Raw genomic sequence first — 144,179 nt, 5'->3', positions numbered from 1 at the left:
GTGGGATAAAAAATACATATTAATTGTCTAGAGATTATGTATAACCCATGTTGACAGAAATTATATATGGTAGTCCATGTACATATATATGATGGTGTGTATGTGTGTTACATATATGTCAATATGTCTAGTTCCATGTTTAGACCACCTTTTTTAAAAGTTTTTAATTTAAAAATCCATTCAGTTTCCCTTTTGGACAAATTATCTACCGTACTCCCACCTCTCCAATTGGGAGGCACCCAATCTATACCCATGATTTTCAAGGTTTCTATGGAGTATTTTGGGCATGTATTACAATGTCTGGGAACACTGTGTTTGGTGTTTTTATTTCTTATATTTCCGAGGTGTTCCAATACCCTCTCCTTCATGGGTCTTATCGTCCTGCCTACATATTGAAGGCCACACCCACATTCTAATAGGTATACTATATTTTTAGTTAAACAGTTTATAAAATGTTTAATAGTGTATATTTGGCCTGTTGTTTTCCCTATAAAATGATTAGTTTTTTGGGCTAAAAAGGGGCACATCTTACACAAACCACATTTGTGAAACCCATTTGGTTTATTTCCTATGAACATCTGGGGGTTTTGTGTTTTTATTTGTTTCGGTAGGACGCTTGGGGCCAAAATGGTTTTTAATGAATTTGTTTTTTTTAAAATTATTTGTGGTCTGTCCGGTAACACTGTACTTAACACCTCATCATTCTTTAGTATGTGCCAGTGTTTGTTTATAATTTGCTTAATCTTGTTCGCTTGGGTGTTGTATTGTGTGAAAAATGAAAAACTAAAATCCCTCTCCTTATATGTTCTATTTTTATTCCTCAGTAGTTGTTGTCTGTCTACTGTTTTCACTTCGCGGAGACTCTCCTCTAGTTTTTCTTCCGGGTAGTTTTTTTCTACAAATCTCTGTTTGATTTCTTTTGCTTTAATTTCAAATTCCTCTTTTTTTGTGCAGTTTCTCTTTACCCTCAAGAGTTGGCCCTTGGGAATATTATTAAGCCATTGGGGGTGATGGCAACTATTGTAGTTTATGTATCCATTTCTGTCTGTGGGTTTACTGTAATTTCTTGAACATATCTGATTCTCTTCCCAAAAAAGTTCTACATCCAAAAATTCGATTTTTTGACTCTGTATGTTTGAGGTGAATTTTAGGTTAAAAGAATTCTGGTTCGTATATGTTATAAAATCATTTAGACCATCCTCCGACCCTCTCCAGATTATCAGGATATCGTCTATATATCTTTTCCACAGCACCAGGTTTGCACCGAACGGGTTGTTGTTCCATATGAATTGATTTTCCCATTCAGCTACGAATAGGTTGGCATAGCTTGGTGCAAACCTGGTGCTCATGGCCGTCCCGCAAAGTTGGAGGAAAAATTCATCCTCGAACCAAAAATAGTTATGTTTCAATATAAAATTAATACATTTTAAAATAAATGATTTCTGTAGTGGATTCATGTCCGTATCCCTCGATATGGTTTTGTTAATGGCTTCCAATCCCTGTTCATGGTCTATAATAGTGTATAAGGACGAAACGTCCATTGTGGCCCAGAGCCAGCCTGGGGACCATGATATATCTTTTAATGTGTTGAGAAGGTGGGTAGTGTCTTTAAGGTACGCTGGTATTTTTGGTACGTATTTTTGTAGGAAAAAATCGACATATTCCGATGTGTTACACGGAAGTGAGTCTATACCACTGATTATAGGTCTTCCCGGTGGCTCCTTAAGATCTTTATGGATCTTAGGAAGAAAATAGAAGACTGGTAATCTTGGGTGTTCCTTTCTTAAATAGTTGAACTCCTTTTTATTTAAGATACCTTGTTCTAGGCCTTCTTCCAGAATTTCATATAGGACTGTACTAAATTCCTTTGTGGGGTCCTTATTTAACTTTCTATATGTAATGGTATCCCCCAGAATTCTTCTAGATTCTCTTAAATAGTAGGGGTGATCCATCACCACCGTTGCTCCCCCTTTATCCGCCTGTTTAACAACTATATCATGTTTTTCTTTCAATAGTCGTAATGCTGCTTGTTCATTCTTGTTTAAATTATACGTTTTTGTTTTGTTGCCCAGCTTTTCCAGATCTTTTTGTATGAGGTCAGTGAAGACCTCAATATGTTGGCTCTTCTCGTTTTGTGGGAAGAATTTGGACTTGGGTTTGAGACTTGTATGTGAGAATTGTTCTACCGTTGCCTCCCCATTTTTGTCTATTCTGTCTGGTTTACAAAAAAATCTTTTTATAGTAAGTTTCCTTAAATATTTTTGCGTATCTAAGAAAAGTTGAAATTGGTTCGGGCCTCTAGAGGGCGCAAACTTAAGGCCTTTTCTAAGTAAACTTATTTCATTTTGTGTTAAATTGATGGATGATATATTGATAATACCTTCTTTTTCCGGGATTAGTACCTGTTCATTTGATGTCCCCTTTCCTCTCCCCCTCTGGCCTCTTGTTCTTTTGTGTATTTTCTTTTCTTCCACGGGCTCTGTTCTAGGGGTATGTACCTGTTTCTCAGTTCTATCGCTTCTCTTCTCGGGGGAGTTTCTTTTCTTTTTGTGCCACCCTTTCGGGATGGCTCCCTGTCTAAAAAAGCCTGTTCATGTGAAAAATCTGTGTTTGCATGGTTCGTGTCACTACTTTTGCTCTTTCCCACCGGTGAAAATATTTGTCTGGTTGGTGAAGGTATACGTCTCGTGGGTGAAAAGGATTGAATCCTCGACCGTATATGCGAAACATGGCCTCTATTGTGTTGTTCAAAACGTGTATTCCTAGAAGGAATTGTGCCTCTATATTGTCTAGGTCTATTTCTGCCGAAAAAAACTGACCATTTCTCATGTAGTAACACAGGTCATATATATAGTATCAAACATTTCATCAACTGCTCCACAAAGAATGTGGTATACCTATTACAATGTAATTGTGGTTTACAGTATGTGGGAAGAACTATTAGACCCATAAAAGAAAGGATCCTCGAGCATTTAGGTAATATCAGGAATAAAAACCAGAAACACTCGGTCCCCAGACACTGTAATTCATGTCCCCTTTTTTCGATCCAAACCTTAAAAATAATTGGTATAGAGTGGGTATCTAAAAACTGGAGGGGTGGGGACACTACAGCAAATCTATCAAAAAAGGAAACAGAATGGATTTTTAAACTGAAGACATTTAAGAACGGAGGATTAAATATGGAGTTAGACATCTTAGCTCATATTTAAGGAATTTTTTTTTTTTTATTCATATTTACGTTTATTATTTATTATTTTTTATTCATTATTTTTACAATTCAAACATTTATTTCCCTTGACCACACACATATACACATAATACATTTCACAATATAGTTCATCCATTGAATCTCCTAGTTCACATATATATACTTACATAGATCTTATGTACATTATGGACTTAGACCAGTACACAGTCACAATATATAACTTTTTTATTTCAGATTTTTATATTTTTCATTCTTCATTCATATACATATATATATAGATCCTACTCATACCACCACATAGACATAATACGGACCTTTCTTTATTTCAGGTATTTACACAATTTTGTACTTATGATTTTTTATTTAGTACTCGATCACTCATTACAAATTCATTTATTTTTTCGATTCTTCATTTTTCATCCTTTTTACATACACACAGTTTATTACATCATTTCATTACCTTCTCAATTAATGTATGTACATGGATCATCCTGTATATTCACATTTTTTCTTCTGTCTACCTATGATGCTCTTTCGGAGAGAATTATGCCGATCGATACCCGGAAGTAGGGCATCTCCTCACTAGAAGCCGTTACGTCAGACGCCGCTACGCCGTTCCGTCAGACGCACCGATGGACCGTTTCGTCAGACGCACAGAGGAACGGAACGTGGAGGCGGCGCGAAAATTTTGAAGCCAAACCAGGCGAAACGCGTAGAGTTTGAAACCTAGGACTACCTTTTCTTTTACCCGGACTTTGGACTACCTTTTAACAGCTTTTTTAAAAGCTTTTTGAATCATACATTTTTTTAAACCAATTCTAAAAGGCTTTTGTAAAAGCCTCATACTGCAGCTTTTATTATTTTTATATAGTCATTTCTTCTGCCATAGAGGTCTTCTCCAACTACATATGGTGAGAAGACTCTGAATAAATAAAAAATTATTATTTTACTTAATTTTCGGTGTACATTATCTTCTTTTGTGAAGAACCTTTCTACCATTGGAATCCAACCACAAGGAGGAACATTTTGATACTACGGGCACAAATCATTCTACCTAAGTGTAAGTGTAACTTCATCCTTGCGTTTTTCCACCTTAAAGCAATATTACACTATTGGCTTGCTTATGTGTTTTGTTTCATATATGCTGCATCCGTAACCCACCAGGTGGATGGTTGAGCTACTGCCTTGATCGACTCAGACAGAGTGTGAGTGCAAAATTTGGGATATATTGATTGCAATATATATCTCTACATCTACACTATTATTTGTTTTTTTTTTGCTTTTATTTTTTGTTGAGATACACGAGCGCCCCCTAGTGGATTTCTGACTTTGCTTCCTGAGTGGACAGTGTGATTTCACAGAAGTGTGATTGACTTTGAGTTACATTGTGTTGTTTAAGTGTTTCCTTTATTATTTTGAGGAGTGTGTATAATATATATATATATATATATATATATATATATGTGTGTATCTCTCTCTCTCTCTCTCTCTCTCTCTCTCTCTCTCTATATATATATATATATATATATATATATATATATAAATATATATATATCTATATACCGTATTTGCTCTGAAAAAGACCCCTTGTCTTCTAATCGGAGTCTTCTTATAATCAGACCTCAAATAGCTCTGACTATGAGACTAAGATCCAGATCCCCCGCAGTGCTGCAGGGGACCTGGATCCTCCTGTCTTATGCCCCCCCCCACTGGTGTGTAGCCGGGGCAGCCTGTAGACACCGGTGCGGGGAACTCTTCTCACTGACAGCTGGGGAAGATCTGCGCGATGGACACAGACAACCCCCGCTGCTAACCGCACCTCCTTCCAGCTGCAGCGGAAGTTGTCCACCCGAATCGCGTAGACGCACCGGTAAGTTTTGGGGCGGGAGTGTTAAATGGGGGGCATAAGGCATTTCTTTAGGCAGAGTGCTCTATGAAATGCCTTTTAACCCCCTTAATGCCACTCTGCCTCCAGAAATGTATTTTAACCCTCTATACACCACTCTGCCTCCTGACCCTTTTGACCCCCTATGTGCCACTCTGCCTCCAGAAATGCCTTATACCCCTATATGCCACTCTGGTATTTAGGGGGTTAAAAGGCATATTATGGGGCAGAGTAGCATATAGGGAGGTATAAGGCATTTCTGGAGGCAGAGTGGCACATAGGGGGTCAAAAGGCATATCATGGGGCACAATGGCATATAGAGGGTTAAAATGCATATGGGGCACAGTGGTATTTAGAGGGTTAAAGGCATATCATGGGGCACAGTGGCATATAAGGGGTATAAGGCATTTCTGGGGCAGAGTGACAAGCCTGGGTGCATAACTGGGGGGCAGGTTGGAAAATAAAAGGAAATAAAAACAAAATATTTTTCTCAATCTCAAAGCTTTTATTTTTTTTAAAAAAATAGTTTACATGAATTAACATTTACTGCTAAAACTTTTTTCCTATAGGGTCTTCTTATATTTAGGCTTTTTCTTTTTTTCCTAAATTAATATTCAGATTTGGGGGGTCGTCTTATAATCAGCGTCATCTTATAATCAAGCAAATATGGTATTAGCCCCTGCCGCCAATATATATAATTAGGCCCTGCAGCCAATATATATAAATATTAGCACCTGCAGCCAATATATATAAATATTAGCACCTGCAGACAATATTTATTGATAATAGCCCCTGCTGCCAATATATATATATATATATATATATATATATATATATAAATATTAGCCCCTGCTGCCAATATATGTTAATATTAGACTCTGCTGCTGATATATATTAATATTAGACCCTGCTGCCGATATACCGTATTTGCTCAATTATAAGACGATTAATTTAGGAAAAAAAGAAAAAGCCTGAATATAAGACGACCCTATAGGAAAAAAGTTTTAGCAGTAAATGTTAATTCATCTAAACTATTTTTTTTAAATAAAAGCTATGATTGAGAAAAATATTTTGGTTTTATTTCCTTCTATTTTCCAACCTGCCCCCCCAGTTATGCACATCTGCCCCAGAAATGCCTTATATCCCCTATATGCCACTGTGCCCCATGATATGCCTTTTAACCCTCTAAATGCCACTGTGCCCCATGATATGCCTTTTGACCACCTATGTGCCACTCTGCCTCCAGAAATGCCTTATACCCCTATATGCCACTCTGGCATGTAGAGGGTTAAAAGGCATATTATGGGGAAGAGTGGCATATAGGGAGGTTTAAGGCATTCAGGAGGCAGAGTGGCGTATATAGAGGATTAAAAAGGCATTTCTGGAGGCAGAGTGGCATTAAGGGGGCATTTCACAGAGCACTCTGCCTGCAGAAATGCCTTATGCCCCCCATTTAACACTCCCCCGCCCCCCCAAAACTTACCGGTGCTTCTGACTTCCCTGTCATGTAGCCGGGGCAGCGTGTAGATCCCACGCACATTCAGTTTAAACTGCAGCAGGGCTCGGCAAATCCCAGGCGCCAGGTCGCCATGGCGACTCAGAATTTTGTCCTGGTGCGTAGGTGTTTGTCAGACTCTTACATCCACAAAAAACGCCCCTGAGATCACTCCCACGGAGTGATTCTGTAGGCTGAAACCGCGATTGCAGGAAAACCTGCAATAGCGTTTTCAGCTGCCACAGGCTGCTTCAGGAAAGGGGGTTGAGTGTTAATTGGGTCCCCACACAAGTGTGGGGACCTGACACAACATCCCCCTGCTGCCTGATCACTCAATGAGAGCGAAAGTGAAGCGTTAACCCCTTCATTTTAGGGGTTAATTCACGTTTTGTACAGGGCTCTGCTGCTGGTGGTCTGCCTGGAAGCCCAGGCAGACCAGCAACAGCAAAAACGAGCCCCCACAAGCCCTTTGATGATTCCTGTAGGCATGGAAGCCTACAGCAGTCATCAGAGACTCCCCCCTGCAATGGCTGGTATATAGACCAGCAATTGCATCCCAGCTGCCAGAGGCAGCTTCAGGGCCAGGGGGAGAGGGTTCTTTGGTCTCCACACTCATGTGGAGACCAGCCCCAACACTCCCCTGCTGCCTGATCGCTCCATGACAGCGTAGTGCAGCATTAACCCCTTCAATTCCACAATTGTGTTGGATGAGGATAAGTTGATCTGCTTCTGATGTGTTGAAGCTGTTTGTTCCGATGGCTGTAATTAGGATGATGGTTGGGAGTACTGTAAAGCAATGTTGTACGCTTCCCTGAACAAGTGGGTTTTCAGAGAGTTGAGTTGAGTTGAGTACGAGGCAGAAAGTCTGACTGAACAAGGAAGGGGATTCCACAGGAGGGGAGTGGCACGGGTGAAATCCTGTATACGGGAGTGGGAAGAGGTAACAACAGTAGAAGAAAGCAGCAGGTCGTGACAGGAATGAAGAGGGCGGGTAGGGATGTATTTGGATAGGAGGGTAGAGATGTAAGGGGGTGCTGAGTTGTTGAGGGCTCTATAGGTCAGGGTTAGAAGTTTAAATTTGATTCTGAAGGGTATGGGGAGCCAGTGAAATGATTGGCATAGTGGAGCAGCAGATGAGGAGCCGCGGCAGAGAAAGATTAATCTAGCTGCAGTGTTGAGGATAGATTGAAGCGGTGAAAGGCGGGAGAGGGGGAGACCGGTTAGTAGGGAGTTGCAATAATCCAGGCGGGATATCACAAGGGAGTGGATTAGTAACTTGATGGTATCTTGTGTGAGGAAAGGGCGGATTCAGGAGATGTTTTTCAGGTGGAGGCGGCAGGATTTGGTGAGGGACTGGATGTGAGGGATGAAGGAGAGAGCAGAGTCGAGGGTGACACCAAGGAAGCGAACCTGGTCTGTTGGATGGATAGTGGAGTTATCAACAGTAATATAGATGTCAGGAAAAGTGGACATAGGAGATGGCGGGATTACCATGAGTTTGGTTTTAGAAATGTTGAGCTTTAGGTAACGGGACGCCATCCATGATGCAATTCCTGATAGACAGTCAGTGAGGTGAGTGGGGAAAGGTCAGGAGCAGAAATATAGAGTAGTTTGTCATCTGCATTTAGGTGGTACTGGAAACCAAAGGAACAAATAAGTTTTCCGAGTGAAGAAGTGTAGATGGAGAATAGCAGAGGCCCAAGAACTGAGCCTTGGGGAACACCAGTAGATAGCGGTAAGGGAGAGGAGCAAGTTCCAGTAAATGAGACCTAAAAGTACGGTTAGAAAGGTAGGATTTAAGCCATGAAAGAGCTGTGTCACGGATGCCATGAGCATGGAGGGTTTGTAGGAGAAGAGAGTGGTCGACTGTGTCGAAAGCGGCTGAGAGGTCCAAGAGAACAACCAGTGAGAATTGGCCTTTTGTTTTAGCTGTGAGGAGGTCATTAGTAATCTTAGTAAGTGCAGTCTCTGTTGAATGCTGTGGACAGAAGCCAGATTGCAGAGGGTCAAGTAGAGAGTTTGACGAGAGAAAGTTTGTCAGTTGATTGTAGGTTAATCGTTCCAGCAGTTTGGAAGCCAACGGGAGAAGTGAAACTGGACGGTAGTTTGATGGGGATGTGGGATCAAGTGAAGGTTTCTTTAGGATGGGGGAGATGATGGCATGTTTGAATGAGGATGGGAATACACCAGAGGACAAGGAGAGATTAAAGATGTGGGTTAGGCTTGGGGTAAGGACACTAGAGAGAGGTGGCAGGAGATGTGAAGGTGCAGGGTCAAGGGGACAGGTTGTGAGACGGGAAGATAACAGGACATTGGAAACGTCGAGGGGTGTAACTTGGCTGAAGCAGGTGAGGATCGATTGAGGTGAAGAGGGTGGTTGAGGTACCATATGATTGACACTATGGGGGATGTTATCCCTGATGATGTCAATTTTGTTTTTGAAGTAGGTGCTGTGGGTCTGAGAAAGGTGTTAAATGTGGAGAACAGACAGACGGATTATGGGAAAGAGAGGTGATTAAGGAAATGAAATATCTTTGTTTGGAGAGATGGAGGGCCGTTGTATAGTAGCGGAGCATGAATTTGTAGTGAACGAAGTCTTCAGGTGAACGAGACATCCTCCACTGGCGCTCAGCTCTACGTGAACACCTTTGAAGGAGCGTGTCTATTTGGAATGCCATGGCTGAGGTGGCCGGCGTGGGGGATTGCGTACCGTTACAGGGGCAACCGTATCTAGGGCTGAGGCTAGTGTATGGTTATACTGATCTGTGGCTGTGTCAGGACAGGAGGAGGAGGATATATCTGAGAGGAGTGGCCGTAGTGTATCTGAGAGCTGTGGAGTGTTTAGGTTGCTGATATTACGGTAGGTTTGTGGTGGTTTCTTAGGTAGGGAGGGTGTGTGTGGTATGTCGAGAGTAAATGCGAGCAGGCTGTGATCAGACAGACAGATGGGAGAGTTAGAGAATTGAGAAATGGAACAAAGGTGGGAGAAAACTAGATCTATTTGGTGACCGCCACGGTGCGTTGGGGAGTCAGTCCATTGTGAGAGTCCGAGGGAGGAGGAGAGTGAAAGTAGTTTGGAAGCAGCAAGTGAGGATGGGTCATCAATAGGTATATTGAAGTCTCCTAGGATTAGTGTAGGGATGGTGGAGGAAAGAAAGTGGGAAAGCCAGGCAGCAAAGTGATCAAAGAAATGAGAGGTAGGGCCAGGAGGCCGGTAGATCACTGCAACACGAAGAGCAATTGGGGAGAAAAGGAAGACAGAGTGTACTTCGAAAGATGAGAAAGACAGAGAGGGAATTGGTGGTAGACATTGAAATGTGCAGCGAGGAGAGAGGAGAATACCACACCACCTCCCTGTTTGTCTCCAGGTCTGGGAGTGTGGCTGAAGTGAAGGACACCATAAGTAAGAGCAGCAAGAGAGGTAGTGGCAGAGGGTGTCAGCCACGTTTCAGTGAGCGCAAGAAGGCTAAGGTGGTTAGAAATGAAAAGGTCATTGACAGCAGTTAGTTTATTGCAAACAAAGCGTGCATTCCAGAGGGCACAGGAGAAAGGGGGGCCGGGGTTGCAGTGGACTGGTTTAAGATTGGAGGGATTGCAGTGGTTTGTGTTGGTTCGGCATGTGCGGGGATGGAAAAAGGTGGGGATGGTGGGGCCAGGGTTTCTTTCAATGTCACCTGAGCACAGAAGGAGAAGGATACAGACAGAAAACAAATGGGAATGTGATTTGTAGGCATTGGATGCCATTACTTGTGCGTGCTTAGTGATGTTGGGGTATGAAGAGAACAGAAAGGCATGTTAGCTAGGTGGGGTGATAGATGGGATAGAGTTATGTGGACTGTAGAGGGTGAGTCAAGGGGCGTGGAGGCTGCAGCGAGCATGTGCCTATGTGGGTTACCTGCTTTGCACTGTCCTCGGTATGTCGTTTGTCGTTTCCCTCCCGTTTAACTCCAGTGTAACTCTTATCTGTCCACTTAAGAAGAGTCCACTTGGGGAAAGGCCACTGCAGCTACATTTCCAAGTGGGGTCTGGAGCTATATAGGGCTGCCTCACAAGTGGTCAGATAAGATGATTGCATACAGGAGGCAGATGGTTCACACCTTGGCTAGCAATTACAATTAGGCTAGACTAGAGGGCACCGATATTAACCCTTTGATAGCAGCAGGGTATGGAGACAGGCAGGAAAAAGACATACCAGGTGAAAAAACAGGGGTGTTGCAGCAGAAGATGAGGGGTTCAGGGGTGGATCAGAAGTTATGAAATAACCATACCTGTAAGAGAGGGAAGTGGATGTGATTGATACAGATTGCCAGATAACTTCTGATCCACCCCTGAACCCCTCATCTCATAACAAATTGACTAACAGAAACAAGCTTACAGTCTAGAGGAGGCATGTCCAAACTTTTTTCGAAGAGTGCCAGATTTGATGAAGTGATCGTGTGCGAGGGCCGACCATTTTGCCTGACAGTCTTTGAACCATTAAAATTAATGCAAATTGACTATTTTATGCAAAGTTTATTGAAAACGGCAATTATTTAAATTGTGACAATTGGTTGATACCAGAGGAAGACCCTGCAGGTGACCAATAGGCTCACTCGCACTGCCCTGTAACCCCTGTGGATTTCCGCTTCAGTCAACTCCCGCGATGCCGTGAAGATAAGGTAGGCTAGATGGGGAAGGAACCAGGGAGATTAGTAGACGAAGATGATCATGAAGTTTCTTCGTGTGTGCGTCTTTGCCTACGTTTTACCGGCACTGTATTCTCTTGTACGTTTCTTCGGAACGAACAAAAAAACGGACTCTTCGTGTTCGTTTTCATGTTCGCCCGAAGACGAATGCACAAGTCTACTTTTAACCCCCTAAATGCCAGAGTGGCATATAGGGGTATAAGGCATTTCTGGAGGCACAGTGGCACATAGGGGGTCAAAAGGCATATCATGGGGCACGATGGCATAAAGAGGGTTAAAAGGCATATCATGGGGCACAGTGGCATTTAGAGGGTTAAAAGGCATATCATGGGGCACAATGGCATATAGGGATATAAGGCATTTCTGGGGCAGAGTGGCAAGCCTGGGGGCAGATGTGCATAACTGGGGGGGCAGATTGGAAAATAAAACCAAAAAAAATTTCTCAATCAGCTTTTATTAAAAAAAATGTTTTTACATAGTTTACATGAATTAGCATTTACTAGTAAAACTTTTTTCCTATAGGGTCATCTTATATTCAGGCTTTTTCTTTTTTTCCCCCTAAATTAATATTCAGATTTGGGGTCGTCTTATAATCAAGCAAATATGGTATTAAGCTGGGCTCCATTAACTTGCATGGTTAAATGCAGTACCTGTATTCATCCTGCAGGGGGAGCTCAGAGCTCTCAGGGAGGTCTGGACAGGTCCTCTTGGGAAATTGTTTATTTTTTAGTGGGAACTGCCATCTTGTGAGAGGCAAGAAATCTTGCTATGGTGTTTGCTGTCCGGGGCAATCACAGTGTGTCCTACGGTGGATTTACTGTGTCACAGAATACCTCAATATCCAGGCATTCAGCAACACTGTTTAACACAACAGGGTACCAGACGCGTCACTGGCCGTTTTTTCGTAATGTCCCTGCAAGGCTAGATTTCCACTTGGTAAAAACGCCCATAAAAACGCCAATAGCGCCACCTGGCGTTTTTTTTGTGAAAAACGGCTGCAGCCAGATGTTAGCTGTTCTTCAATAGGAAATCGCAAAATGCCATTTCCACTTGGCGTTTTTCTGTTTGGCGTTTTTTCAGTCCTCTTTGGCGTTTTTCTGCTTTTTTGGGCTCTGTGGCAGTTTTTCAAAATCGCAGCATGTTGACACTCTGGCGTTTTTTGCAAGAAATCTTGGCGTTTTTCTCCAATAGAAGTCTATGGGAGATAAAAAACGCCATGAAAAAGCCATGTGGGTTTATTGCCTTGGCGTTTTTTATGGCGTTTTTTCCACAGTTACAATGCAGAGGATGGACCCTATCTGTGTATCTGTGTGTCCTACGAGAAATAGGCTGAAAACAAACAGTTTCACACAAAACAAAGTCCTGGACTGGTTCATATTGAATTTTACACCATTTGGAACAAACATGCCATTACAAACATACCCAACGCATCAACTGGATCCTGCGTGCCAAAAGCAACAGCAAACAATTTGCACCATCATTTGGGGCCAATCTTCCCAGAGGAGCAGACATTCGGAATAAAGCATGCCTTACAAACCACAGAAAAGAGACAAAAGGGTCTACCAAGTAAATGACATCAGGAGAGGGCAGATACTTGCCATTTATCCTAATCCCTTTTACCTGGGTGAAACTTCTAACTTGTAAAGGCTGGAAAAACTGCCTAAGGTCAAAAAAAGCAATTTCCACAGAAAGGCTAAAACGCCAGAAAAAACTCCAGAAAAAACGCCAAAACGCAGGTAAATGCAGTGGCAGTTTTCTTGGCGTTTTCCTGGCGTTTTTCATCAAGAAAAAAACGCAGGACAAAAACCCAAGTGGAAACCTAGCCCAAGTCTTTGGTCGTTATACAGAATTATAAAAACAATTCTAAGATCAGTTAAAAGAGGAACTGTTTCTTCTAAATAGACACTTAGGACAGAGCTGGCCCTACCATGGGTCTGGATAGGGCCACAGTTGGGAAGACTTTGGAGGGGTAGAAAATAAACTGAGAATTTTCCCAGAAACAGCAACTGTGCAAAGAAAGTACAGTGGTGACAATTACAAATAAAACAAGCTGTCACTAGTTTTCACCCTTGTCTGTACCTGTGCAATTCTGCAACCACCCTCCCCTCCGCTATAGCCATCAACTTTGCGTGTCCATCCTATTCTGAGACAGAGAACTACATGAGGGAGGGGCTGCTTCGCATCATCAGATGACCATTGGCTGATCAGCAATCACTGCACCTGTGCTCCCCAGCTCATTGCGTCAACAAGCAGTATACAGAACTTGATAAATCACCGAATACAAGTTCCACAACAATATATGTGCTGCTCGTATGAGCTTTGTTTGGTTGAAAGAGTTTGGGAATGGTTTTGGTGGATTGCTTTTTTTTGTTCGCTCTTGGTCGAGGCAGCACAATGTTTTGGGCCAGCCCTTACGCAGGGGTATTAATACTTAGGATACTGCCATTTTACACCATTTCTCACTTCTTTACTTTGCTGCCACTACTGTCGCAGCAACCTCCCCAAACTCTATTGCCTTGCTTATAATACTAGGTATTTATTATTTATGTCATAACTGCCGTGCTCTCCATTGAGCGTATAAGCGGCCATCCTTTAAGATTGCAACATTATTGCGATTGGGCACCATACCTAGAATTATCCCGGAAGCTGCGCTTTCATTGGATGCTTTACGAGATTCTTGCTACTTTAGCTGACATTTAAGCTATATCCGCTTTTATAAACGCACATACTGATCTTTTCACAGAGCGTAATATATTTTGTTGAATACATTTATGTGCTGGACTGAGTAATGGAGCTGCGCATGCTGAAGTGGACGTGGCCATTTTTGCTTTTTGGGGTCGCGCAGTGGCCCGTGGTGACTAATGGACTACGGAATGGACTGGCCCTTACACCTCCGATGGGTTGGCTGCACTGGGAAAGGTTTCTGTGCGAGACGGATTGTGAGAAAGAACCTTACACGTGTGTTAGGTGAGAAAACAATAATATGGGCTTTATATAGATTGGGACGTCCCATTATCCTTATGAGAACGATTGAAGAAAACAAAATGAGGGCTGTTAACTAGAGTAAAAGAGGAATAGAAAATACTAAGTTAGGAGAACTCGGAACATAACTAAGTAGTAGCAACAAGTTTATTATAAAACACGGTACCGGCATGTACAGTAAATTGTACAGTGCTGGTCGCCTATACGTGTTTTATAGAAATATTTTTTTCTGAGTGAGCAAACACTGAATTAGTTGCTGGAAGTCTGGACGTGTGTATTATCAATTCGCTGTCTGAGAAGACCTCAAACCTGCTGCAGAATGCAAAACATAAGGAAGTTCGCAAAAAAAAAAACAATAAATGGGCGCCACAGTTTATCTATGCATGAGGTGTATAAAGGATTGATAAACAGTCTAAATAAGTAGGTTGTTTTTTTTTTTTTTAAAGTACCTGGCAGATAATTAAAGGTATAGTATTCCAACTTTCATATTACATTGAAACATTTAATGCATAATGAATGTTGCCTTGTCAATTCTTTTCAGTAAACGAATGCATTGTGGGATTGCTGAGAACACTCTGTTTTCTATTAGAAAGGTTTTCCTGGAGTGAACACACATGAGGTGCATGTAATAAGTGCCCCTTCACACATGTAGTTCCCGGTCCTATTGGTTTCAGTTTGAGGCATGGTATCCATGTTGATTGGCCTCTAGGAGTTTGGACCTTGGGAAGCTGAAAGGACATTCTTAGTAGTGCTCCAGCGGCAACGTTAGAAGCTGTACGCTTTTAAATTATGAAGAAACTAAAGTGTGTATATTAAAGTACTTGAACATGCATTCATCTTTGTTCTTTAACCCCTTCAGTGGCAACTTGAGTCAACACAGCCTCTGTAGTTTTATTAGATCCTGTCCTCAATTGCCCAGGGGTAACTGGAAGTAGCTAAAATTTGTTGCTTCTTTCTCCAAACTAGTGCTAAAATCCACCAATTTCCCTCGCTTCGCAACAAAAAAAAGTTATCCTTTCTTGTTCAGACTGCTGTCTTTTTACACGTATCTCATCTGCAATCCATTATCAACATATCCACCAAAATACTCTTTCCGCTTGCCTTCACACTAATACCTCTAAAATCGTCAAAATCCTCCTTCATTAGAAGACCATGTAAAGTCACAGAGAGGGATTACTGAGGGTCTGGGGGTCATGGTTCGTTGGTGTATAACTATGTATGTCCTCTTTCCCTCACTACTATTGTTACTTATCCAACCTCCATGTTCACTTACTCATTAAAAAAGAAATCTTTAACCTTGTAGATCTTACATAAAAATGAATACTTGGACATCCATTTTTTTTTATAAAGTGAGATTGAGTTTACTTTTTAATTATATGTGTTATTATTATATTACAGTGAGAGGCTTTTCATGGAAATGGCTGATGTAATGGTATACCAGGGCTGGCTCGATGCTGGATATCAGTACTTGTGTATTGATGACTGCTGGCTAGCTCCCAAAAGAGATGCACAAAACAGGCTGCAGGCTGACCCTGTCCGATTCCCTAGTGGTATCAAGAAGCTGGCTGACTATGTAAGTTTTTATATTTTTATAGTATGTATGGTATACTATATATACATATATATGTCGATATAGTACATATACCGTATTGGCCCGAATATAGGCCGCACTTTTTTCCCCCACTTTAAGTCTTTAAAGTGGGGGTGCGGCCTATATTCGGGGTCTAGCGCCCGACGCCCGGGACATGCAGTCCCGGGCGCCGGGCAGGCAGCGGGGTTAGGATACAGATCCCCCGCAGCGGTGCAGGGGACCTGTATCCTACTGTCTGATACGCTCAGACAGCCTCCCCTGCCGGCACTTTCCACAAGGGGGGAGTACCGGCACGGGAGGTTGTCTAAGCGCATCGCACGGACGTTCACCGGTAGCGGCGATGCGCCGTTGCCGGTGAACGTGCGCACGATGCATTCTAACCCCTCCGACTTACCAGAGCAGACTCCCGGGTGTCTTGCAGGGCCGGCGGAAGACATCTACGCAATACGCGTATACAACTTCCAGTTCCGGCACTTCCGCTGAGTGCCGGCACCGGGAGTTGTATACACGATGTGCATAGATGTCCCCCTCCGGCCCCGTAAGACACCCGGGAGTCTGCTCTGGTAAGTCGGGGGGGGGGAGTACAGAGTGGCAGCATATCTCGGGGAGGGGGAGAGGACAGAGTGGCAGCGTATCTCGGGGGGGAGGACAGAGTGGCAGCATATCACGAGGGGGAGGACAGAGTGGCAGCATATCTCGGGGGGAGAGGACAGAGTGGCAGCATATCTCGGGGGGGGAGGACAGAGTGGCAGCATATCTCGGGGGGGGGGACAGAGTGGCAGCATGTTTTTTGGTGCTTTTTTTAAAGAAAAAAACTTTTTCTTTAAAAAAGCACCAAACTTTTAGGGTGCGGCCTATATACGGGGGCGGCCTATATCCGAGCCAATACGGTAGTATGTCGATATTAGTGTGAAGGAGTGAGTGTTGGTCAGAGTGCGTAAATGTGCGTGTTAGCATTACTGTATTTGTGTACATATGAGTTAGGGAGTATGTGAAGCATGATTGTGTGTATGTGTGTGCATGTAAATATGTGTGTATGTTAGCTACCATGAATAAAGGCAAGGAGCTGGCAACTTTTCCTTTAGTAAATAGACCCTTTTGAAAGAATTTAGCCCCAACGAGTCCTGTACAACATCCTTGCTCTTCTTCCCTTTTTTATCTTTCTTTGTATACCCAACACATTCATTAATTTATAATAACGGATTACTAAGGAATATATTGAAATACTTTCTGCCTGAGAGAGATTTTCTTTTAAAATTGTTTTACTATAACTTTTTGTAGTGAAAGTCTGAAGGTGGCCCTAGTGCTAGGCCTCTGGGGCTAATGGGAGGCATTTACCTACATCAGTCCATTTAGTTAAGCTTTTGCATACTCGACAACTGCTGGCTGCCTACCGCACATCAGATAGCTAGGTTTGAGGAGGTAATGAAACAGTGACCAGATAGATACAGACAGGTAATACAGGAACAGGTATTCAGGTAGCAAGAGTATGGTAAATATAGCCGTGGGATCAAATGTTGCATCTAATCAGAGATAACCAGGCCAAACCGAGTAGTAGTGGCTGAGATGTCAAAACCAGAGGAAAAAGCAAGACCGTAAATGTAGCAAGGCCAAGATCATATACCAAGAATCAAAACAACAAAAGCTAGCTCATTGATTGGGTGCCAAATAGTTAAAAAAAGGGGAAAATATAAAAAGAAAGTGACAAAGGGATTCAGAAGGGCAGCACAGTCTATTTGTGCAAGGGAATTTGTCTTGATTGGCTAAAGAAGGAGGACAGACCAATCAGGAGGAATCCCCATGCTATAATAGGTCCTTCAGCAGAAACCACAAATCAGAGACTGCCGCCGTGCACACACAACTCAGCAGTCGAATAGCTGAACACCACCATAGAATGCATGCCTCAGAAATAAAAAAGATGGAGGACAGCATTACAGGAGTGCAAAACACCACTATGTACATTACAATCATGTTTAGAGTTAAGCAGTGTGATGCTGTTAACCCTAGCTCCAGTTGCGCAATTGGAGAGCAGGGTGCTCCATTGCCCCCTTCCAGTGAAAAATCTGTCGATTTTTACAAGAGGCTAGACTGCAGGATACAGTCTGGGATTCTTATGGGATCTGCATCAGGTGCTGGGCATTAAAATCTCCTGGAGCCTGATCATCAGGGAGACTGTTGGGGTAAGAGGAAGTTCCCCTGTGCTCCGAGGGCAAAGAGAGGCCCCGAAGAAGACCCAAGTGAGGCATTACCTACCTGGACCTTTGGTGTGCATAGCTTAGCTGGGTCTGGCTGGGAGGTCTAGTTAGTGGGTGTTTAGACTGGTCAGTCTGGGCCGGCTAAGTATAGCTATAGACGGCTCTTATTGGGAGCTACGTTTGTTTGTTTTGGGGTGTTTCAGTTTAAAATAAATCTGTTTCCTACAAGTCAGTGTTCCTGAACTTTATTGACCTAGAGCACTGTGCTTAAGATCCCTAAGTGTGACGTTTATGGCCTTCATGCTACAGGGAGCATTGCTTTTTTTTCCCCTCTGATTTTTGCCAACCTGTCTTGAAATTTTTACTACGCCTGTTACACTCACAAAGACATACACTAAAATTAAAATAAATTAAATAAAATAAAATTAAAAATCTTTTTCAACCTTATGAACTAAGTCCATCAAGTTCAACCCTTATACCTAACATTCATATTCTTGATCCAAAAGAAGGCAAAAAAAAAACCTAATTACTACCTAATTAATACTAATAACTACTTCGAATTCTGCCATCAGGGAAAAAAAAATCCTTCTTGACTCCAAGAGGCAATCGGATTTCTCCTTGGATCAAGAAGCTATTAATGTTATTCTATTTATATCCCTGTATTTAATGCCTTTCTAAGAAAATATCGAGGCCCCTTTTGAAGGTATCTAATGTATTGGATAACACCACCTCACTTGGAAGTGAATTCCATACCTTTATTGTCCTCACTGTAAAGAATCCCTTCCTTTGTCGTCTATGAAACCTGCGCTCTTCCAGTCTCAGAGGGTCACCTCTTGTTCTTTGTATATTTCTGTTAATGAACGGGTCACTGAAGAGCTCTTTATATTGGCCCTGCATATATTTATATAATGTTATCATATCCCCTCTGAGACGCCGTTTTTCTAGCGTATATAATTTTAACTTTTTTTAGTCTCTCTTCATAACTAGTATCTCCCAATCCCCTTATTAATTTCGTAGCCCTCCTTTGCACTTTTTCTAATTCCATAATGTCCTTTTTAAGGACCGGTGCCCAGAATTGTACCACATATTCAAGGTGAGGTCTTAGCAATGACCTGTAAAGAAGCAAGATAATATCCTCCTCCCTTTAATCAATACCTCTTTTTATGCATGCCAAAACGTTATTGGCCCTCGCAGCTGCTTGCTGGCATTGCGCACTGTTGTCAAGTCTGTTGTCAACCATTGAAACAAATGTTCTGATTTGCTTCTCCAATATGTAGGTTCATGCTCGTGGACTACGTCTTGGAATATATCAGGATGTTGGAAAGCAGACATGTGCAGGGTTTCCAGGGAGCCAGAATTATTATGAGTTGGATGCACAGACTTTCTCTGAATGGGAAGTGGATCTACTAAAATTTGACGGGTGTTATTATGGAACTCTGGAACAGCTGGAGGATGGTGATGACCACAATTATTATAAATATTGTATTTAAAAAGCTTTGAATGCATTCACCTGTTTATAAAAGGGAATTGGTGACAACTGTCAAAGTATAAGTAAGCTCAAAGTGATTGTATATAACAGAGGTAACCCCTTATGCTGTACTTATATTCAGGCTTTTTCTTTTTTTCCTAAATTAATATTCAGATTTTGGGGGGGGTCGTCTTGTAATCGAGCAAATACGGTAGTTGGTCTGTGTACCAATTTTTACAGTAGCCCCCTCCAGTTACAGTTGTCCTCTTGGTTGTTTCTCAGACTAATTGCTGTCGTTATTTAGTGAATGATTTTGTGAAGGATGTACTTCTACAGATAATTGCACATTGTATCTTAGCATGATAGTAAGGGAAAACATGGTTGAACCATATTCACTTGCTGTTAATATGAAATAGCTGATTAGTAGTATGGAGATACCAGAATAACTAAATTGATTTATGTAACATTAACATATTTAAGGTAGGTTTCCCGTTTGACCATTAGATCTTAAGAACAAATATTTCCTGTGCATACTGTAAAATCTTTGGTATATGTACAATTTACCCCCTTTTTGAAGAATCATGAAAAGAGGGGTGCATTTAAAACCAGAGTAAAAATTTGTGCTGCATAATCTCTCCATGTGAATGACTGTGATGTGTTTACCCCTTAAATGCCACAATTGTGGTGATGCAGTCACTGCGTTAAAGGGGTTGCGGGGACCAAGTCACAATCAATGCTATGCTCCTATAGAACACCAGCACTAAAGGAGTTAAAATAATAAAGTACCGTATTGGCTCGATTATAGGCAGCACCCTTCAAGTTTGGTGCTATTTTAAACAAATTTATTTTTAATTAAAAAAATACACATTAGTGGAATGGTAAAACAGTATTTTATCTAATGAACAGGAATACATGTATCTTAACATTTTTTTGGTATCTATTATGCAGCTAGTCAGCATATGTTGCATCTGGAAAACCAATTTTAAAGCCCCCCCCCTTTAATTCACAATGCACCTTACTTATAGATATGCCACACACACACCCCCTGACTTACCAATGCACCCCCAGACTCCTTGGTGTCTAGCAGGGCTAGCCGGTGGATGTCTGCGTGTGTGTGTGATTCTGTTGTGGTGGGGTTATTTATTTTTTTTTTTTTAAAGGTACTCACGTAAAAATGAGGTTGACCTAGGTATGTAGTAAATGAATATTCCTTCATTTTTTACCTGGGTTGTTCTTAAAAAGATTTGTTGCTTATGACCTGCAAGGTGAGGGAATGAGGTTTGTACCACAAAGTATCAGTCTCCCTATCACATGAGTTTAGCAATATATGTCTTTATCCACTTGCAGGATACCGTCGTATGTCTATGGCTTTGAACAGGACTGGTCGAAATATTGTGTTGTCCTGTGAGTGGCCTCTGTATGCCAGACCCTTAAAAAAGGTGAGGGTGCAAAGGGGAATACTGACAGTATCTTAGAATTGAATTTGACGTTTGTCTACGTGTGCCTGTATCAGTGTTGTGCATTACTTTTTTTTTTTTTCTTCCCTCTCACTATCTTGCAATTTTGACAGGTGAATTACTCAGAGGTTGCAGAATATTGCAACTCATGGAGAAATTTTGGTGATATATCAGACTCGTGGTCCAGCGTGAAAAGTGTACTTGACTGGACTGCAGTCTTGCAAGATTCTTTAGTTCCTGCAGCTGGCCCAGGTGCCTGGAATGACCCAGACATGGCAAGTACCTATGAAAAGTATAAGCGTGCCATCTGCCTTTATTATTCATTCTCTAAGTCCATATGTTTTTTCCAGAATTATTGATTTCATTCTCACTTTGTGGTTTCTTTTTTTTTTTTTTTGTCTTTGCTGATTATTTCATTGTATTGTCTCATGCTTTGTTATGACATCTATTCCAGCTTGTGATAGGTAATTTTGGTTTGAGCTGGGACCAGCAGGTGACACAGATGGCACTGTGGTGCATCATGGCAGCTCCTCTGTTAATGTCTAATGACCTGCGAGAGATCAGTGCAGAGTCAAAAGCTCTTCTCCAGAACAAAGAAGTGATTGCAATTAATCAAGATTGTCTTGGTGCACAAGGATATAGAATTCTGAAGGTATTTTGTTCGTTTTTGTGGATTTTTACTTGTTGAATATTCAAACATTTAAACCCTTGAAGACAATTGATGTGTTTGGTACATGATGACTGTCATGAATATAGAAATCGATGTATGTTGAGGCATTCAGTAACGCCTATATCTGCTGCAGGTGGTCCCCTGTAGCCTCTCCAACTCCTAGGCTTAAAGGTGTCGCTGAAATGCTTCAATAACGAGGCGTTCAGCAACACCCAAAACACGACGCAATCGCAAGATGGCGATGCCCTTAAAAAATATAAACAAGATTTAACAATGCAAGTCAATGGAGCCCAGCTTACTTATCATAATGTGATTAGCAAAATAAATAAATAAAAAACTAAAAATTTGGTAACCTGTCACCATCAGGGTAACTATCCAGGGGTTTGACAATGACATATTCCAGGAGCAGTTAATTTATACGTGAACAAGGTGTGTGGGGAAAAATACCACGCCAAACTTTGATAAAAGGCCGGTGGAAAAATTAGTGCATGGAAAGTGGTAAAATACCAGCATTTGAAATACCCGGGGGTATCTAGTTTTCAAACCAATATGGTTTGATGGGGTAAATTGAATTGACCAGCTTTCAATATAACCCAAATAACACATAGGACAGGGTTACCACATGTCAAAATTCCAATTTGAAAAATGCACACTTCCCAACTGTGGCCTTTTAGCCCCCAAGCAATCCAACGCACCCATGCATGGGGTATCACTGTACTCAGGAAATGTTGCTGACGTTGTTTGGCTGTGGCATATACTCGGAGCTGTAAATTCATACCTGAAATAAAATGTGTGGGAGGGGGGACAAAACACACAAAAAAAATACTACCACAAAATTTGACAAAGGCTGGTGGTAAAGTTAGTACATGGAAAGAGTTACTTTCCATACTAGCATTTGAAATACCCTGAGGTGTCTAGTCTTCAAACATATATGGTTTGATTAGGTCAAATATGATCATGAAGGTTTGGATAGCTACATGCTACTTGTACTTATTGCCCTTTAATGTGAAAAAAAAATATATATATACATTTTTTTTAAACTCAGGACAAATAGTGGAATCTATATAGTGTAGAAAATCTTGTTGTGAAAAAACAAAATGTTACTTGTGTGGGTATAGTAAATGAGAGAGAAGAACATTAGAGCTAAACACAAGCACTACAGAATTGTTAAAACTGCCATTGTCACAAAGGGGTTAATAGAATTTTTGATCCTTGTTTTTTTTTTGTTTGCAGTAAAGTAATTTCATATGTTAAGTCATTTGTTCGTATAATGCAGGAACAAAGACTATATAAGGCTGCATTAGTAACTGTTATTGTCTCGATTTTATTGTTCCTTAAACAGGTTGACAGTTTTGAGTTATGGGAAAAGCCTCTGTTTGGGGGATCTTTGGCTGTGTCTGTAACAAATCGCAACGAAATAGGTGGGCCTCGCCGATTTCTTCTCTCCCGCATTATGCTTTGGAAAGGAACAGCTTGTGGAGATGTATGTTACGTTACCCAGCTTCTTCCAACTCGAAAAGAGTATGGATACTTCAATACTACTGGCATATTGTCACTTTCAGTAAATCCTTCAGGGACCGTATTGCTGAGGATAGACTAAAGGCGCACAGTCTTAATCTCCTTTTTCCATCTTGGCAACCAAATTTGGTAACTGAACTGATACTGGGGATGGTCACAAAAAAACTGGGAATTTACTGTCATTTATGCGTTGCAAATAGTGTATTCCAGTTAAGAAGCTGCTGTTCTCAAGTTAAAAGAAAGATGAGCTGTATATTAGTTTTCATAACTCTGGAACACTTTCAACTAATTAAAATTGAAAATGAGCAGTGACTGCACATTCTAAATCTACAATCAAGGCAGGTATGTGGGGGCAAGTTACTGTTTTCTGAGAATAAACTGCATTCAAGAGTTGCTGTATCTTCCTCCTGGCCTGGTTATTCCCCCCCCCCCCCGATCATTGATGTTAATTAAGCAATTATATGCAAAATATATTTAGATTATGTATAAAAAGAAATCAAATGAATAGGTTTTAAACAAGCGTTTTGAACTATTACTGAGCTGCCAGGGACAGCATGAGGTTTTTTTTTTATGGTCTTTTCACAGGGTTGATAAAATAAATAGAATAAGCAGCATTACTTTGCATAGTCCCTGGCCTTATCTAGGATAGCTTTATGCCTATCCCATGTCTTCTAAGCTATACATGTTAAGATCCTTTGACCCTTTCCTGGTAAGGTGTGGTTTTTTTTTTTTGTTTTTGTTTTTTTTTTGTTTTCTCCCTATACAACCAACCCTGCTGCTCCATTGCATTGTCAATTAAATCCTCTGAAATAATTACCCCTAAATACCTTTCCTCGGATGTTGATTTTAGGATTATATCAAACGTTTTATGCTCTGCACTCGTTCGCATTAAACGTCAGTTGCCACAGCTCTTAAAATGCCCTGGTCTTTTTTCTTATTTATAGGGGGGAATACTGGGCTCTGTACATTACTTATTAGAGTTACGAATGAGTTTATTAGCTGTAAGAAACTGTCTAGGCATCTATACAGTGACTTCATTCACAAACATAATTGATCAATAGCTTAGAAGATGACAGCCATAGTGCAGAATCTTTAATATCCAATTTACAGCTAGATTCAATCTGCCCATTGAGAGGGCAGGTAGATACAGTATAGAATCCTACTATGTATTTACCCTGATCAGCCATAATATGACTACTGAAAGGTGGAGTGGATAACACTGATATAATCTTATCATGGTGCCTGTCAGTGGGTGGGATATATTTGGCAACATGCAAACATTTCATCCTCAAAGTTGATGTTATAAGCAGGAAGAATGGGCATGCGTAAGGATCTGAGCAACTTTGACAAGGACCAAATTGTGATGGCTTGAAGACTGGGTCAGAGCATTTCCAAAACTGCAGCTCTTGTGGGGTGTCCCTTGGCCCGCTTTTGATAGGTACTGACCACAGCAGACCAGGAAGGAAAGGATCGTAAACTGTGACAGGGGTCATGGGCAGACAAGGCTCATTGATGCACGGGGGGTGGGGGGGCAAAGGCTGCCCCATGTGCTCAAATCCAACAGACTGCCTACCATAGCTCAAATTGCTAAAAAAGTAAACGCTGGTTACAAAAGAAAGGTGTCAACACACAGTACATCGCGTTTTGTTGCGTATGGGGCATGCGTAGTCGCAGACCAGTCAACATGCCCATGCTGACCCCCTGTCCTCTGATGAAAGTGCCTACGACAGGCACTGAGCATAAGAATTGGACCACGGAGCATTGGAAAAATGTGACCTAGTCTGAAGAATCACATTTTCTTTTGCATCGCATGGATGTCCGGATGTGTGCGTCTCATGACAGGAGAACACATGGCACAAGGATATGCTATGGGAAGAAGGCAAACCGGCACGGGCACTGTGATATTTTGGACAACTTTCTGCTGGGAATCCCTGGGTCCTGCCGTTCATGTTACTTTGACACTTCCACCTACCTAAGCATGGTCGCAGACCATACACTCCCTTCCATGGACATGAATGAGACTATCAAACTCGGGTTCCAAAGCAAAAACAGACGCAGTCTTGAATGGTTATGTGCAAGGTTGTCTAGAAGCCAACGCTCAAAAACTGCATGTCCTGAGCAATTAAGCTGAGCAAGGATTGCCTAACTCCTTTATTCAGCTGTCCGGCAAGGGGGTGCACAAAACATATTTGGACTTAAAAGGAGCCTTAATCTTTTAGAAAACAATGTTACAGGGCAGAGGCTTTTTTAAGATTAAGATAAATTAATCATACCTTAAAAGGCCTCAATCCGTGTGGGGGGGGTTGGTGCCACGGATATCCAGTACTGACAAGCCCCACTGCTGTCAGACTGGACTGCACAGCTTAAATTTAAATTTTGTGCCCTGAAGATCGGATCCGCGCATGCTCTGTAACACGATCAGATCTTCGGCGGAATGCAACGCCTCCCGGGTGTGCGTTCCACCGCTGTGCTACTGCTCCTTCCCTTGCCAGCCTGAAGAGAGCACTCTTATTCTGTTCCATAACATCGGCCGATGCGGATGTTCCTACCTCACTCTGCTCACCACCCGGGGAGCAATTGGAGGAGGGATCCCCCTGGACACAACCCATGTGCCCCACCGAACTACATGTCCGTCCCTGACAAGGAAGAACTGGCTGTGTTTGGTCCGGTGTGGTCTTATGGGTAAGGAGGAGTTAGGGAAGGGGAGGGTTTTAACTTTGTATTTCAGATCCTTGTCCCTAAGGAAGAGCAACACCCATGTGTACTGCCACTATATGCCAGTGCAAAAGTTGTATGCTTCTTGAAAGAGGTGGGTTTTCAGAGAGCTTTTGGAATTTGCATTTGAGGGAGAAAGTCTGACAGGACAGGGATGCTAATTTCACATAAGGGGTACGCCATGTGTGAAATACTGGACGCAGGAGTGGGAAGCAGCAATGATGGTAGAACAGGGTTAATTAGCGGTATTGCATAAAAGCAACAACCGTTCATCTTAGCCTCTTCCGTCACCTACAGGTTCTTGGACCCAGCTAGCGCAGCCATAACCATTAATGAGACCACCTCATATTCAGTCATTGAAATATATCCTCCTACACACGGTCCCATCTCCAAGCAAGGAGCACCAAAACGTAACAAGATTTTATTACTTTTGTAATATATTTTCGGCAGTTTTGCAAGAGAAGACCCTTGTTATTGGAGATTCGCACACAGACAAGACACGCAGGTTTCATTTAAAGTCAAGTTCGGCCAAATCAGAATCGTGAAGCCTAGTTTTTAACAGTTAACGTGTTGGAGACACATGCACACTATAAACTGCTCAAACTCCCAGTCGGGCTTTGATAATTATTTAACCCCTACTATGCCAGATCTGCAATTACCAGGTTTTGTGCCCCTAATCTCAACTGCCCTCCCCCTGCTAAGTCACCCCATTACCAACTCCAGGGGCATCCAACCTGCTGCTGCAGGACTACATCTCCAATCCTCCTCAACCAGCCCCTTAGCTGAAAGAACATTACGGGAGATGTAGTCCTGCAGCAGCTGGAGGGCCGCAGGTTGGACGCTCCTGACCTACTCCCTTGGTAGTGAAACAACTCGCCCCGGTTCACCTGCTGTCCATACGCAATACTGGTCAGAGTATAGTTAGGGGTGACAGGACAGCCCAGTAGGCTGAAGGGGCCAAATTAGTGCTCAGGTGGTTGAATGATGCAGTTGGGGGCTGAAGAGGGCAGTTAAAGAATCAGTGTGGTGAGATGGCTGAAAAGGGCAGATGAGAAAGGAGAGACAAGAGAAGGCCTATTGGAAAGACACTGTACAGTTATTGTATTTTTGAACTAGTACCACACTCTTCCGATATACTTTTATATATATATATTTTTGTAAATGCCGATTTCCCCTCCTGGATTTACCACTTTTTTTTTTTTTAATTCCTTTGTAACCTTTCAATTGTACTGCAATGTTTGATGTTAGACAAAAAAAGTAGATTTATATAGTTTCCCAGTTAAGGCATTATTCTACAAACCTCTCTCTTTCTATCGCCTCCAAGTTCAAAGTGTTCACACCTCTTTATCACCAACTACAGCAATACACTTGGTTATTGGTACATTTATTGTATGCACACTACAGAAAATTTTCTATCCTCATGTGTCACAAAGCATGTTAATTGTTCGTATCAAAAACTGAATTCAAGAGTCTGAGCTTAAGACATCACCATACTTAAATAAAAAACACGAAAGTTATTTGCGTGCCCAATGTTTTATTAGCTTGAATCCACCATGGCTGTAGCATCTTAGAACTGGATAACTTGTCCCTAGGAGAGACAAAAGGAATAGAAGTTACATGCTGTACTTAAATATAACTTTTGCAAAAATAAGTCTTTCAAACACCACCGTATAAGTTTAGCATATGAATTGCAAAGCTCTGTTGGTTACCAGCATTAAAATATTAGTAGTCATTCCTAGCAAAAAGTTTGTCTGAAAATAACCAAATTGCGACCACACATTTGTTCAGCTACACCGAGGAACAATTACTACAGTTTTTTGTAACCCTTTGCCAATATATTTAACAAACTCAATGTATGTTCAGCAACAGCCCACACCAAGTATGGCATTCTGCAAAATTTGCAAAGCAGACCACATGTGAATTTAAAGTGACGGTGTAACCACTCTATAGGAGGCTGCATATTCAAGTACTCATTAACTTTAAAGGGTCCACAACTATAATATGCATCAACGCGTTCATGTGGTCCATTTTTCAAATGCATGAGGGATTCTGCAGAATCCACCTAAATGCATTTGCCTCTTTACCCACACCCTAGCTAAGTGCCCTGCAGGCGATGCATTTGGCTGCATGAATCTTCCTGCACACAACATAACCAGATCCAGCACTAGTGCTGCTAAACACTGGATGCAGGTGGTCTGGTTAGGCCCCAGTGTTCATGTGTAGTCTTCCCGTTTATGTCAAAGGAAACACTTTCCTGCCACCAATTAGCAGCTTAAGCGGTCAGTGACAGGACATACTTGTGACAGGACCATTGACTTCATTGGACATCCTTACCACCACCAATTAACAGCTTAAGCTGATGTATGTATTTTTCTGTAGTAGGTGTGTTAGGGAAACTTCCAGGCTCTGACCTGGCATTGTAACTATATTACAATGCCAGGTCAGAGCCAATAAGGCAGACAGACGGATGCTTAAAGGGACGGTCTACTCAAGCAACATTATCAATGAACGCCACATATTAAAAGTACTTTATATGCTTTAAAATTGTAGGAGTGAGAGGAAAGACACCTATAGAAGATGGTGGCAGCTCCAGTGTATCTTCACACTGCCCCCTCTGTTTCCCTGTTTTCATGTCTCAGACTCCCTGAAACTCACATGAACCAGTGTTGAAAGTATTGCATGCATATGCTTTGGCAGCTATGTGATACAGCATTGATCTTGACAAGTTCTGGGATGAGCTTTTACATTGGTCAAAAACAATCTTGTGGCAAAAATAGACTAATTTTGCAACTAGCATTCCCAATGATGGTGAACTTTTTTTTTAAACCTACTAAAGATCATTGGTGCAAGCAGTGACTGCATACACCAATACAAAGCTATGTTTGACAAAAAAAAAAAGTAGATTTATAAAAAGCCTCTCAGTTAACGCATTATTCTACAAACCTTTCTCTTTTTATCGCCTCCAAGTTCAAAGTGTTTACACCTCTTTATCGCCAACATTCTCTTGGACCTGCAGTTCGAGTCAACACACTCCAGCCTCAGCACAATCTTCTTTGTGGTCTTGGCCTGGTATAATGTACAGTGAATGTTTTTGAAATGGTAATTACTCCCATGCAAAGCTCCCTAAAGAAACACTATACAGACGTGCTACAACTGCTACAATATTAGTATGATAAATCCATACCAACCGCATTGACAAAGCAAATTGGCTTCATCCTGAGCCCAGTCCCCAGGAATAAATGCATTGCGAGTAGCTTTCATTATTGAATGCAATTGTCAAATTAACAGATGCGCCATAAGACATCTGCATACCAACAGGGCACATGTGATTAGGAGTAAATGCAGCAAGCAATCAATAGTAATGTAAATTTGACTTTGTTTAGAGTGCAACAAGCTCTATAACAGATTACCGCAGATAAGTATATAAGATGTGTCATGACTAAATAGATAGTTGGTTTTATCCTTTGATGCAACAAGACATTTGACCCGTTACCTTATAATCCCTGGCGGCTAAGTCGGTTTTCAGGGTTTTTACTAGTTTTACACAGGCAAAGATTTTCTTCTTGGTGGGATGACAGCTTAACTACGCTAGGTTAAATGCATACTGTGCAACAAGTCAATCTTAGATCTTGTTTTTAAAAATGACCAACACCCCCTGAAATACTGAAGTACACATTTACAGGAAACATTGGACATCCAAAAGTACTGGGAACTATGCTTCTAAATCAGCAATACTAAAGAAGAATAAGGTGCCAATTCCTCTACTCAATATGTTCATAACTAAACTTTTTTTAGGAAAGATTAAGCTGCTCATAAATGCATGGCTTAAGGCATACTGCATCACAAGAGAATGCATAACACTATTTTGCCCATTATTTCCCTGTATACATAAAACTATAAAAGCAAAGTTGGCGAAACTAAGTTAGGAAGCCCCATGTGAATGCCCCACAGCTTAAAAAGAAAGTTAAGCCTCACACACCTTCTTCCTGAAGATTGGTTTAGTTTGTCCACCATAACCACTCTGCTTACGGTCATATCTCCTCTTTCCTGAAAATCGGTAGGGATATGCATAGCGTTAGTAAAAGCTTATACTTAGCGTGAACAACCTATCTTTACAACATTACATAAATATGACAGTTTTATGCATAGTGTACTTGTACAATCTAGTGGATTATGCACATTTAAGCACTTTGTAATAACTTTATATGAATTTAGCATAGTGAGAAAAAAATCTGGTAAAAAAAAACTGCAGATCTAGGTCATTCAAAGTTTATATGCATACAGGGTTTTTTGTGATTTATACATTTTCATGTTTTTTGTTTTTATACACACACACACACACACACACACACACAATACACCATATGCATTAAAGAACAAGTGTCTGAAAAGCATTAAGTCATTGTTTAACAGCATGTAAAACAGAATTCTAACAGGAACAAATGCACTACTGGCTAGTGCAATACTATTAAGCTAGGCCCTTACCTTGGGCATACAGGGAATCCTTTCCCTTCTTGTACTGAGTCACCTTGTGAGGCTGATGGCGCCCACATTTTTTGCAGTAGGTCCGACGAGTTTTCGGAACGTTAACCTAAGAGGAAATAGAGTGAAGCGTATGACTACCTTCATTTACTATAGGAGTTCAATAGCAATACATTTTCTAATAAAAAAAAAAAAACAAGGAATCTAACACTAAATTCCCTATACAGCCAAAAGTTAAAATGCTTTAGGCACTCAAGTATTACTATTAGTAAGTGAATTATAAACGGGACACAAAAATGTGGATAGAAGTAATTTGATACATGTTAATACCTGTAGTACGCATAAAACTAAATTTATATTTTTGTAAAGAGGTCCTAGTATTTGGCATAACGCTCGTAGTAGGTTTAGCATACCCATTAAGTGATGCTTCTGCCCTTCTCGCACATTAATAAATCCACACGCCGAACACTGCAAACCGAACATAGTGGACACACACAATCTCGCCGACTTCAGTAAACAAACGCATTAGCTAATTAGCTATAGTACTTGACGGGTTAGAGAATTTATATTTCAGACAGATAGCAAAAATACCCCCCCCCGGATTCTAACACTTTATAAGTTACTTGATATTTCCTTCTACTCAGAAACCCCACTGGTCACTGACACTTGGTGTCGATCATCACATAACTTACAAAAATACACTATTCCCTCAAGCAATAAAACACCTAAGGGGATACATAAGGTACAACGAGAAGATGGCTCGGCATAACAAGCCGTTATACAATCCAGACAGCTAGGATGCAGACAGATTGAAACGGACAAAAAAAATACAACACTCACCATCTTGGCTACCGCACAGAGAAGAGAAAGCGGAAACAGGAAGTTCGATCATATCCCTTTCCGGACTTACCAACGAGAAAAATTAAGGCTAGAGCGGCACCTGATGTCTGAGCTCGGAGGGGGGGTCGCGTATAGATTTCCTTAAATTTAGCTACGATGATATGAAACCATTGTTATTGGCATGTAATGTCATAATATAACTTCCAAAGCACAGTCAGTTTGCTGAAATGTATAATTATCAATGCGGTTATGTGGAATTGGTTAAAAACGCTATTCAATTTGTTAACCCGTTAACCTATTATTTTCCGGCGAGCTTAATGGTAGCTTTTCCAAAGCTAACTTACTGCATGTACAGAACTGTACGGACAGTTTTACTTGTTAGGATGCAGGTAGTTGCTACGTGTTGCTGGTTCTATTAGCCCTTTACGGCTGCTTTTTCTATTGTTACACTTAAGGACTGACGTTTCTTTGCGCTTGTTTTCAATCATCATTTCTACCCCTCTCATCTAATTTAACCACTCAAATTCTATAGGTTTTTTTTTCCAGAGCGAGTAGGTCTTTCTTTTGAAAGCATACATACATATATAAACCATCATCATTTAGTATGAAAAAAGTTTGTAAAAATAATGAAAAAATTTCACATTTTAACAGTTTTACCTGTAGCTCAGTATTTGTCCTAATTTTGAAAAACAGCCCATATGCTTGGTATTCTTATCTATTTTGATATTTACAAAGCTAATTATTAAGGATGTGCATCACTGTTTCCCTTAGGGCAAACTGGTAGGCCCTTAAAAGCTGTGCCAAAATGCTTGTCAGGACGTACCATTCAGGGACACACTATGAAGCGCATGAGACACACAGGTATATATGTATATATATATATATATACCTCCCAACATTTCAAAATGTTAAAGAGGGACACTTTTTTTTTTAAAATCTCGCGGACCATCACTGGAAGAGTAGTCCACAGCAGCAGAGATTTGTTAGCCTCCCTCCTTTGAATTTGCTACTGCAAACATTTTCTGATGAAAAAGGTCCATTTTATTCAGTGGAACAAAACAGTGATTACATTATTCTTCACAATATTCTTGTAAGAAACATTCATTTCTTTATTAATTCATGTAAACAATTTTTTCATATTTCATAAAAGCTATGATTGAGAAATTTTTGTTTTTATTTCCTTTTATTTTCCAACCTGCCCCCCCAGTTATGCATATCTGCCCCCAGGCTTGCCACTCTGCCTCCCTGATATGCCTTATACCCTCCTATATGCCACTCTGGCATATAGGGGGGGGTATAAGGCATTTCTGGAGGCAGAGTGGCATGTATGGGGTTAAAAGGCATTTCTGGAGGCAGATTGGCATAAAGGGGGCACTCTGCCTCCAGAAAAGCCTTATACTAGAATCTATTTAGCAGGTTTTTTTATTCGTTTTTGCAGATGAGTAAAAGATTTTTCAAAGAAAAGTGAGAAAATGTCATTTTTTTAACAAAAAATCACCATATTGTATCATTTTTATAGTAAATTAGATGATATGATAAAAATAATGGTATCTAAAGAAAGCCCTGTTTGTCCTGAAAAAATATATATAATGTGTATGGGTGCACAAAATGAGAAAATTACAGCTAAATAGCAAAGCTGAAAAATGTTAAAAGAGCCATTGTCCCAAAATATACTACGAGAAAGAAACAGTTTTGTCATTAAGGGGTTAAACATGGAAAGGAAGTTTTTTCGGTAAAAAATTACTATACACAACAGTCTGCATCAATTTGCCCATATAAATTATGTTTGTTTTTTAAGCATAGAAACATAGAATGTGTTAGCAGAGAACTATTTGGCCCATTTATCTGCCCAAGAACAAAACCAGATGAAAAGAGGGTCTATTCGTGAAAAGATTTTTATTAAATAACATTAGCATTTGCCCTGAAATGATATTAGTTTATAACAAATTCATAGTACTTGCCCTGCATAGTCAGTCAATTGCCCTCTCCCCCTTCTCACTATCGTTCCCCTCTCCCCCTTCTCATCTTTCGCCTCTCCCCGACCTCAATACCTATCCCCCTTCTTTGTAATTTGCTTACCCTGCCGAAGTCCTGCGGTGGGAGCGTGAGGGCTCTGTCTAGCTGCACTGCCACGGTGCGCGCTGCTTCACTGCTGTATGACATCATATTCCGGCACTCAGAATGAAATGCCGGGACCAAGACAGAGTCCTCGCACTCCCACTGCTGCAGTCAGGGCAGCATCAAGGCAGGGAGTGGAGGAAACAGAAGGGCGCTGAGCAGTTGCTTTTCTGTAAGCGACCACTCGGCGCCCCTCTATCTCCTCCGCTCCCTGCACCCCAAACGCCGGCTCTGACAGTCAGCAACCTGGCCGCGTGCCACAACTGAAGGCTTCACTTTGTCATAAATTTGCCATCGCTGCTTTAGGTAATACATTTTCCATCCTGATCAGATTAAACACCCTCTATCAGCCAAGTGGGTACTTGGCTAATATTAGCAAGTTTTTTGAGCTATGGATGAGGAAAACCTTGGATTCTGCAGCTCGTAATAAATTGTGGGCTGAATGCCCGAGACCCACCATACCTAAAAACGTATTACAGACCCCAGATTTAGATCCTACCATAGTTCAGTTTTTATCTAAATCTGGGAAGAACCCAAATGTAATTTAAGAAAATTTGCAACCCAAATTTTTTTGGCAGGTATGGGAAAGGTCAGGGCCACTTTCCCAGCCAATCATCCCAGGTTATCCTACGGGATATTCCCATTAAAGGCCTTTTTACGGAATCAGACCATTCCTCACCCTTCTTCCCACACTGTGGAAGACCTTGGAGGTCAAGAGGTCAAACAGGTTTTACCCGAACCTGAAATACATCGAGTGAGTATTACCTTCACCCTTTTTCCATACATGGACACACATAACAAACGATACATAGGTACTAAATATAATCAGAGGTTATCAAATGGAATTTTAGTCTCTTGTTCAAAACCTGAATCCCAACTCTGATTTATTTCTCGTCCCAAGACACACTTCTTGTACAAAAAGAGGTGATTTAATTGCAAAAGGGTCAATTATTCAAGTCCCCTTCTCTTCCCTAGGCTTTGTGAGCAATCTGTTTTTAGTAAAGAAAGGACACCAGTCACAGACCCGTTATAAATCTCAGAATTCTTAACAATTACATGAAATACCAACAATTCCAGATGGAAGGAATTGATTTCCTTTGAGATTTATTAATTTATTATTTATTATTATTGGATGGTAAAAATAGATTTGAAAGATGTTTCCAATCCATCCAGATTATAAACCATACCTTCAATTTATTTGGATGAACAAGAAATGGCAATTCACTCGCCTGCCTTTTGGCCTTTCCTCTGTGCCTTGATGTTTCACCAAACTACTAAAACCTGTTGTTTCCTACACAGCACAGGAGTCAGGTTAAAAATTTATCTGGGCGATATTCTAAACAAGCATCTGATTTCTCTAAGAAGTCTAGCAAGAATAGTTAGTCTCCTCTCAGCTTTCAAACAAGCTATTTTCAGGCTCCTTTTCACTATTGTGCGCTTCAAAGACTGAAAGCTCAGGAGTCTCAGTTACTCAGACGACATTTCTCTCGACCTGGATACAAGAGAAGAACGTTTATGGTGGTTACACCATATTCGGAAATTTAATGGGAAAGCAAATTTCATATGGGTTGGGGTGCGCAATGTGGTTCAGTTTCCACCAGAGGAAAATGGTCAGTAGACAAACTCAGACTACACATCAACTCTGTAGAATTGTTAGCAGGATTCTTTGCCCTTCGAAGTTCTACTCAAGATGGACAACATATCAGCTGTACAGTACGTGAATCGATTAGGAGGAACCAAGTCCAAGTCTCTAGCAGATATTGCCAGACTTTTGGCATTTTTGTGTAGACATCATATTGCGAGATTTTGCCAGATGGAGGTACGTCCTTTAAAAAATAAAGAAGTTGTTAAAGTTTCCAAGAGGGTCTCTCCAGACCCTCCTGAGAACTTTGGCTCCCTTTGCAGGTTGAATACAGGTACTGCTGGTACCCCCGGGATGGCCTCTTCAGTTTCTGACTCGGACTTGATACTCGACTTAGTTTTGTCACTTAACCCTTGGTCTGCCACTCCATTGTGCCTGTTATCTACTCCATGGCCATTTACTCTTGGTCTGCTGCTCCGGTGTGCCTGTTGTCTGATATCCTGCCCGGTGCCTACTTCTCACGTCTCTGGGACCTGCACCCTGCAAGTCCGCCTCTGACACCCGTGTACTCTTGCTACATTTTCCATCACCCACTCTCTGCTCAGCTCACTACTAGCGGTCTGACATCCTACCTCCTAGTTAGTGGGTAGTTGTCAGGCTCTAGCAGGACTGGTTGGGAGCGTAGAGCAGGGTGGCCCAGCAGGAGGGTAGGAACAAAAGTCCAAGAGACAAATCGGAATCAGGGCAGGCAGCGAAGGTGCAACAACGGGAAACGAGCCGGGTCCGGACAGGAAAGAAACACAAAGTCCAGAAAACAATGCAGAGGTCCGGTGCCAGAAGGTCAATCAAATAGCAAGGGCAGGATACACAAAGGAATGGGTCAAAGCAGGGCTAAGGGAACCAGAGAGCTCAATAACTAAGCACAGACTGAAGGGTGTGCAGGGTTTTTATAATCCACAGGTAAAGCCCCTCCCACTGACGGGGACGCAGCCAACCCCGCGACGGAGCATGGCGCACAGTGGAAGCCCCATGTAAGAGGCGAGGAGAAGGACCAGGGGCCTGACAGCAGTGCAAGATTTGGCCTTCCTGCACAAGATTCCTTCTCTCTAGGACTAGGTAGGCCTAACAGCCATATTTGCCCCTAAACAGCTTTTCAGTGCCATCTTTCCCACCAAACAGCCTTACACTAAATGTGTCAGTGGCATCCAGTACTTTGACTTGAAGGGGCAAATTGTTTCCCTCACTATATATTTACTGATAGATAGATTGAGGAAATTCATGTTATGAGAACAGCAGAGAGAATTAAAAATAATAGTAAAACAAATTTCCTCAAACCCAGGGATTTATTCAATGTTTTGATACTGAGAGTGGTACCGCATAACTCCCCCAAATAAATACTGAGCCTGACAGTGGTATACCACAACTTCCGTCACCACAACCACAACAGTATAACTCCAATCATTATATAGTGACCATTTTTTAGTATATATACTGTGCCAGACATTGACAGGGATACACCATAACTGCCATCACTATATATACTGAGCCAGACACTGACAGTGGTACAGCATACCTCCAAAATAACAGTATATTAATATCACTTTTTAATTATGTGTGCTGGAGTGTTGCTGCCCGTCTTCCTAGTTTTTACACAATTTGTAAGTAAGACATGTGTACAACCAGAGCCGGCCTTAGGTGTTCTGGCGCCCTGTGCGGACTGCTCCTCTGGCGCCCCCCCGTCCCCAAAAAAGAAAGGAATAAAAACTTGTAACAAAACCCCAATCACTATATACTACGCGAAACATTGATGTGGTGTAGGCCTACCACTTCATTGTCTGGCTTAGTAGTAGGGATGCACCGAAACGAATTCTGGACTGAAACCGAAAGTGCAGCATTTACCTGGCCAAAACCGAATATGACCCCCCCACACCATAAAGAAATCTAACACTTTTATTTAAAGTAAGTAACACACCAAAATAGGACAAAACAATTAAATAACAATATTATATATATATATATATATATATATATATATATATATATATATATATATGATTAACAGCAATCACATTCCTATCATGCCCAGGCATACCCAGATTCCAGGATACTCGCAGACTTGGCATGATAGGAGTATGATTGCCCTATCTACCCCTTCTCACTCCCTTCTGCCCTATCTACCCCTTCTCACTCCCTTCTCCCTATCTACCCCTTTCCCCTGCCTCACTCCCTTCTCCCTATCTACCCCCTCCTAACTACCTACCCTTTCCCTCTTTGAAGTTCACTTACCTTTCAGGAGTCCTGCGGTGGGGGTGCAAGGCCTCTGCCTCCCAGCTCTGCCACTGTATGGAACAGTATAGAGTGATGGGAGTTATGATGTACTTTTAGAGCATAATTAGATCATGAAAAAGACATTGGAAATGGTACAGCATAACACCCATCACAGATTTACCAATCCACACATATACTAATCCACACATATACCAATCCACACATACACCAATCCACACGTATACCAATCCACACGTATACCAATCCACACGTATACCAATCCACACGTATACCAACCCACACGTATACCAATCCACACGTATACCAATCCACACGTATACCAACCCACACATATACCAATCCACACGTATACCAACCCACACGTATACCAATCCACACGTATACCAATCCACACGTATACCAACCCACACGTATACCAATCCACACGTATACCAATCCACACGTATACCAATCCACACACATACCAATCCACACATATATACCAATCCACACACATACCAATCCACACATACTAATCCACACGTATACCAATCCACACATATACCAATCCACACATACACTAATCCACACATATACCAATCCACACATATACAAATCCACACATATACCAATCCACACATATACAAATCCACACAAATACCAATCCACACATATATACCAATTCACACATATATACCAATCCACACATATATACCAATCCACACATACACCAATCCACACATATACCAATCCACACATACTAATCCACACATACCAATCCACTCTCACTGAATGCTTTCCTACCTTTCCTCTTTTCTCCTTACAGCTTCTTTTCCTCCTCTTTGCTCCTCTTCTTCAGTTCTTCTGTCCTCTCTGTCTTCTTCCGGGTCAGAGGGCACGGACAGCGGTGGGCGCGGCTTCAGTGCTGTGCGCCGGGATCTGACAACAAACCCCGGCGCACAGCAGCTGTTGCCGCGCGGATCACAAGAGAGCGATATCGGAGGTATTTAACAGACCTCCGGCTCCCTTGAGCGATTTAAAGACGGGTTCAAGGGAGATCCTTGAACCGGCTTAAAATCACTCAAGGGAGCCGGAGGTCTGTTAAAGACCTCCGATACCGCTCCCTTGCGAGCCTGCTCCTCCAGCGGCGGACATTACTGTCCGTCTCTGGAGGGGTGCCGGGTGCCCCCCTGATGAGCGTCACCCGGTGCGGACCGCCCCCCCCCTACTGGCGGCAGCGGACCCCGCGGCGGCGCCCCCTGGAGTGTGGCGCCCTGTGCGGTCGCACAGGTCGCACACCCCAAAGGCCGGCCCTGTGTACAACAATTATATGAATGAATATAAATATTTATTAATATGTATATACCTACAAGAAAAAGCTGGCCGATCAGAATGCACAATTAAGAACAATTAACCCCTTCACAACTGCAGACGTACCTGGTACTTCATGGTGACATGGTACCAGCGAACTGTGACGTACAAGGTACATCATCCCAAAAAAACACCCACGTCGCCACAACCGTGTTGTTCACAGGGGTGCTGCGGCTGTCTGCCCAAGTGTCTCAGCAGACTATCCCCCCGTGCCTTTGATCACTCCCACGGAGAGATTCTGTAGGCTCAAAATGCAATCACTGGTAAACCGCGGCATTTTAGGGGTTAATACCCATTGTGTACGGGGCTCTGCTGCTGGTGGTCTGCTTGGAAGGCTTGCAGTTTTTACAGCTTCCAGTTCTGTACTGTTGTGCTGAAAAGTGACCTGGCTAGAGAATATCCTCTCTTTTCTTTGAAGTGTGAAAATTCAAACAGGACAGGCTCATCTTTTACAATGGGTTGCCAATTAACCCCTTACATCTCTGAGGTCTTTGTCTTTAGCTGTAATTTTCTTCTTACTTATTTACTGTACCCACACAAGTTATACCGTATTGGCTCGGATATAGGCCGCCCCCGTATATAGGCCGCACCCTAAAAGTTTGGTGCTTTTTTTAAAGAAAAAGTTTTTTTCTTTAAAAAAGCACCAAAAAACATGCTGCCACTCTGTCCTCTCCCCCCCCGAGATATGCTGCCACTGCCCCCCCTGAGATATGCTGCCACTCTGTCCCCCCCCGAGATATGGTGCCACTCTGTCCTCTCCCCCCCCTGAGATATGCTGCCACCTCTGCCCCCCCCCGACTTACCAGAGCAGACTCCCGGGTGTCTTGCGGGGCCGGAGGGGGACATCTATGCACATCGTATATACAACTCCCGGTGCCAGCACTCAGCGGAAGTGCCGGCATCGGAAGTTGTATATGCGTATTGCGTAGATGTCTTCCGCCGGCCCTGCAAGACACCCGGGAGTCTGCTCTGGTAAGTCGGGGGGGGGTGTGTAAAATGCATCGTGCGGGCGTTTGGACGATGCGCTTAGACAACCTCCCGTGCCGGCACTCCCCCCGTGGGAAGTGCTGGCACGGGAGGCTGTCCGAGCGTATCAGAGAGTAGGATGCAGGTCCCCTGCACCGCTGCGGGGGATCTGTATCCTAACCCCGCTGCCTGCCCGGCACCCGGGACTGCATGTCCCGGGCGTCGGGCGCTAGACCCCGAATATAGGCCGCACCCCCACTTTAAAGACTTAAAGTGGGGGGGGAAAGTGCGGCCTATATTCGGGCCAATACTGTATATTGTTTGTTTTTTTCAAGACAAGAAAGACTTTTCTTAGATAACATTATTTTGATATCGTATAATTTACTATAAAAAAGTAATGATGACAATATTTTGATGACATATGATGACAATGTTTTTTTAGGACTTTTTTATATACATTTTTGGACTTTTTAATTTTTTTACATTTTGTTGGAACTGAATGGTTCCCCTGATCAGTGAGGAATTGTTTTTATATGTTACCACATTTATATTTATTTTTTATTTATTTCACTAAACATATTGTTATAATTAAGCTGGGCTCCATTGACTTACATGGTTGAATGCAGTACATATCTGTATTAAGAAGAGTATGGAGAGGCCCTTTTCAGAACTTATTTTCTAATGGGCACCGCCATCTTGCAAGAGGCACAGTCTCTAACTATGGCATTCTCCGGTGCCATATTCAATATGTCACAAGTTGACGCTCCGTGGAGCGATCAGACGGGAGCCCTGCTGCAGATCTCAGCATTTCAGCAACAGCGTTTGGAGAAGAACGTGATCGGAGATCTCATTCTATATCCATTTAAACTCATGGCATGCCAGGTACGTCATTGGTCGCCAACATGATGCTTTTCCATTATGTGTCTGGCACATCCATTGTCATCTAGGGGTTAAGACAACGGCTGGCCTGTCAATTTGTTATATATATATTTGTTTTTATTCAAAATCTAAATATCTGCATGACCAAAGACCAGTCAAAATCACAACTTATATGTCTTCTTAATTAGGTTAATTATACAAAGCACACATACATACAGCACTAATAGATGACAGATTATAGTAACTTGCAGATGGAAGAGAAAGTAGAGGATCAAAGTGTGGGTAGTGGTGGAACGTTGAGGTTAGAAGTGTCCCATAACCATGAGTCTTTATACCCTTTTAAAATATAGGTTGCATGCACGGATTGGTGGGAAGGCAAATGGCAATTCCCTCCACAGGAACCTAGATTTACATTCTTATGCCCCAAATTCACTAGAGGAGGGTTCAAGGTGGTCACTCTTTGCTTCATAATCAGTGTGAGATAATGAGGGAACTGGAAACAGAGGCCGAGTTTGTTAACAATGGCTATATCATATGGGCTCTGATCAGTTATCACAGCAATCATATGAGTGTACCACCTACCAATCTAGCAAACATGGAGGCACACAAGAAAACTGTACTTACAACATACCATTGGCCCTTAAAGTTCAATGTTTACACAAAACAGGGCCAGGGCTGGTACAGATCAGTGGGGGCCTGGGGGCAAAATGTTATTGCCCCGATATGAACTGGGACATTCCTGTGAGGTAACTCAGAATTCTTGGACTTACCTTTTTATGTCCTTGATTTCCAGAAGAAGGCGAGGTTCAGCAAAGTCATGTAACGTTGCAATTCGTGACCCCTCTGTAGTAACGCAGAATGTTCAAGCTGTGTTGAAGATAGGCTGAGGCTTCAACAGGCTAAGTTGTATACTGTATGTGTGTCTAGGGATATTAGTGACTTTATGAATAACATGAAGCATTCAGAACTTGCATACAAATAATGGATACTACCGTATTTGCTCGATTATAAGACGAGGTTTTTTTCAGAGTAAATGCTCTGAAAAATACCCCTCGTCTTATAATCGAGGTCCACTTCTAATTAGACCTCAAAAAAATGTCTGCTGGGGCCAGGCGGCTTACAGGTGCTTTGGTCCCGAGCAGCGTCTCTTCTATTAGCAGCAGGAAGCTAGCAGAGTGTCACATAATTCTGCCTTCCCCTCCTTCCTCTGGGGGCGGGGCCAGAGAAGTTGCTCGCACAGCCGGGCCCCTGCAGAAGTCTTCCAGTGAGAGATCTGCAGTTCAGGTAAGGGGGTGGGGGGGGTGGGGTGGTTGTGATTGATGTGTGAAGTCTGTGTGATTAATGGAATGAATGAGTATTTAAATGTTTGTGAATGAGTGTGTGTGTGATAGCATGGATGTGTAAGGGGGTGGGGTGGTAGCATGGCATAGGGAGGCTGTACTCAAACTCCTATCATCCCCAGGTTCCAGCATGTACTGGCTGCCTTGGCTTAATAGGAGTTTGATTGCTGTTAGCAGTTATATTTATTTATATATATATTTATATATATATATATATTTATATATATATTTATAGATATATATATCTATAAATATATATATAAATACATTTATATATATATATATATATATATATAAATAAATATAGGGGGTTAAAAGGCATTTTTGGAGGTATATATATATATATATATATATACCTCCAAAAAATGCCTTTTAACCCCCTATATGCCACTCTGGCATATAGGGGGTTAAAAGGCATATCATGGGGCAGAGTGGCATATAGGAGGGTATAAGACATTTCTGGAGGCAGAGTGGCATATAGAGGGTTAAAAGGCACATCATGGGGCAAATAGGGGGTATAAGGCATTTCTGGGGGCAGAGTGGCAACCTTGGGGGCAGATGTGCATAACGGGGGGGGGCAGGTTGGCAAATAAAAGGAAATAAAATAATATATATTTTTCTCAATCATAGCTTTTATTAAATATGAAAAAATTGTTTACATGAATTAATATTTACTAGTAAAACTTTTTTTCCTATAGGGTAGTCTTATATTCAGGCTTTTTGTTTTTTTCCTAAATTAATATTTAGATTTTGGGGGGTCGTCTTATAATCAGGGTCGTCTTATAATCGAGCAAATACGGTACTTTCTTTTTTTTTTTCTCTCAATTCTGAGTTTACTGCACGTATGGTAACATAGACATGGTACAAAGTATCGAGTACAGAGGTAAAACATCGGAACATTTTACATATACAGCATAGGAGGATATTGCACACGGACCGAAATGGCAGAGAAAACATGAGACATTGAGAACACTAGTGGAACAAATCAGGTACATAAAAGAGTAAAGCCACCCCCAAGGGGGAGGACGGAATGAGGCAGAGAAGCCATTAGGTACCCAAAAATACAGCGCCATAAAACAATGTGTAAAACAAAAGAAAACAAAAACAGAATAAAACAAGTCTGTCCCAGGGTCCAGCAGGTAGCTCCACTACATAGTCATGCTAACGAAAGGCACAAACATAAAAATAGACATAAAGAGACGCGGGAAGGAATCGTCTCGAGGACCAACACCCAGTAGGAAAGTAGCAGCGGACTCCTAGAGGGACACAGGCAAAGGACGATGTTCCAGGGACGTGATGAACGACCTCCAGTGAAACCACTTAAGTTCAACTTTATGACCCGCCCCCCTTGCTGACCATACTAGAACTTCCATCTGGTAAATGAATTCGACCTGATTAACCAAGGCCATAAAAGAGGGAGGGGTGGCTGATTTCCAGTGGAGGGGGAGGACCGCGTTGGCCGCGTTAATCAGATGAAACGTCAAGGACCGCTTGTAGCTAGAAAAAGAAGTCTGTGTGTGATGGAGCAGAATGGCCTCAGGAGAAGCCTGGAAATCGGGATTGGCTACATCACGGATCGCCGCCGTAACGGAATCCCAAAAGGGTCTAATATCTGGGCAGGACCACCAAATATGCAACAGGGAGCCAGGATGGTTGGAGGAACCTGGGGGGCGAATCTGTGAATGTCTAGGGGAACTCTGTACCATCTCGTAAGTATCTTAAAAGACGTCTCCTGCATTCAACTAGACACCGATCCCTTGTGGACGATAGAGAGGATCTTGGACCAGTCCTCCGGTTCAAACGAGCAGGCCAGGTCGCGCTCCCATAGGCTAAAATAATACGGCTTGGCGACCGGCTCGGGGGAAAGCAATAGCGCGTACAATTTAGATAAAAGATGGGGCGGCTCCTTCAGGTCAAGGCAAAACCTCTCCAATTGAGAAAGCGGTCGTTCCATATGCGGCAGAACCGCCAAGGAAGACACAAAATGCCTAAGTCGATGGTAGAGGAACTGGAGGGAAAAGGGGCGGGGACCCGGACCCGACAGGGCCTCTAAAGCCTTCAGAGCTGCCCCAGTAACCACATGGCACAAGGTACGCACCCCCGGAGGGAGAAAAGCCTGCAAGCCACCATCCGATCGACCCGGGGGAAAGTCCGGGTTCCCCACCAAGGGAGTCAGAGGGCCGGGAACCCTAGCAGCCGTACCATCCCTCAGAAATCTACGAAGGACCCTCAGGGTGGGGAGAAGGAAGGGGTGGGCAGAATACGTGACGCACCTCGCAGGGTCGCGAATCCACGGCAGCGCAGACACCGGGCACGTCAGGAAGGACCCCTCCACGGATACCCATTGCTTAGCCGAGTCGACAGACCACTCGATAACGCGGCGCAAGTGAGACGCCTGCCAATAAAGCTCCAAACTCGGGAGACCTACCCCCCCTGCAGACGCTGCCTAATCAAGTAGGAGAACGCCAAGCGTGACGGCCTGCCCCTCTAGACATAGCGCAAAAAGGTCCTCCGGCATCTCTGGAAAAAGGACCTCGGGAGAGCTATGGGCAGCGTCTGAAAAAGGTAAAGGAATCTGGGGAGAAGATTCATCTTTATAACCCCCACCCTCCAAAACCAGGATATATGAGGATATGCCCATTTACGTAAATCCGATTCTAGAGTAGACAACAAGGGCTCAACTTCAATAGGTCCGTGGGAATAAGCAGACCCAAATACTTAATAGAGTCATCCCTCCATTTGAAGGGGAACCCAGTCCGAATGTGGTTACAAAGTTGCGCCGGGATGTGAAACCCCAGGATCTCCGATTTAGACAGATTTATTTTATAATTGGACAACACCTGGAACCTGGCAAGCTCCGACAGGACAGCCGAGAGAGAGGGAACCGGGTTAGTGAGAGTCAAAAGGATGTCATCCGCAAACAACGATAAGGCGTAAGACCGGTGTCCAATCTGGACTCCTGCAATATCCGGGTGGGCCCGGATGGCATTCGCAAAGGGTTCGAGAACTAAAAGAAACAAAAGGGGGGAAAGGGGGCATCCCTGCCGCGTACCGTTCGCCAACGTGAATGGATCAGACAACAAACCATTAACGGCCACCCGTGCGGTCGGGGAGTCATATAAAGCCTTAACGCAGGTCAAGAAGCGAAGATCGACAACAAATCTCGAGAGCACCCCAAAAAGGAAGGACCAGGACACCCGGTCAAACGCCTTCTCGGCATCCATCGAGGCCACGATCAACGGAAGACCACGAGACTGGGCATGGGCAATTATGTTGACTACCTTAATAGTGTTGTCTCTGGCCTCGCGCCTGGGGACAAACCCCACCTGATCGGAATGTATGAGATGGGGCAAAAAGGGCAACAGGCGATTCGCTAAAATTTTGGAGAATAACTTCAAATCAACATTGATCAAAGAGATAGGGCGAAAACTACTACATCAATCTAAGTTTTTGTCTGGTTTAGGGATGACCACGATATGCGCGGACAGGGCCTGCGGGGCAAATGGAGCACCTTGGGCGATGGCATTAAAAAACGATACCATGTGAGGGCCAAGAATGGGGGGGGTTGCCGAGGAGGGCAAAGAAAGAAAGGACCTGAACGGTCCCTAAAACCAAAGGTGACAGGGAAGAACTATACGTCCCCGTCAACGGGACGGAAACATGGCATGAATACCGCTTAGGGGAGGAGAACCCGGGAGCCAAAGTAACGGTCTAAGAGCGCTAAGCGCCCTGCTGGCTAGTAAAATAAACATGTATAAGGAGCAAAAAAAAAGAAAACAGTGTGATGTGTCAGAGAGTACTACTGAGGCCAGTGAGAGATGGACCCCCACAAACTTCTGGGGCCCCAACCAGGCAAGGAAAAGGGAGCTGCCGAGTCGTAGTGGAGCGGATGCGTAAAATGTAGTGTGGTGTATGAAAGACGACGCGTGTATATCGAAAAACCGGGACGATCGAGCGAGGAACTAAAAATACAAAAAACAAGAGAAAAATGCCGAAGTCCGAAAAGTCAATATGCCAGTGTCCATAGCGCCTCACCCACGGTGTGCGTGAGAGCACAGACGCGGGTACAGGAGATGACACCAACTCACCACCCGGACCGGCGGAGAACCCCAACCGAAGAGCGTCAGCAGGCCAGGATTCAGGAACACCGCGGAGGACGAAAATCTGGGAACAAGGCCAGACACTCATGGGTCTCCATCGGCCGGCGTCACGGTAGTCGTGGCCCGTCGAGACCTCTTCCTACGATGCACCGGAGCCGTCCAGGATTTGGCTGGTTCGGTGAGCTGCTGCGGAACCTCGATGGAAAGTTCCCAATCCGGAAGGCGAATGGCTGGAAGATCAAGGTGAGTAAGAAAAAACTCCAGGTCGCTGTGGTGACGAAGGGTAAGGACATCCTTGTCCTTGCGGGCAATGAGGACGAACGGGAAGCCCCACTGGTAAGGAATATTCGCTGCACGTAGCGCTGCTGTAACGGGTTTGAGGGCCCGACGCTTCTGCAGGGTGATCGGGGAGAGGTCCTGAAAGATCTTGATCTGTTCTCCCTCGAACTCCAAATCCCCCGAAAGGCGACACGCCTTCAGCACAGCTTCCTTAACGGAATATTCGTGCAGACAGCATACCACATCCCTCGGTGGTGCCGAAGGGGGGCCTCGCGAACGGAGTGCCCGGTGGGCTCTGTTGAACTGAATCGGGGTGTCGTCAGGCTGCTGGAGAAGCTGATTAAATAAGGTTTGAAGCGTCTTGCGGACGTCAGCAGCCGGGACCGACTCAGGTAGGCCTCTGATGCGCAGGTTGTTGCGCCGTCCCCTGTTGTCCAAGTCCTCAAGCTGTCTGTGTAGTGCAGTAAAAAGTTCCGAATGATCTCGGTGCACAGCAGATAAAGCATCGATCGCCTCGCAGGTCTTGATATGGTCTTCCTCCAGCGTAGCAACACGGTCGCCAATATGTTGTACATCTTGCTTGATCGCGGAGAGATCAGCCCGAACACCTTGTAAGGCCTGGTCCAAGGCGGCGTCGATCACCGAGACCAGATCTGCCTTCGTGGGCAGCTGCTTCAGGGCGTCTTGCCAGGTAAGTGACTCCGCCGGAGGATCTGGAAGCGCGGCGTCCTGGTCTAGCGAGGCGTCGTCAGAGCATTCGCTCGCTCGACTCGAGGGAGAGGGCACCATCTTGGACGCATGGCCTCGAGATGCAGAGTCTTGGGAGCCCCGAAAAAAGTGCCTCATCGAAGGCGCCAGAGGTCTCTCCCGAGTGTTGGGGGCTTTAGGAGTGCCGGCCGAGCGATTCGACTTCTCCATAATCGCGGCAGCGTAAATTAAATGCGGTTAGTCCCGAGACGGTGGACGGAGCTGCGGTCTTATGCCGTCGGCCCCGCCCCATGGATACTACTTTCTCCCTAGCCGAGCATTCCACTATCCCTCAACAACTGGGGACAGTAACGAGAATCCAAAAGGCTATTTCATTCATATTATTACCATTAATAGGTAGTGGAGTTGGGACAGGCCCCCAAAGTTACATTATCCACCTTTCCTAAACAATAATAAAGAGAAAATAAGCCTACTTTAAATGTTAATTTGGTAAGCTGAAGCTGATAAAAACTTTCACAAAGAAACAATTTTTGTATGAACTAACATAGGACAGACAACAATTTTCTCAATGTTTTCGTGGCTACAGCCCCAAACAAAACATTATTACATTTAATGAAGGAATATCTGAGGTGTTAAGCTTTTGTGACTCTACCTTATTCTATTAATTTATCTGCTTCCACAACGACAAAAACTAAAATATTCTGACATTTCTAAGGTAACTGCTGTAATATGTAGTAGCTCACTCACATACATAAAACCATGATGAGGCATGCATGAAAATATAATGAGAAATTACAATGGAACAATTATTTCTGAGGGTAAGTAAATTCAAATTTACTTTTATGCACCCTAAACATTCCACACGAATGGCTTTGTGTTGTAATGATACTTAAAAAAAACTGAGCCAGCTCCTGACACAGGAAACTAAAAAGAGGAACTGTGAGTCTTGTGAAAAAGGCGAGAGAAATTACAGAGTTTTTAGTCTGCATAGTGTCTACCCTCCTCAGTGAGCTACAGTTTCTCCTGGGTACAAGAATCGTACTAGGCTACACACCAGAAGTATCTACATATCTACACCTAAAAGGGTTCCTCAACTGTTTGGTAAGTACATTGCTAATATTTTACTATAAGCATGCACACTAAGTCAATAGTGAGAAAGTAGTTATTCTGCAATAGTATGGTAGTCTTAAAGTGGGAATGTTTAAGGTGCAGGACTATTAATGCTAAATTACTGTGGTTCAAAGGGAGGCCCTCTGGCTTGGTGTAATCCACAGGGGAGGTAATATGTTTGAGTACCAATGACTATTTCATTGTTTAATTAAATGTTTCTGAATCCACCTATTCAGAGTCTCTTAATAATATCTGGCCCTCAAAAGTTGTCAAACATTGTGGTCAATCATGTATTGCAAATATATAGTTACCCTTACACGACACATACACAGCAGTAGGCTATTTAACATGATTACAAGCAGCACCCATACTGTAATAATGCTTAGCTAAATCAGTAACTATATCTTCACTCTTTAGCTGATGCATTATATGGGGCCGGCTCATTCCTTCTTGATGGAGAAACATGCCTTCATAATTAATATAGAAGAGACCACAACTGTCCTGTAAACTCTACCTTTGGTGAATAATCCTCAGAATGACAAAATAAATAATAAAATAAGATACTGAAATACTGCAAAACCAGTAAGCCCTAATCATCAAGTGGCATTATATGTGTAGGTATCACAAGTATGTTACATCTTATTGATCCTAATCCTGAACGCAATATGTTTTTATTATTATGATACCAATGTATACCATTTGTTGTCACACCATGTTGTGTTCTTTATAACATTTGAAAAAAATATGAGGCCTTATGTGGAAGTATAACAGAGTTAATTGTGAGCTTACATTAGCTTCATGCATTTGCTATATAGCTGAACATGCTGCTACCTTAGAAGCAATGAACACTGGTAATTTATTATGCAGACTGAGCTATAAAAAACTGTAACCAGGTAATTGTCTAAGGCTAACAAAACATAAATAAACATATTTTTGCCTTTTCAGCTGTTACCATTTTAAAAACGTTATAATGCTCAATATGTTTGTGCTGACTTTTGTTTGATCTGTTCCAAGATTGTCTTTTCCTCTTTTATAATCAATGCACGCAGGTGATGCATGGTACAGAGGGATCCCTGTCATGTTGTTTTTATAACAAAAGGTTAATAATACAAAGTTTTAATGCGTGTTGTTGACCTTATATTCTCCGTTCTCAGGTATGTACTTACTGATGGAACATCTCCCTCGCTAGTGCTGAGAAAGTAGTTATGATATGAGAAAGTGCCAGGTGAACACTAAGACTTGAAAAAATAGACCTCTCTTTTTCTTCAAGCAGAGCACCCCAGGAATATTTTAAAACAAAACATCACATCTCCTTACCACCCTCAGAGGGAAGAACACAATGGCCTCCTCATCCACCAGTATCCTTGAAAGTATTTTCCTGAAGAGATCCCAGCAAAAACGCAAAACATCTCCTCTCAACTACAAGAAGAGGTTGTTTGTGCTAACAGAAGCTAAGATTACATACTATGAGTATGACTTCGAAAGAGGGGTGAGCATTATGCAAAGGAGAAATGTGTCATGGAAACAAAAATTAAGATTTGCCACTGTGTTTGATTTTTATGCTTTGATAGAAAAATGAACCATCTCATAAAGTTGCTGAAATGTTATTAATGAAGTCACAACTAAATTTTACTACTGCCACTCAAACTAGTTGTATATTTATAGGTAACTTTACATGCCTTGGTTTACCTAGTTTGCATGACATGTTAAATGGAGTCCTGTTCCTGGCTCTCTTTTGCCCTTCATACATAGAAATGCATTTTATGTGCATGTTTGGGGTCATAAGTCATAGAAACATAGAATTTGATGTCACATAAGAATCATTCGGCCCATCTAGCCTGCCCATTTTTCCTGATGTAAGGGGTTGAAACCCTATCAATCTTTCCTCAGGTCCCATAGTGAGGAAAACTTTATGTCTATCCCATATTTGTTTAAATTCCCTCACTGTATCAGCCTTCAGCACTGCTGCAGGGAGACTGTTCCATTTATCTACTACCCTCTGAGTAAAGTATAACTTTCCTTACGTTACATCTAAGCTTCTGGCCTTCGGGTTTTAGAACATGGCCTCTTATTCTAACAGTCCTCCTCCTTTCGAATAAGCTTGTCTCCTGTACTTTGTTAAATCCCCTTAAGTATTTAAATGTTTCTGTTGCATCCCCCCTCTCTCTTCTTTCCTCCAAGCAATACATATTAAGACTTTTCAACCTCTCCTCATAATTTTTGCTTGCAAACCACTTATAATTTTCGTAGCTCTCCTCTGAACTCTCTCCAATATGTCAATATCCTTCTGGGGATGGGGTCTCCAGAACTTTACGCAAACCTCTAGGTGAGGCCTGACCAGAGACCTGTAAAGTGGCAAAATTACCTCACTCTTTCTGCTACTAATACTTCTCCATCTGCAACCCAGCATCCTGCTTGCTTTTTGAGATGCTTTATTGGATTTCCTGCTTACCTTTAAATCATCAGAAATAATTCCTCCTAAATCCCTCTCTTCTGTTGTCGCTGACAACTGCTATATTCTGCCTTGGGAATTTTATGTGCCAAGTGCATTATTTTACATTTATTAATATTAACCTGCAGCTGCCACACTCTCGACCATTCTTCTAATTTACTTAAGTCATTCACCTTTTGAGTTGTTAACAATCTCAATATGGATAGCGTGGAGGAGAGGATATGATAGAAACATTTAGAATAGATGAAGAGATTTAACAAGTACAAGAGAGAAGTTTATCGGAAAGAATGAGAAATGTTAAAATCAGAGGTCAGAATCTCAAACTAGAGTGTCTAGATATAATGTAAGGAAGTTTTAGTAGACAAACAGGCCTGTGAGTCTTACATCAGTAGTGGGATTAATGGAAACTATGTTAAAGGATAGGATTGTTGAACATCTAAAGTCACATGAGTTTCAAGATCAAAAACAACATGTTTACTTCAGGAAGACCATGCCAAACTAATCTTATTTTTTATTTTTATTTGGGTGACTAAAATAATTGATGAATGTGGTGGACTAGACATTTTGTACCAAGATTTCAGTAAGGCTTTTGACACGGTCCCACAAATCTATAAACTGCAATCTCTTGAGTTTAGATCCAAATATTCTTGAGTGGATTAGGCAGTGAATGAGTGACAGACAACAGAAGATTGTAGTTAATGGATTATATTCAGAGCAAGGTCTTGTTACCAGTGGGGTACCTCAGGGATCTGTACTTGGACCAATTCTCTTGAAGAAGCTATTGATGGTAAAATATGAATTTTTGCTGACACAACAGAGTGGATGTTGAAGGAATAAGCCAAATGTCAAATGATTTAGGTAAAGTGGAAAAATGGTCACAGCTGTCGCAGCTGGCATTTAATGTGGATAAATGCAAAATAATGTACCTAGGGCTTTAAAACGCAAAGGGTACAGTTAAGAATATTTGTAGGGCTGCAACTAACGATTATTTAAATAATCGATTAGTTGGCCGATTATTTTTTCGATTAATCGATTAATCGGATAAAAAAAACAATATGCAAATTTTTCGTTTATTTAAAATAATTTAATGAACTGGATGTTAAAAAACAACTTAAAATTTACATTAACATTCTTATTTTGTTATGATGTAATAAAAAACAATATTTTCAAAGTACAAGAACCCAAACACAATATTTATGAAACAAAATAACCCCAAACATTCTGAAAAGAGGTGGACTATTACTGTTCAAGAAACTTTGCCCCAGCCCTGGCACTTTGCACCCAGCACTTTGCCCCAGCACTTTGCACCCAGCCCTGGCACTTTGCACCCAGCACTTTGCCCCAGCCCTGGCACTTTGCACCCAGCACTTTGCACCCAGCACTTTGCACCCAGCACTTTGCACCCAGCACTTTGCACCCAGCACTCAGCACTTTGCACCCAGCACTTTGCCCCAGCACTCAGCACTTTGCACCCAGCACTTTGCACCCAGCACTTTGCACCCAGCCCTGGCACTTTGCACCCAGCACTTTGCCCCAGCCCTGGCACTTTGCACCCAGCACTCAGCACTTTGCACCCAGCACTTTGCCCCAGCACTCAGCACTTTGCACCCAGCACTTTGCACCCAGCACTTTGCACCCAGCCCTGGCACTTTGCACCCAGCACTTTGCACCCAGCCCTGGCACTTTGCACCCAGCACTTTGCACCCAGCCCTGGCACTTTGCACCCAGCACTTTGCACTGTGCCCCTGCACCCAGTCTCCAACTCTGCCCTGCACCCAGCCCTGCCCCCACATTCTGCCCTGCCCCCACACTCTGCCCTGCACCCACTGTGCCCTGCACCCACACTCACACCCTGCCCTGCATCCCCACCCCCACTCTGCCCTGCACCCAGTCTCCCACTCTGCCCTGCATCCCCACTCTGCCCTGCACCCAGTCTCCTGCCCTGCCCCCCACCCCCACTCTGCCCTACACCCCCCACCCCCACTCTGCCCTGCACCCACACTCACACCCTGCCCTGCATCCCCACCCCCACTCTGCCCTGCACTCAGTCACCTACCCTGGCCTGCCCCCCCACCCCCACTTTGCCCTGCACCCAGTCACCTACCCTGGCCTGCCCCCCCACCCCCACTCTGCCCTGCACCCCCACCCCCACTCTGCCCTGCACCCACCACCCCCACTCTGCCCTGCACCCACACTCACACCCTGCCCTGCATCCCCTGAAACCCCACCCCCACCCCCGCGAATCGCTCTGTGCGAATGGAGCCACTGGCACAGAGCGAACCGCTCCGTGCGAATGGAGCCACTCGCACAGAGCGAACCGCTCTGTGCGAATGGAGCCACTCGCACAGAGCGAATCGTACAGAGCGAATCGCTCTGTGCGAATGGAGCCACTCGCACAGAGCGATTCGCACATAGACATGAAGAATACTTACCTCCGGAAGGCGTCACATCCGTCACGTAGCTGAAAGAAGGCGGAGACTGCAGAGCGTGTAGCCAGAAGCGGGGAACGCTCGCGGAGGTAAGTAAAAGGAGCCGAGTGCTCCAACAACGAATCGATCACTCGATTAATCGATAACGGAAATCGTCGACAACGATTTCCGTTATCGATTATTATCGATTTTATCGATTCGTTGTTTCAGCCCTAAATATTTGATACTGTCCTAACCTCAACAAGTAAGGAAAGGGAGTTAGGGGTAATTATTTAAAAGGACTTAAAGGTAGATAGACAATGCAATAGAGCAGCAGGAAATACTAGCAGAATGTTTGGTTGTATATTGGTATTAGCAGTAGAAAGAGGGAAGTGCTCATGCTGTTGTACAAAGCACTGGTGAGACCTCATTGGAGTATTGTGTGCAGTACTGGAGACCAAATCTCCAGAAGGATATAGGTATGTTGGGGAAAGTTCAGAGAAGGGCTACTAAAATGGTTCATGGATTACAGGATAAAATTTATCATGAAAAGTTTAAAATCTTAACACATATAGCCTGGAAGAAAGTCGTGACAGGGGGATATGATAGAAACGTTTATATATATATATAATATATTTTTTATAATATTTCTATATATATATAGAAATATTTATATATATATATATAAAGAGTCAACACGATAAAGAAAGAGCGTTTATTTAAAAGGATAAATACTACCACAACAAGAGGACATAATCTTAAAATAGAGGAGCAAAGGTTTAAAAGTAATATCAGGAAATATTACACTACGGAAAGGGTTAGTGGATGCATGGAATGGTCTTCCAGCAGAGCAGTGGCGTCAGCGGGGGGGCCAGAGGGGGCCATGGCCCCCCTACATCATGCTGTGCCCCCCCAATTGAAACGCCGTCTTTTTTTTTTTGTTGTAATAGACGCGGAGGAGAGAGAGAGGCGGCGAACGGTCGCTGAGGAATACGTTTTCAGAAACCGTTCCGAGCCTCTCACTCTTCTCCACGAGGCCTCTGCCTTGGTTGCAGGGCCGGCATTTCAAGTTGAGCGCCGGTATATGATGTCATATCCGGCGCTCAGCTGTGAAACCGCGCACACTGCGGCAGAACCAGGGAGACAGGGACGTTGCGATCCCACCACTGAACTTCTACAAGCCCAAGGTAAGTGAAGGGAGGGAGAGGGGATAGATAGGATTGATTGGGAGGGACAGGGGATAGATAGGCTAGATTGGGAGGGAGAGGGGATAGATAGGATTGATTGGGAGGGAGAGGGGATAGATAGGATTGATTGGGAGGGAGAGGGGATAGATAGGATTGATTGGGAGGGACAGGGGATAGATAGGATTGATTGGGATGGAGAGGGGATAGATAGGATTGATTGGGAGGGACAGGGGATAGATAGGATTGATTGGGAGGGAGAGGGGATAGATAGGATAGATTGGGAGGGAGAGGGGATAGATAGGATTGATTGGGAGGGAGAGGGGATAGATAGGATAGATTGGAAGGGAGAGGGGATAGATAGGATTGATTGGGAGGGAGAGGGGATAGATAGGATTGATTGGGAGGGAGAGGGGATAGATAGGATTGATTGGGAGGGAGTGTAAAAGTGTTTGTGAATCATAGGTGTATTATTGATTTGTCAAAAAGCAAAGATGGTATAAGCAGGGTGTTTAGGCAATGGGGACAAAGATGGCACAGATAGTGTGTTTATGGGACAAACATGGCATACGTTCAGCTGTTTGGAGGCAATGTTGACTCATGCTGGCCTGTTTGGCGACAAAGATGGCACGTCCTATGTATGTGTAATTTGGGTGCTTGTCAGGTTCTATGTGGGCAATGTGAACGCCAGGGTTGAAGTCACATCTGAAGTCACCTGGGTTTCAAGGTCAAAAACAGCATGGATTTTCCTCATGAAGATCTTGCCAAACAAATCTTATTGATTTTTTTGATTGGGTGATTTCAGTAAGGCCTTTGACACTGTCCCACATAGAAGATTTATAAATAAACTGCAATCTCTGGGTTTAGATCCCAATGTTGTTGAATGGATTAAGGAGTGGCTGAGTGACAGACAACAGAGGGTTGTAGTCAATGGCGTATATTCAGAACAAGGTCTTGTTACCAGTGGGATACCTCAGGGATCTGTACTTGGACCCATTCTCTTTAACATCTTTATTAGTGATATTGCAGATGGTCTTGATGGAAAGGTATGTTTATTTGCCGACGACACAGGGTTGATGTTCTTGGAGCAAGAAACAAAATGGCAAACGATCTAGGTAAACTGGAAAAATGGTCAGAGCTGTGGCAATTGGCATTTAATGTAGATAAATGCAAAGTAATGTACCTGGGGCATAAAAACCCAAGGGCAGAGTATAGAATATTTGATACTGTCCTAACCTCAACGTGTGAGGAAAGGGATTTAGGGGTAATTATTTCTGAGGATTTAAAGGTAGGCAGACAATGCAGTAGAGCAGCAGGTAATGCTAGCAGAATGCTTGGTTGTATAGCGAGAGGTATTAGCAGTAGAAAGAGGGAAGTGCTCATGCCGTTGTACAGATCACAGTGAGACCTCACTTGGAGTATTGTGTACAGTACTGGAGACCGCATCTCCAGAAGGATATAGAAATGTTGGAGAAAGTGCAGAGAAGGGCTACTAAAATGGTTTATGGATTACAAGATAAACCTTACCAGGACAGGTTAAAGGATCTTAACCTACATAGCCTGGAAAAAAGACGGGACAGGGGGGATATGATAGAAACATTTAAATACTTAAAGGTAATCAACAAGGTAAAGGAAGATAGTTTATTTAAAAGGAGAAATACTACCACAACAAGAGGATACAACGATAAACTAGAGGGGCAAAGGTTTAATGGTAACATCAGAAAATATTACTTTACGGAAAGGGTAGTGGACGCATGAAGTGGTAGATGTTAATACAGTAAAGTCATTTAAGCAAGCATGGGATAGGCATAAGGCCAAGCTAGATATAGGATAAGGGCAAGTACTAAAGGAATGTACTCAGAGGTTGGGCAGACTGGATGGGACTACTGGTTCTTTTCTGCCGTCACTTTCTATGTTTCTATATTGGCAGCAGGGTCTAATATTTATTTATATATTGACAGCAGTGTTTAATATTTATATATATTGGCAGCAGCATCTAATATTAATATATATTGGCTTCAGGGGCTAATATTAATATATATAGGAAGCAGGGACTAATACTATATATATCAGCAGCAGGGTATAATATTAATATATATCGGCAGCAGGGGCTAATATTAATATATATCGGCAGCAGGGGCTAATATATATTGGCAGCAGGAGCTAATATTAACATATATTGGCAGCAGGGTCTATTATTTATATATATATCGGCAGCAGGGGCTAATATTAATATATATTGGCTGCAGGGGCTAATTATATACCGTATTGGCTCGGATATAGGCCGCCCCCGTATATAGGCCGCACCCTAAAAGTTTGGTGCTTTTTTAAAGAAAAAGTTTTTTTCTTTAAAAAAGCACCAAAATAACATGCTCCACTCTGTCTCCCCCCCCCTGAGATATGCTGCCACTGTCCTCCTACTCCCCCCCCGAGATATGCTGCCACTGTCCTCCTACTCCCCCCCCGAGATATGCTGCCACTGCCCCCCCCAAGATATGCTGCCACTGTCCCCCCCCCCGAGATATGCTGCCACTCTGCCCCCCCGACTTACCGGAGCAGACACAACCGGAAGTTGTATACGCGTATTGCGTAGATGTCTCCCGCCGGCCCTGCAAGACACCCGGGAGTCTGCTCCGGTAAGTCTTGGGGGCAGAGGTAAAACACATCGTGCGGACGGTCACCGGCTGCGGCGATGCGGGTAAACAACCCGGAGGCTGTTAACCCGCATCGCCGCAGCCGGTGACCGTCCGGATGATGCGCTTAGACAACCTCCCGTGCCGGCACCCCCCCCCTCCGTGGAAAGTGCTGGCAGGGGAGGCTGTCTGAGGACATCCGAGAGTAGGATACAGGTCCCCTGCACCGCTGCTGGGGATCTGTATCCTAACCCCGCTGCCTGCCGGGCGTCGGGCGCTAGACCCCGAATATTTGAGCCAATACGGTATATTGGCTGCAGGGACTAATAATATATATTGGCAGTAGGGGCTAATATTAATATTTATTGGCAGCAGGGTCAAATATTAATAGATATCGGCAGCAGGGTATAAGTTTTATGTATATCGGCAGCAGGGTATAATATAAGTATATATCCGCAGCAGGGGCTAATATCAATATATATCCGCAGCAGGGGTTAATATTAATATATATCGGAAGCAGGGTGTAATATTTCTATATATCGGCAGCAGGGTCTAATATTTATATATATTGTCAGCAGGGGCTAATATTAAAGAATAAAAAATAACTGCCAGTTTAGCTGTTATTTTGAAATCATATTTCAATCACCGTGTTTACTTCAAAGAGATAAGTGCATATTATGTAGTTTAAAAGTGCACGTCTAACGTATATATATATATATATATATATATATATAGTGTATATGTACCGTTTTATAATTGGCCCCCCTACTTTGGTCCCTGGCCCCCCATGTGCCCCCCCTAAATATGAAAGCTGGAGACGTCACTGCAGCAGAGGTGGTAGATGCTAATGTAGTGAAGGTGTTTAAGAAAGCATGGGATAGGCATACGGCTAAGTTAGCTATAAAATAAGACCAATAAGACAAGGGACTAAGGAAAGTATTCAGAGGCTGGGCAGACTAGAAGGGCTAAATGGTTCTTATCTGCTGTAAGTTGGTAGAAGGGGTAGAGAGTAAAACAGTCTATTCATCAATCTAAGACCAACGGCTGATTAAGGTCTTCACATAAGGAAAAATAGGCAGACTAGATAGGCTGGATAGTTCTTATTTGCCATCCAATGTTTCGGTAATATAATCCTCCATATCTGAGTACTAAATTTGCACATGGCATCTTCCTAGACATAACCATAATTTTGATCCAAATGAAAGTACATACACAAAGAGTAGTTGGTCATCAACCTTAGAAACCTTTGGTATGACCATTGGCCCTTGTGTAGCCTGCTGTGTAGATTATCTCAAAAGGATATTACATAGTAATTCAATTTACATAGCTTATAAAACAATAATTGTACAGCTTCATGAATGCATTCATTATGGGAAAGTAATGATGTTATATAAAGACACTGGGTGTAATAGGAGTGCCAGGCGTTTGTGTTTACCTTCAGTGAAATGTTTGCATATCTTACTTAGGACTATTGTGTAGATATTAAAATACTATTCAAAACAATTACAATATGCATATATCATTGTTTCCACAGGTTATCCAAACAACATTTACACAGTAACATTTTCATGTTTTATTCAGTTCATGTATACAATTAGAAATGGTTATAGGGATGCTGCTCAAGGTGGACAATTTATTTCACTAAATGGATCTTGGACCAACACTGCATTTAGATCCACTGGTATAAATGCATTTGTATTTTATTCGATGTGAAAAACCACCACATCAGCAATTAAGAGATTAACAGAAAAAAGGATATATGTACAGATCAAGGGCCATCTTATAGGTGACCTATGCAACTGTTTAGGACACTTTGTTGTTAGGGCTGTTACCAACAGGTTCTATCTTGTGTTAGTGCACAGGTGAATGCAGAAGGGAGATTCTAGAGACTTAGTTACAACCCCCTGGTTTGGCCTTGTAAAGATTTGTGAAGATTCTGCATTAGTATTTTAGCCTAATAGACTGAGAAATATGTAATGCCTGCAGTGATCATTTTCTCAATATAACCTGTTTGTTTGCTATTTCCAGCGCCGGGGAAGTAAGAAGGGGTCTGTAGACCTGGATAAGGTGGTATGTGTTGAAAGTGTTGAGCCGGAGGAAAACCCACCACCAGAAAGACAGATACCGGTAAGAAAGAAGAAAAAAGAAAATGTTTTAAGGGCTACAGTATGTCATCTATATGCTTCATCTATCACTTTACCTCTGTATGGCAAGTAATGTCTTTTTAACCTTAGTATACTTGATAATGTAAAAAAATGTACCATCCTGGACTTGTCAGTTTTGATTTGGTAAAGTGAGGTAATGTATTAAGAGTTATGGTTTTAGTGTGTTTTTTATTAAGCCCACATGTCCCTTGAAGACAGTAACTCATGTTTCACTACAACTGGTATACTTGAGGGTGCTTCTTGTATCTGGCTTTATTAGATCTAGAACTAGTTCTTGGTGTGTCTTTATGGTCTGTTTTCTGTGTTTATCTGTATTACCTAAATTTCACTGTCTCTTCCTCTGTTTCACTATTAGTTTTTAGTATTTTATGTTGCTATGTATTATTCGCATACCTGGGAACTCTCCGGGTTTCGCTTGGAGTCTCCAGGTGTAGTGAGGCTTCTCCTGGTAACTTACTGCCCACAGACATCAGCGGGACTGCCTACCTGCATTTCAAAAGAGGTGGGCTTCAGGTAGCCAGAGCTTGACTATTCTACATTATCAGGTTGATGCTTTTATTCCCGCTGCATCATTGACATATCTCATCCCTCTCCCTGTTAACTCTATTTAACTAATTTAACCAACATATCAACATACTCAACAAATACAAATTTTCACCGCTTAGAGCTGAGAGAATATGACAGGGTTAATATTTGTGACCACTTAAGCAAATCGGTTAAAAAAAATATCAATGATCATCTACATAGTAATTTTTGGCATCTCATAAACACACCCTCTGTGTCTCATTTTATATTTCCAGAACATTGTTTTGTATTTTGGCATTATTACACTGCATTTTGGGGGATACATGATATTGAAATGAATTTATCTTACAATTACATCTTAAATATGTATTATTGTACAGATTGTGACTTTGTTCTTTACAATATAGTTTAAAAAGCCTGCCAGAGTATAATTACTGGCAGATGTTTTTTTTTTACCTCTCAGTAATTCAAACACTAGTCACAACAATAAAGTCAGTAAAGCAGTATAAGACTGCCATCTGCACAATGTCAGATTAAGGAGCCTAGGTAAGCACAGAGTCCTTGTCTTACGCGTTTCGCCCATATGGCGTACATATATATGTGGTACATAACTGGCTCAAATGGGTGCCAGCTACACACAGTGTACTCTTTTGGGCCTCATCTCTGCGATTTATGCATGCAATTGAGGAGAAGATTCTACTGTAGGACAAGGGAGTCTGCCAGAGCGATCTTTTCCCATCCTGGAGGGATTTACTATCATGGCATCAGGGATGGTGAAATCACTAGTGCCTCCCCAAAATCCATTCACCCTAAGAAAAGTATTCAGTTTATGGTAACCTACACCATAAGGTTTGGAATTTTATGTGATTGGATGCATAGTTTACCCTAAACCAAGTTCCTATAAAAATCTTAACTTGTCCTGAAACTCCCCCCAAAATATAGGTTTCACTAGTTAAAAATTAAGCTGTGAATACAGTTACCACCTACATGTAGCTACAACAAAACTCTAAAGAAATGGCCTGCCCTTGGTTGGGAAAAGTGTGCCCAGAACATCGCTCAAAGGGTTAAAACCGCATAGGCATTTCCAATCAAAAGCTATACAAGTATAACATTTTGCACCCCCCCCACAATCTAGTAACATAACATTTTAAAAAAGCTACACTACCCCTCACAAATAACACAAATAGTGTAGTATGTAAGACAGCATTATTGCTCTCCAAAACATTGAAAAAAAAATATTTATGTTGTGTATTAGTATACTTGGAGGATATTCTCGACCATATGTTTTATAGCAGTGCTACCTAACCTATGGATGAAATCCTAAGCCAAAAGTTTTTTGTTGCTAGTTTTCGCTCAGTTTTTATATACATATTTGTATAAATATGGTTTAAAATTAAAGCTCTGCTTGTCCTTTATATGGGTGCACTAAAAACGAAAAAGTACAATTAAGGTTTAACATGACTATGTTTAAAATTGAAATACTTTTATCATGAATGGGTTAACCTAAAGCATAGGTTTTAGCTCTTCATAACCAATATTTTTTATCAAAGTGCCGGATTACTTTTATAGGCACATGACTAACCAATCCATGTCTGCTCTACATTCACACCGCGTTGAACTCTTTGGTTCAGCCCAGCTGAATGCATACAATTGGATAATATGCATATTGTTAGAAATCTTTCTTGAATTTTAGAAGGATAAAAATGAATTTAGTACCAGTTTGACCTAGGGAAAATCAAAATCAAGCATATCTTTGATGTTATCAGTGGAAGGTCATTATGCATAGGGGTTGCAGCAGTAGGCATCTGGTAAAAACAAAACAAAAAAGGATTAGTGCAAGCCATACCTGCAGGATTGATGTTCAGGCTTGGCGTGATGGTATAGGTGCAGAGGTGGAGTCAGATGGCAAATTGAACAGAAGGACAGTGATTCAGGCATGGTTGATGGTACCAAACCAGGAATAATGGAGCGCATACACATAGGGGAAGAAAACAAAAACAATAGTGTAATATTGTTAAAGAAGTGTATATTATTAAATGTGTAAGTTCCATTCACAAAAGGACTGGACTAAGCAGGCTCATCAAATATCAGGCTTCTAAAACTGTATGTAGTATTCTGTAAAAACAAGCATAAACCAGGATGGTGCAGTATCCTCAATCAACTGATCTTAAAAGATCAAAATGCACTTACAATTGAGATGTAGCACAACTCAACGAGTATTGTGCAAAAGCAAGTAGAAAATCAGACATCCGGTATATGATAAGAATCTTTCCAATTTATTCTCTCAACGCGTTTCGCCGATGGGTCGTCAGCTTCATCAGGAGAAAAATAAATAGAACTGCAGTGGAAATCGAACAGCAGCATAAAACATATAGTGAAGTTCCGTGTAGCATCAAACGTCCATTTAAATAGATGGAAATCCTTCCGGGTACGACATGGTTGATGGTACCATCTGAGTATTTCAGAAACTGCTGATCTACTGGGATTTTCACACACAACCATGGTCCCAGATGACAGCAAGGCAACAGTAACTCAAATAACCACTCCTTACAACTGAGGTATGCAGAATAAGGCATTTCTGGGAGCAGAGTGGCAAGCCTGGGGGCAGATGTGCATAACTGGGGGGGGCAGGTTGGCAAATAAAAGGAAATAAAAAAATATATATTTCTCATAGCTTTTATTAAATATGAAAAAAAGTTTACATGAATTAATATTTACTAGTAAAACTTTTCCTATAGGGTAGTCTTATATTCAGTATTAAGCTTTATCTCCTATTTTGCACATTTTTCTTCTGTAGTGGACAGTGCACTTCTTTCTTCTTTTCCTTTGCTTTCTTTGAACTGTTACTTTCTTCATTATATCCAGTCAGATATCTGTTTCTGTATTTTCAGAACCGAGAAGAATCTGCAGATACAGAGCAAATCTCTATTATAGAAAGATTTCCATATCCATTCCAGGTGAGAGACAAAGACTTTGTGGAACACTACTGTTACCGTTAATTGGAGATTTACTGTATTAGTTGTCACAGAAAAGTATGTTTTTTTATCCAAATAGTGTATTTCCACAATAAAACCTAAGCATTCAAATCAGTACGCCAAACTAGATGTTGAATTAATTCATATTAAATACCTTTTTTATGAACTAAGAAGCAGACCCTCTCCTTTCCCTGTCACTAGTTGGGCAAAATGATATATATATATTAACTCTTTTATATAGTGATGTAGAAACTACTCCATGCCATAACACTGTGAAAAGGGAACTGCTGAGAGGATGGTCAAACCCAGCCATGTTCAATATACAAAATGGTTAGTTATACAAGCCAGAGGCCAGTTCATGGAACAGGTAGTCAGACAAGCCAGGTATGCTACACAGGTATCTGTAGCAGAATCAATCTGTAGGCAGGAGAATAGTCAGGCAAGCCAAGGGTCAAAAACAGCAAACAAATCAAAATCAGCAAAAGCAATATAAGGACGACAGAATGGTATCTGAGTATTGCAATTCCAGATTCTTCAATCCAGCACCCAGTCTGCCCAACCACCTGCCACACCTTAGAGGCACACCTCTTTGTCAAGAGTCCTGTCTACATTGTATCATTGCAGTTGTGTTGGAGATAGCTGATGAAGATTTCAATAAACTGATCCTATTGGGATTACCTTGATGTGTTTTCAAAGAAACAAGCAGATGCATTACTTCTTCAAAGGTCTCCTAAAGGAGGAGGATATCCTTTATCCATTATGGAGAATGAGAGCATCTTACAATAAATCCAGGACATTCTCTACAGGTGACTTATTCAACCCTCCTCTTCTACAATTGGTGCAGGGTTATATTTTATCTTCAAGAAGGAGGGCTCACTATGTCCCTGTATAGAAGATTGGGGCTTCAAAAAAGATCACTGTTAAGAATACATATCCACAATCACTAACTTCAGTAAATTAAACCTTCAAGAAGCATATAATCTTGTTTTGAGTGGAAAACTACATTCAACACATGGTTAAATGTTATGGTCTGATGTCATGGTTTATCTTGGCAGAGCATAGAATTCACTCAGTGCCTCTGTGTGAACATGCTTTACGCCAAAGCAGCAAAATGTGACTTCTTCCATGCCATTTTTGGGTTACATACTCTCCTCTTAAGATCTAGAGATGAACCCGAAGAAAGTAAGAGCTGTGGTAGACTGGCCTCTCACCCAGGACATCAGACCTGTTAAACATTTCCTGAGAATTAAAGAAATGGACTCCTGTGGCTCTGTCCACCTTTGAGATGTTAAAATAGCTTTTAGTACAGTTCCTGTCCTCCATTATCCATATCATTCTCTACCATTCATTGTGAAGTTTGATGCATCTGAGAATGGTGCTGGAGGCATCCTAGCCCAAAGTGTTCCCAAGTAACCACCACATACATTCTTGTTCGTTCTTCTCTAAACAGTTCTCTTCTAGGGAAAAGAACTATGATGTTGGAGAGACTTATTAGCCATCAAATTGGCTCTTAAACAACTCCTAGAAGGTACTGATCACAAGAACCTCGTGTTCGATTACATCATAGCATACCAACCTGGTTCTAAGAATACCAAGGCTGATGCAAATCTAAACAATTTGAGTCAGACTCCCTTCCTTCCACACCTAAGACAATCATTGCAACTATTTCCATGTCCCTGCTGACTAAGATTCAGTGAGCCTCCCTAAAAGATTCTGACATAAGATGGCCTTCCCCAATATAAATGATTTCTTCCTCCTCATCTTAGAAGGACCATTGTACAATGGGGTCATACCTCCCCATCTCTAGTCACACAGGGAACAAGAAGACCTTAGAACTTATATCTTGTTCCTTCTGGTGGCCTTCCTTGTCTTATGATGTATCAGAATACATTTTTGCCTGTGAGGTTTGTTCTTAAAATGAAGGCCATGCCATCCCATGCCTCTTCCCTCTCCCTGCCCTGGACACAAATTGCCATGAACATATTGTACAGCTACCTCATTCCTAAGGTATGAATGCTATACTTATGGTTGATACATTCAGCAAACAAGCCCATTTCACAGCCTTGTCCAAATTGCCTACCTTCCGTGCTCTCGCTGATATCTTCATGAAGGATATTGTTCGTCAACATGGTCCTCTGAGAACATTACTTGGACATGTAGTGCACTGCTGAGCAGAACAACTGTGTTTCTTTCCTCCCAGAAGCTGAACTGGTGTTCATCAACATAATATGTGTCTTTGAAAAACACCCCCTTCTTTGCAACCCTTGGGTATCACCCTTGTGTGTTACCAGCTTATCATCTTACCAGTTTACCACCTGCTGATCAACAGATTACATATTTGGTTTTTCAGTTTTTCAGATGGGTGATTTTTATCTGATTGTCCACGCGAAACATGAACCTTCAACAACCCTTCAGGAAGTTCAGTCCCCATTTTATTGGACCCTAGAAATCAACCCAGATGCTCAATGTCTTATAAATTGCAGTCCTCAGCCTTTCATGTTTCCCTATTGAAACATGTGATTAGAAACCGTTTCTCCACAGCTCTGCCAGTCCAGGACCATGACAAATATGTGGTCCACAAGATCCTTGACTCAATATTTAATTGACTGGAGAGGATTTGTTCTAGGGGAGAGATCCTGCCACTGATGTGCATGCACCTGTCAAAGTAAGAGTTGTCCCTTACCTTGTCCTGCTGGGTGCCAGCAGCATCCTATTCTCCATTAATGAGAACTATACGTGCATGCTACTACTCACTAATATAGGGGAACACTATGTGAGTTAGTCATTTTTGCTGGGTGTGCAGTTGTGTACTTCCTTCCTCACTTTCCTTATAGCCCATGCAAGAGCTATCTTGCTAGAGCTAGTCTCTGGGTGTTATTCTTTAATATTGTCATATAGTTTCCAGGTTGCCTTTCCTTGACCTTGAGTTTGTCCCATTGTACTGCTGCTTTTGGTTCTTGAACTGTGTATCACACCTCTGCTTGACCTCAACCTTTGTTCCTTCCTTATTCCTGTATCCTTACATCTCGAGTCCTACGCCGGTTTACATGACCTCAGCATGCCTTGACTGTAATGCTTTCTTGTGCTATATTTAGCCCAGGTGGAACCAACTCTGCATCCTTTTGCCCAAACCATAACTATGCAGGTTTTGCACTCCATGGAAAAATATAAAGTCATTTAATGCCCAACAAAGTGCCTGTACACATACATAATCAGTAGGAGAAAAGAAAACACATAGCTTTACACGTGTCTTGGCCTTAGATTTTGCTTCCTCATAAGCTCATAAGCACCACTCTTTAAAACAGTGTAAATTCTTCTAGGTACACTTGTACACAATTTTTTAAGGAACTCGGTAGGCAGGTGTCAGGACTTACCCAAGATCCAGAAATTGGGTGGCTGCATCCTCTTCTCCCCCTTTGACTGCTAGAAAGACTGTACCTTTGCTTCCTCCTCTAAATAATGTGTGTGCCCTGCAGCCTATATTTATTGTATATGCTACTATATTCACACTTCCTGGGTGATGCCCTTTCTTAGTTTACTCCTGAGGTTCACTCCAGTAGTGATATGTCCAGTTCTATAGGTTTTTACCCAGTCTGTCTTGACTTTGACTCACATCTGTCGTCCCAAACAAGCACTCACTGCAGAATTTGTCCCACCCCCCGAAACTCACATTTAGAGAGAACAGGGACTTAGATGATCCCAACAGTAAGAAGGTTCAAGTTTAAGCATGTATATTTGGTCACTGAGTGTAATGGCAAGGCTCAGCAGGATCCTGAAATCAATAACAGAGGAGAGGTTCAGAATGTCAGGGGTTATTGCAGCAGGAATGGCCAGATAAAACTGGGGGTCATTACACAAGAATCTGCACACTGAGCAGATAGTCAGCCAGGTGTGGCACACAGAATTACTAAAGCCAAATCAAAATCCCAAATCCAAAGAGCGGTTAGGCAAGCCAAGGGTCAAAAATATGTTATCAGGAGTCTGCAGTGAAATTACAATACACAGGATCACAGGATTACCTGTAAGCTGCACTTACAGCTTTTTAAAGATGAGACAGAGGAAGCTCCGCTCCCTAATGCGCATCACTGGTGAGCCTCCTGCAGCCCCAGTTTTCCCAGGCAGTCAGGAATGTGCAGGGGACAGAGAGCGGATAAGTACTCATTGATCGGAACCCCCGCGATGGCTGGCAGTTGCCTGTTTCCTGGCACCTTACTAATTGTAGGAATAAATTGAATTATTTAATTTTAGTTATCTAGAGATAAAACGCCTCCTGAATGTGTAGTCTGTTCAGAGGACAAAACTTTCTAGGCCCAGAAATCAGTGAGAGGAAAAGTAAAGGATTTGTGTTATTTACTCTATTTCTATTCTGTCTATTTTATTTCCGTAAAAAGGCCCACCAAAATCCTCAGCACCAGGCCCATGATGCTATTAATCCGGCCCTGCCTGATGATATTGTACGATGGACTTTGTAGGAAGGAAGCCCCAAACTTGCAAGGAATCTTCACATGCATTCCTGTACATCTCTCCTGCCCTTCTTTGAACAAACTGCTAAATCCAAATATTTCACATTTTGACTCATCAGTCCAGAGCACCTGCTAAGATTTCTCTGCCTCTCAGTTCTTGTATTTTTCCTGAATAGTATAGTTGCTTGGCCTTGTTTCCATGTCGGAGGTATGGCTTTTTGGCTGCAAGTCTTCCTTGAAGACCACTTCGGAACCAGATTTCTGTGGAAGCTAGATTGGTGTACCAGGGTCCCTGTACTGCTGGACATCTAAGCATGATGTATGTTTCATCTGCTGCACTAAGTTTCCTTGGCCAAACATGCGTACAGTCCTCAACATCAGTGGCGTACTTGGGGGGGTTTGCCCAGGTGCCACTCATCAGGGGGGATGCCACACTTGAACACAGAGGTCCCATGTCTCCCAGAAATTCTTGGAGAAATAGAAGTGCAGAAACACCTTTTTTCAGCAAATCTTTATAGATTTTATAAGCTAAGGGGGCACAGCTATCATAAACATTACAATGCCTTTATTTTTTTTTATAGTCTTGGCAGCATAATAACCTTTTGGCTGAACAACTCATTGTTTTTGTCATCATAGGCTTTTTTGGAACAATATTCGCTTCATTCTATCCTTCAGTTATTACATTTGATCAACATAGATATACAGTATGTATAACAACAAAACCATGCACCTGCAAGCTCAGCTCCAGTTGTACATTCTGGGTTTTGTTTGAAACTTACAGAAAGAAAAGGAAGTGAAAGACATTCAGTGAGGAGGGATTATTAAAAGGTTTTCATGGTCTGTTGCTTACATTGCAGATGGCTATCTTTGCCAAAGCTGTAATATAATTAACTTTTTTCTTGCATAAATGTATCTGAATTTATTTCCATCTCTGGGCTTTTGTAAAGTATAAACCAGTGTCTTACTGTTTAATGTAAAGGCTGTTTTCAGCCTGAATTTGTGGGAGGGGTATCAGGTAGCATTTATACCCCCTTCCGGACCCTCTCCTTTATGGCTTTTTGTTTGTGTGACTGTGAGTATGCTAATGTGTTGACTTTGTGTGGGTATGTTGGTGTGTGTCTGCTTATGTGCGTGTGTGTCTACCTATCTTGGCCTGTGTGTCATTTTTTGAGATTTTATATTTTATATATATTTATATTTTTTATATTTTATTGCTTATTTTTTTATAACTCATAGACATATCACTTTTCAAACATTCTAAATCATTATTTGCAAAATAAAAATTTTGGTTTGGGGCCACTGATCCAGTTGGTTTTAAAAATGTCCACTGTGAAACATGTTTGTGCCTATCCCTAGTTGGGGCGTCTCGTTAGCGCTTGCAGGGCATCTCGTTTACACTTCTGGGGTGTCTTGTTGCTCTCGTTTGTGCACTTTGCCGCACTTTGACTAGTCTATCACCTTCCTAGGTGTTCTTCTCTGTGCCTCCTGGCATTTTCACTCATCATTCCACCTCCTCCTATACATAGCATGCATACAACATAAGGTTTCCCTACTACACCTGGATAGGCCTTCTTAGTGCATGTCCCGAACACGGAACAAGAGTTGAGGAGAACCTTTAATGACCTTGCAAATGATAACACTGTTGTAACACAGCCTTAATCAATTAATCATACTCTACATTCAGCATTGATTCATTTCTTTAGCCTCCATCCTACAGAGGGGAGCATTTTCGGGTCTAGGCACATTTCAAACCCTCTGGACGTTCACTCATGTTTTATCCCTATCACAAATGTAAATGTGTTTTTGGCTTGTATTTGTGGGAGGGGTCTCAGGAAGTATTTGTACCCACTTCAGGACTCTCTCCTTAAGGGTGTTGCGACCCCCTTTGTTCACTCTTTCTTCTCCCCTCAGTGTCTATTCTCTATATTCTCTCTTTCCTATACTTCTTCCTTTTCCTTTTTGAGAGGTAGGCACTATCCTACCCACAAAGGGGTATGTTTTCAGGGTCTAGGCACATTTCAGACCCTCTGGACATTAGCCCTACCACAATTATATGTATTTAATGCAGACTTTCATACCCTTTTGTCTTTATAATATATTATATAGATTATTTGGATCCTACATCAAAGACTATAAACAGCAATGTTTAAGGGAAATGTTTGATAAATATATAAATATAAGATTGACTGAGAAAACAGATTTCCAAATGTACAATGCCACTGGAGCCTTGCCTTCTTGTCCATGTTCACTGCTTTGCTTATTATGTATTCATTGAGAGTCTGTATTTTTATGAAGATGTATTTGATTTATGATTAGGGCTACTGTGGTAGACAACATGTTAAACCATGGAGCCAGGATACTTTAAGAGGAACTCATACTTGTTTTTATTATTACTATCAATTCAATAATCTTTTAAAAAGATCATGCTGTTTTCTTTTTTTAAAACAGTTCATGCTTTTACTTAATGTGTTTTCAGCTTCATATCAGGTATTTGTATGTGTTCTGGTTTATTTTAGCCTAATTTATGGAATATGGGAGTGTATCCTCAAATTATTATGTTATATACTACTTGTTATGTCCTGTCTACCCATTGCACAGAGCTTCGGAATATGATGGCCCTAGATTATTATTATTATTATTATCTTTTATTTATATAGCGCCAACAGTTTACGCAGCGCTTAATACAATACATAAATTCAAGGGATATGACAAGACAAGAATTGACAGACTAAGACAAACCGATACATTTGGTGGAGAGAGCCCTGCTCGCAAGCTTACAATAAAACAATAAATAATAATAAATAATAACAATTTACTAGAGAAACACCCTCTATCCTTATTATAATGTATGTGACAATAGAATGTCTTAATCCAGTTGGAGATAAAAAGGACCCTATTCCCTGGAAGTGATATTGTATCAGCTTTCCAAAGTTACCAGGACACATTTTGACGGTTCCTTCAGGCTTCTTCATGAGGAAAAAATAAATAACCAGAAAATGTCAATAATGAAACCCTCAATGTAATTGACCTCAGTGTAATCTACCCTCATTGTAGGTAGCTTATACTGAGGTTTGAAGAAATGTTCGCTATTTACATTTTCTGGTTATTTTTTTCCTCCTGAAGAAACGCTTTAAGGTAAGTTTGGAGAGCTGATTTGGCAGAATCAAGAAATAAATGTATATATATATATATATATATATATATATATATATATACCGGTATATATATATATATATGATTAGCCTCCTTCTTCTGGTTGTTTGTGTGTGCACCATCAAACAGTTATATATTTTGTATAAACATTATATGAGTTTACACCATATGTATATTTTTTTGCTTTTACATATGAGCTTTTACACATTGACTACATATTGGTTATAGCTAGTACACAGATCAGTTGAATTCCAACCATTATTGAAGTTTTAATCTTAATTAAATTAGTATGTACCATGTTTTCAATCAAACCAAAGAGTAGTGCTACCCTTGTTTCAGTTACATGTATGTCTTTCTCTTCCAGATAGTGTATGATGATGGGCCTCTTTACGTGTTCTCTCCCACAGAGGATCTGCGGAAGCGTTGGATTCATCAGCTGAAACATAGTGAGCTCTACTCCACAAAATAGCATTTCCTATGATTGATTGTTCAGTATTGTTGTACTTTTGTAGGTCTGATAGAGCTCAGCATACCTACCAACAATTGCCCCAGAAATAGCCAAAGAGGAATAGTTTTGCTTTAAATTGTGTAATAAGTTTTGTGGCTATGGGACAGGCTTCTCATGTGACATTGTAGCCTACAGGTAACTATGTAAGTAATTGAGTTTGACATTTAACAATTGTTTATAAACATATTAACAGGACTGCAGGACCATGTGATACAAACATTCAGAGGTCATAGAAACAAGAAAAATTAGGGGTTATGCAATGGGGCAAAGGTATCAGAGTTCCAAGTATTTAAAAAAATGGACATTTTTGAGGCATAGTTCAGTGTGGGATTTGGACATTGTTAACAAATAAACCGTTTTCACCAAAAATAAGAGTAGTAAATAAGCATGTGTTATATAAAAAAATCTGTCATAATCAGGAACAGGTTGGTCCAAGGGTCAAGGGGGATAGATACTGTGAGGTTGAGTCAATGTCCAGACCTTTGCAATAATGGTCGTAAGTGTACTTTGCAATAATGGTCATAAAAAAAAACAAAAAAAAAAAAAACATAGTCAACAATTAAATGACCCAACTAACCTGCATTTAATGACCATCCAGACATCATTCAAACCATTGAAATCCCGAACATTTAAGACCATAAAATGCTTCATCTAACCACCACTGGCCCTGTCTGAGCACTACAATAAACTACTAATAGACACAGTACAAGAAACAATAACACACAACACATGCACAGTCAAGCAGAAAGAAACTTCAGCAAGGTCTCTCAATGGTCACATTGTTTCGATTTCTGTTAACTTAAATGAACATTAATAAGAAACACGTTTCAAATCTGAATTGGCTGAGTTCCCAGACTTATTCTGGGGTCCCTGCCAGCATAATAATAAGAGTAAAGAGGCCACTTATTGAGTTGGCTAAATTCCCAGAATAAACCTAGGAACTCTACAGTGAAGGAAAAAAATATTTGATCCCCTGCTGATTTTGTACATTTGCCCACTGATAAAGACATGATCAGTCTATTATTTTATTTGAACAGACAAAATACCGTATTGGCTCGGATATAGGCCACCCCCGTATATAGGCCGCACCCTAAAAGTTTGGTGCTTTTTTAAAGAAAAAGTTTTTTTCTTTAAAAAAGCACCAAAAAAACATGCTGCCACTCTGCCCCCCCGAGATATGCTGCCACTGTCCCCCCCCTGAGATATGCTGCCACTGTCCTCCTCCTCCTCCCCCCCGAGATATGCTGCCACTGTCCTCCTCCTCCCCCCCCGAGATATGCTGCCACTCTGCCCCCCCCGATTTACCAGAGCAGACTCCCAGGGAAGTTGTATACGCGTATTGCGTAGATGTCCCCCGCCGGCCCCGCAAGACACCCGGGAGTCTGCTCTGGTAAGTCTTGGGGGCAGAGGTAAAACGCATCGTGCGGACGGTCACCGGCTGCGGCGATGCGGGTAAACAACCTCCGCTGCCGGGACATCTGCACGATGTGCTTTAACAATCTCCCTTGCTGGGACTCCCCCCGTGGGAATTCCCGGCAAGGGAGATTGTTAAAGCACATCGTGCAGACGTGCCGGCAGCGGAGGCTGTTTACCCGCATCGCTGCAGCCGGTGACTGTGGAAAGTGCTGGCAGGGGAGGCTGTCTGAGCGTATCGGAGAGTAGGATACAGGTCCCCTGCACCGCTGCGGGGGATCTGTATCCTAACCCCGCTGCCTGCCCGGCGCCCGGGACATGTGCTAGACCCCGAATATAGGCCGCACCCCCACTTTAAAGACTTAAAGTGGGGGAAAAAAGTGCGGCCTATATTCGAGCCAATACGGTAATAACAAAAAAATCCAGAATAACGCATTTTCAAATTGAAAGTTATAAATTGATTTGCAAAACATTACTTAGTACTTGGTGGCAAAACCCTTGTTGGTAATCACAGAGGTCAGATGTTTCTTGTGGTTCGCCACCAGGTTTGCACACATCTCAGGAGGAGTTTTGTCCCACTTTGCAGATCCTCTCCAAGTAAGTAAGGTTTCGAGGCTGAAACCATAATCGACATATTTTCTGGGATTAAGGTCTGGAGACTGGCTAGGCCGCTCCAGGACCTTAATGTGCTTCTTCTTGAGCCACTCCTTTGTTGCCTTGGGTGTGTGTTTTGAGTCATTGTCATGTTGTAATACCCATCCACAACCCATTTTCAATGCCCTGGCTGAGGGAAGGAGGTTCTCAGCAAAGATTTGACAGCACATGGCCCCATCCATCGTCCCTTTGATGCGGTAAAGTTGTCCTGTCCCTTTAGCAGAAAAACACCCCCTAAGCATAATGTTTCTTATACACATACATATATACATATACAGACATAAACACACAAATAGTATATTTATATATATATAAATACACACACACATATATATATATATACATATATATACACACACACATACTGTATATACAATACTTCATCCTCCACTTCCCTACTGTATGCCCCATGTGGCCTGTAGCTCTCTCACTGAACAACGATCTGATCAGGTCCTGCGATGTGTAACAATCATCCTTCCTTGTTGAAGATTATTGCAGCACATTTCGAGACCTAATCAGATCACCCCTGTGTGGGGGTAAGTGAGATGTATTGCTGCAGGGCCCCTCAGAACACCATTACCCTTTAGCGTTTGCTCCATGTGCTTTGCTGTTAATTGCCCCACTCTGCTCCATGGTAGGGCCGGCCCTGTTCACCCTCCCTCCCAACATTCAAGAAACATCTCAAAACTCAATTCTTCAAAGAAGCATACCGTCTTATATGTGGCGGGAGTGGGCGGCGGGATTGACCACATATGTGGCGGGAGTGGAACACACACATTGCGGGAACGGGCGGTAATGGTCACAAAATCAGCGGGAGTGGGATTAAAAAAAACAGTCCCGTGCAGGGCTCTAAAACATACTTCTTGTAACTTGGGAGAAATTCTGTTAAGTAATAACTAGTTGGGAGATGTGTGGCCGGTTTAAACGACTGTATTCAGGTCTCCCTATGTTTTTTGGGTGTGTGACTAGCAGCTGAAGACTGCCACGGCAATAACTACATGTTTTTATGACTTACTGTTAAATCCATATACATAATATTTGGAAAGTGACACAATTTTTAGAACTTTGGCTTCAATAGGTTTCAAATTAACCAATCAGGATGCAATTGATGTGCAAACCTTCAGCTTTTATTTGAGTACAGATGATGACCTTAAACATACTGTGAAAGCAACCAAATAGCTTTTCAAGACAAAAAGTAAGCATTTCATTTGCTTAATACAAAGCAGAATGCAGAAACCCACAAACAAGTAGAAACTTAAACATTTAAGTTCTGGCAAATAATCACTAGGGAGGAAACCGAGAATTGGGGATATCCATTGGTTACAGTCTTTAAACAATCATTTGAGCCCCCTTAAAATGGGTAGTACTATGTATGTCAATTGCTGTACATTGAATTAAAGCTGAAGGTTTGCACTTCCATCACATTTTTATGTAATGGCATACAGAGCCAAAATCAAAAATATGTATCTGTCAAAATATTTATGGTACCAATTGCATGTATCCTCTGATATATTATCTGTGTGCATTTTCCTATTTCACGTGTTTGATACCGTCAGTGTGGGCTTTTGGCCAATGTATGATGTCACATGGGAGAGGAGACAAGAGTTCTTTTGTTTCTTGTCTTTTTTTTAAAAAAAAAAAACTTGTGTGGCTGCATGTTGCCTAACTTGTTTATTTCCCTAAAGTTAAAAAAGCAAAATACAGACTATAATAGTAAAAAAGTAAAAGTAATACTCTCTGAATAAGTAATTGAGAATTGGTTGTGCAGAAGTTCGTTATATATACCTAGCAGCAGCAAGTGGTTAGAGGATCCATTGCATCCTTTGACAATTTTAGTCTAAATTTAATATTAGATTAGATCACAGTGAGGGAGACTGAAAATCAACAACAGTGTTGAAGCTGACAATGTACAAAACTGATATTGAATTAAATTCTTTGGAAGCCATCCAGAGAATACAAAGCAGGCAATCTAAAGTAAATGTAAAGCATTTTTTGTAACCCTTAGTTCAACAAAGTTTCATTATAAATCCTTGACATGACTAATCACTTGACGAGTCCAGTCAATTAGCCCCATTATGTTAATATTTCCCATTTTATAATCTTCTTTGTATTTTTAATTAGTTATGTATTCTATGTTCTGTGTCCGCCCATAGTTATTAGGTTTAACACTGACATGGCCCAGAAGTACCATCCTCGCTTTCATCAAGACGGCCAGTATCTTTGCTGTGCTCAAACTGCCAAGAATGCCATGGGATGCCAACTGCTCCAGGGCCCCAATGGTAGTGAGTATAAATGATTTCTATATATTATATACTATTTAATCTATATCTAATATATATTATTCTATCTATCTATCTATCTATCTATCTATCTATCTATCTATCTATCTATATATATATATGTGTGCTGTATGGAAATCAGTCATAGTGGCTGCATGTACCATGTGTAATACATGCTGCAACATAGTATGGAATGTCTAAATAAGGTTAAGCAAAGATCAAAGGGAACCATGTTTGTCACACATGGAAAAGCTTAAATGGCAATGATGTCTTATTCCTTTTTTGTTATCCATGATCATGGGAGCAAAATGTGTTTCCCTGTACTTAATAATAATATATTCTGTTTACATACATTTTTTTAAGAAATACATTTCCTGCTGTTTGAATACACATTTGTATGATGTATGGGGCTTAAGAACATTGTAGCATTAAGAGGTCCAAGAAAAATAAGGCATCAGACAGGAAAAGAGAGAGAAAGGGATGTGGGTTGTAACAAAGGGCTTGTGCCTCATATAGAGGGTCATTTGGCAGTTGTGTGCAATTAGGGTATTGTTACTCACATTGAATGGTGCAAGTAAAAATCAAAAAGTAGCAACTAACTGTATTAAGTAACCAATTCTAGTAAGATATGGTACGGATACAGTGGGCCAATTTCAGTCATCAATCTAAATGTTATTCAGTGAATAACGGTTATAAAGGTTGTTTGCCCCTCTGTCTGAAATCAAGTAAAATGTTTTTACCCCTCCCCCTCCGTTAAAAAGTGAAGTCTATTAAGATACACTGTTAGCTATATGAAGGGAGAAATTGTCTAATTAGACACCTCTGTGTATATGCGCAGAAAACATTCCCATTGGTTTCAACCAGTGGTTGGTCCACCAGTGGAGCAAAAATTGGACCACAGGGGTTGTTGCACTTGACCCCTGGAGCAGCAAGTTATCCTAAAGTTAAGTTATTTTAAAGCACTTACAAAGCACATTATGCATTATTCATCGGTGAGGCTGCAGAGTGTGTTGATTTAACATAGTAAAAGTGGGTTTAAAATTGTAATCCCCTGCAAGGCTAATTTGTAAAGTAAAAAAATTCTGGCTTCCTACTGGTCCTACATAAACTACATAAACTACAAAATATGAAACTGAACTATTTCTGAATATTTGCTTTGTATTCTGCATTTCCACCACTAGGTATTATGTTTTGTGGACTATGATATTAAATTAAGCTAGTCAATGTTTTGTGCCTTAATATTTCCTTAATAGAAACATAGTAAAATCAGTAACGTAAACTTCCTTACATTACAACTAAGCGTCAGACCCTCTAATACCATCATTTCAAAAATGCATCCCTCCTGTATTTTGTTAAATCTTTTATGCATTTCAATATTTCCCCCTCTTTTCTGTCCTCCAAGCTATAAATATTTAGATCCTTTAGGGGGCAGGGGGAAAACTACTCCCTGGACAGGTCCAAAATTTTTCAAAAAGGGCTTGTCCAACTAGGACTTATCAACTTGCAGAGGAGTGAACACAGCAGGGGGTCACGTAACACGATGTTGCGTGACTCCTGCAAAAGTTAGGTGGCACATGCAAGCAACTTAAAAGAAGGCTTCAACAAGGTAAGATGGTAAGGGGGTAAAGGAGGGAGTAAATAAGAGAATAAAAGAGGAAGACAGTAAGGAGTTAGACATGGAGTGTGTATGTGTGTGTTGGCATGAGTGTGTATGTTAGAATGCATATAAAAACGTATATAAAGCCTAATGCCTAGTGAGTCGCGTATATAAAGCCTGATGCCTAGTGAGTCGTGTTAACCCCTTACGGAGAGAGAACATAATATGACGTCCACAAAACCATCCCTTAAGGATGGAGACATAATATTTTGTCCTAACAATCACATTACCACTGCTACTGTCTGCCCAGAAGACAGACCAGCAGCGGCCCCCTTCAGATTGTGCAAAACAATCTCCAATACTGTAAACAACAGAAACATAGAAAGCGACGGGAGATAAGAATCATTTGGCCCATCTCATCTGCCCAACCTCTGAATACTTACCTTAGTCCCTGGCCTTATCCTATATCTAGCCCAGCCTTATGCCTATCCCATGCTTATGTAAACTCCTTCACTATATTAACCTCTACCACCTCTGCCATCCACTATTCTTTCAGTAAAGTAACATTTTCTGATACTACTCTTAAACCTTTGTCACTCTAGTTTAAAACAATGTCCTCTTGTTGTGGTAGTATTTCTATACAACCAAGCATTCTGCTCTATTGAATTGTCTACCTACTTTAAATCCTCTGAAATTATTGCTCCTTAATCCCTTTCCTCAAATGTTGAGATTAGGACAGTATCAAATATTCTATACTCCGCCCCTTGGTTTTTATGGCTTACCTGAATGGCCATCCAGCCTGCTACATGCCATATTATTCCAATAATAGTAAAGTCTCCATAATGTCCTACGTACAGATGAACATATCGTTTACCCCAGTGGACCACAGAATTGCTTACCTGCCAATGAGACTGTTTTTTCTATTGATAAATATGTATGGGACAGATTATGACATTTAAAGGGAGAAATGTGTATTTTACATAGACAGTATTCATTGATAGTGTAACGCCACATAGAATAGAGGTTTAGCAGTACTACAGATAAGTAATACACATTTCCAAAGACATAAATGGGCTCATCATAAAATATTCTTTAATTATTAATAACTATGAAATATAAAAACAGCAGCATAGGCACAGTGTCACTCAGTGAGTAAGATAAAGTATTGCACTTACAACAAATTAAATGTGCGGAAGCGTGTAAAAAAATAGTCAGCACAAAACCAGGCACAGGGACAGTCTGCTGTCAAGCAACAGGAGCTTCCCAGTTTATCCTTCTCTCAATGTGTTTTGCGGGACAACAGGCTTCCTCAGGAGATAAATTAGGATTTTATTTTTCAACTTGCTCAAAGATATAGTACAGATCACAGTCCTTATGAACTCAGCAGATCCAGAGTGACTTTTCAGGTTGACTTTTCGGGTTATAAAACATTGTGATAAGCTACCCACTAAATATTTTGAGCTAGAAAACATGTGTAGTTAAGTTGGATAGAGGTATTTGGCATACACAAAGAGGATGAGATCCTCACAGTGTATTCCTGACTAGGAGCATCTCTGTCTTACCCTATGTAATACCCCCCACACCACACTAACTACAAAATCTAAACTTACAGTGAATGCCTTAAGGTCAGGTAAAAAAAACTAATTGGCACCATGATAATTTAAAGGAACCTCTCTATTATATGAATTAAACTGTAGATATTTAACAGACAAAAAACACTTTCCATTAACAATCTTTCTGGGTTTTTTTCTCTAATATTTTAAAGTACGGCTAAATGAACGATCCCAGCGCAGATCCAGAAAACCACTTCCACCAGCACCTACTGATTTGCAGGTAATTATATATCGATCAAGAGCAAAATATGAATTGAAAATATATTTCCTTAAACAAATATACACTCACTGGCCACTTTATTAGGTACACCTGTTCAATTGCTTGTTAACACAAATAGCTAATCGCATGGCAGCAAATGCATTTAGGCAAGTAGACGTATTCAAGACAACTTGCTGAAGTTTAAACCGAGCATCAAAATGGGGAAGAAAGGGGATTTAAGTGACTTTGAACGTGACAAGGTTGTTCGTGCCAGACGGGCTGGTCTGAGTATTTCAGAAACTGCTGATCTACTGGGATTTTCACGCACAACCATCTCTAGGTTTTGCAGAGAATGGTCCGAAAAAGAGAAAATATCCAGTGAGCGGCAGTTGTGTGGACGAAAATGCCTTGTTGGTGTCAGAGGTCAGAGGGGAATGGGCAGACTGGTTTGAGATGACAGAAAGGCAACAGTAACTCAAATAACCACTCGTTACAACCAAGGTATACAGAATCTCTGAATGCACAACACGTCAAACTTTGAAGCAGGTGGGCTACAGCAGCAGAAGACTGTGTGCTACTCCAGTCTGCTAAGAACAGGAAACAGAGGCTACAATTCTCACCGAAATTGGATAATGGAAGACTGGAAGAATGTTGCCTGGTCTGATGAGTCTTGATTCCAGCTGCGCCATTTAGATGGCAGGGTCAGAATTTGGAGTAAACAACACGAAAGCATGGATCCATCCTGCATTGTATCGGTTCAGGCTGGTGGTGGAGGTGTAATGGTGTGGGGGACATTTTCTTGGCACACTTTGGGTACCTTAGTACCAATTGGGCATCGTTTAAATGCGACAGCCTACCTGAGTATTGTTGCTGACCATGTCCATCCCTTTATGACCACTGTGTACCCATCTTCTGATGGCTACTTCCAGCAGCATAATGCACCATATCTCAATCTGATTTCTTGAACATGACAATGAGTTCACTGTACTCCAATGGCCTCAACAGTCACCAGATCGCAATCCAATAGAGCACCTTTGGGATGTGGTAGAACAGGAGATTCACATCATGGATGTGCAGCCGATAAATCTGCAGCAACTGCATTATGCCATCATGTCCATATGGACCAAAATCTCTGAGGAATGTTTAGAGCAACTTGTACAAAGTATGCTACGAAGAATGAAGGCAGTTCTGTGGGTCCAACCCGGTACTAGCAATGTGTACCTAATAAAGTGGCCAATGAGCGTATGTATCTATTTAATGTTGTTTCACCCAGCCTGTACTGTTCACTGAGCCACAGAGAAGTTAATTATAATTGTGATTAAACTAAATTTTTATTAATAGTTTGAATGATGTTAGGTTATATTTTCAAGAAACGCTCTAGATTTGGAGGCACATTTATTATATTCATTTGCATAACTCAACTTTGATATGTACATATTTGTCTGTGGTAAATAGTTGTATTATAGTGCCTACTGTATTGTTTAGTGGAGGAGGGATAATGGTATGGGGCTATTTTTAGGAATAGGCCTCTTAGTTCCAGTGAAGGGTAATGTTAATGTAACAGCATACAATACATTTTAAACAATTGTATGCTTCCAAGTTGGTGGCACCGATATAGGGAAAGCCTTTTCATGCATACTTGGGAACTTGTAGGCTCTACCTATTCGGAGCCTACCCTTGCGGCATTTGGGTGTTTACCTGGAGAACCAATGAAGAGTTCCCAGGTATGCCTTTCATGTTCCGGCATGACTGTGCCCCTGTGCACAAAGCAAGCCTGGCTTTCTCATCCAATATCAGTGCCTGACCTCACAAATGATCTTTTGGCTAAATGTACCAAAAATGAAACAAAACTACAAACTGTTATGAAAAGATTTCCCAAAAGAGTGGGGGCTGTTATAGTGTGTGGGGGGGAGTTGACTCCATATAAATGCCCATCACTTATAGGAGTGAAATAAAGGGACAGTGAAATGAACATTCGTTATTTAGATATATATATATGTGTGTGTATATATAACAAAAATATTGGCACACATCTCTTAATTATTGGAATTCAATTGACACAGGAGTTTAAAATCAAGCACCTAACCATTTTGTTTTCCGACAAATGCGTTTTCTTGACGAATGTTACTGTTTCGTCCATTCATCTAAATAACGAATGAACAAATACAACACTGGAGGAAAGAACCGAAACCAAGGTGCGCAATACGAAAAATCTGTCGTTCGGAGAATCTCGCCATTTTGCCTCCACTAAGAGGAGGGACATTTTGTGAGCTGGTCTTTGTTTGTTCAAACAGCTTACACATATCACATCGTGCTGAGGGCTTGTCCAATGGTTGTGCTGTATATTTCAAAGAAAAAAATAGCAGACTATTAATAAAGAGAGCCTTTATAAGAGCAGAGCAGGCAGGGGATCTGTTCATTTCACTGTCCCTTTATTTCGCTTTATATGACACTGGTGTGCTGTATCTGAGCATTTTACAGCGTGAGTTTCTTCTGCGTGAGACTTGGTGAGCCTCAGTCTGCCGTTTCTAACAGTGTCTAAGGCTCTCAAAAGTTTTGATTTAATTAAGATCATTTACCCAATCCACTGCTATTCTTAACCTTAACTCTATAACTTTAATTAATTTTGACCCTCTTTCTTCCATCTGTTGGTCTCAAATTTCCTTTTAAACTACATCTACACGTTTATTTCTTGTCTTCATGGCAACCGGGCGAATGTATAGGATTTATCCAAAAACAAACACAAACTTTACTAAGTCGGTTTGTGAAATTTCCTCCCTGCTAGATATTTCACGGTCAATTGAAAAGTGGAAGCATTTAGGAACAGCAGCAACACATAAAGTCACAGAGTTGGGTCACTGAGTTCTGAGGTACATTGTGCCTAAAAGTCACCAACGCTTTGCGGCTTTAATAGCTGAAGATTTGCAAACTTCCACTGGCATTAATATCCGCACAAAAACTGTGCAGTGGGAGCTTCATGGCCGAGCAGCTGCATGCAAGCCTCACATCAAGTACAATGCCAAGTGTTGGATCAAGTGGTGTAAAGCACGCCACCAACGTAGAAACATGTTCTGGGGAGTAGACCAATCATGCTTCTCTGTTTGGCAGTCTGATGAGCAAGTCTGGGTTTGGCAACTTTGTGACAACTGTAAAGTTTGGTGGAGGAGGGATAATGGTATGGGGCTGTTTTTCAGGGAAATCTTAATGCTTCAGCATTCCAACACATTTCGGACAATGCCATGCTTCCAACTTTGTGGAAACAGTTTGGGGAAGGCCCTTTTCTATTTCAGCATGACTGTGCCCCAGTGCACAAAGCAAGGTCCATAAAGACATGGTTGGATGAGTTTGGTGTGGAAGAACTTGACTGGCACGCACAGAGCCCTAAGCTCAACCCTATCAAACACCTTTGGGATGAGCTGGAAAGTAGATAGTGAGCCATGCCTTCTCGTCCAACATCAGTGCCTGACCTCACAAATGCTCTACTGGATGAATGGGTAACTTTGTGACAACTGTAAAGTTTGGTGGCGGAGGGATAATGGTATGTGGCTGTTTTTCAGGGAAATCTTAATGGTTCAGCTTTCCAACACATTTTGGACAATGCCATGCTTCCAACTTTGTGGGAACAGTTTGGGGAAGACCCTTTTTTATTCCAGCATGACTGTGCCCCAGTGCACAAAGCAAGGTCCATAAAGACATGGTTGGATGAGTTTTGTGTGGAAGAACTTGACTGGCCCGCACAGAGCCCTAAGCTCAACCCTATCAAACACCTTTGGGATGAGCTGGAATGGAGATAGTGAGCCATGCCTTTTCGTTCAACATCAGTGCCTGACCTCACAAATGATCTACTGGATGAATGGGCAAAAAATCCCACAGAAACACTCCAAAATCTTGTGGAAAGCCTTCCCAGATGAGTGTAAGTTGTTATAGCTGCAAAGGGGGTCCAACGGCATATTAATGTCTATGTATTTAGAATACAATGTCATAAAAGTCCCTGTTGGTGTAATGGTCAGGTGTTCCAGTACTTTTGTCCATATAGTGTATATATATGTATATATAATGAAACATTATATGTGCATTAAACATATTCATTTAAATATCAAAATATATTATATTTATAGTTTGTTTATATGTTTATCTAAATGTCATGACTGATAACATTGCAATTGTGAATAAGTAACAACACACAGCACAAAATATAAATCTCTTATCCTGCTCTCAATTATACTTAGGCTAAAGTTTGCAAGCCATTACCTCAAGCTCCTACCACTCCTGCACCTCCATCAGGACCCCTGAAAGTGGTAGCAATGTATGACTTCATTCCACTGAATGCCCAGGATCTTCCACTTCACAAGGGTGATGAGTATCTACTGTTGGAAGAGAGCAATGGACAACCATGGCTGCGAGCAAGAGACAGGAATGGGTAAGAATTATAGTGTATGTAATATTTATTGGATAGAATGACTGACCATGGCGGATATATATTGTTCCAGCTATGGAGCCCCAGCTTCTTCCTAAGTAATTGTTTTTGTTTTCTCTACTGAGGTAACTTGCTCTCTGATACTCTGGAAAGCCATACAGTAGTGCTTTTAACATTATCACAAATCACATATTATGCAGGAAATGTGTGCAAACTCAAATACTGTAAAGGGCTTTATTGACAGTTTCTGCAAGTATTGGATCAATTTTATGGAATTTTAAACTGTAAAAAATAAGAATTAAATATATTGATCAACAAAGTAAAGAATTAGTAGGCTGTTATATTATTGTTATATTTATACCATCTCATTACACACTGCAAGTGGAAATTAACCATCCACTACCATAAGATCTACCTCACAGTTGAAGAGGACAGTGGCAATGAGGTTAGTTGAAGAGATTCTGGTTAATACTGTATTACTAATTTTTGCACCTTTGCACATACTTGATACCGCCTCTTCGTAAGAATGTGTGTCTCTCTATTTGTTCTGTGTGTTTCACAATACTTTATCTTTTAGTGTGTTTCTTTCTCTCTCTTTTTTTTTATTTTATAAATATTTATTAACAACAATTTAAAAATGCAGTTTGTTGTAAGAAAATTAGTACAATATCTATTATACTATAAAGAAACTAGAGCTGAAACAACGAATCGATAAAATCGATAATAATCGATAACGGAAATCATCGATAACGATTTCCGTTATCGATTAATCGAGTGATCAATTCGTTGTTGGAGCACTCGGCTCCTTTTACTTACCTCCGCGAGCGTTCCCCGCTTCTGCTACACGCTCTGCAGTCTCCGCCTTCTAGCTACGTGACGGATGTGACGCGTTCCGGAGGTAAGTATTCTTCATGTCTATGTGCACGGATCGCACAGAGCCACTCGCACAGAGCGAATCGCTCTGTGCGAATGGAGCCACTCGCACAGAGCGGTTCGCTCTGTGCGAGTGGCTCCACTCGCACAGAGCGGTTCGCTCTGTGCGAGTGGCTCCATTCGCACAGAGCGGTTCGCTCTGTGCGAGTGGCTCCATTCGCACAGAGCGGTTCGCTCTGTGCGAGTGGCTCCATTCGCACAGAGCGGTTCGCTCTGTGCGAGTGGCTCCATTCGCACAGAGCGGTTCGCTCTGTGCGAGTGGCTCCATTCGCACAGAGCGGTTCGCTCTGTGCGAGTGGCTCCATTCGCACAGAGCGAACCGCTCTGTGCGAGTGGCTCCATTCGCACAGAGCGAACCGCTCTGTGCGAGTGGCTCCATTCGCACAGAGCGGTTCGTGAGTGTGGGTGCAGGGCAGAGTGGGGGTGGGGGTGCAGGGCAGAGTGGGGGTGGGGGTGCAGGGCAGAGTGGGGGTGGGGGGTGCAGGGCAGGAGACTGGGTGCAGGGCAGAGTGGGGGTGGGGATGCAGGGTGTGAGTGTGGGTGCAGAGCAGAGTGGGAGACTGGGTGCAGGGCAGAGTGGGGGTGGGGATGCAGGGCAGGGTGTGAGTGTGGGTGCAGGGCAGAGTGGGTGCAGGGCAGAGTGTGAGTGTGGGGGCAGGGCAGAATGTGGGGGCAGGGCTGGGTGCAGGGCAGAGTTAGAGACTGGGTGCAGGGGCACAGTGCAAAGTGCTGGGTGCAAAGTGCCAGTGCTGGGTGCAAAGTGCCAGGGCTGGGTGCAAAGTGCTGGGTGCAAAGTGCCAGGGCTGGGTGCAAAGTGCAAAGTGCTGGTGCAAAGTGCTGAATGCTGGGTGCAAAGTGCTGGATGCAAAGTGCCAGGGCTGGGGCAAAGTGCTGGGTGCAAAGTGCCAGGGCTGGGTGCAAAGTGCTGGGTGCAAAGTGCTGGGTGCAAAGTGCTGGGTGCAAAGTGCAAAGTGCTGGGGCAAAGTTTCTTGAACAGTAATAGTCCACCTCTTTTCAGAATGTTTGGGGTTATTTTGTTTCATAAATATTGTGTTTGGGTTCTTGTACTTTGAAAATATTGTTTTTTATTACATCATAACAAAATAAGAATGTTAATGTAAATTTTAAGTTGTTTTTTAACATCCAGTTCATTAAATTCTTTTAAATAAACGAAAAATTTGCATATTGTTTTTTTTTATCCGATTAATCGATTAATCGAAAAAATAATCGGCCGATTAATCGATTATTAAAATAATCGTTAGTTGCAGCCCTAAAAGAAACAGTTATATTATATATTTCTGCCACTTCTGCATTTAAAGACAATAAGTTATACATACAATACATACATTACATACAAAGATTCCATTAGTCTTTGCTGTGTTTCCTATCAATATCCCGGTATGAGTGATTCTTTGGGAGTTTTACTCATTAAAGTTACTCTCTGTTCAACAGTCTAAATTGCCTTCAACCAGAAACTCAATCCAGTTTTCCCAGAGAGTATAACTTTTACTGTTCCAAAGGGTTTGAGCCAGAATTCCCTTTTCCATATGACATTGGTGTATTAATTGTGATTTTATCTTAGCCCAAAGGATTAATTCTGAAGATCTCCAATTTCTGGCGATCACAATTTTTATTGCAGTCAATAAGTGTAAAAGAAATTGTGCATCTTTGTTTGCAATGTTGAGTAAGTTTAAATGAAGTAAAGCACTTTCCGGGGTTAATTCCCAATGTTGTCCAAATTTATTTACCAATCTATGTGAAACACTTTGCCATAATTTTTTAATTGGATTACACCAAATGTGGAGCATGTCTCCTCTCTCAGCTCCACATCTCCAGCAGTTTGGCAAATTATTAGGAAACATTTTTACTAAAACGGAGAGGACTAAGTACCACCTATTCATAAGTTTAAATTGAAGCTCGTTCAAATTTAAACAGTGTATATTTTTGTATGTTAGTTTTAATGCTCTGTTCCAATCTTCTGTGTTTATTTTAATTTCTAAATCTTTCTCCCATTTTGCTAACGCTGGGGGAATATGGTCTAATTTACACATCCTAATCAATTTTAAAGATTTTGTCAGTAGCTTTCTTTAATCTCCTACTTCCGCTAATTGTTTAAATAAACTATGAGCTGTAGAGTTCAGGTTCCAATGTAAAGTTTTTAAGAGGAAGCTCTTAACCCTCAGATATCTAAAACATTCCCCCACTGGAAGATTAAATTCGGATTGAAGTTGGTTAAATGATTTTAATGTATCTCCCTCCATCAGATCTTTTATTAGGTTTATACCTCTTTGTTTCCAGTTAATTAAGTTTAAATTTCCGTTCATATATTCTATGTTAAATAAAGGAAGGTTTGTTATTATCATATCTTCGAGTCCTAGTTTAAATTTAACCCAAGGCCAATTTCTTACAAGCAGTAGCGTACCTGGCGGGGGGGGGGCGGTCCGCACCGGGTGCCCCTCATGAGAGGGGTGCCAATTTGCTGGCACCCCTCCAGAGACGGACAGTAATGTCCACCACTGGAGGAGCAGGCTCGCAAGGGAGCGGTATCGGAGGTCTTTAACAGACCTCCGGCTCCCTTGAGTGATCACTCAAGGGAGCCGGAGGTCTGTTAAAGACCTCTGATACCGCTCCCTTTCAATCCGTGTGGCAACAGCTGCTGTGCGCCGGGGTTTGTTGTCAGATCCCGGCGCACAGCACTGAAGCCGCGCCCACCGCTGTCCGTGCCCTCTGACCCGGAAGAAGACAGAAGAACTGAAGAAGAGGAGCGAAGAAGAGGAAAAGAAGCTGAAAGAAGAAAGGAAAGGTAGGAAAGCATTAAGTGAGAGTGGATTGGTATGTGTGTGGATTAGTATATATGTGTGGATTAGTATATATGTGTGGTTTGGTATATGTGTGGATTAGTATATATGTGTGGATTAGTATATATGTGTGGTTTGGTATATGTGTGGATTAGTATATATGTGTGGATTAGTATATATGTGTGTGGATTAGTATATATGTGTGGATTGGTATATGTGTGGATTGGTATATGTGTGGATTGGTATGTATGTGGATTGGTATATGTGTGGATTGGTATGTGTGTGGATTGGTATATGTGTTGATTGGTATATGTGTGGATTAGTATGTCTGTGGATTGATATATGTGTGGATTGGTATATATGTGTGGATTGGTGTATATGTGTGGATTGGTGTATATGTGTGGATTGGTATGTGTGGATTGGTATGTGTGTGGATTGGTGTATGTGTGGATTGGTATATGTGTGGATTGGTATGTGTGGATTGGTATGTGTGTGTGGATTGGTATGTGTGTGGATTGGTATATATGTGTGGATTAGTGTATATGTGTGGATTGGTATATGTGTGGATTGGTATATGTGTGGATTGGTATATATGTGTGGATTGGTATGTCTGTGGATTGGTATATGTGTGGATTGGTATGTGTGTGGATTGGTATATGTGTTGATTGGTATATGTGTGGATTAGTATGTCTGTGGATTGATATATGTGTGGATTGATATATGTGTGGATTGGTATATGTGTGGATTGGTATGCGTGTGGATTGGTATGCGTGTGGATTGGTATGCATGTGGATTGGTATACGTGTGGATTGGTATGCGTGTGGATTGGTATGCGTGTGGATTGGTATGCGTGTGGATTGGTATGCGTGTGGATTGGTGTATGTGTGGATTGATATACGTGTGGATTGGTGTACGTGTGGATTGGTGTATGTGTGGATTGGTGTGCGTGTGGATTGGTGTGCGTGTGGATTGGTGTGCGTGTGGATTGGTGTACGTGTGGATTGGTGTACGTGTGGATTGGTATTGGTATATGTGTGGTTTGGTAAGTGTGTGGATTGGTAAGTGTGAGAGTGATGGGTGTTATGCTGTACCATTTCCAATGAATTTTTCATTATATAATTATGCTCTAAAGTACATCATAACTCCCATCACTCTACTGTTCCATACAGTGGCAGAGCTGGGAGACAGAGGCCTTGCACCCCCACTGCAGGACTCCTGAAAGGTAAGTGAACTTCAAAGAGGGAGAGGGTGGATAGTTAGCAGGGGGTAGATAGGGAGAATGGGTGAGATGGGGGATAGGGGGTAGATAGGGCAGAAGGGAGTGAGAAAGGGTAGATAGGGCAATCATACTCCTATCATGTCAAGTCTGCGAGTATATCCTGGAATCTGGGTATGCCTGGGCATGATAAGAATGTGATTGCTGTTAACAATCATATATATATACAAACCAAAGGGAGCGGCTGCACACTCAGAAATATTGTTAATATACACAGGCTTTTATTTGCCCGAGTGCTCCAAAAATAGCCAGATATATGTTACCAAAGAAAAAATGGGCACTCACGGGTCTTTACCTTGAGAAAGGACCGAAACATTGGCCGTGCTGATTGAAATAAACTACTGCAAAGACCCGTGAGTGCCCATTTTTTCTTTGGTTACATATATATATTTAATTGTTTTGTCCTATTTTGGTGTGTTACTTACTTTAAATAAAAGTGTTAGATTTTTTTTATGGTGTGGGGGGGTCATATTCGGTTTCGGCCAGGTAAATGCTGCATTTTCGGTTTCAGACCAGAATTCGTTTCGGGGCATCCCTAAGCCAGACAATGAAGTGGTAGGCCTACACCACATCAATGTTTGGCTTAGTATATAGTGATAGGAGTTATGCTGCACTATTACCAATGTCTGGCTCAATGTATAGTGATAGGGATTACGCTGTACCACTGTCAATGTGTGCCTCAGTATATAGTGATAGGTGTTATGCTTGCTGTACCACCGTCAATGTCTGCCTCAGTATATAATAACAGTAATGCTGTACCACCTTCAGTGTCTGCGCCGGTATATAACGGTAGAAGCTATGCAGTTTTAAAGTGTATGTGGGGGGGGGGTGCCACATACAGGATCCGCCCCAGGTGCCAAATACTCTAGGTACGCCCCTGCTTACAAGATGTTGTAGCGTTAGACTGGTTCCCAGTTCTGTTAGTTCTATGGCTTTCCTGGAGGAGATCCAGAACAGGGGCTGTAGGTCTTTATATGGATAGCTTCTTGATAATTCCCCTCTGTACCTTATTTCCTGAGTCTCATTTATACTTTGTGTCAGAACTGCCTGTGTGAACAATGCCGCCTGTGCATATTCCCTAATCAGAGGCACTCCTAGGCTGCCATGGTTCCTGTTTTTTCTTATGACTTGTAGTTTCAGCCTGGGCTTTTTAGCTCCCCATATGAATCTGTTAATAAATTGTTGAATTAATTCTAACCAACTAGTAGGTACCATATGAGGAATCATCCTAAAGATACATACCGTATTTTCCGGCGTATAAGACGACTTTTTAACCCATGAAAATCATCTCAAAAGTCGGGGGTCGTCTTATACGCCGGGTATACTTACTTACCAAGCCAGACTGGAGAATTACGATTCCCCACGAAGCCCCTAAAACGTAGCGTATCTCTCCCCTGGGCCGGTCTTCAGGGCCGCGCCGAGGTAGGTGCAAGATCGTGATCTCCCCAACTAGCCCTGATCAGCGGGCGCCCGATGAGCAGGGCTGGTTGGGGAGATCACGACCTCCCTCTAACTAGCCCAACATTAGGGAGCTCGAGGTCTGGCACTTCAGACCTCGGCTTCCGTGCTCCCTAATCAGTACGCGCCGGCTATTGATGCCGAGCGCGGGGATGACGTCATATCCCAGTGCTCGGCATCAATTGCCGGCACGTCAGAGGCGTATATAGGGTATGGCAGCCATGGCACTAGCCATGGGCGCCATCCCAAGGGGGGCGCCGGTGAGCGGCTTTTAAATGCTGTTTCTTTTGGGTTTTTTTTTGATGCGGAGGAGAGAGAGGGGCGCCTAGCAACCGCTCGGCGCCCCTCATTCTCCTCCACGAGCCCTCTACCCCCGTCCCGGTGCCGGCATTTCATGCAGAGCGCCGCAATATGCCAGCATATTGCGGTGCTCTGCATGAAATGCCGGCACCAGCGAGCGGCTTTTAAACACTGATGCGGAGGAGAGAGAGGGGCGCCTAGCAACCGTTCGGCGCCCCTCGTTCTCCCCCGCATCAAAAAAAAAGAAGACAGCGTTTAAAAGCCGCTCGCTGGTGCCCGCTGCTTCACTGCTGGGCGCCGAAATATGACGTCATATTACGGCGCTCAGCAGTGAAGCAGCGGGCATCAGCGAGCGGTGCAGGAAGACAGCAGCATCGTGCTCCCGTCGCTGGACTTCAAGGTGAGAGGGGGGGGTTAAAAGTGATAAGGGAGGGAGAGGGGGTTAAAAAGTGATAAGGGAGGGAGAGAGGGGTAAAAAGTGATAAGGGAGGGAGAGAGGGGTAAAAAGTGATAAGGGAGGGAGAGGGGGGTAAAAAGTGATAAGGGAGGGAGAGGGGGGTAAAAAGTGATAAGGGAGGGAGAGGGGGGTAGAAAGTGATAAGGGAGGGAGATGGGGTAGATATAAGATATAAGAGTGTGCATTAATGTGTGGATGCATTGAGTGAATGAGAGAGAACATGAGTTAATGTGTGGATGAATTGTCTGAATGAGGGAGAGCATGAGTTAATGTGTTGATGCATTGAGTGAATGAGGGAGAGCATGAGTTAATGTGTAGATGAATTGTCTGAATGAGGGAGAGCATGAGTTAATGTGTGGATGCATTGAGTGAATGAGGGAGAGCATGAGTTAATGTGTGGATGAGTTGTCTGAATTAAAGTGTGAATTACTGAGTGACTGTAAAAGTGTTTGTGTGTATCATAGATGTACAATTGTGGAAGGGCAAAGATGGCACTAGCAGGGTGTATATGGGACAAAGATGGCACTGGCCGGACTGTTTGGGGACAAAGTTGACTTGTGCTGGGCTATTTGGGGACAAAGATTGCAAATCTTATGTGTGTTATCTGGGTGCTAGTCAGGTTCTATGTGGGCAGTGTGGACGCCAGGGCTGGCTGTGGGGTGTGCAACCTGTGATCTATGCCTGTAATTTAGGGTTTTTTAAATATAACTTTAATGCCGTGTTTTTATGTGAATTCCAATTGATCTTTACCTGCAAAGCTGGGTTTTTGTGTTATTCTGTAGATCCATATCTGCTATGCTATGTTTCCATACATTATTTATGTGTACCTGCAAATACAGGGTTAATATGTCTTATTCAGTTGATCTATACCTGCGATGCTACGTTTCATATATTTATTGTATACCTGCAAATACAGGACTTGTATGTCTGATTCTGTTTATTTGATATATACCTTCAGTGCTGAGATCACAGGTGAATTTCAATTGATCTGGGTTTGTGTGTTGATCTATACCCGCTATCGGCAGCAGGGACTAATATTTATATATATGGGCAGCAGGGGCTAGTAAATGGGTTTTAGATATTTGGACAGGGGCGCAATTTCAGTGCTTGCCATAGGCGCTATTTTCAGTAGATACGCCTCTGCGGCACGTAGTGATGAGGGAGCAGTAAAGCATAGGTCTGAAATGATAGACCTCACGCTCCCACAACTGGATGGAAGATAGAAGAAAGGTAAGAGATGGGGAGAAAGGGGTGTAAGTGCAGTGTATGTGTATATATGTGTGTGTAAGGTCAGTGTATGTGTATGGTCAGGTGTGTGTAAGAGCAGTGTAGGTATTTGTGTTTGTAAGCTTGTGTGTGTGTATATATATATATACCGTATATATATATATAATGTGTGTGTGTGTAAAGGCAGGGGTGTGTGGTGAGGGCAGTGTATAAATGTGTATGTATGGACAGGAGTATGTTAGTATGTGTAGATATATATATATATATATATATATGTGTGTGTGTGTGTAAGGGCAGTGTATGTATGTATATGTCTGAGTATGAGCAGTGTATGTGTATGAACAGGTGAGTGTAAGGACAGTGTATGTGTATATGTGTGTTTGTAAGCTGGTGTGTACGTGTATATGTGTGTAAAGGAATTGTTGTGTGAGGGCAGTGTATGTCTATACATGTGTGTGTGGACAGGCATATGTTAGGGAGAGCTGACCCACCCAATCCAAGCAGGCTTTGTATACAACAACCAGCCAATCACCGGTAAGGTACATCGCTTGCCGTGATTGGCTGGTTGTTGTATACTGGGTAGAGGGGTAGTCTTATATGGCGAGTATAGCCCAAACTGTATATTTTAACTGGAAAAGTTGGGGGTCGTCTTATACGCCCAGTCGTCTTATATGCCGGAAAATACGGTATGTATTTGGGAAGAATATATGAACTAATAACATTTAATCTCCCCCACCACGAAATAAATAATCCCCGCCACTTTTTAAAAGAGGCATTCATATCTTTAATTAAGGGGAGAAGATTAATCCCCATCCACGATTTTGATGTTGTATTAATACTTATTCCTAGATAACTAAGGTTAAAGCCCATTATCTCAATCTGTTGTCTTTGTATAGTATCCAATATTCAATTTATAATTTGACACAAGGCTGTATTGATCTATCCACTTCATAATATGTTTCACAGAGTTTAATGGGTCCCTAACAGTCAGTAATACATCATCTGCATACAATTTTATCTTTTGTATTCCCTCTCTTTCTCTTTTGCCATTTTACCTATCATTAGTTTCCATTCACCAGTAGTTTTCAATAGGATGAAATGTTTCTTCTTACCAATATAAGTTAACTAAGTAAGCCCTTCTCGCTGAAGAAGCCCATCAGGGTAGACCCTTTGTTATATACAGTTACAGAGTAAAGTTTAATTAATCAACCCCTTCTGACATAGTTGCCAACATTTGAAAAAAGGATTCAGGGACACTTTGCAGCACAGTTAGCTCCTTTCTATGATTGCCCACTTTCTCCCCATCACTCTTCTTTCTGATTATCTCTTCCCTGTCTCATTGTCTCTCCCTTTATCTATCATCCTTATTCTCTCTTCCTAACAAACATCTTTTTGTTTTTCATCTTTTATCTTCTCTCTTTTATCTTATCTTCTATTTTCGTCCTCATCTCGCCAGACATAACCCCATGCGAACTTATGCCAAAATGGCAACGCTTCCAGTGACATCCTCTCACCCGATCCTCCATGCGGGGGCCATCACCCAAAGCACTGTGATTTTGATGATCTTCACCTTAGGCCAAAATGGTGACTTTTTCAGTGGCATTTTCTCATCAGATTGGAGGATTGGACATAACCTGTTGCGAACTTCCACCAAAATGGAAGCGCTTCTAGTAACGTCCTCTTGCCGGATCCACCATTTTGCCCTGCGTTGAACTTTGCAGTGCTTTCAGTGAAGTTTACATCTGGTTGGGTCCATGGAGATGCAGACGAAGATAGAAGATAGAAGATAGAAAATAAACATATAGAGAACGTGGGAATGAACAGGAATGTGAGACAGTGGATCAGAGTGTGAGAAAATGTGGGCACCAGGCAAGAAATGTTGTTCCTGAATTAAAAATTAGCATCCAAACCTAGAGGGCAGGGAACGTAATTCGTTGCCTGAATACAAACAAGCCAAATGGAACCAGCAAATTTGTCCAAATCGTTTTTTTTTCTTTTTTAAATATGTGAAGGGATTTATCATAGTACTGGAGGGAAGAGGCCATAGTCTAAAACTGGAGGGTCAGGAGTGTAGCTATAATGAGGTAGTTACAGAAGAGTGATCACTGTGAGAACCTGCACACTAATCTCTGTAGATATTTGTAACTTTCAGGTACTTGCAACTCTGGGCTATGGTTTGTGTTAATTACTTTTTAGACCTCTTTTGTATGGGTCTGAATTTACAGGTAGTATATTATTGTGGGTAACCTTTACTAACTTGCAAGAGAATAGGAAAGGAATGTTTTTTGCTATTTTATTAAATTTTTCATTGTTTTTTCTCTGAATGGTATTGAGTAACATACATTTTGTGCAGTAATCACAAAGAAACACAAATAATGTACCTTGTTTTTAAGGATTTCTTGAATATCCTATAAAAATACAATTCAGCAATTATAATTAGGTTAAATATTAGAGGTAACGCCTCTACCATTGTATATCATTTTACTTTTAGGTAATAACAAGCTTTATATCTTTGGTGTAATAAAGCAGTTCCACCTGCATGTTTATTTTAATATGGTGTAATTTGTAATTAACTGACATTTAACAAAGAACAGTAGAGATGCGAATATGGTAAAGTTGTGGTCACTGTGTTGAGCAATATTGATATGAAACAGTAAAATTTGCCCTGGTACTTAAAGGACAGTGGGGGATAAGCCTGAGATGTGGGCCGCACCATACACTTTTACAACATGTGGTTGCATGTAAGATGTAGTTGGGAGGGCATGTCAGGTACCAGCCCATTGTGCATTAGCCCAGTTTGCTTATTTTTTTTCTTCTTCCTGTATACCTAACAGTGTTTAATATATATTTCAGCCAAGAGGGTTATATACCTGGTAACTATGTCACAGAAGCCCAGGATCCACTGGAAATATATGAGTAAGTATAGAAAAGGCTTAAAAGAAATATTCAGAGCCTCGAACTTGAGTTCCTAACCAATTCTGTATAAGTCTTTCCAAGTGGCCTAGTAATAAAAAGTAGCATAACACACTTGGCATATAACACATTCAATGTTTGTTTTCCTGCACTATCCAAACACATCCATTTGCAGAAAATATCTGCATAGAAGGTCCACAGAAGAGCAGAAAAATTATCCAGTCAGGTTGTAAATGTTGCCAACATCACATTTACTACTGATGATATTTTGTGTATGCAACAGGTGGTATTCCAAAAATATGACAAGAAGTCAGGCGGAGCAACTTCTGAAAACAGAGGTAATAAAAGTGTGGCTAGCAGAAATACAATAAACAATTGGTGAAATTAACAGATAAAGTTCAAGTGAATCAGATAACTTTATTTATGCCTTGTTTCTAAATATGTGCTTTTCCTGCTGGTTGATGCACCAAGTCTATTTGATTTGTTTTCTTTGTTAAGTCCACTGTTTTATTATATATTTTTGTGTGTATGATTGTGTGAGACAGTCTAATTTAATTGTAGTATTTTTAACGTTGTATTCTTAATGTCTCTTATAGGCTAAAGATGGAGGCTTCATAGTAAGAGATTCCAGTAAGGCCGGAAAATATACAGTGTCTGTGTTTGCCAAATCATCAGGGTAAGTGTTGTAAACACAAACATTTTTGTTATCAGTTTATATATTTGACATTCTACATTTTTCTTATAAGTGTATTATTATTATAAATTTTTTTCAGGGATGGGATTATCCGTCATTACGTAGTGTGTCAGACCCCTGGGAATCAATATTACTTGGCAGAAAAACATCACCATTCCTCTATCCCTGATCTGATCACCTATCACCAGCACAATGCCGCAGGTGAGAACTGAAGTCACAGGAATATTATATCACAAGGTGCCATTGTTGAAATCCAATGGAAGCATAAAGCTCTGATGCAGCACAACCATTCTTCACATTTGATCACAGGCATACAGCGCCAATTAGCAAAGGGCCTTACCGTGTTTCCCCGATAGTAAGACACCCCCGATTGTAAGACGTATCGGGAGTTTCAGAGGGGTCAGCTAATATAAGCCGTACCCCGAAAGTAAGACATATGTCTTACTTTCGGGGAAACACGGGGGATTTGCCGGGTCCGCCACTCTAAGGGGCCGGGAAGTCCCCACCAAGGCCGGCCTTACGTGTCTGCGGCCGCACAGGATTTAAATTAAAACATCGGGGGTTTTTTTTAACTTTATTTAACATCCTCCATGTTAAATAAAGTTAAAAAAAACTTTATTTAACATGGAGGATGTTAAATAAAGTTTTTTTAACTTTATTTAACATGGAGGATGTTAAATAAAGTTGAAAAAAACCCCCGATGTTTTTATTTAAACCCTGTGCGGCCGCAGACCCCTAAGGCCGGCCCCTTAGAGCAGGGCCGACCTTTGGGGTGTGCGACCGCACAGGGCGCCACACTCCAGGGGGTGCCAACCTGCGGCACCCGGCACCCCTCCAGAGACGGACAGTAATGTCCGCCGCTGGAGGAGCAGGCTCGCAAGGGAGCGGTATCGGAGGTCTTTAACAGACCTCCGGCTCCCTTGAGTGATTTTAAGCCGGGTTCAACCCGGCTTAAAATCACTCAAGGGAGCCGGAGGTCTGTTAATGACCTCCGATACCGCTCCCTTGTGATCTGCGCGGCAACAGCTGTTGTGCGCCGGGGTTTCTTGTCAGATCCCGGCGCACAACACTGAAGCCGCGCCCACCGCTGTCCGTGCCCTCTGACCCGGAAGGAGACAAGAACTGAAGAAGAGGAGCGAAGAGGAGGAAAAGAAGCTGAAAGAAGAAAGGAAAGGTAGGAAAGCATTAAGTGAGAGTGGATTGTTGTATATGTGTGTGGATTGGTGTATGTGTGTGTGGATTGGTGTATATGTGTGTGTGGATTGGTGTATATGTGTGTGTGGATTGGTGTATATGTGTGTGTGGATTGGTGTATATGTGTGTGGATTGGTGTATATGTGTGTGGATTGGTGTATATGTGTGTGGATTGGTATATGTGTGTGGATTAGTGTATATGTGTGTGGATTTGTGTATACGTGTGGATTGGTGTATATGTGTGTGGATTGGTATACGTGTGGATTGGTAGGTGTGTTGATTGGTAAGTGTGTGAGAGTGATGGGTGTTATGCTGTACCATTTCCAATGTCTTTTTCATGATCTAATTATGCTCTAAAAGTACATCATAACTCCCATCACTCTCAATTTTTTCCCAATATAAGACATACCCCGAAAGTAAGACATAGTGGGGCTTTTAGGGATAAAAAGAAAGTAAGACACTGTCTTACTTTCGGGGAAACACGGTAGCAGCTGTAACGTGTTTTATAGTACTAGATTACATGAGATACAGATTCCTGGTCATATGACAGATGTTTAGTAACTGTAACTAGATTGCAATAGCAAAATAAATACAGTTCAAGATGGTTCTTTAATGAGGTAAGTAGAAGTTCTAATGAATCATAGTCAGTCAGAGTTTAATGTCAAATCAAGGAAATTGTTCACAGACGGGGAAAACTGTAATGTACTAGCTAGGCAGATTGTAATTTCTGAATTCTGCATGATGAGAGAAGAAGCAATATAAGTAGCGTAACAGAAGAGCCTCCCAATTTGTATGTACACAGAGTAAGTGAGTAGGGGAAAAAAGTTGCAGGTTCAGTTGTAGACAATTTCCAAACAAAAGATTCCATGCTAATTTAGAGTGGCGTTGAGTTCTCAGGTGTCAAGTGAGATATATTTAACATATGCACCAAGTCTTGGGAGAGTTTGGTGCCTCCCATACGATATTATTATTATTATCATTTATATAGCACCAACAATTCACAGTTGTTACAGTATGTGTATTCAAAGGGTATAACAATACTAGAATTGGCAGACAAAGACATAGCGATACATTAGGTAAAAAGGGCCCTGCTCACAAGATTACACTCTAGCGATATTGTTTATATATACATTCAGAGCCGGCCTTAGGTGTTCTGGCGCCCTGTGCGGACTACTCCTCTGGCGCCCCCCCCATCCCAAAAAAAGAAAGGAATAAAAACTTGTAACAAAACCCCAATCACTGTATACTACGCCAAACATTGATGTGGTGTAGGCCTACCACTTCATTGTCTGGCTTAGTAGTAGGGATGCACCGAAACGAATTCTGGACTGAAACCGAAAGTGCAGCATTTACCTGGCCAAAATAAATAACTTTAAATAAACACTTTTATTTAAATAAACACTTTTATTTAAAGTAAGTAACACACCAACATAGGACAAAACAATTAAATAACAATATTATATATATATATATATATATATATGATTAACAGCAATCACATTCCTATCATGCTCAGGCATACCCAGATTCCAGGATGTACTCACAGACTTGGCATGATAGGAGTATGATTGCCCTATCTACCCCTTCTCACTCTCTTCTGCCCTATCTACCCCTTCTCACTCCCTTCTCCCTATCTACCCCCTTTCCCCTGTCTCACTCCCTATCTACCCCCTCCTAACTATCTACCCTTTCCCTCTTTGAAGTTCACTTACCTTTCAGGAGTCCTGCGGTGGGGGTGCAAGGCCTCTGCCTCCCAGCTCTGCCACTGTATGGAACAGTATAGAATGATGGGAATTATGATGTACTTTTAGAATATAATTAGATCATGAAAAAGACATTGGAAATGGTACAGCATAACACCCATCACTCTCACACACTTACCAATCCACACATATACTAATCCACACATATACCAATCCACACGCATACCAATCCACACGCATACCAATCCACACGCATACCAATCCACACGAATACCAATCCACACGTATACCAATCCACACGTATACACTAATCCACACATATATACCAATCCACATTTACCAATCCACACATATACACTAATCCACATTTACCAATCCACACACATACCAATCCACACATACTAATCCACACATATACCAATCCACACATACTAATCCACACATATACCAATCCACACATACTAATCCACACATATACCAATCCACACATATACCAATCCACACACATACCAATTCACACATACTAATCCACACATATACCAATCCACACATACACTAATCCACACATACACCAATCCACTCTCACTGAATGCTTTCCTACCTTTCCTCATTTCTCCTTACAGCTCCTTTTCCTTCTCTTCTTCAGTTCTTCTGTCTTCTTCCGGGTCAGAGGGCACGTACAGCGGTGGGCGCAGCTTCAGTGTTGTGCGCCGGGATCTGACAACAAACCCCGGCGCACAGCAGCTGTTGCCGTGCGGATCACAAGGGAGCTACCCCCTTTCCCCTGTCTCACTCCCTTCTCCCTATCTACCCACTCCAAACTATCTACCCTGTCCCTCTTTGAAGTTCACTTACCTTTCAGGAGTCCTGCGGTGGGGGTGCAAGGCCTCTGCCTCCCAGCTCTGCCACTGTATGGAACAGTATAGAATGATGGGAGTTATGATGTACTTTTAGAGCATAATTAGATCATGAAAAAGACATTGGAAATGGTACAGCATAACACCCATCACTCTCACACACTTACCAATCCACACATATACTAATCCACACATATACCAATCCACACGCATACACTAATCCACACATACACTAATCCACACATACACCAATCCACACATATACCAATCCACTCACTGAATGCTTTCCTACCTTTCCTCTTTTCTCCTTACAGCTCCTTTTTCTTCTCTTCTTCAGTTCTTCTGTCTTCTTCCGGGTCAGAGGGCATGGACATCGGTGGGCGCGGCTTCAGTGTTGTGCGCCGAGATCTGACAACAAACCCCGGCGCACAGCAGCTGTTGCCGCGCGGATCACAAGGGAGCGGTATCGAAGGTCTTTAACAGACCTCCGGCTCCCTTGAGTGATTTTAAGACGGGTTCAAGGGAGATCCTTGAACCGGCTTAAAATCACTCAAGGGAGCCAGAGGTCTGTTAAAGACCTCCGATACCGCTCCCTTGCGAGCCTGCTCCTCCAGCGGCGGACATTACTGTCCGTCTCTGGAGGGGTGCCGGGTGCCCCCCCACTAGGTACGCTGCTGGCGGCAGCGGTGCGCTACAGTGGCGTCGGGGACCCCACGGCGGCGTCGGACCGCACGGCGGCGGCGCCCCCTGGAGTGTGGCGCCCTGTATACATTAACCCTCACCCCCCTGACCTGACAATGGATATGATGCTTGAGCAAATTAATGAGCATCTGTGAAGGAGTGAATGAATATTTGTGAATGACTGTATAAATGAGTATCTAAATGAGGGAATTAATAAGTATCTGAAAATGAATGAATATCTGTGAATGAGTGAATTCATATCTGAATGAGTGAATGAATGAGTATATGAATTTGTTAATGAGTGAATTAATATTTGTGAATGAGTAAATGAATATGTGTGTGATAGCATGGATGTGTAAGCATGGCACAGTGAGGCTCTTTGGGGCCAAAGATGCCACAGGGCAGGGTCATCCAGTGGCTCCTATAATGATCAGGTTATTGGCCAATGATCCTATTTGCCAGAAGTGATCTGATCGCCATCATTCCAATTTTGATTGGTTCTGCAGCAGTTTGAACTGCAGCAGAGCCTTAACTCACTGATTAGTGCTGCTGTTGTTCTTTTTTTAACTCTTTCAATGCTGGTGCTCCATAGGAGCTCAGAATTGATTGTGATTTAGTCCCCACTAAAAACAGTGGCCCACTAAAAACTGCAGACCAGCAGCAGCAGTGCCCTGTGAAAATGGATATTAACCTCAAAAATGATTGTGGCATTTAACGGGCTAACACAGCACTTTTGCTCATGAAGCGATCAGGCAGCAGAGGAATGTTGAGCATCATCCGAGTGATGACATGCCAGGTACATCACAGAACTAATGAGCCCATTTAGGCATGACATACCTGGTGGTTAAAACATACCATGTAAACATTTACAATGTGGGGTGGAAAATGTATGTCACCCCCAAGGCTAATGAATGCATAAGCTATTTGGAGTAGTTATTTAATTGGAGTAACATGTAGTCAAATCAATAAGAGGTTGGAGGTATTGATCAGAACTTCAATACCCTATAAAAAAAACACAAAACAGATCTCTGAATACCTCAGATTATTGTAATGGGAATCAGACAACGGAATTAATCCATGGTCCTAACGAAATTTCTCTCTCTCTTAGACAGCAGGGGGCCACTGCTCTAGTCCAAATCAGCAGTGCTGCAGGAGATAGGAGTCAAAATGGTTTCTTTAAGCCATCCACGTGATAAAGCATGCCAGGCAGATATACCGTATTGGCTCGAATATAGGCCGCACTTTTTTCCCCCACTTTAAGTTTTTAAAGTGGGGGTGCGGCCTATATTCGGGCTCTAGCGCCCGACGCCCGGGACATGCAGTCCCGGGCGCCGGGCAGGCAGCGGGGTTAAGATACAGATCCCCCGCAGCGGTGCAGGGGACCTGCATCCTTCTCCCCGATACGCTCAGACAGCCTCCCCTGCCAGCACTTCCCACGGGGGGGGGTGCCGGCACGGGAGGTTATCTAAGCGTTTTACCTCTGCCCACCCCCGACTTACCGGAGCAGACTCCCGGGTGTCTTGCGGGGCCGGCGGGAGACATTTACGCAATACGCGCATGCAACTTCCGGTACCGGAAGTTGCATACGCGTATTGCGTAGATGTCCCTCGCCGGCCCCGCAAGACACCCGGGAGTCTGCTCCGGTAAGTCGAGGAGGGGGGGGGCAGAGGAGGACAGCGGCAGCGTATCGCGGGGAGGGAGGACAGCGGCAGCGGATCTCGGGGAGGGAGGACAGCGGCAGCGGATCTCGGGGAGGGAGGACAGCGGCAGCGTATCGCGGGGAGGGAGGACAGCGGCAGCATATCTCGGGGAGGGAGGACAGCGGCAGCATATCTCGGGGAGGGAGGACAGCGGCAGCATATCTCGGGGAGGGAGGACAGTGGTAGCATATCTCGGGGGGGAGGACAGTGGCAGCATATCTCGGGGGGGGCAGAGTGGCAGCATGTTTTTTTTGGTGCTTTTTTAAAGAAAAAAAACTTTTTCTTTAAAAAAGCACCAAACTTTTAGGGTGCGGCCTATATACGGGGGCGGCCTATATCCGAGCCAATACGGTATACGGGAACACACACACTTTATTGGAAGTGGATATGGTTAATATGGTCACTTGTTCAGGAGGGGGGAAATTGTCTGTGTAATCCCTTATGTTATGTTCTAATTATGTTAATCCTTTCCTACGCAGGAAAGGATTAACATAATTAGAACATAACATAAGGGATTACACAGACAACATCGGCACCAGGGGCGTACCTAGAGTATTTGGCACCCGGGGCAGAACCTGTATGTGGCACTCCCACGCACTTTAAAGATAAAAGATTAAAGGTAAAGACACCCACAAAAAATAATGTTGGCAAGAATATTTATTTCACAAATTTGAAAACTGTATGTCAACTGGAAAAAAACTAGAAATCTGAAAAAAAAAAAATTAATTTATAAAAAAAATAAATAAGTTTAAATAAATAATAAATATACTAACCCAGACATTTATTGGTGGTACAGCGTAACCCCCATCACTATACACTGAGCCAGACATTGGCGGCAGTGTAGCATAACCCTCATCACTATATACTAAGCCAGTCATAGACATGGTAGGTCTCTGCCCCTGTAACAGCCTGCCCATGCCACCTCGGCCCCTGAAACAGCTTGATTGTGCCAACCCTGCCCCTTAAGTAGTCTGCCTGTGCCACCTTTGCCCCAAACACTTATAACATTCACTTACTCATTTATTCACACACTTATTTATTTACACTCTCAGCTGCAGATTTCACTGGTCTGGGGGCTAGTCGAGCAGCACTAGGGCCGCGCAGATATCTATGGGGCCCAACAGCCTGTCATTTTTAACCCCTTAACAACCTATGACAGGCCAGGCACGTCATGCAAAAACAGTAGATTAAAGACCAATGATGTGACTGGCACGTCCTGGCATTAAACAAGCTTCTACACTTAAACGGTGTTGCTGTAATGTCTCGATGTCGAGGCATCAGCAACACCGAGATCGGCATCAGGGGCCATGTCGGGCCTCTCTCCTGGGCGTCAACATCTGCCATACATATGGACTCCTAAGCCTCAATGGTGTCGCTGAAATGCCTTGATAGCAAAGCATTCAGCGACACAGAACACCCACCCCAGGACATGCTGTGACTGCTCCAGAGAGTGGTCACAACTGCCACTGCGAGAGATTTTGCCACTTGCAAGATGGCGACGCATCCTTTAAAGAAATAACCAAGTTTCCAGACTTTCTAAGAGGGTCTCTCCAGACCCTCCTGAGAACTCTGGCTCCCTTTGCAGGTTGAATTCAGATACTGCATTCAACCAAGCAAGTCAATGAAGCCTAGCTTTCTAATCAAAATGTGATTAGTAAAATATTTAAAAAAAAAAAAATAAAAATAATAATAAAAATATGGGGGGAAAAAAAGCTAAAAAATGTGGTAAAATTTAAACATAATTATGCAGTGAATGTAAAAAAAAAGTAATAAACTAAAAAAATAAATAAAAAAATAAAGTGTATTATTATGAGCAGGTACTAAAATTAGTTCTGTATCTTCCCAAAAATCCTGACATGGAAAGAGTTAAAGTAAAAACATTTCAAATACCCAAGGGGTAGAATGGTTTGATGGGGTAAATTGGAGTGGCTGGGTTCAAAGATGGGGCAAATGATACAGACTGACCAAAATGGAAAAAAGCTCACTTCCAAAATGTTGCCTTTTATCCCCCAAACAACCAAACCCATGCATGAGTGGTATCACTGTAATCAATAGATGTTGCTGAACATATATTGGGGTGTTATTTGACAGTGACGTATACCAGGAGCTGTAAATTCACACCTGAAGTACAATTTGTGTGATAAAAAATACAAAAACATTACTATCACAAATTTTGACAAAGGCTGGTGGTAGAATCTCATGCATGAAAAAGTTTAAAATACCAACATTTGAAATAACTAGTTTCCAAAAATATAAGGTTTGATGGGGTAAATTGAATTGGCCAGCTTTTTTTCAAATAAAAGTGAGCAAAATTGGGGTTTTCAGCATTTTTTTAAATATAAAATAAGATGATATGATCAAAAATATCTGAAGAAAGCCCTTGTCCTGAAAAAAACAATATATAACTTGTGTGGGTACACTAATGGATGAGGACAAAATTACCGCTAAACAGGAGCACGGCAAAAGTGTTAAAACTGCCTTGGTCACAAAGGGTACAAAAAAATAAAAAAACCCAGCTTGGTCCTTAAGGGGTTAATGCGCATACAAATGTAAACAAGAGGGTGATACTAAAAAAAGCCACTTATTTAAGTAAATACATTATCGCAGTACCAATAATCTTCCTAGTGTCCAATATCCATTTCTAGCATTAAAGCAAAAATCCTTGATGTAAATCAGTCCACGGTATAAACAGAGACAGTTTAGCACTGATGATACTCAACTGGAGTATTGTAGTAAATGTGGGCACTGGGCAACATATTTTGTTCCCAAATTAAAAATTCCCCCCGAATTTACAGCCAAACCGAATGGGCAGCGAACAAAATTTGTTGCCTGAAAAACCGAAAAAATTAGTCCAAATCATTTTTGGCCCATTTGCACGTGTCTAATCTCTAGTACACTTAACCACATTCTGGTAGTTGCAATCAAACAGATGTATCTATGATTACGCAGTAAGTAACTATAGTGTATAAACTCTGGCAGTGTACTGTTTTATTAGTTTTGGAATTTTTTTATTAAACCAAACTTTCTTGAAAATTATGGCTTTTTTAAAAAAAAGCTTATTTTAAACAGCAAGTGGGAACCTTAAGGTAAAAAGGAATAGTTTCATTTAATCATGTGTCTACTCCAAAAATCGTACTCACTTACTGTAATCTCATTCTGATGCAGGACTGATATCAAGGCTGAAATACCCCGTGTGTTCAGTGAAAAGAAGTGCACCCTCTGTTGCAGGGCTTGGATATGGTAAGAAAGAAGTGAAAATTCTTGCAATAATCAAAAGAGGCCACTGGAACTAGACAGTAGGAGATAACAGATAGGACAGTTGTGGATGGGGAAGTTTTAAAAGATGTACTGATTTGCACATTTTTCCTATTTCAAAGGATCATGGGAGATTGACCCCAAGGATCTGACTTTCTTGAAGGAGCTAGGGGATGGGCAATTTGGTGTGGTTAAGTATGGGAAATGGAGAGGCCAACATGAAGTGGCTATAAAGATGATCAAGGAAGGTTCCATGTCTGAAGATGAATTCATTGAAGAGGCAAAATGCATGATGTGAGTTTCACTCCTTGTTGCACTGAAACCCTATGCAAACAGATAAGGAAAGCTCTCTCTCTCTCTCTCTCTCTCTCTCTCTCTCTCTCTCTCTCTCTCTCTCTCTCTCTCTCTCTCTCTCTCTCTCTCTCGTATACACATATAATCCTTGCTTATCTGTAGAGGTAAAATAATGCACAGTTACATGGTCAATTGTCATTTACTTATTAATTATGCTCATCCTGAGATATTATAAGAAGTTTAATTTTAGAAAAGATCTTTTCTGTATAGACATATCTTGCATTGCAATTGTTGTTTGAGCATGTTGTGAAGCAAAAAACTAGATTAATTTCATGCAGAGTTTCATAATTGAAGGGCCTGCCATAGCCAACTCTATAAATGTAGGAAATCAATTGACTTACTATTTAATGTATTTGCAGGTAGCGATAAATGTATATACTGTATTTGATCAAGAATAATCTAACTTTGATCAGTTTTACTGGTTATGCAAATATCCCACTACATATTCTAATTCTGAAATCACTTCTAATGGTTTACTAACTGTTTACATAACCCTTATTTAACAGATTAAATTGTTCATTCTACAATACCATTTTGTACTACTGATAATTTTCTAAACACATTTTTTATACTTGCAATGGCTTTGCACACACGTATTCTAGTTATATTGCTTCTGTGTGCTTTGATATATCATTCTTGTTTGTTATGCTTTCTGATCCTCAGGAAACTGTCTCATCCGAACCTTGTTCAGTTGTATGGTGTTTGCACTAAACAGCGGCCAATTTTTATCATTACCGAATATTTGTCAAATGGCAGTCTCCTTTCATACTTGAAGGAGTTGCGTGGAAAGGTAGCCCAAGGAGACTTGCTTTCAATGTGTAATGATGTATGTGCAGCAATGATGTATCTTGAATCAAAGCAGTTTTTGCACCGTGATCTGGTAAGGAGATCCAAAATTTCACAGTTCCATATTAGCTCTTTTGCTAAGCAGTCTGTTCATATTGTAATTGTTCTCGTAGAATGATAACATATTACACAGAATCCAGCAGTACCTGATCTGGATATTATTCCATTATGGAAATAACATAATACATAGTAGCAAATAATCCTGCACAGTCTATAATTGCTCATTACCTGCATGTAATCTCACCATTGTATGTGTTTACTTCCATAATCTTATGCTTTCATTCAGGCTGCCAGGAACTGCTTAGTAGCTGAAGATGGGACAGTAAAGGTTTCAGATTTTGGGCTTTCAAGGTATGAACCTCATCATAATCTGTTTTGGCTTTTGGTAATTTTTAAAAAAAATATCTGCTGTACCTTTTTTGTGTCAAATGAGATAACAACCGAAAGCAGGGGGAAAGATAGGTAGCCTGGGAAAGAGTGTTTCAGAGGATAGGGGTAATCCTTGAGAAATCTTGCAGGCATGCATGAGAGGATGGATTTAGATCATTTCATGAGCGTAGAGACTACTTAGGAGTGTATTTAGAGATGAGGGATGAGATTTATGTATAGGAACCGCTATAAGGGGCTTTGAAAGTAAGATTGTCAGGATAGTCAGGATTGTGAAATGAACCCTGAAGTGCACAGGAACCCAATGAAGAGACTGACAGTGTTAGTAAAGCAATGGGAGAGGAAGATAAGTCTGGCAGCAGCATTCATGGTGGATTGACAGGGTTACAATAGTCAAGGCGTGAGATACTGTGGACATGTGGGGCAATGTTTTTAAGATGGAGACAGCAGTATTTTGAATAAGACTGAATCTAAGGGGTGAAAAAAAGGTCAGAGTCAAGGGTGACACAAAGGCAGTGAGCGTGAGGGGACGGGGAGATAATTGCACTATTGATATTAAAGGAAACTGATTAGGGAATGTTAGCATTGGAGGAAGGGGATTATGAGGAGTTTGGTTTTGGAAATATTGAGTTTTAGGAAACGTGCAGACATCCAGGTAGAGATAGATGCAAGGCAGTAAATTACATGATCTAAGACAGAGGGAAAGAGGTCAATAGAGGATAGGTAGATCTGGATGTCATCAGCATACAGGTGGTATTGAAAGCCATGGATGATATTAGTTTGCCAAGTGAGGTAATATAAAGTGAGATCAGCAGAGGTCCTAGAACTGAACATTGGGGTGAGAGAAGAAGGGGATATGAAGAATGACTGGAAAAGCAGATGCTTAATGTGTAAAAAGGATGGGAACCAGGAAAGAGGAGTGTCAGAGGTACCAAGATTGTGATGGATTTGATGAAGAAGAAGGTGGTCCATAGTGTCAAAAGCAGCAAAAATATCCAAAAGTTTTAGCAAAGAGTAGTGACCCTTGGAGTTAGCAATGAGTAAATCATGGGTCACTTTAGTAAGAGCAGTCTCAATAGAATGTTTACAATGGAATACAGATTGATAATTGTCATGCATAGAGTTGAGGAACTTGGTTAGTCAGTTGTACACAAGCCATTCAAAATGTTTGTAACCGTTAGGAAGTAGAGAGTAGGGAGGTAGTTTGAAAAATTGGTGGAGTCCAGCCACATTGGTAAAGGGCTTTATGGTAGTATGCTTGAAGGGTTAGAAGGATCCACTGGAGAGGGGGGGGATTGAACATATGAGTTAGTATAGGGTCAAGAGTGGATGAGAGAGACTGGGTAAGATGAGAGGGTGTAGAATCAAGGGGACATGTAATTAGACAAGAGAGAAATAGAAGAGGATAAACTTAATTTTCAGTGCCCAGAGAGAAGTGGTGGAGCAGAGCTCAAGGGAGGGAGACTGCAAATATTATGATTTGGTGACAAAGTCAGAGTCAGTAAGGCTAGTAGTAGGAGTAGTTGTGACAAAGTGAAAAATGGGTTTAAAAGTACAGAAAATGGATTTAGGGTTGTAACAAAGCATGAGGCAAAAACTAGACCTAAAGGGTTAATCAAGCTGCCTGTGTTCATTCCTGCAGACTATTTAGTATTGAGGGCTAGTGGTCACTCTGCATCCGAAACATGTAGTGTCCATAAGAAGCCCCTCGGGACTCTCTACTTCCTCTTATTTTATGTCATGAACAGGAAGCACAAACTCCTAACAAGTAACCAGAACCACAACAGTCCAAGAACCGGAGGACAGAACTTTAATCTGATTCCAGCGGGTATCCAGATAAAATAAGGCTATCCATTAAAACACAAAATCACACATGAATAAATTCATATAAAACAACAGAGAAAAAATATATATAGCGGAATTTATATAAATAAAGGGTGAGAAGTGAGAAGGGAAATATTCACCTCCTGTCTATAATAAAATTTAGATTATCTCTTCACCATGGTTCACCCAATTTTATGTCAAGACAGGAAGCTTCATATTTGCAATTTTAAAGCTACCCCACCAATGCAAAAGCAGCATGAGTCCGAGGATGATGATAAAACCTGTGAAAAGTTGATTCCCTGGACCAATCCGCAGCGGAAAGAATATCCGAAATGAAACCACCCAAATCAAGAGCCGGCGAAGTCGCCGCCCGGAGACACCGAACGCATGCCCGTCGTGGCTGAGAGATAACTACGGCAACAGCGCGCCACACACAACCTAGGGCGCTCGGGAAAATAAGGGTATGACACATTTAGTCCTACGAGAAATAGAGACAGTTATGCCCTCAGGAGAAAAGGTAAATGAATCTGTGCCGAAAGCCTTAATATCAGACACCCTCCAAAAGGAAATCAAGCAGAGCAAGAGAGCCAGCTTTGCCGAAAGCTGATGAAGAGATACGGAGTCATTATCCAGCCATGACTTCACAAATGAAAAACAAAGGAAACTTCCCAGAAAGATGAGTACCTCGTAGAGGGGGGTCTAGAGACCCAGATCCCGCGCAGAAGACAGAAGATGGTTGGATCTCTCCCAACACTCACACCTGAAACGGGAACATGAGCAGCTGAAATGGCCGAGCGAGCCACACTGAAACAAAGTGCTCTCCCCAAACACTGACCGGCACCTCTGAAATTGTGCATGAATAAAGTACGGTACAACTTGCCTAATGAAAAAAAATCAGTACCTTCACTACAGGCGCTGTAAAGGGATCACTGCGTCGTTCTACGCACCAGCTATCCCAGGACCCTCACGCCTGCAGGTAGGAAGTTCTAGTGCCTGGAGCCCAGTAGTCCCAGAGCAGGTCTTGAGTCTCAGATGAAACCATCCAAGCCACCAACAATAGCTGACTGAGAAGGATCAACAGATGTGGGTTGCACTCTGGATCCAAAAGTAGATCCTAATCTGGAGGCAGCAACAGCAGGACGGCACATGACATCTCCAAAAGAATGGGAAACCATAGCGGAGTCCTCCACAGCGGGGTAATCAACAGGATCGTGACCCATTGACTGTGAACTTGATGGAGAGTCTGGAGTATTACCGAAAATGGGGGGAAAGCATATGCCCCCAAGGTTGGCCACGTCTGAAGAAACGCATCCACCGCCAGAGACAGCCGGTCTAGGAACCAGCTGAAGAAATTAATCACCTGGCGTTTTAGACAGGAAGTGAACCCCGAGCTAGATCTAGGGCGCGGAAGACGTCAGGTTGCAAGTGCCAGAAATGCCTGAAAAACCAGTCCGCAACCAGGTTCTCATTCCCCGGGATGTATTCCATCCTGATGAAGAGGTGGTGATCCAGGTAATATTGGTAAGGAGCTTTGATCTTGATCCGCCCAGAAGATTGATGTATCGGATGGCCGACACATTGTCCATCCTGAACACTAGGGAACAGTGCGACATGTTTTTGGTGAAGCTGTGGATGGCAAAAGACCTGGCTATTAGCTCCAAATAATTGATGTGGAAACTCTTCTTCTCCTCCATCCAGAGGCCACCCGTGGCCGAAACCTCGCAGGATGCTCAACCAACCCAGGAGGCTGGCGTCTGATTCCAGGTAGAAATCTGGGGTGTGCCCATATGGTGTAGCCACCATCGCAATTCCAGAAGCACCTCATCGGTCAGCCGAATGACCTGGTAGTAAGAGCCTGAGTGATGGAGATAGGACGCCTTTAGACGTTGTATAGCCCGATAATGAAGGGGACCTGGAAAAATAGCCTGTATGGAAGCCAAGAGTTGGCCTATCATATGCACCAGATCCCTCAGAGACACGCATGAACACTACAGGAGACCCTGAATGATTGAGTCAGGGTCAGTTCTGATTTCTTCTCGTTGATTACAAAGTCCAACCATTGGAACCACTGAACCTTAAGAATGGTGTCCCTGTAGAGGGTACTCTGATCCTGAGGCATCAAGAGAATGTCGTCCAGATAAACTATGGACTGTACCCCACGTCCACGCAGGAACTCCATGACAGGTTTCAGGAGCTTGGTGAAGCACCATGGGGAGGAACTCAGACCAAAGGGAATTGCCACAGCTCGCCCTTCCACCAAAACTGCAGGAATCTCCTGTTGTGCATCTGCATCTCCTGTGTGAATCTGCACTGTCAGGTGTGCATCCTTCAAATCCTCGTAAACCAGTCCCCTTCTTTCATCAGGTCTCGTAAAAGCTGAATGCCTTCCATTTTGAAATGCCGATAGGTAATGAAGGAATTGAGCGCACAAATATTTATAACAGGATGAAACTCCACAGTCTTTACAAGAAAGATATTGCTGATGAAAACCAGCGCACCTACCGCACGCTCGATCACACACTTGTCCCGCAGGGATACCAGTTGAATGCACCAGCGCTAGAGCATCCCCCACCATACAGATAGGGCGAGGAAGACGAGGCTGACACGGATGGAAAGTGAAAGCCTTGAACACAGTCCTGAGGGGCTTCTTATGGACATGTTTCTGATCGGTTGTTTGTTTGTTTTTTCTGATAATAACCATTTCTTTGCTGCTGGAGGTTTAAGTAAAGAAGATAATACAAATATGAAGCCTCCTGTCGACATAAAATGTGTTCTCTGTCTTACCCCCTCCCCTTTTCGTTAATGCCCTTTTATTGCCTTTGTCTCTTTTTAAATCCCTCTGTTACTTGAATAAAGTGTGTGTTTTCCCTGTTGTGTGTTTGGTGGTATGGAGATTGTTCCCGGAGCACCAGACCGGCTACCCATGTTGTAACTAGGTACTAGCAAGAAGAAGATGGCAACAACGACCAGGGATAGAGTGGTGACCCTGGTTCCTGTTACACTGGTGGCAAGTGGTGGGATCTAGTGCTTCCTCATACCACCACGTGGGACACAGATAGAAGCAGGATGGCCGTTTATAAAGAAAGAAGCGCTGTATTTGTCCAAAGACTGAGGAATCACCAAATCCTGATCCACTAGATGTTAACAGGGTGGCTAATTTTGCCATTAAGCAAGTGTCATTGGACATTTGAAGAATCTGAGGTGCAAGAGCCCCAACCCCAGTGGCAGTCAGAGGTGCAACGATATGAGGTGCCAATATACCAGCAGCAACCGGACTTGCAGGTAACAGAAGCCATTTCACAGTGACAACCACAGATTCAGGGATGCAATACGTCAGTGCCACTTCCTCAGCAGCAGCCAGAGATGCAGGGATGTGAGGCACAAGAGCACCATCCTCAGCGGCAGAGGGAAAACCAGGTATTCGTACCTGAATTGTCTCAAACCAAGCCTGACGCTTAAGCTACACGTTGAGCATCAGAAAGATGCACAGGATTCTGATAAAGTAACCTTTCATTCAGATCTGCAAGAGGAGACATACATATGGGATACTTGAGCCTCATCTTTAGCCTCAGGAAGGTCCACATGGATGTGAGGTACAAGAGCCTTATCTCCTTTTTCAGATGCAACCCATAAGACACAGTTGCCTCATTCCAAGCCACAGACAAAGACATGCAGCCGAAAAGGTGTACAGGATTGCAAGGAGCTAAAGCCTAATCTGTAGATTTAGATGGAGGAATACATGGAGCAGGTTCCTGAGACCTAATGGCTGCTCCATACTAAAGTATGTGTCATCAGTGAACCACAGCTTCAAAGATATGTACAAGGTCATGGGTGTAGGGTGGAAAAGCCTCTTGCACATAGACTGTGTGTCATCAATAAGGGTGCCAAACGAGATGCTTGTCTTAGTAATGGAACTGCAACCGAGTGGCCCTTACATGAGCACAAACAATGGACTACATCCACTAAACTCAAAAGTTTGTTAATGATCTGTCCAGCTAAAGGGCAGGTAACCACTTCAGTCCCTCCACAGTGGGAAACAGAGTTACCTGGCAAGGCAACTCTGTTTCCAAATGTACTAGAAGGGGGGTGGTGATGTAGCAATGTAAGAGTCAGCCACAGGACCTAAGGGGTTAATCAAGATACTTGTGTTCTTTCCTGCAGAGTATCTAATTACAAGTTAGAGGGCTAGTGGTCACTCTGCATAATCCTCCCTAACTGGTCCCTTTCCTGGTATATCCCTTAATGCAGTTGTGTCTTAAAATTGGTTCCCTAGTTTGTCCCTAGAGTTGTGTTTTAATTTGTTCGTTAGTCCCTGTTTAGAAACCCAATGAAAATGCTTATCTATGTTAATATTCTTTTATTGCTTTTGACTGCTCTTCATCCCTATGCTACATGAATAAAGTGTGTGTTTTCCCTGCTTCTGGACTGGTGTACTTTGCTGTGTGTTTGGTGGTATGGAGATTTTTCCCAGAGGAGCATACTTACTCTGAGGACCCATCTTCTAGCCACATACTAGCAAGAGGAAGACAGCAACAATGACCAGGGAAAGAGTGATGACCCTGGTTCCCATTACACTGGTGACAAGTGGTGGGATCTAGTGCTTCTTCATAGATTATCCATACCACCACATAAGACAAAGATAGAAGCAGGATAGCAGTTTTGTGTTACCCTGGTTCCTGTTACAAAGGTTATATATATATATATATATATATATATATATATATATATATATACATACACTGCTTGTACACTGCATACAAATATATATATATATATATATATATATATATATATATATATATATATATATATATATATATATATACATTGTTTTCCCTGCATGCTGTTATTATCTTTACTGAGCTATCTAATATTTAATCCATCGCCCATTATCAATTAGTTAATGGGAGGCATAGATTATAGTGTGTATAACAAAAGTTAGATATGGATTATTTCATATAAAACATAAACTACTATCCTCAACTAGCAACTGGAAATTATAACTGGAGCTTCATTTACCCTCATAGTACCTAGCAACATTGGTCATTTTATGCTGCTACAATTCCTCTGAAGGGCTACAAAATTCACTAATCAAATGTACCAAGGCCAACCTGAAATGTGGCTTTTATTTATTTATTTGAAGATATGTCTTAGATGATGAGTACACCAGCTCTTTGGGTTCCAAATTTCCTGTTCGTTGGTCACCACCTGAAGTTCTGCTTTACAGCAAATTCAGCAGTAAATCTGATGTGTGGGCATTTGGTAAGTAACATCTACCCAGGAAGGTATGCTTTGAATTTTATTTTAGCTTTTTTGGTTCTCACTGTCCTTTCTTCGTTCTTTTGCTTATTTTGCATTAGATCAGGCACAATTTATTTATGACTGTCACCCGGTCCTTATATCATGTTTTAGTAAATGTATTGATTCTCTGTATTCTCTGTGTATTCCCCTATGTTTGGTATCCACATTATCTCATTCTTTCAGTATTTTATCACTTTCTAAGTATTTTCTTTTACCTGAGTATCTAATTCTTTTAGGTTTTACTCGATCCAACATCCCATTCACATCCAATAACCTATTGATGCTTAAAAACCAATTTCAACAATTTAATGTTTACATGATTAAAAAAATTGTATTATCGTATATTTTTCCAGGGCATATAAAATTTGAGTGTTACTTACCTGTACATTTATAATGCTGTGGTGTAATACGTGAAGTGTACTATAGTAAAGCACATCTTGTGCTATTATAGACACTGCTAGGCAGCTTGTTACATTTGCTTGTTCGCAACATGTTAAAATAATGTATATGCTAAAAAAAATGTCTAACGTGATTATGCTAGCATATTTAGACATGGGCCTTAAGGTACTGTATCTGAAGGAACATTGATAAGTTTTAAGCAAACAAATATAGGTTTCAGATAAAAAGCCTTGCCCCCAACTCTAACCACATCCACAAAACACACTTCTTTGCCCATTTGAAATGATGTTGAGTTTAATCATGGAATACAAGGGGGTGCTGCCCTAGAATCAGGCCTTATCCACCCAAATATTTAAAAATCATTTTGGTATTTTCTCCAAAGTGAGTGCTGTTTATGTGAAAATTCTGTTTTTTTAAATTTTACACTTTGCCCATACCATCAAGTTCAATGGGAACAATTCTGGGGTAAGGCGAATGTGCAATTGTTATAGCAACCAGTGGAATTACCTGCTGTCCACTACATTTTGTTCACTTTGCAGTATACATAAATATTAAAATTAAGCATGTTGATATGGATATCCAGGGCCGACGTGGTGTACAGGTCTAAGGAGCAGTGTGTTCGATGTATCTTCCATGAAACTAACTTATAGTGTCAACTAGGTATCCTGATGTGGGAAGTGTTCACATTTGGAAAAATGCCATACGAAAGATACAGTAACAGCGAGATTGTGGATCAGATAATGAAAGGCGTTCGTCTATACAGACCTCAACTAGCAACCGAAAGAGTATACAGTGTCATGTCCAGCTGCTGGGCAGAGGTGAGATACATACGCACTTACATACATTAATAGTATCCCTCACACTGCAGGATCCTTTAGTCCCACAATGCAACATGCTACGGTTATTGCCACTCTCAGTCTGCAGTTAAATTCCTGTCGCACATTTAAACAAATTAGTTTAATTTCACATGACTTCATTATGCCTATACATACACTGTAAAGCTGTCGATGTTTGTGTTCTGTGCTGTCTCAGCATACCCTATAATGAAATGTACGATTAGTATACGAATATACTTTTCCGAGCCTCACATTTTTTCTTCCTGCAATGCCTCTAAAAACATTGCACTTTGGGCTTGTATTTTGTCTGCGTGATATGAAATCAAGTCTTGACCACACTTGCAACAGCCAAAAATAGCTAAATAGGAAATCCATAAATAAATTTCTATCTGCAACAAATACAACCAGGTACACAATGGTATAGTTTAATAATGGCGGTTTTTCATTTCCCTTCGTTTTCATACCTTCACAGAAAGCTGATGACAGACCCGCCTTCCGAGTTCTACATTCTGCCATAATAGAAGTTATGGAGGATTTGTGAAAAACAAGTAAAATAAATTGCATTTGTATATTTATGTTGTAATTAATGGTGGACAGTGCTAGATTTAAGGGTTTTTCAAGTTAAGTTGTGGTACATGAACAAAAATCTGAAATTTTAGACGTGTTTTTAAATAAAGATGAAAACTGTCTCTCTAATGAATTAAAATAAAGGTAATTAAGAAAATATTTTCTGTATGAATTCTTGCTTTTAACATAACTACTTCCTTGGTGACTATAACTGCATATTGGTTTTATTACTAGAGTACAACAGAATACTCCCTAATTGCATAGTACATAGTATTCTGTTGTAAAAATTGTCTTATCGAGGTTGTGACAGAACCCTCCATCAATGGGGCCCCTGGAGAGGCGTGAGAGCCAGCCTCCTCCCCACTGACTATGGGCCCAGGCCTTGTAGAGACTTCTGTGTGTGGACATGGGGGGTCAGTTTCTACTGATTTCCCCCATGTTTTACTACTCAGAGTCTCAAAACTGTAAGGCAACTGGACATCCTGTTGTAGGAAGAAGGCTGATTGTCTTTGCATTGTTGATTGTATAGGTGTGAAGTGTTTCCCCTGTTATTGTGTGAATAAGCCCTAAGGTATGATTAGGTATCACTGCTGCATACCTAATTATCAATTACACAACAGGTAGCTGTTAATCCTGTGAGCTCCTGTTATCGCCATTGTCTGTCTCAAGCCAATTATATGTCTACCATCATTCCATGTCTACGTCCCCAACTAATGTAATTATTTATGTCTCATGTCATTCTGTCTTGCCCCCGGATATTGTGTTGTAGGATTTGATCTAATTACTTCCTTCCTGACATGGTAATTAGATCATGTGATATTTGCCCTTTTCTTACTTGTGTGTATATAGCTCTGTATTTGGTTTTAATAAAGGAGTCCTGTTTTCACCTCAACATGAGTGTTGCCTGATGCTTGGGGATGCTTGGGGTGGGCTGCTATGATTGTTCTTTATTGTCCTTTTCAGGACAATAGCCACGCTGTGTAGCTAAGCTTCGGATAGCCACAGTGCCAACGCAGCTCCAGTGCAGCGACGTCCCCCCTTCTATCTACAACGCTGGCTCTGTCTGGCGCTGAAGGGGTTAATTGTTGGTGTCCCGGCAGGAGGAAGCAACGATTGGCGGGAGTACCTAGTCGAGGTACAGGTCGGTCCCGTCACAGACGTAATCAATACACAGTATGAAAAGGTTGCTATTCAAATTTCAGCGTGTTTCTTAAATTTATGTTTTTATTCTTAGTAAAGGTGATTCATAAAAAGTGTCTGGTAACTTAGTTCCAGACTAAGTTCAGTACTTTGTGTAATGGATATATTAACTTAAATAAAAACTAAAATTAAAAGAACAATAAAAACTAAATAACCAAACATTCCATAGAATAAAATACAATCCACAAAACTGGATAAAACATGCCATGGTCTTTTATTTAATATAAACTCAAAAGTACAAACGTTTGTAGCTTGAAAATAAACCAAAATATACAATATATTAAGTTTTTACCCCAGCCATCTGCCCTGTAAGTCAGACGGCCAAGTAACTAATCATTAGTTCACCCCATTTTCTGATGAGGCAACTTTAACCCCAATAAAAGGGACAAGCTAGTCACGAGACATAGATAGGCAAAAAATTGTGCGAGTGCCACAAAGAAGATTCTGATTACCTGTTTTTTAATAACCCTTTTGCAGCCCTGTGGTATTGGTATCATGGCTTCTTAACAAAATTCCTGGCTGAATTGCATTAAACAAATATGCAGCTTTAACCATACAGACCTGCCCACAATCCATGGATATTAACTTCTTCCCTCAAACCACATCTTGCACTTGCAAATCTGAACCACCTACATTGCTGGCTATTACTAGTTCGCCAATTCTAAAAATACCAAAGAAATCCACAATAAAAGCACTCAAATAGAAAACACTAAAATTCATTCCAACAGACTATAATATATACCTTGTAGCACTTCAAAAGGTACCTAACTTATGCTTAACACTACCATAATCTTTTAGATATTGCTTAATCAAAAAATTCTTAAATAATGGTTGCCTCCCTGATAACTTCAAGAAAAATTATACCACTAACAAACACTTATCTATTCTTCTCATAAAGCAAGACCATGACTTCCAGCACTTAGCATTTACCTCCCGTTTGTCTCTGGATAATGATTTGGCAATTCATTCACTTAACTGGGTGAAGTTAACTCCCAAAGGATCTGAGGAACTGCCAATCCTTCTTTCCTTACCTGAGGAGCCAGCATCCTGAAAAGCTTAAAATCAAAGTGTGATGGGGCATCAGCAACTAGATTAACGTATTGATCACCTAAACTACGCCCATTATCTTAATTCAATAACAACCTTTTGCAAGCCCATAAATCTCCCCATAATTCAAGTGTAACCACCACTTGTCATGCCTACCTTGTCCGCTGGGGTCCCGTGTCGTCCTGCCGCTGGTGGGCAGTCCCTTCGCAATAACAAGGCAGGACTCATAGTGAAGCAAAACAGGGACTCTTTATTTGGGAAACACATGGGCTTATATACAGTCCAACACAGGAAAAAGGTCATAAACCATGTCCACTTAACCTCGCCCTGCCCAGACAGTCCGGTTCCACTTAGGCCACTGAGCCCCGCAATGTCCGTACAGCTTTCAACCATTGTTTTCGGGGTGATCCCGAAGGAGCAGTGGCGATCCTGGGGTACCAATGGATAGCTTGGAGCCCTGAGGATATCCTATCCAAAAAGCGACTTGATCGGTCGCAGGGACCCCAAGCATCAGCAGTTCAAAGTTCCGCCAGTACAAGCTGCGAGGTAGCCGAGCGTGGGTTCCGTAACCGTGCTGGCTAACCCCCACTCTCCTGGAAGTCCCGTCGGCCCGGAATCTATAAGCGGCTCACTCCCCGGACCACCCCTGGGTATCTCCATATGATAGTGCTGTGGTCGGGCCGATGGTGTCCGGGCTATACAGGGTTAAAAGTCTGGGGGCAGGACATGTGGCACATGGATAGGGTAGTACATGAAGGAGAACACAGTATACACAAATAAACACCACATATATGGGGAAAGTACATAAATCACCAATACTAAATATACCCACACATTTTAACTCCGGATGGTCACAACCGCTACTACAGACAGCACCGATTAACCCCGGGCCATCACAATATTTTTGAGTGTCCCAAAACATTAAAAAAGAAAACCACTACCCCAAAAACCCCTTTAAGCCAGTAGTATTAAAAACATATAGGGTACTATGTGAAGAATACTTGTGGCCCTCTTGAACATAAAATTGGGGGGGGCACCAGAAGATCTGTGATTTTGCGCAACGATAACCTAATTTTCCGGAACTTCTGGGAAGCTTTGCCATTTTGGTGGAAGTTCGCCGGGAGGTTAATTATTAGGAAGTTATGTCTGCTGAGATGTGGAAGAAGGAAGAGAAGATTGAGAAGAAGGAAGAGTTAAAGGCGAACAAGATAGAAGAACAAGATGCAGAGCAAGAACATCGAGACATGGAAGCAGAGCTGCATGACCCAGAAATGGAAGTGGTTGGCAGAGAAAGTAGGGAGACATTCAGAGAGTTTGAGTGAGAGTGAACAAAAATGAGAGTCCGAGAGAGAGTCTGACAGACAAATGGGCCCTGATTTTCATCTGAAAGGAATGGGCGTGAAAAGCAGAATTTGTTGTCCAATAATGGGTCAAAAAAACGATAAATTTGTCTGAATCGTTGACCCATTTGTACATGTATGTTATACATATAAAATATAAAAAAAAAAAATATATATATATATACAATATAATGTTTCCCTTGGAGAGCAAATGTATATTTTCTCTATTCTCTATTTTATCTTAGCCAAATCCTATTAATTGAAGAACATTAAGGTATACAAGTTAGCATCATCTATGTTAAAGCTTGTCATTATCACACAGAAACAAGTCTCTGATGCATGACTACTATTTGACTGTGTGCCAGGTACACTACAACCTGGGGAGGGGGCAGATCCCCTATAACTGCAATATTTCTAGGTATCTTGAGCATAGGTATCTGCATTTTAGATTGTATTTTGTGTGCTCATTTGTAGGAGTTACTATGTAAGAGTCAAATCAAACTCGTAAAATAGGTACACATTACAGACTCACGCTGTAGCCCACTTACAAATCACGGACACATTTCTACAGCTTTATCTCCATCTACTGGATAATACTAACAAATCCCATCAACATCGTCATGCTACATATTTAACGGTGGCTGGATATATATATATATATATTTAAAACCGGTATGTATATATATATATATATATATAACCGGTGTGTGTGTATATATATATATATATATATATATATATATACCGGTTTTAACGTTCTTGGTTGGATATAATAATCTGACGAACCCTTAACAAAAGCGGGATTTGATCACGATAAATATTGAGGCATTATCTATGGAAATCAGGCCACAACTAAAATTACTTCCCATAACAAAAATATTTCCTTTATTGATACACTTTCGTACAAAGTAGAACACCGTCCACTGCTTATTTAACATTACATTTACATTATGCTAATATCACCTTTACTATTACGAAACGGGAATTACAGGATACGTTAATTATTGCAAGTTCCACAGACATCGCAATATAGTGTCTAATATGTAGGTTCGCGTAGCCTTATGTATTATACGTTTCATAATAACACGGAGCAGCAAGATGGCGATACTGTGACCAATAGAAACGCAGCGATTGTTGTATGTGATCAGCTTCTGGTTCCGGGACAGAGTGAAGGTCACGGTGCCGGGCGGTGCATGGATGATGGAGGCTGTGGGAGATCCTGAGCTACAGAGATTTATTGAAGCAGAGACTCAAAAACAACGATTCCAGGGCCTTGTACATCAACTGACCGAGCTCTGCTGGGTATATGTCGATATATTATATACACTTATACGTTATAGTTGTCCGTGCTGAGGCTTTATAATTGGTTAATCATATGCCGGATTACTGTATCTCTACAGAGAAGAAAGGCATGCCACTGTGGCAACTGAGAGTCATGACTGAAGGGTCTTAGAGACCCAGTCCGACAATTGGTCAAGGTCCAGCTCAGTGTATTGAGTCTCCACAGTGTCAGCTATCATAGTGTATTGGGGGTTTCTTTCGGTTGTGATAATTTGAAAGAAATCCGTTAAAGGGACGCTCTAGCCCCCTTGCAAATGCATGCAAATAACTGGCAATGTTCAACCTAGGTCGCAGGCATACCTCTATCATGGTAATTATACAATTTAGGCAAAAACCTATTTGGCACTTAAACAAGATAATGATACACAAAAAGCCCATAGGATCAGCACCCAATCCAGTGTGCATGTTTTGAAGTTTGTTGGAAATAACCACATTAGTTATTGTAATATGAATAACTGTTTATTAAACTAGTGTTTAATTGTACATATGGTTACCGAATTCATTTCTGATTCTACAGCTTCCAGTCACATCACTATCAATACTCCACCTTTTGCCACTGAAATATTGAGAAGTTAAGACCAACTATTAAAATACAGTTTTGTGGGTTTTTTGTTAACAAAAAACTACAATGCCGTGCAGCCCCCCCCTTTTTTATCATATAGAGCAGCCTAGAAAGTTTTGTGACTACAAATTCAGGATAATTAAAAATGAAATAGTTCTATTTATTCTAGGGATACACCAAAATGAAAATTCTGGACCAAAACACTCACTTAGCCAAAACCGAAAATGACCCCCCACCTTTAAAAATAATAAAAACTCACTTTTAATAAAAGTAGGTAACAGACCACAATTGGACAAAAAAAAAGCAAATGACTTGGCATGACAGGAGTGTGATTGTTAACAGCAATCACACTCCTATCATACCCAGGCAACGAGTAATTGCTGGTACCTAGGCATGATGGGACTGTGCTTGCTGTGATTGCTGTTAGCATGTACTGGCTGACTTGGCATGATAGGAGTGTGATTGCTAACAGCAATCAAAGTCCCATCATGCCTAGGTTCCAGCACTTACACATCCATGCTATCACACACTCATTCATTCATTCATATACTCATTCATTCACAGATTCAGTCCCTCAATCACGCATACTCATTCAAACACCCTCCCCACTCCCTTGCCTGCACTGCAGCTCCTCGATGCCGCTCACAGACTTCAGCAGGGGGCGCGGCCTCCCTCTGCGTTCTCTGGTACAGCACAGAGGAAGCAGGACTGGAGCAGAGTCATGTGATGTCACGTGAACTCTGCTGGGTTCCGCTTCCTCTTTGCAGTACAAAAGACCCTCTCACTGGTACGTACCTCGAGATGTAACAGGGCTCGAGGTATGGCCCGCGTAAGATCTGTTGCCTTGGCTGCCGATCTCGCGCATGTTGGACGCCCCTGGTATAGAGTAAGCACTGACACACATTTTGCAAAAGCACGTTTGTAAACCCTTCCCTTTATGGCATTCCAGTCTGTCATGGAATAGTAGACTTTAGAAACCTTTAGCCACTGCATTAAATGAAAACTACGAGGAGAACAATATTTAGGAAACATGATGGCTCCCGGTACAGGGGACTATCTGTGAGCGACCAATGTGTTGGAAGACTTGCATGATTACAAGTAGATGCAAGATTTCCTGTAAATACTGGGTCCTGATGTTTATATGATATGCAAGGCAATGGTTGTGTGTGTACTGTCATCTACATGGGTTGCATGTACATGTGTATGATACGCTTAATAAGACGGGTTGGAATTATTCATATTTAGTGTCTGTTTTTTTCACATTTGTACCATTATATTGTGTGATGCACAGTTTGTTGGACGATACAAATGAAAATAAAGCCCAATTTATTCTTGAAAAAAATACGTACAGCTGAACCGTGAAAAAGGAGATTTGGAAAAAGTGTCAGAGCTGCCCTAAACCTTTACACTGTACCTAGCTGGAAACTCTGGTTTAGGATGCCAACTGCTACACTGGTGTCTCTGTACAAAGATCACTCTAAAATAATCCCTGTAGTAATAACCCCATATGTGTGCTTACTTTGCAATGTGTTGTGTACTATCATCTATATGGATTTTATGTGCACGTATTATCACTGCATATATTGGATACATTTATCATGGTGTGCGGGGTTGGGACTTTTAAGTAAACTATTTGGTTTTCTTTATTTTTTGGTTTTGGTGTGGCTTAAATGAAGAAATAATGGAACAGGGGTTTAAGCCTTTACAAGAATACACATTTGTTTGTATTTTGGCCTTCCTGTACATTTAATTTAAATAACTCCTAATGTTTGCCTGTCTCCCTCTTTACATAATAAATAGAACTTTAAGTAAATTGACATGTATGCCTAAAAATAAAATTAAAAAAAATGCATTTTGATTACAGGAGACACTTTTAGAGCCCCTTAACAATGAATGCACGAGTACAGACATTATGTATTCATTTAACTTGCAAAAAAATACCTTACGTAGAAGATGCAGCAGAACACCCAATCTATGGTGTCATAATGGTTTACCTTATTCACCAATACATATGCATAAAATAAGTAGAGAGGAATTAAACTCATCAGCCAGCTCTATTCATTGATTATTTCATGTGCAATGCACCTGACTAATTTACTCTTACCCTATAGGAAAAATGTATGGAGAAACCAGGACCCAAGCTGGATACCCGGAGTGAAAGTTGCTTTGTGAACTGTGTGGAAAGATTTATAGACGCCAATCAGTTCATCCTCAACCGACTGGAACAGACACAGAAATCTAGAGGGGTTTTTACAGAGAGCCTTTCTGATTGAGGAGGAGACTTATTCAGTTCATGTCGAGGCATTGTCTAGAAGGACATTGAGATTGTGATGGCCATTTCAAAGTAAAATGTTATTGGTCTGAACCAAAAGTATCACACAGTATGTGTGTGTGTATATATAATTTTATTTTCCACAGGCTTGTAGGCTTAACGTAATGCATAAAGGGGTTGCAGAAAATGCTGATGACACACTAGTAACTGGGAAGAATATTACAATAATTCAGGATTGTCAGTAATACACTAAACATGACACAGATATTCTTGTACTTCAGACTCCAGTCACACAAGCACATTGTTTTAGTGTCCTCCACTGTAGGTGGATTTGCTTCAAGCTTGATGTTTTCTTAAAGTTGAAAAATATCAATCTTTTTCTATTAATTCTACATTTTATTCTAATGGATGTCATTCACTGGTCTGGCAGAGTGAATTAATTACAGCAAGTAATGCAATGGGAAGGGAAAGGTCCTGGAATGCATGGGGCAAGAAAACTCCTAAAATGATTGTAACAAATCTGCTGACTATGCTTAAAATGCTAGGCCCAGCCAAATGAGGGAACTATTTGAACAAGGATGGCAGAACATGCAAGAACACAGGAGGTAAATACCACATAGTAAACCGGCGTTACAACGGGTGCGAGGAAGACAGAGCTCTGTGTAATGTTTTGTAGGGATAAAAACCGGTTACCTGTTGAGACAACGAATCAGAGCCGAAGCAGCCAGCCAACCGGTTCTCTGTAAACTTCATCTACAGAAAAGAGTACCTTCTCCCAAGCAACAGGGAGCCCGTTGGTGAACAGAAGTGCCGGCAGCGGAGGTTGTCTACGCGCATCGCCCAGACGTCCACGGCTGCCGGAGAGTAGGATGCCGGTCCCCTGCACTGCTGCGGGGGATCTGTATCCTAACCCTGCTGCCTTCCCGGCGCTAGACCCCGAATTTAGGCCGCACCCCCACTTTAAAGACTTAAAGTGGGGGGAAAAAGTGCGGCCTATATTCGGGCCAATACGGTAGCACATGGGGCAGAATGACCAGCTTTGGAGAAAAAATGGTTTTGAAATAGCAAAACGCTACTTGTGCTTATTGCCCAATAACTTGCAAAAAAACCATACAAACATTGGGTATTTCTAAACTCAGGACAAATAGTAGAATCTACTTAGCAGGTTTTTTCATTAGCTTTTTTGGATGAGTAAAAGATTTTTCAAATAAAAGTGAGAAAAAGCGAGGTTTTTTTTCATGTTTTTATCATATTTTATTATATTATAGGAAATTAGATAATATAATCAAAAATATGGTATCTGAAGAAAGCCCTTCTTGTCCTGAAAAAAAACAAAAACTTTTCTGGGTAAACTAAATTAGTGAGAAAATTACATCTAAACACGAGCACCGCAAAAGTGTTAAAACAGCCTCGGTCCCAAAGGGTACAAAAAGTAAAAAATAGCCTGGTCCTTAAGGGGTTAATATTGACTTGAATTTAAAAAGATATACAATGTGGGTATTCCTTGCTGAACACGATAATTTTTCCCCCAGCAGCTCTGCCTATTCCATGGAAGAAATCCTAATCCAAATGCAAAGGATGTAAGAAAATGCAGTTTGATTTTTTTTTGTCACATTCATTATAAGAGGTTGGTGGGAAACTGCTGCAGGCAGGAAGAGCCTTGTGGAATAGCCTATGTTGCCTCCCTAGGTTTTAAACTACAATCCCAGCATACAAAATTTAAACATACAAAAGATTAATTTAAATCCTAGGCATATTAGGGAGTTTCTAAACACAAAACAAGTAAAAGCACATATTTCATTTTTTTTTACTTGCTGGGGACAAGACGGTATAACTGATGTGTGTTTCTTTCATTCACCACACATATAGTTTTTATTTAACCGATAAATACTTTTGTTTACAAAAGCGTCGAGCTTTGTCGATGTAAAGCACTATGGCACACACGTTCTCAGCCCAGTGGTTTTATATAAAATTATATATGCGATCCCATTAAATAGATTATAGCTGTCCTTTCCGTAAAGGTACTAAAAATTATTACAAATGTATTGGTGGTAAAAGGCATCACTATCCAGAAAACCACACATTTTTTCACACTCCACTGAATTTAATTTCCAAAACAGTCTCTGTTTCCGGGTGGAATACTATGAAGCTACTTCCGGGTCAGCGATTTCCTTTCTGGCGAGTCGGTTTTTGTGACAAAAACGCTTCCGGTGGAGGATACAAACTTCCTGCAATAGATCCTTATTCAACATACAGGTCTCGTTGGATGTGAAGATTTCGACGATGTAGTTGTGGTTTCCTTTTTTTATTTTATTGCGCTACAGGTTTCTTGGAGGCACCAACGCACGATTCGCTATGGCTTCTACAAGTAATGTCTTCAATGTGGACCGTAAATAATAGAAGCGTGTTTATCAGCAATGACTATTATTATGTACGGGTGATGGTGGTCGGTTCTGTTAGACTAGGAGGGTGTGTGTGTGTGTGTGTGTGTGTGTGTGTGTGTGTGTGTGTGTGTGTGTGTGTGTGTGTGTGTGTGTGTGTGTGTGTGTGTGTGTGTGTGTGTGTGTGTGTGTGTGTTTAGCTGATTACTTTTCTGTATGTGACATTGATGCCTACCAATATTTCAGATGAGGATGCACCACAACACGTTTGTCCAAACAAATACATTTGAAATGTGTGTAGCACGATTATTGACATCCTTTTAGTCAATACATTCTACTACCTCCCTTTGCCAAGATAACAGCTTTAGGTTTTCTCCTATAATGCATGATGAGGTTGGAGATTATATGGCTAGAGATCTGAGAGTATTCTTCCATGCAGAATTGCCTTCAAAGTCAACACTGGTGGACTTTCCTCTTCAGTTCACCCCACAGGTTTGCTATGGGGTTCTAGTCAGGGGACTGGGGTAGTAATGGTAGGACCTTGATTTCATGGTCAGTTAACCATTTGTGTTGATTTTGTTTCATTGTCGTGCTTGAAGATCCAACCATGGGCATTTTTTAAAAGCTTTTTTGACAGAGACAGGAGTTCATATAATATCTGTTGGTATTTAATAGAGTCCATGATGCCAAGTATACTAACAAAATCTCCAGGTCCTCTGGCATAAAACATCCCCAAAACATTAAAGAGCCACTGGAATATTTCCCTCTGTACACTCACATTTCCTTGGCCCCTATATACATTTTTTGAGAGGTTCAGGCCTGTAGAAAACTGCTTTGCAATCATACAGCAAGTACTCTCAGCTCCTAGAAAATATGAATATTACATATGGATTTGGGACTTACAAAGTCACTCTTAGGGAAGTATGTGCATGTGTAGTATGAGTCTTACACATCAGCATTGCATTTGATGCCTACTGCTTTGTGTTTGAAGACCTAGGTATGTGATTAGAAATGTAAAATATGATACAGTCAGCACCGCAAATAACAGTAAATAGCCAAATATTATATATTTTTTTTTTATTTGAACATTGTTTAATATCTTTTTGACACTGGATGTCTGCGTATGTAAATATATATCAATCATCATGTTTTTTCTTTCTACCCTGCAGAACAAAAGACATCAAGGAACAAAGATGATGCTCCTCATGAGCTAGAGAGTCAGTTCATTCTAAGGCTTCCACAGGTAAGAAAAGAATAACAGTGGTTCAGAATGATTTATGTTATGCACATCATCAAGGGACATACAATTGGTTGCTCTCATTAAATGGGGGCTTTAAGTACTCGGAAACATTAAATTCTTCCGCGTGTTTAAGCGTGCCACCTAGAACACGGTTATACAATTTAGTTCTCATGGGCTACTACGTTATTACATTCTAGGAAATATTTAACTAACACGTGATTGCATAACTATTTCTTTCTTCTCAGGAATATGCATCCACTATCAGAAGGATGGTCCAGTCTGGAAATGTCAATGCAAAAGATCGACTATCTATTGAATTACATCGTGAGTAGCGCTACACTGTAGATATAAATGGGTCATTAATACAGAACTGAAATGACAGGTTAAAACATTGGGGTATTTTTTTTTATAATAAGTTACTCTCGTGTGAAGTTTGAAAAGTGGCATTTTTTCTCGATTGCAGCCAGCGGTTTTTGCTGTTGAAAATCTTGAATTGTGCACTAGAATTATTATTTTATTTTTTTTTTGTAGATGATTACTATTATGTCATATAGATCTCTGTTGGAATAAGGGCTGCAACTAACGATTATTTTCATAATCGATTAGTTGGCTGATTATTTTTTTCAATTAATCGGATAAAAAAAAAATAAGCAAATTTTCTGTTTATTTAAACTATTTTTTCATATTTAGTAAAAACTATGATTGAGAAAAATCGATTTCTTGTTTTTATTTTCCGACCTGCCCCCCAGTTATGCACACCTCACCCCAGGCTTGTCACTCTGCCCCCCCCCTATATGCCTTAATTCCCCAGATATGCCACTCCACCCTCCAGATATTCCTTATACCTCCCAGCTATGCCTTATGCCCCCTGACATTCCACTCTGCCCCCCCCAGATATTATCGATTACTATCGATTTTATTGATTTAGTTCTGGCCACCCTAGTTGGAATGTTGTTTACATTGGAACAACAAAGATCTCTTACCCTGGCCTGACAGACACACATGCATAGCACTATATTTTAAATTTGAGTCATTGGCTTTGGTCTCAAATTATGTTGCTTTCCAGATTATTGATACAACTGATCACTTTGTGTGCACCGGTCTTTCCCAAACACATAGGTTATTAGTTTACAGTGATAGTTGTAGTAGAAAATAATGCAAAATAAAAGAACAAAATTCACTTCTGGATGCTCAACCTTTGGTACTAGAAAGAGCTTAGTGTTGTGGGAAAGTCTGAATAATAATAATAATTAAAAAAAAAAGAATAATAAGGAAATAATTTTTAATTTTCTGCATTAAATAAAGTGGGTTGTATACAGTCACTATATATTCATAGTTAGGTTATCTCCCAAGTGTATATCCTTAGTGCTGTGGAAACGTCTGAACAATTGTGGCTGTTTGTGGCCAGTGGATGATGGTAAATAAATATTTCTTAGTCATATGAAATGTGTGAATTGTGCAGTACTGTACGTTTTATGACAGTCTTTATTCTTTTAAATTGAATGTAACCCACAGCGGATGGTCGTCATGGGATTGTACGAGTTGATCGGGTTCCTCTGGCTGCGAAGCTGGTTGATGTTCCATGTATCCTAGAGTGTTTGAAAACCATTGATAAAAAAACTTTCTACAAGACTGCAGATATCTGCCAGGTAATTGGTGTATATGATGAATGCTTCAAGCAAAAAATAAACAAAAACTTCTGAATTCTTTTGTCAGTATCTTTGTATTTCTGCTTAACACATTAATACATAAGGAATGTCAAGAATTGTCTGTGCAGTCCATTTGCTGTGTCGCCCTGTGTCTTTTGCATGCAAATGCATAGAAGAATTGATCAGAGTCCACTGTATGTCTTGTTTAATTACCACAACCACCCAGCAAAATGCTGCTAACACATTCACCTTAAAAAAAACTTTCATTCTTGTCAACAGGAGTAGCAGCAACCATTTACATGTATGCTATCTGATGTTTTCCTAGCATACATTTAATTGACCACTGCTTCAGTTACTTAAATGGGTGCCCTACTGAACATGTGCAAGAAGTTTCAACTTTTCGGTAATATCTTTTAGCATAAATTTTTATTTGTGAATTTAGTAAGATGAAGACTGCATTCCCTTCTTTTATGACGAGGCACTCCAGGCATCATATGCACTTTAATATATATGATAGCAGCAAGGTTCCCCTTGCAAACGCATGAAGTCCTCCTGCAGTTGTGCTGTAACTGTTTTCATCTGGTAGCAAAACAACATTTGCTTATAGAGAATATTGTGATACCAAACAGCTTCCACATGTAGTTGCAGTGTATTGAAGATTTCACAATTTTGTCGTAAGTGTGCGAGAAACATTATCCCACTGAATTATGCAATTTAAAAAATGTATGATGTGTTTATAACGAATGCTTCAAATTAAGGAAAACCTTTCCACCCACAACCCTTTTTTCCTTCTCTATACTTTCAGATGCTGGTTTGCACTGTGGATGGTGATCTCTATCCCCCATTGGAAGAGCCAACTGGGACAAGCGACCCAAAGGCCAGTAAGAAAAAAGACCGGGATAGAGAGAAAAAATTCATTTGGAATCATGGAAGTAAGTGGCCAATTTCTACAGTAGCAGCTGGCTGTCTGTTATGTAGTCTAGATCCATAATCTAATGCATAATACCGCAAATGTATTTTAGTCACACCTCCTCTGAAGAATGTGCGAAAAAGACGCTTTAGGAAAACAGCCAAGAAGAAGGTACTTTCTTCTCATCTTGTTTTATATATTCCTGCATTGATGCATCTTTTTTTTTATTATTATTTTTTAATAAATTTTCATCCTGTTTACCTTAGTACATAGAGTCCCCAGATGTGGAGAAGGAGGTGAAACGTCTCTTGAGTACAGATGCTGAGGCAGTTAGTGTGCGTATCCTTTACTAGAATTGACATAGGTTAACATGCCGTAGATTTAAACGGTAAGCAAAGTGTTCTATATGACCCACCAATAAGCAATACATATTGAAAGATTTTGTAAGTACTTTATTACTTTATTAAAGTAACTCACCGACATGAAAAAACTTCCTTCAAACGCAATAGGGAGTCTAAGGTTGAACAACCAGCACCCAGTTGGAACATGTAGCTCACAAGATAGGCCAATTGGGCAAAATGAAATCTAGCTTGTCTCAAAAACGTAGGTTCCTTCACAGCAGTAATTGGAACCTTACTTCGCCACACAAAGAATCCAATCCCACCTCCCTTAGCAATAACAATGGTGTAATATGCATATTCAGTTCTGGCATTCTGAATTTTGTTCAGGGGGAATTTGAGTGTTACTTGTATTTTTTGCCAAGGAAAATGTTCGGCTAATTTATAATTAGCGGCTCCTGAAACTATTGGTTAACCTTCAATGGCAGACAACTCTTTCATTAAACTTTTATACAGGCCCACTCCAGTTTGTACACACTTCCACTTAGGGGCGCTTGTGTGAATTGGGAAAAGAGAGAGAGAAAAATAAGTGTAGCCAATAATAACCGATATAATTGCACTATTGGTATTTGTGGTATTCAGGCTCTTCTCAAAATCTTCACATCTAAAAAAATGTGAACAAAGAGAGAAGGGACAAGATTGCGCAGAATCTCACCCAAATATAAAGAGAATAAAAATTGATTGCACTTACAAGAAATCCAAATTAGCTGGATTTCCCCGTCTTTCGCTCCTCCTGTCACGCTGTGGAATTTGTCACGAGAAGTTACAGCACTTTAAGAACCTGAAAACACTTGAAGATCATCGTTCCAATTAGGATCAACCAGGGTTGTTGGAGAACCCTGTTGTAAGACACATTAGCACATGTGCTCAACTTCTTGTAAGCGCGATCAATTTTTATTTTCTCTATATTTAGGTGAGATACTGTGCGATCCCTTCTCTCTCTTCGTTCACATTTTTAGATGTGAAGATTTTGAGAAGAGCCTGAATATCACATAAATATCGTGAGTGCAATACTTACCACTGATTGAGAAATTATATCTGTTATTATTGGCTAAACTTATATTTTTCTCTCTTCCTATTTACACAAGCGCCCCTAAGTGGAACAGTGCTTTTTTATATCAGCATCTGGAGAATGCTCTTCTAGGGTAGCAGCTGTGAAATAGGGGAAGTATTGTTTCTTCTTTATAATTTGTTGGTAGAGGATTAGTCACAATTTATGTAAAACATCACTGTATAGTGTTCACTGGTACCCTTATCACTTTTTCTTGTACACATTTATTTTCGCCACTCCCGTTGTGTAACAGTTGCTCCATGGGGTCTCAATATGATATTGTCTGGTTGAAGTTACTGTCAGATGTTTGTTAGTACGCTTTCAGCAAATAAAGCCTTTCCTGGCCGCGATCTCTTCTGAGGAAGTAAAAGCTTGTGGTTATTCACAAATACAAGGTTATTTTTTAGTTCGCCTTTTAGAGGCCTTGCCTGCAATTTTAGTTTCATCCCAAGGGTGGTGGAGCTTTCTATTTTGTGTTCCCATTCAGCCTCCAAAACTAAAGATGAGTTTCTTTATTTGGATGTCCCACACTGTAGTCTTGCTTACTTAAATAGAACCTGTGACTAGAAAGACAAACAGGTTATTTCTTGCCTGTTCTGGTCACAAGAGAGGATTGGCTAATTCGAAGAGATCCATAGCCTGGTGGATTGTTCTCACTACTTTAGGGCTGAAACAACTAATCGATAATTAAAATCGATTATAAAAAGATTTTTTCAGAGCAAATGCTCTGAAAAACTCCTCTCCTTATATAATCCGACCTCAGAGATCAGATTAAAACACTAGAATCCAGATCCCCCGCAACGCTGCAGGGGACCTGGATTCCCCTCACTGTCGGCCGGTGGGTGTCCGTGCGATACGCACAGACAACTTCAGTCTCTCCCCTCCACTTCCATACACCCCTCTGACTCCTCCCCCTCCCATACACCTCTCTGCCTCTCTCCCGACTCCCTGGTATTTTGTGAACCTCCGTTGCTGACAGGCACTTTCACTGCAGCTTCACAGAAGCCTCAGCGTAAGTGAAGGGCAGTAACGGAGGCTGTCTGTGCACATCGTGCAGACCCCCACCGGCTGACAGAGAATCGAGGTCTCCTGCAGAGGATCATCCTCTCTGTCAGCTGGTGGGGGTCTGCATCGCGCAGACAGCCTCCGTTACTGCCCTTCACTTACGCTGAGTCTTCTATGAAGCTGCAGTGAAAGTGCCTGTTAGCAACGGAGGTTCACGAAACACCAGGGAGTCGCGAGAAAGGCAGAGTGGTGTATGGGAGGGGGGAGGAGTCAGAGGGGTGTATGTGAGGCACCCTCCCATACACCACTCTGGCTCCTCCCCCCTCCCATACGCCACTCTGCCTCTCTACCCGGCTCCCTGGTGTCTTGTGTATGGGAGGGGGCAGGAGGCAGAGTGGTGTATGGGAGGGGGGAGGGGGCAGAGTGGTGTATGGGGGGTATAATGAATTTCAGGGTAGCAGAGTGGTGTATGGGGGTGTAATGAATTTCAGGGAGGCAGAATGGCATATCTGGGGGAGTTAGAGTGGTGTATAGGGGGAGTTAGAGTGGTGTATGGGGAGTATAATGAATTTCAGAGTGGCATATCTGGGGGAGGCAGAGTGGTGAATTGGAGTATAATGAATTTCAGGGTGGTGCAGAGCATTTATGGGGGGTCGGACTGGCATATCAGGGTGCACAGTGGCATATAGGGAGGTATAAGGCATAAATGGGGGCGAGTGGCATATAGGGGGTATAAGGCATATTGATATTAGGCATATCAGGGGGGCATAAGACATATCTGGGGGTAAAAGGTATATCAGGGGGCTTAGTTGCATATCACTGGCATATAAGGAGTATAAGGGATATATGGGGGCAGAGTGGCAAGCTGGAGGTCAGATGTGCATAACTGGGGGCAGTTTGGTAAATAAAAGAAAATATAAACAAGGCTTTTTTCTCAGTTTTTATTACATATGAAAAATAGTTAACATATGAATTAATATTTACTAATAACTGTATTAAAACCTAGTTTGAGAAACAGTGTTTGGGTTCTTGTAGCTTTTATTATTATGTCAGTGAAATAAGAAGGTGAATAGAGAGCGAGGCCATTACAATAAAGAGATGAAAGTGTAAATTGTACGTTTTTATTACATTATTTAAAATTTTAAAAAATTGCATTTTTTTTATCCGATCGAAAAAATAATCGGCCAACTAATCGATTATTAAAATAATCGTTAGTTGCAGCCCTACACTACTTTACCTCCTGGAAATTGGCAAACATCTACATCCTGGAAGGCTTTAAGGCATAATCTATGAGAACCATGCCTATCACGCTCCAGGTATGGCTGGAAACTAATATTATTATCCTCAGGTGAGAATTAATGATGTCTTAATTCTCATGTGTATCATTGACAAGGAAAATAATGACCTGCTTATAACATTGGGTCCACCAATATAATTGGTATAGACTCATAATTCAGGACGTTGATTGTGTGACAAATGATGTGTAGACTTTGTTAGGCATGGGAATTGAGAAGACATCTGATAAATTGTCTGTTCCGCTAATATTCTTTGAGCAGAGTGTTAGGGAATCTGCATTTTATTTTTCCTTGACACTAACTATAGGCTGGGAAGTGATCGCTGAAGATGAGACCAAAGAGACAGAAAATTTGACTGGTTTAGATGGCTCTCCAGGCATGTCTGGAATTAAGCAAGGTCGTGGATCTTCAGGTGCCTTTATTTCTAAGTGAATATATGTATTACAATCGGCAATTTTATCTTAATTATTACGCAAGGTATATTTGGGGGAAAAAACCAATCGCTCGTATTACAATCAAAGCATTTACTACGTTTAAGAAGCTGCAAAAGCTAATATCCAATGTAACAGGATTAGGTTACAAAAACAGGTCTGTTAATTTTACCTTTTGTGCTTGTCTACTTGAAAACAATTGTCAGACCGATATTGAAGATGTAATTGTTGACTTCACCCTAAAATTAGTCTGGCAATGCAGATCCTCTGCATTCGGATCTGCTACATGGCCTTTGGGACATTGCTGCCCTGCAAGAACTGTAGGAATATACATATTTGTGAAAGTAATTGGCAAAATCTAAACAATTTTATTCATCTCATGAAATGGCTAACCAAGAAAAGAACTGTGCATTTTGTATTTATATAGCAGTTTGTACAAATACAGTTGTGCTCAAAAGTTTGCATACCCTGGCAGAAATGAAAATGTTGGCATTGATTTTGAAAATGACTGATCATGCATGATCTTTTATTTAAAGCTAGTGATCAAATGAAGCCATTTATTATCACATTGTTGTTTGGCTCCTTTTTAAGTCATTTTAACGGCTATCACCCAAATGGCCCTGATAAAAAGTTTATATACCCTTGAATGTTTTGCCTTGTTACAGACGCACAAGGTGACACACACAGGTTACAATGGCAATTAAGGGTGAATTTCCCACACCTGTGGCAGTTAGTGCCTGTATAAATAGTCAATGAGTTTGTTAGCTCTCACGTGGATGCATTGAGCAGAAAAGAACTGTCAAAAGGCCTGCGTAGCAAGGTAATGGAACTGTTATAAAGAACATTATATAAAAAGATATCCAAAGCCTTGAAAATGCCAGTCAGTACTGTTCAATCAATTATTAAGAAGTGAAAAATTCTGAGATCTCTTTATACCAAGCCAAGGTCAGGTAGACCATGAAAGATTTCAGCCACAACCGCCAGAAGAGTTGTTCGGGATACAAAGAAAATACTACAGGTAACCTCAGGAGAAATACAGGCTGCTCAGGAAAAAGACGGTGTGGCTGTTTCAAGGGGTACAATACGACGGTAATTAGCTGCATGGAAAAGTTTCCAGAAAGAAGCCTTTAGTGCGCCAATACCGCAATATGCCCGACAACTTCTGAAACCTCACAGCTTTTGGCACACTGTAATTTGGAGTGATTAGACCAAAACAGAGCTTTACGGTGGGGTAAACAAGGCCTAAAGTGAAAAGAATACCATTCCCACTGTGAAGCATGGTGACGACTTTACTGATGTTTTCGGGGTGGGTGAGCTCTAAATTCACAGAGAATCTTGTGAAAACTGACGACAAGATGAATGCAGCATGTTCTCAGAAAATACTGGCAGACTATTTGCATTCTTCTGCACGAAAGCCGCGCATGGGATGCTGTTGGACTTTCCAGCATGATGACCCTAAGCACAGGGCTGGGTTGACCCTTCAGTTGTTACAGCAGAAAAAGATGAAGGTTCTGGAGAGGCCATCACAGCCTCCTGACCTTAATATCATCAAGCCACTATGGGGAGATCTCAAACATGTGGTTCATGCAAGACAACCAAAGACTTTGCATGATCTACAGGCGTTTTGCCTTGACGAATGCGTAGCTATACCACCTGCAAGAATTTGGGGCCTTATAGACTGTACGCTGTCTTTGATGCTAAAAGGTGCAATACACTGTATTAAGAACTGAGGGAGTGCAGGGCTCGTTTTTTTTTTTCTTTGTTGTCATGTTTTGTTTTATGATTGTGCCATTCTGTTATAACCTATAGATGAATATGAATCCTGTGAGGGGAAAAAAAAGAAACATGGTTTGCTTGCTCAAAGACTTTAAAAATGGTACATATATTCTCCAAACGTATGCAAACATTTGATCACGACTGTACATACTTGTGTATGTATGTGTATATATATATATATGTCATTATTTATTAATTTGTACGAAAACTGTTACGAAAAATGTGTAGGGAAAGGTAGCAACAACATTGATAAGCCATGTATGTTTGCAAAGCAGAAGCACGATCACTGCTAACAATCCATGAGGCAGGAGAATGTGGTCCTGTGAGCACACTATCCTATATATCTCATGAGTTGGTACATGGAATTTTAGATGCAATGTTATTTTGCCATGTTCCCCCTTACCTGAGCGTCTTTTTCATACTACATATGTTCTAGAGATTAAAGATTTATTTTTGTCTGACATAGACTTTGATACTTTAGTTTCTATTTGGCCATTTCCATGAATCTGTGTGGTTTCTTGGTTTCTTTGTTTGTACAGTGGAGAGGGATGAGTTACGTGAAATCTTCAATGACATTAGTAGCAGTAGTGATGGAGAAGAGGAGCAAGAAAGACAAGAGGAGGAGGATCTGAATATTATGGAGACTGAAGAGGAGCAAAGAGATCGCCAGGATGGGGGTACCAATCAAATTGGTCAGTTCCTCACTGGGAGAATTAAGCATTTAGCTGACTGTTTTGTCTTTCATCTCATATGCCATACACAATGTGAACATGGTATAGGAGGAAGACTAAAATGGGCCATAGCAATCAAAAAAAGAAAATAAGCTGATGGTTCCACTATTTCCAACATACTCATACTGTTCTTTTTGCTTTTTTTTAGTGCTGGAGCTACAGAAACAGGTTGAGAATTTACAGAAAAAACTACGTGAAACTCAAGAGAGGAGAAAACGTCAAGAAGAGCTGATAATGAAAGTGGAGAATGTGGCACTGAAGGTAGGTAGCTCACAGCTATCTGCACTATATGTTTTTAAAATCCACTGATGCATCAAACTGAAGTTTATCACCTGGTACTACCTCTGCAGCGGTTATATTAAGTTAAATAAGGCAAATACTTTTCATTTCATCTGCGTATGTGGGAATTCTGTATGTATGTGAACTGTTGGCAATAAATGTTTCTGTCTGTCTTAGACTCGTCTTCAAGCTGTGCTAGATGAATTCAGACAACAAGAGGACAGAGAAAAACAACAGGTGAGGTTATCTTTAAGGCTGTTTTATACAAAGGATACATTTGGTGAAATAACCTTTTTTGAAGAATGAGGGTGCATCTCCTGATTTTCCTAGGAAACTAGGAGATGCACCCTCCCTAAAACATAGGTATTAGAACTCATTGAACGATCCAGTTTGCCAAAACGTGCTTACTATTTGACACAAAGCAGTCCTTTTGGCTTTCTGCAGGTTCTGGCATTCAATCACTTATTACACTGCGTTTACACGGTTTCCATTCAAAGTTGTCCAACTAAAAGTAGTGACACCAGGCCCAATCAACAGCCCAGTCTCCTGTGTACCAGCAGGAAGATCTCATTACTGATGCAGAATATCATAGGATGAAATATTAGTTCCCAGAGATTAAAGGGATTTTTATATAGACATTACATCCTGGATCCTTAAGGGGTTTAGAATTTAGTTTAGGCGTCGTTTGTATTGTGACAATTACCTTTTACATAGGTATATGAATGATGGTTAGCATTGTTTAACAAGTATGTTAGAATAAGTAATTTTTTTGCTAACACTTATGCATTGACCACATACTTGTATTTCAGGTGACGTCCTTGCAAGAGCAGCTTGAAGCATTGATAGAGAAGTAATGAGACTGCAGTTTGGATTTTTTTTTTGCCAGAACTAGATTACTTTGACTGTCTGCTCTTGAGTCTAAAATTCTCAGATGAAACATATTTGTTGACCCTCCAGTTGCCTGTCACAATTAGGGTTACTGTACCAGGTGTACCACCTTCCAATATTTGTGAAGTCTGCTGCATTTGTAAATGTTACTTGAACTTCATTGTACATGATTTGTAGTGTCCTTAATAAACAACTGCTTGTCATTTTATACTTGGAAAATCTTTTTGAGAAAAGATAGTACCGAGAAACATATGTATAAAAAGAATGTTACCCTTCAATGGATAGGTAAAATGATACTTTGGACAAAAAAAATACTTTGGACATTTATTGTGAATGTGTCACTTCTCAAAACTACATAAATTACAAGGTTTTATAATGAAGCTAATATCATCTGCTTTGATTAGAGAGTCATATCAAGCTTGGCAGAGAAAACCTGAAAACTTTGTGTAATGAGACCAATTGTAATAAATGCTGCTTATTAACACTACAGTAAAATGTAAAAAACATGTGCAAAGTCCAGTGTAAACTGTTTTCTATTTTTTTATTAGCATGCACAGTGCAATAGATATCTTACAATAGTCATACAAAATGTACATCCGTTGGCCAGAAATAAAATATATTAGAGGAAAATTCATCGCTTCTCTACGGTGGGTCTAGTCGACAGGGTGCTTTGATGCCCCCAACTGACGCAACCAAAGCATCTCTGCTGCTCAATTCATACTAAGCTTCCGAGAGAGATTGTCAAAGGAGGAGAGGGAGTGTAGTAGCAAATTCAAAAATAAAGGTCACGGAGGTAAATATATATGTATTACATTTTTATAATGCACAGGGATTAATAAGAGTAAGAAGAAAAACTATCCAATATACAGCAGCCAGCGATGCCAAATCAGCTTATGTTTCTCTTCGGCATTAGATCTCATAAAAGAAAAGTATTTTTCAGCGGAGCATTGTTGATCTGAAATTTAATCTCAGACCATATAGGAAGAGTCGTATTCCTCCAGTTCCTAGCTAAGCAAATTTTAAATCCAAGTAGAATATTGAGCCAAAGGGTTAAATCGTTTACATTCATATCTGGTAAGTTTAGATGGAAGAGAAACCCCTGGGGGGAGAGTGTTATATTAAATCCAAATAACTAAAAAGAGATCAGTTACTTGAGTTTTAATCTGATTTAAACACATGCACTCCCACCATATGTGTTTATGGGTACCTATTTACATTACATTACATTTATTTATAAAGCGCCGGCTGATTCCGCAGCGCTGTTACATTCATTAGAACAATTTATAAACAAACACAATAACACATACAATAACAAACTGGTGCAAAGGAGAAGAGGGCCCTGCTCTTGCGAGTTTACAATCTAGCCGGTGGTTGAGGGGAGCGAGACAATAGGAGAGGACAGCTTGGGTGAGGATGAGTTGATCTGCTTCTGATGTGTTGAAGCCATTTGTTCCGATGGCTATAATTAGGATGATGGTTGGGAGTACTGTAAAGCAATGTTGTACGCTTCCCTGAACAAGTGGGTTTTCAGAGAGGTTTTGAAAGTTGTGTACGAGGCAGAAAGTCTGACTGAACGGGGAAGGGGATTCCACAGGAGGGGAGCGGAACGGGTGAAATCCTGAATACGGGAGTGGGAAGAGGTAACAACAGTAGAAGAAAGCAGCAGGTCGTGACAGGAAAGAAGAGGGCGGGTAGGGATGTATTTGGATAGGAGGGTAGAGATGTAAGGGGGTGCTGAGTTGTTGAGGGCTCTATAGGTCAGGGTTAGAAGTTTGAATTTGATTCTGAAGGGTATGGGGAGCCAGTGAAGTGATTGGCATAGTGGAGCAGCAGATGAGGAGCGGCGGCAGAGAAAGATTAATCTAGCTGCAGTGTTGAGGATAGATTGAAGTGGTGAAAGGCGGGAGAGGGGGAGACCGGTTAGTAGGGAGTTGCAATAATCCAGGCAGGATATCACAAGGGAGTGGATTAGTAACTTGGTGGTATCTTGTGTGAGGAAAGGGCGGATTCGGGAGAAGTTTTTCAGGTGGAGGCGGCAGAATTTGGTGAGGGACTGGATGTGAGGGATGAAGCAGAGAGCAGAGTCAAGGGTGACACCAAGGCAGCGAACCTGGTCTGTTGGATGGATAGTGGAGTTATCAACAGTAATATAGATGTCAGGAAAAGTGGACATAGCAGATGGCGGGATTACCATGAGTTCGGTCTTAGAGATGTTGAGCTTTAGGTAACGGGACACCATCCATGATGCAATTCCTGATAGACAGTCAGTGAGGTGAGTTAGAAGAGAGGGGGAAAGGTCAGGAGCAGAAATATAGAGTAGGGTGTCATCTGCATATAGGTGGTACTGGAAACCAAAGGAAGAAATACGTTTTCCGAGTGAAGAAGTGTAGATGGAGAATAGCAGAGGCCCAAGAACTGAGCCTTGAGGAACACCGGTAGATAGCGGTAAGGGAGAGGAGCAAGTTCCAGTAAATGAGACACTAAAAGTACGGTTAGGATTTAATCCATGAAAGAGCCGTGTCACGGATGCCATGAGCATGGAGGGTTTGTAGCAGAAGAGAGTGGTCAACTGTGTCGAAAGCGGCTGAGAGGTCCAAGAGAACAACCAGTGAGAATTGGCCTTTTGTTTTAGCTGTGAGGAGGTCATTAGTAATCTTAGTCAGTGCAGTCTCTGTTGAATGCTGTGGACCGAAGCCAGATTGCAGAGGGTCAAGTAGAGAGTTTGACGAGAGAAAGTTTGTCAGTTGATTGTAGGTTAATCATTCCAGCAGTTTGGAAGCTAGCGGGAGAAGTGAAACTGGACGGTAGTTTGATGGGGATGTGGGATCAAGTGAAGGTTTCTTTAGGACGGGGGAAATGATGGCATGTTTGAATGAGGATGGGAATACACCAGAGGACAAGGAGAGATTAAAGATGTGGGTTAGGCTTGGGGTAAGGACACTAGAGAGAGGTGGCAGGAGATGTGAAGGTGCAGGGTCGAGGGGACAGGTGGTGAGGTGGGAAGACAACAGGACATTGGAAACGTCGAGGGGTGTAACTGGGCTGAAGCAGGTGAGGATCGATTGAGGTGAAGAGGGAGGTTGAGGTACCATATGATTGACACTATGGGGGATGTTATCCCTGATGATATCAATTTTGTTTTTGAAGTAGGTGGCAAGCTCTTGGGCCGAGAAGTTGGAGGGCAAGGGGGATGCTGTGGGTCTGAGAAGGGTGTTACATGTGGAGAACAGACGTTTAGGGTTATGGGAAAGAGAGGTGATTAATGAAATGAAATATGTTTGTTTGTTTGGATGGTTGAAATTTAACAATGCGAGCCGGTACCATATACCATCTGTACATATAAAACTGTTCATGAAGATTTAAACAATGAGATGATTTCCGGGTAACCTGCCATGCTTTGTGCCAGGTAAATAGGGGAATAGAAAGATCAAAATCCTTCTCCCATTGTTTTTGTGCCTTACTCTTCTCATAATTTTTGTTAACCTTAAAGATTTTCAGAATCTTAGATATTATTTTCTTAGAAGTAGTAGAGGTAACAAATTCATACCAAGGAGTAGATTCAGCTGGCAAGTGAACAGTAAGGAAATGCTTAAGCCTAATATATTTGAAAATATATTTTACCGGTATATCATATAGTTCAGTCAGTGAAGGGAAAGAGGCCATCTGGGATCCGAGATAAAGATCGCCTATCTTTTTCACACCCAACAGTCTCCAGCTATCCAACGAGAGATCGGGGATGAAAAAAGACAGGACATCTATCAGACAACACTTGGTAAATATGGTCCCATCTTCCAAACATTTCGTAATTTAAAAAAAGTAGATAAAAGACCATTAATAATAAGACTAGGAATTTCTTTCCTTTTAAATTGAGTTTGAGGCATCCCAAAGAATAAAAAAGTATCAAACTTCTTACACAGATAATTCTCTATATTGTACCAACCTGGAACATTTTTCTCATTTGTCAAATTCCAAGCTAACATAAAAGATATTTGGGTGGCTTTATATAACTCGTTTAAGTCCAGATAACCATGACCACCTAGATCTGTACTCCTTTTAGGCTAGGTTTCCACTTGGGTTTTTGTCCGGCATTTTTTCTTGATGCCACTGCATTTACCTGCGTTTTGGCGTTTTTTCTGCAGTTTTTTCTGGCGTTTTAGCCTTTCTGTGGAAATTGCTTTTTTTGACCTTAGGCAGTTTTTCCAGCCTTTACAAGTTAGAAGTTTCACCCAGCTAAAAGGGATTAGGATAAATGGCAAGTATCTGCCCTCTCCTGATGTCATTTACTTGGTAGACCCTTTTGTCTCTTTTCTGTGGTTTGTAAGGCATGCTTTATTTCGAACGTCTGCTCCTCTGGGAAGATTGGCCCCAAATGATGGTGCAAATTGTTTGCTGTTGCTTTTGGCACGCAGGATCCAGTCGCGTATGTTTGTTTGTAATGGCATGTTTGTTCCAAATGGTGTAAAATTCAATATGAACCAGTCCAGGACTTTGTTTTGTGTGAAACTGTTTGTTTTCAGCCTATTTCTCGTAGGACACACAGATACTGGGTCCATCCTCTGCATTGTAATTGTGGAAAAAACGCCATAAAAAACGCCAAGGCAATAAACCCACATGGCTTTTTCATGGCGTTTTTTCTCTCCCATAGACTTCTATTGGAGAAAAAAAGCCAAGATTTCTTGAGTGTCAACATGCTGCAGTTTTGAAAAACTGCCACAGAGCCCAAAAAAGCAGAAAAACGCCAAAGAGGACTGGAAAAAACGCCAAACAGAAAAACGCCAAGTGGAAATGGCATTTTGCGATTTCCTATTGAATTACAGCTAACATCTGGCTGCAGCCGTTTTTCACAACAAAAAACGCCAGGTGGCGCTATTGGCGTTTTTATAGGCGTTTTTAGCAAAAAAAAAACAAATGGAAACCTAGCCTTAAGAAGATCTGTTGGGAGTCTAGTCATCTTTGCCGCCCACACAAACTGCGAGAATAGATTATCCCAATCTACTATGATTTGCTTAGGGACTTAATAGGGAATTAGTCTAACAAGATAAAGAATTTTAGGTACAATATAGGCCTTAAGGATGTTTATACGCCCCATCCATGAAGTCTCTAGTCTTCCCCAATTCTGAAGCAAATATTTTACATCAAAGTAAAGTTTTTTATGATTAAGAGAGGATGTTTCTTCTAAAACTGAGCCGATTTTAATCCCTAGATAATCAAGTCCATTTGAACCCATGTTTGAATCAGGCCTTTCTGAGAATCTGACAAATAAAATGAAACCAATTGGGTCTTAGAGAGGTTTAACTTTTAATTAGAGTAATAACCAAATTTCAACATTCCCTCCAACAAAGCAGAAACAGATACCAAAGAGGAAGACAATGTTAAGAGAACGCCATCAGCATAAAGAGTGATCCGATCATAATCACCAATTTTTATACCCTGGATATTCCTAGAACATCTAATGTATGCCGAAAGAGGTTCAATTGATAAGGCATAAAGCAGAGGAGCCAGTGGGCATCCTTGCCGAGTACCATTCTTAATAGGGAAATAATCCGAATCCAGCGCATGGGCCTTTATTTTAGCCGTAGGAACTGTGTATAGGGCCATCGTCAAATGGTGAAAAGACCCCAAAAGCACGAAGAGTTTCAGCCATAAATCTCCAATTCACCCTGTCAAATGCTTTTTGGGCATCTAGGGCCATTATCACTGAGGGGATTTTATTTTTATGGATGAATTCAATTATATTAAAAATTCTACGAGTATTTTTGTCCCCGGCCCTACCTGGCATAAAGCCTGCTTGATCAGGGTGGATAAGGTCTCTAATCACTCGAGCCAATCTCAAAGCCAATATTTTAGAATAAATCTTAACATCAAGATTGATAAGAGAGATTGGTCTATAGTTGGTAACTGCTGAAGGATCCTTACCTGGCTTCGGAATCGGTGAAATACTGGCTTCTAACATTTCTCTAGGAAATTCTTTACCTAAGACAATTGCAGGAAATGACCTCAATAGAATAGGGGAGATCACTGGATCCAAAATTTGATAGAATAGGGCTGAAAAACCATCGGGCCCGGAGCTTTCCCCTGTTTAAGTTCTTGAATTACTTTAGAGATCTCTTGTAACGTAAACGGTTGATTAAGCTCTATCCTTTTTTGTTCTGTGATTTTAGGAAGAGGAAGTGACTCCAAGAATCGGGTCATATCCAGAGTAGAGATTGCAGATTTAGGTATATTATATAAGGTTTCATAATAGTCTTTAAAAGCATTACCTATTTGTCTAGGTGATATACAAGTTTCTCCTTTGTAAATATTTTTTTTGATTCTAAATTGTAAATTTTGCGCTTTAAGTCTATTAGAGAGATCTTTACACACTCTATTATTATTGGTATACTAGTGTGCTTTCATTCTCTCCATCATTAATTCAGACTTAAATTTAAGTTTGTTAAGTATTAATTTTGGATACTCTCTATCTGGCTACAAAGAGAGGGGTTATATTTATTTTGTCTCTCAAGTAGAGCTAACTCAATAGAAAGATCTGCCAGCTTCTTTCCTCTCTTATTTTTTACCCAAGTCCCTTTTTTTTTATTAAGTAGCCTCTCAGGACACATTTAAGAGTACACCAAAGATTCAAATCTGATGTCTCTTCGTTATCATTTTGATCCAAAAATAACTTTGCCTGTTCTAACAGATCAGCCCTGTCGGCTTCACTATTTTAAAAAAAATAGTTTCGTTAAGGGACCATCTATTTCTCATCTTAAAATGAGGATTATCTTTCAAAGAGATATAAACTGACCATACAATATTTCCCACAGATGAATTAATGCAGCAATCTAAGTTATGGCTCAACATAAAAAAGAAATCTATACCTGAATAGGATTTATGTACTTTTGAAAAAAAAGAATAATCTCTTTAGTCTGGGTGTTGAACCCTCCATACGTCATAGAGGCCGTGTTTAACCCCTTGATGACAATTGCCGGTCCAGGCATGTCACGGAAAATCAAGTCGTTAACGTCAAATGACGTGCCAGGACCGGCACGTCTTTAAACGGGTGCAGAAAGCGATCTACTTTCGCTTTCTGCACCCAAACGGCGTTGCTGTAATGCCTCGACCTCGAGGCATTCAGCAATGCCATGATCGGCACTAGGGGCCATCTCTGGCCCCTCCCCGGGGCGTCAACATCCGCCATACATTGTATGGCGGCGGACGCCCGTTTTAAAAGCGTTTAGGAGGCGTTCAACGATCACCTCCTAAACTTAAATGGTGTCGCTGGAATGCCTCGATCAGGAGGCATCCAGCGACACCAAACACTTACCTCTGGATGGACTGTGACCGCTCCGGAGAGAAAAAACAACAAAGACGATAAAGTTCACTAGACGGTCTCCAGAGCCTCTAGAGAACTCTGGCTCCACTTGCAGGTTGAATACAGGTACTGCATTCAACCATGCAAGTCAAAGGAGCCCAGCTTTCTAATCAAAGTGTGATTAGTAAAAATAAATTAAAAAATAAAATTAATAATAATTAGAAAAAAATAGTAAAAAAAACAGTAAAATGTAAAAATAATTTCCCACTGATGTGGGAACCTTCACGTTAAAAAAAAAATGTTAAATTTATTTTTAAAAAAGGCAAAAAAAATAAAATATATATATAAAAAATATATTTTTGTGAGCAAGTCCTAAAATTAGCATATTAGCTTAAAACAATTCTCGCATGGAAAGAGTTAAAATACTGGCATATTAAATGCCCATGGGGTGTCTACTTTTAAAAAATGTATGATTTGATGGGGTAAAATGAATTGGCCGGGTTCAACAATGTCCCAAATAACACGGGGGGAAGGATGGCCACACATTTCCAATTAGAAAAATGCACACGTACCAAATGTGGC

The 144,179-nt window shown here is 41.4% G+C and overlaps 5 protein-coding genes and 1 long non-coding RNA gene across 8 annotated transcripts; 5 read left to right on the top strand and 1 right to left on the bottom strand.

Annotated features, from left to right (window-relative positions):
• The first annotated feature begins 13,612 nt into the window (after positions 1–13,612).
• GLA (galactosidase alpha) lies at positions 13,613–23,673 on the top strand. Its single transcript, XM_053473686.1, has 7 exons — positions 13,613–14,240; positions 15,654–15,828; positions 19,319–19,496; positions 20,857–20,948; positions 21,080–21,241; positions 21,421–21,618; positions 22,979–23,673. Exons 1-7 carry the CDS (start codon positions 14,062–14,064, stop codon positions 23,234–23,236), a joined length of 1,242 nt encoding a protein of 413 aa, XP_053329661.1. The 5' UTR covers positions 13,613–14,061; the 3' UTR covers positions 23,237–23,673.
• A 3,710-nt stretch (positions 23,674–27,383) lies between these two features.
• Positions 27,384–31,310, bottom strand: RPL36A (ribosomal protein L36a). The gene is made up of 5 exons (XM_053473698.1): positions 31,192–31,310; positions 30,355–30,460; positions 29,849–29,916; positions 28,813–28,935; positions 27,384–27,457 (listed from the first exon to the last, which is right to left on the bottom strand). Exons 1-5 carry the CDS (start codon positions 31,192–31,194, stop codon positions 27,437–27,439), a joined length of 321 nt encoding a protein of 106 aa, XP_053329673.1. The 5' UTR covers positions 31,195–31,310; the 3' UTR covers positions 27,384–27,436.
• A 17,771-nt stretch (positions 31,311–49,081) lies between these two features.
• On the top strand, positions 49,082–114,737 carry BTK (Bruton tyrosine kinase). The gene is made up of 18 exons (XM_053473683.1): positions 49,082–49,401; positions 58,618–58,716; positions 62,171–62,236; positions 70,235–70,316; positions 74,599–74,727; positions 78,087–78,154; positions 82,363–82,553; positions 93,853–93,915; positions 94,196–94,250; positions 94,509–94,588; positions 94,686–94,807; positions 103,907–103,981; positions 104,119–104,290; positions 105,014–105,230; positions 105,483–105,547; positions 112,551–112,669; positions 113,768–113,925; positions 114,416–114,737. The coding sequence occupies exons 1-18, from the start codon at positions 49,252–49,254 to the stop codon at positions 114,482–114,484; spliced, it is 1,980 nt and encodes a 659-aa protein (XP_053329658.1). The 5' UTR covers positions 49,082–49,251; the 3' UTR covers positions 114,485–114,737.
• Positions 114,738–115,402, top strand: LOC128503582 (uncharacterized). Its single transcript, XR_008355264.1, has 2 exons — positions 114,738–114,790; positions 114,863–115,402. It is a non-coding gene; the product is annotated as an uncharacterized LOC128503582 (long non-coding RNA).
• Positions 115,403–119,246: 3,844 nt separating this feature from the next.
• On the top strand, positions 119,247–122,537 carry TIMM8A (translocase of inner mitochondrial membrane 8A). Its single transcript, XM_053473700.1, has 2 exons — positions 119,247–119,399; positions 122,112–122,537. The coding sequence occupies exons 1-2, from the start codon at positions 119,295–119,297 to the stop codon at positions 122,271–122,273; spliced, it is 267 nt and encodes an 88-aa protein (XP_053329675.1). The 5' UTR covers positions 119,247–119,294; the 3' UTR covers positions 122,274–122,537.
• A 1,900-nt stretch (positions 122,538–124,437) lies between these two features.
• Positions 124,438–136,514, top strand: LOC128503565 (transcription initiation factor TFIID subunit 7-like). Of its 3 annotated transcripts, XM_053473689.1 has the most exons (13): positions 124,438–124,458; positions 124,489–124,640; positions 125,823–125,896; positions 126,139–126,217; positions 127,409–127,542; positions 128,348–128,474; positions 128,565–128,623; positions 128,719–128,791; positions 132,509–132,613; positions 134,948–135,100; positions 135,288–135,400; positions 135,596–135,655; positions 136,228–136,514. In XM_053473689.1, the coding sequence occupies exons 2-13, from the start codon at positions 124,628–124,630 to the stop codon at positions 136,270–136,272; spliced, it is 1,035 nt and encodes a 344-aa protein (XP_053329664.1). In that variant the 5' UTR covers positions 124,438–124,458; positions 124,489–124,627; the 3' UTR covers positions 136,273–136,514. The 3 variants fall into 3 exon arrangements, with proteins under 3 accessions (XP_053329664.1, XP_053329665.1, XP_053329663.1); XM_053473690.1 differs by lacking the exon at positions 124,438–124,458 and having other exon boundaries at positions 124,467–124,640; positions 132,509–132,598; XM_053473688.1 differs by lacking the exon at positions 124,438–124,458 and having other exon boundaries at positions 124,467–124,640.
• Positions 136,515–144,179: the final 7,665 nt, after the last annotated feature.

The sequence above is a fragment of the Spea bombifrons genome, chromosome 8 (genome assembly GCF_027358695.1).
Source record: "Spea bombifrons isolate aSpeBom1 chromosome 8, aSpeBom1.2.pri, whole genome shotgun sequence".
NCBI classification, from domain to species: Eukaryota; Metazoa; Chordata; class Amphibia; order Anura; family Pelobatidae; genus Spea; species Spea bombifrons.
This window is presented reverse-complemented; position numbering and strand designations above follow the sequence as displayed.

Excerpts from the sequence above, each read along its gene's own strand:
- RPL36A (XM_053473698.1), bottom strand. Across the intron at positions 29,917-30,354 it reads GGATTCCCTGTATGCCCAAG|GAAAGAGGAGATATGACCGT; the intron begins GTAAGGGCCTAG and ends ACCGATTTTCAG. Across the intron at positions 27,458-28,812 it reads GAGGCGATAAAAAGAGAAAG|GGACAAGTTATCCAGTTCTA; the intron begins GTTTGTAGAATA and ends TGTCTCTCCTAG.
- BTK (XM_053473683.1), top strand. The coding sequence starts at position 49,252 with ATGGCCTCCTCATCCACCAGTATCCTTGAAAGTATTTTCCTGAAGAGA. Across the intron at positions 78,155-82,362 it reads CAGCACCTACTGATTTGCAG|GCTAAAGTTTGCAAGCCATT; the intron begins GTAATTATATAT and ends AATTATACTTAG. Across the intron at positions 94,251-94,508 it reads AGCAACTTCTGAAAACAGAG|GCTAAAGATGGAGGCTTCAT; the intron begins GTAATAAAAGTG and ends TGTCTCTTATAG.
- LOC128503565 (XM_053473689.1), top strand. Across the intron at positions 125,897-126,138 it reads TCATTCTAAGGCTTCCACAG|GAATATGCATCCACTATCAG; the intron begins GTAAGAAAAGAA and ends CTTTCTTCTCAG. Across the intron at positions 135,401-135,595 it reads TGGAGAATGTGGCACTGAAG|ACTCGTCTTCAAGCTGTGCT; the intron begins GTAGGTAGCTCA and ends TGTCTGTCTTAG.
- TIMM8A (XM_053473700.1), top strand. The coding sequence starts at position 119,295 with ATGATGGAGGCTGTGGGAGATCCTGAGCTACAGAGATTTATTGAAGCA. Across the intron at positions 119,400-122,111 it reads AACTGACCGAGCTCTGCTGG|GAAAAATGTATGGAGAAACC; the intron begins GTATATGTCGAT and ends CTTACCCTATAG.
- GLA (XM_053473686.1), top strand. The coding sequence starts at position 14,062 with ATGGAGCTGCGCATGCTGAAGTGGACGTGGCCATTTTTGCTTTTTGGG. Across the intron at positions 19,497-20,856 it reads TCTGGAACAGCTGGAGGATG|GATACCGTCGTATGTCTATG; the intron begins GTGATGACCACA and ends ATCCACTTGCAG. Across the intron at positions 20,949-21,079 it reads ATGCCAGACCCTTAAAAAAG|GTGAATTACTCAGAGGTTGC; the intron begins GTGAGGGTGCAA and ends CAATTTTGACAG.